Here is a 141,672-nt window from a genome sequence, read left to right on the forward strand (position 1 = left end):
AATCAAAGTTATCGATTTTCTGTCTAAGTGAGAGTCGCAACCTAGGCTGGTGCCTAGGCGGATGCCTAAGCAGGTCTAAGCGTGCTTTCTTAATTTTCAAACGCTTAGGGACTAATCGGGGGGGGGGGGTGACCCAGCGCCTAGGGCCTAGACGGCGCTAGGCGGGAATTTTTAGAACAGTGATGACTACAAATTTGGTCCTGGTGGTTGGAACTATACATAATTGAAATTTGTAAAGGACATACTAAACAAATTTGGGCACGAGGCCGGGTCTGTAGACGCAAACTGGTTTTAGATGCAATTTTTTTTTTTTTTTACATAAACATAGAATAACAATGCCATGATGAACTGCTAAGGGTTTATATATTTATTTTAAAAATAAGATCATCCAGGAGCAACAAGCATGTGCTTCTACTTCGAAGACGAGTAAAAAGAAGAATGTAAGGCTTTGGGATGATGAAGATGAAAATGCAAAGGATCCAGGGACTCCATTTGGCGAGAAGAAAAGGATGGCTAGTCAAATGACGACAGGGTACTATCCGAAGGCTGTAGAGAAGTCGTGAGTGTACTCATATTTTCACTATTAATTCTCCCATAAATTGTACTTGTAGTTTCTTCGTATTTCTTATACTAGTTAATACAGGTGGTATGAGTGGTGGGAGAAAATGGGGTTCTTCTCAGCGGAATCTAACAGCTCCAAACCTCCATTTGTGATTGTGAGTGTCATACTGCTCCAAACTAACTTGTTCATGAGTATGCATTGATATGGATAAAGTGAAAAAAGAGTGAGAACATTAATCAGGTTTCACATAAATTGCAGGTTTTGCCGCCACCCAATGTAACTGGTACCCTTCACATAGGCCATGCGCTCACCGCTGCTATTGAGGTCATTCTTTGCATAAATTCCTGACTTGTGCTCTTCATCGGTAAGGGTGTTCATTGAAAATTGATGTGATTTTGTCATATGCAGGACACTATCATTCGTTGGCGGAGAATGTCCGGTTACAATGCCATGTGGCTGCCTGGAATGGACCATGCCGGGATAGCAACACAGGTTTTGTTCCTTTTCTCTTAACTAGCAAATGGTTTTATTGTGCCACAAATATGAATCTGCTGTATATTTGGCCTTTTTTGGGTGTAGGGGATGTGTCCTTTCTTATTAGAGCAGTTCCTTATAGCCATGAGCGACGAATTATCAACCTAATCATATCTTGGCCATATATATATGCATGTAATCTTTGTTTTCATTGATCTGGATTTATCTTCATTACGTATGTATTCGTTTGCTGGCCATGACTTCCAAGTGCGTATTATAGGTTGTTGTTGAAAAGAAGCTTATGAGTGAGAAAAAAATTACCAGACATGATATAGGTCGCGATGCATTTGTGGCTGAGGTAAGCTTGAATTGAAACTAGCTGGACATAGATCCCTTAAATAATTTTGTTCTAAAATTTTCTGAATACATTCATACCTATTCATGTTGTGGTTCGGTAACTTGGTTGTGAAAGGTTTGGGATTGGAAACAAAAACATGGGAGCACCATCTTACAGCAGCTACGTCGCTTGGGAGCTTCTTTGGATTGGTCCCGCGAGGTAAAGGATTTGAGTTTGAAGCTTGGTTTGACTTTTGGATTGAAACACAGTATTGGCAGTCTCAATAAACGAAGATCTCTCTCTGTTCTTGACTTAGTTTTTCTTTTTCCTACACTTTAGTGCTTCACGATGGATGAGAAAAGATCAAATGCTGTGGCAGAGGCTTTTGTAAGGCTTCATAAGCAAGGACTTCTCTACAGGTATGCTGGGCATAGAAGAATATTGGGGGAGCACTTCTTTGTTTATTATGTGTTTTCCAGCTCAGAGCTCTATGCTAATCTGAATCTAAACTTTCTTGATAAATACAATGTAAGGGATAAGCCGTTACAAAAGTTTTGCTAATTTCAGAGGAGAACGTACCACTGGTGTGCTGTTTAGGTCTAACATTAATGTGACGGTGGATGCTAGTACTTATTTAGTCAGTTGGGATAAGGATTGAAACTTGACAACAGTGTACACAGATTGACTTATATAATCATCGACATCTATAAGTTTATAAATTACCTTCTTGTCTTTGAATTTTTCTTCACTTTGGCTGCTAAGCTTTCTGGATTTTGTTGGTATGTTTTGTTTGCAGGGATAATCGCATAGTCACTTGGGATTGTGGGTTGCTTACAGCAATATCTGACATTGAGGTCAGCCTTCTTCTTTTACCTGCATATTTTTCCTTATTTTTGCAGCATATATTTATGGAAATTTTTTGGGTCTGTATAGGTGGATTATATAGATATTCAAGAAAGGACATTACTGAGGGTTCCTGGATATGAGAACCCTGTTGAATTTGGCGTGTTAACTTCATTTGCTTACCCTCTGGAGGAAGAACTTGGTGAGATTGTGGTGGCCACCACTAGAGTGGAAACTATCCTTGGTGATACTGCTATCGCTGTACATCCTAATGACGAGAGGTATAGACACCTTCATGGAAAACATGCCATCCATCCTTTCAATGGAAGAAGGATTCCTATAATATGTGATGAAATTCTCGTTGATCCAGAGTTCGGTACTGGTGCTGTGAAGGTAAGGTTTAACATATAAGTTCCAAGTGATTGCATTAAATTTTTTTTCTGGTTTATGTTTCAGGGATGTAAAGATCCTTATGCTCTCTCTCTTTGCCTCCTGCAGATTACCCCAGCCCATGATCCTAATGACTTTAATGTCGGGAAGCGCCATAATATTGAGTTCATTAACATCTTTACTGATGAAGGAAAAATAAATCAGGAGGGTGGAGAATTTGCAGGAATGCCACGTTTCCAAGCCCGAGAGGCAGTGACTGAAGCACTAAAGAAGAAGGTATATATTTTACATGACTACATTCCTTTGAAACTTGTATTGATTACGAACATACTGCATCATAGTATCTACATGACTGATACATGTTAACGAAGAGATAAGTGTATTGGTTATTGGTGGCGACCACCTAAGCTAGATTGTTGCTGCCAGAAGTAGCATCTGTGATACTGAATGAAACTCTCCTTTTATTGTTTTGCACTATTTTCCAATTGATACTCTTTCAAGCAATCAGTTCGAAATTGAAATTTTTTGCATTTCTGTCATCCTAGACACTTCACAGAAATTAACTTAATTTACTTGTAATTGCATCACTTATGAACATCACCAGTTTGTTGTTGCACACTCGTCCCACATGATGGAGGGTACTGTCTATTTGCGATTCTGCGTCATTTTCTCTATGGTGTTATGGATGTTTTGGTGACTGTTTTTTCATGGCATTTAGGGCCTCTTTAAAGAAGCAACGAACAATGAGATGCGCCTTGGTATTTGCTCTAGAAGCAAGGATGTTGTGGAACCCAAGATAAAACCTCAATGGTATGTCAAATGCAGTGGTATGGGAAAGCAAGCCCTCGATGCTGCCGTAGATAGTGAAAATAGGAAGCTTGAGATCATCCCAAGACAATATACTGCTGAATGGGAGAGGTAATCTTTTGAAAATACTTCAAAATGTTTCTGGTATCAGTATTGCATAATGAATTTTAAAATACTTGCGATTGGTTTTTGCTCCTTGCTGGTCCTTTGTTGTCAGTGTTCTAAATATCACACTTATTTCACCTAAATATTGGAAAAATCAGCCTGGAGAGCGAAGATTTTCACCCTGATTCAGATAAAAATCAGAGTTTAGGCATAATAACACCGATATTGCCAAATCCTTTCCAAAAATATAGAGTACCCGGATCAAAATATCTTCTGGAATTCCTTGTAATTGAGTAAGCAGAGTAAACTTCCCAACACCCAAACCTAATTAGAGCTACAAGTTAATGAACAAAAGGTCCAAAATGTCAGCGGGAGATAGGTGCATACCTCGCAAGGAAGAAGAAGGCTAGACCCTTTAGGCAAACCGTACCGTGACATTGTTCACGTTTAGTGAAAAAACGATGGATGTCAGAACAAATAAAGCTCAGCATACATTACTGATAACACTTAAAGGATTAGTTTATATTCTACTTGTCATCAGGTGTATTATATTAGATATAAAATTTATATATCTACCACCTATATTGTCGTCGTGTTTAACATTTCCTAAAGTTTCATTTCAATTTTCCAGTGTTTATAAACTTTCCATTATTTCTGTTGACGTGTTATTAATATCGAAACACCCATCAAATTGGCTACCAATATTTCTGTCAGCACTGACGACCATGGTGGTTGTTTTAGCTGTTATTTTGATATTTTCCCAGCCTTTTTATAGACCCCTTTGTTTGAGAGTTCTTTGTTAATGTGGATAGCTGGTTCTCTTAATCTCTATGTGTTCCTTCTTTTTCTGTATATTATCAGTTTACTTTCCTATGAAGGAAAAGAAATAAAAGTTTTTACTTAGTTTTGCTATAACTATCACAGATGGCTTGAAAACATTCGTGACTGGTGCATCTCAAGGCAACTGTGGTGGGGTCACCGTGTTCCGGCATGGTATGTTGTTTATGAGGGTGATAAAGTGGAGGATTTTGGAGTACTTGATGATCGATGGGTGGTTGCAAGGAATGAGGAAGAGGCTCGAGCACAGGCTAGTGGTAGATATGAGGGGAACTTTCAATTGATTCAGGATCCTGATGTCCTTGACACTTGGTTTTCTTCTGCTCTCTTCCCATTGTCTGTGTTGGGCTGGCCAGAGGACACAGAAGACCTAAAGGCTTTTTATCCGACTTCACTTCTTGAAACTGGTCACGATATCCTCTTTTTCTGGGTTGCTCGTATGGTAATGCTTGGAATGACATTGGGCGGCGATGTACCTTTTACAAAGGTGGGCAGAATTTTTTCATACTATTTTGTGTTGCATATTGCCAAAGTTATAAGTTACTAGTTGCCTGACTTTAGAATGTTATTGCATATACTACTCAAGGAGACAATATTTTTGTACTTGGTAAAGCTTGAACGAAAAGAAGTTTTGAGGATTCTTAGCACGCTGTTGTGACGAGATTCCAAATTTTACACGTCTATATTTCTCATAGCTTGTCAGCATGCCCCAGTAGGTGTTTTAGCTGTGTGACTTTTAGGCTTTTCTTGTATGCCACAAGCTACAAACCCCAAACCGGTCTTTTTTTTTTGGTGTTTAGTGCCTTGTTTATTGCGTTTATGGAGAGATTGTGATACAGAGGAAAACAAGCAAATAATTCTGCTATTAAAATCTTTCTGTGATAGCTTTTACATTATGTTTTAGTTACTGAAGTGACAAGTGTACTGTTTCTCGGTCTGCAGGTATATTTGCACCCTATGATTCGTGATGCACATGGGCGTAAAATGTCAAAATCCTTGGGGAATGTCATCGATCCACTTGATGTGATCAATGGTGTTGAACTTGAAGGTCTACAGAAGAAGCTTTTAGAGGGAAATTTGGATGCCAAGGAAGTAGCTGTCTCGGAAGAAGGGCTAAAGAAGGACTTTCCTAAGGGGATTATGGAATGTGGCGCAGATGCTCTCCGCTTTGCTCTAGTGTCTTACACTGCTCAGGTTTAGACTTCTGTCTTGCTTACTACTTTCGTCAGGTACTTCTTGTCTCGCATGGACGGTAGATCTAATCATCTATTTCGTTTTCTTGTCTTGTCAGCATGATAAGATAAATCTGGATATCAAAAGGGTGGAGGGCTACAAAAACTGGTGTAATAAATTGTGGAATGTAGTAAGGTTTTCTCTGAGCATACTTGGGAATGACTATGTTCCGCCTTCAACTGTAAATCCAGATGCGTTCCCATTTAGTTGCCAATGGATACTCTCGGTACTGAACAAAGCCATATCCAAAACTGTTTTGTCACTGGAATCGTACGAATTATCAGATGCAGCCACTGCAGTGCATGCTTGGTGGCAGTACCAGTTGTGTGATGTTTTTGTTGAAGCTATCAAGCCCTACTTTTCTGGTAACGATCCAAAGTTTGCATCTGAAAGGGGCTGTGCACGAGACACTCTATGGTTATGTCTTGACAATGGGCTACGGTTGCTTCATCCGTTTATGCCATTTGTCACAGAAGAACTGTGGCAGCGTCTTCCATCTTCAGGGGATCACAAGAGAGAAACGTCAATTATGATATGCGAATATCCATCCATCATAGAGGTTAGTTTAGTCATAATTGACATTATTTTGTCGAGTTTTTCTCGCGTCCTTTTTGTTTTAAATTTAACTATGTTGGTGATCCTAACTAGCCCAAAATAGAGGCAAATGGTTGCAAAAACGTTCACTTGTTTCATCGCTCTTCTTAGATGTCGCCTGCTTCATCAACTATAATACTACACATAGGAATGGTGTTTTTCTTTGACTGTTGATCGGAAATTAGTATGCGTAGTAACTACCTTTGTATCATGTTATTCGTCCAGTGCTGGACAAACGAAAAGGTGGAATCTGAGATGAACCTTACAGAGTCTATTGTGCAATCTCTCCGTTCACTTGCAAAAGAAAGTCATGAAAGGTACGTCTTGTTGGTGCAGTGCGTGACGTCTTTCCTGTTTCTTAATAACTCTGAACTTCTGATATGTCACGTCGTAAGCTGGATATAACTAGTTACTCATTCTCTTCCCTTGTTTCTTTCAGGCGATCAGCTATTGTGATTTGTAGAACAATTTCGGATTGGAAGATAATCTGCAGCCATCAACGGGAGATTGAAACTCTGGCCCATTTGTCATCTTTGACGGTAAGTATTCCCTTGGAGGCAATCGAGTGTGCATATTGATCATATTTATTGCGGAGGCTTGTCTGCAAAACAAGTGTTTGATGATACTTTAGTAGTAAACACGGTTTTCCATTCGTTGATTTAGGTATTAGATATGATAAACATTTTGATCCCTACAGGTAATGAATGAGGAAGATGGCTTTCCCACCCCTACCGAATCAGATGGATACGTGAAGTCTACTGTAAATAAAAACATTTTGGTTTTTCTGAACGTTCCAAGGGTAAAGGCAGACCCTGAAACGATCCGCGAGAAGATAGAAAGACTCACACTGTAAGCACATTATTCATATTTCTTACTTATGTTTCAAGTTTGCTTCGTTTTTGATCGTATAAAGCCCGTAAAGTATACGTACAAGTGATCAATTTAATCTTGTTATACTTATGACAGGGAACGGGAAAAGCTGTGGTTGATGATAAGTTCTCCAGGTTACAATGAAAAGACTAATGAGAAGATTCAACAAGCTAATGCTGACAAGCTTCAATCCTTGGACGGGGAGATCATGTCTTTGGAAAGGGATGGAAATAATCTCCTTGGAGACTAGACCAATGTGTGTTCCCGACCGCGTTCTGAGGCGGAGTCCCGATTAATATTATCCGCCCGCTCTCATATCTTCTACCTTCAACTCAGATAAAAATGTTTCATTTCTTTCTTTAACATGCCGTTCATTCTCGTGAGTTATTCAATTCTAGATCCGAAACAAACCCTTAGTACTCCGTGCTCGTATCAAATTATGAGACGTGTATATCTTTTGAAGCTCATTTCGAGGTTATATTCCAAATTAAACTAGCCCTTGGTAATCGCTGGAAAGAAAGGTCGTCGGAGTCGGCCTTGTAAGGTCGTCGGGCTGGCTTACGAGCCGATCGAGCTAAGTTCCGGTGTTGCTTCCTTGAATGGGGCTTCAGTTGGGATAATGCTTTACTGATAATCGTAACAGAAGTAGTCGAGCAATAAAAACTAGCAAAGGCTTGAGAGAAGTTTTTTATATGAGTTGTGTGCGTTTGGAGTGAAAGACAACTCTTCCAGTTTAACTGAAACACGTCATTTCCCGATACACCCTTTTTAACTTCTCACTCTTATTATTTATGGCCATCGGATGGAATAAATCGGAAATTTGATGGCCATGAATCAATAAGAAAATCGGAAATTTGACGGCCGCTCCTGCAAAGATCTCAATGAACACAGAAATAACACAAGGAGCTCTCAGTACTTACATCTAATTCAAGCTTTGCTCCACCTATTGCATCACAGGTTATAAACTGTACATGTTTATACTATTTGTAAAGAATTGAAGAGTAATATCTATCCATACATGGTGCGAGTTTTGGAAGAAAATGCAGCAGCAACATCATCTCGTGTACCTCTTTGTTTCGACACAAAAATGTCAAAGTAGTTGAACTGCTGCAATGGATGGGATCTTCTCCCTCAATTTCTGCGTTACTGCCACCCTAACCGTCATTACCCCGGCAGCTGGACCTGTGATGCGGACCTTCACTATAGGTTCCTCGATTGTCACAAGTTCAAGAGATCCACCTGCTGCCCCTACTAAGTAGGGTCTAATTTCTTCAAGTACCTGGAGCAAATTGTATATACAAATACATAAGAGGACATCCCTGAAATCAAGCATCCAATTTCCTCATTTTTTCAGCTATATTTGGAACTCATCTAAACATGAAATTATTAGAATCCCCAGAAATTCAACTAAGCAAAAATTGGTTATACTCTAGGTAGAGGGCATTGGTTATACTCTAGGTAAGCTAAACAGCAGTATAATAATTCAACTAAGCAAAAATTGCAAGGTTTATTGGATAGTGACAAACGGAAACGGTTTTTAGAATCCCCAGAAATTATGAGCCAAGTGAAACAAACACCACTAAACAATTTTCTTATTTATCGTATTGGTTCAATTTTCTATATCAAATTCAAATAAACTCAGAATACTTTTTCTTAAACCTAAATCCAAGCAGCAGCAGTGTAAAATCCCATTCAGATTTATGCGTGAAGCAGGAACTCATGAAAAAGTATATCCAATTTTATTATTAAAGGGGTCTTATGACTTCAAAAGAAATATTACCTTCTCTATATTTTCTTCATTCAGTTCAAGTCCTGTTTCTTTGTCAGCTATTGCTTCCACTGCAACTATTTCAGGGATCTTTTCCATTAAACGACGCTCAATACCCATTTTCATTGTCATAACAGAGCTTGGACAGGAGCCACATGCTCCCTCAAGCTTCAAACGCACCACATTTCCATCAATCTCATGTAACGACACATTTCCTCCGTCAGAAATGAGATATGGTCGGATTTCATCCAATACATTTTCAACATTCTCTGCAGTCAGTGGCAATTCAACCGCTGAATCTGGAGTAGCAACCGCCTTAACAACTGTACAACAATAAAATATAGATAACCATAAGCATCCAACTAGGTAAAACTAAAACGAGACGGAATGGCGACCTGCTACATAGATGATCTTAGCATCTTTACAGAATATCAATCACACACAAACACAAATACTTTGATTTGTGTTTCTATACACCCTTAAAGTGAAAAGAATATTATAAACTCTACTGGCTTTTCTTAATGCAGACATACTTCTGGGATGTAACGAAGTCTTAAACTGGCTGCTAATAAGGCCAAAACTCTGTGTCAAATTATGAAAAAGTGACTACGGCAAAGGTGGAGTGCATGTCCTTATTGAACCTACATATGGGCTTCGATTATTTATTTTATCCAGAAGAATAAGTTGTCAACGTTGCAAATTAAAGAGCAACCGTGGACATCCCATAATGTCTTCTTATTCGTAAGGCTCCATAAGGGTTCCATTTCCTAAAATGTCCAACAAACACCTCCATCTTCGGATTCTCGTACTGACTAATAATCAGATTTCTCACTTGCATTACCTTCAACCTAACGCTCAATTTGGGAATATTCATGCGACATTACTGGATTGACTCACACTAGCATCCACAGAAGCAGAGCAAGAAAAGCATGGCAACCATTAACAACAAAAGTTCGTGTTGCAACAAGGTACACAGAATTACATCATTATATATTTTCGACATCAACAAGTGCGTAGCATATCAATGTTCTAAAGTTGAGTCAGTCGAGTTGCGCAGTTAATTGGGTTCAATCAAACATTACATAATTGAGTTCAATCAAACATTAAAGAAATCTTGAATTCGATAACAGCCGAGAAAAGTTGAAAATGAAATAACTAATACTACTATCTGAAATTGTATCCTATACGAAAATAAACTAATTATATCAGATTGAAAAATACAGCCGATGCTTACAAATCAAACAAACATTCAATTGATTGATTATATATATATATATATATAAAGCATAAAAATCATTGATTTCGAAATAAAAAGAAACTGACCTAGGCTGCGTGAAGGTGAAGGTAACCTAACCCGTGAGCTAGACCGCACCAGATTGCGCCCTCTACTGAAAGATACATAGGAGCCTGAGCCTCCAAATAATAAACTACAACTCTGCAGAAAAAAGGGTCAAAATTCAAAATTAAAAGGGAAAAATATAAGAAGAAGCAATTGATTTGCTTATGAAAGTTAAAGGGAAATCGAAGAAAACCGTGGAAAGTGGTTGTTGGAGTCTGCAGTACGGCGGAGAATTGAGAAGCATCGCTCTCATCTCGAATGAAAAGTATGGCGCAGATTTCTTCTCTGTTCTTTTCGTTTCCTTTCTTCTTGGATTTTCTCAGGAACCAAACAGGTACGTCGCAGAAGAAGAAGCTCGAAGTACCGCCGTTGATTTTCCTTTCTTGTACTTTCCTTTTGTTTCAGGGGTAAAATGGGAAACTACTTTTAGGAGGAAGCACCTCCTGTGCTTCTTAGAAAATGCTTATTTAGTGCTTCTACTTCTAACTAAAAGTACTTTTAAAATATTTGTCAAACGACTATTTTTTAAAACTAAAGCGCTTTTACTCATTAGGAAACGCATTTTTTATTCTCATTATATTTGGTATTCGTCCACTAGTTCTTCAACAAGTAATCTTGTAATCACGTCAAGAAACCGAGCATGATCTCCGCTTGCCATCAATGAGGAAGGAGGGGATACCTACAAGAAAACACTCATGCTCAAATCAGTGTTTGTTTAAGATGATTGCAGTATATTATAAAGTGATCTCATATTTACTTTACTTTTTTTGTCCTCTTATGCTGATGTGATTATTGACCTTTTATAGGCATAAAATGATTGGGCCAAGTCCGACTTAATTTCTTCTATTTCTCCATGTTCCACATTCTATAAAAGTGTAGGGAAATTTTATTTAAAATCATGTAACTTATTTTTACACCCAACTTATTCTTTGCAACCATTTGATTTTTAACTAAACTATTAATATTTCTTTAAACCCAAATTTATTACCTATTATACCCCCATAAACTCAATTCAATATGTAGATTTTTCTTTACACCCATTTGATTTTTAACTCTATCTTTACGCCGTCTGGAAATGAAAACTGAAAATTGGGGTGTGAATTCAGCCATGACTGACAACAAGACTAACACTTCTATACATGTTGACAAAAGCCATGTATCACCATCTCTTCCTTTGCATTATCGATCAACGGGTGCATTGTTCTGGTTTTGTTTTTCTCTTCAAAGTCTGAAAAGGGGAACTAGCTAGAAAAAGGGACTGTGGGACAAGAAGTTAGATTTGAACTGAAAGTTCCAACCCCTTTTTAACGTTTCGTGTTTGTTTTCCATCTTGTTTCTGGCTACAACTTCCAAACAATTATATTTCTTGTCTGTTCAACCGTACCCCTCCAAACTCCAAAGCATAATTCAGATCACTGATCCCCGATCACCGCCATTAACATATATCAAATGGAACTATATATATACAGGCCTTTTAAGGGAAGGATCCCCATTTTTAAAAAAAAATGGGGACACCCTCTTAACCATTATTTGGCTTTAATGAAATTCTGTGATTGAGATTAAATCACAAGTCACAGAATCTCAACCACATGATTTCATTAAAGTCAAATCTAACGGTTATGAGGATACCCCTTTTTTTTGAAAAATGGGGATCTCTTCCCTTAAAGGCTTCCTATACACACACTCATGTGTGATCAGTTGGTTGCATGTAATCGAAGAAACATTAATCATGTTTATTGATATATTTCCCCAATCTTGTAAATTATTAGTTGTTTTTGTTAAGAGAAAGTGCTGCCATCTACATTTTTTTTGTTAATATGTCATCTACACAATAAATGTTTGGGTTTATTGATAAATATGAGTTTTATTATTAATTTCATTTTGTGCTTAATAGTAATTATGCAATAGGGTAAAATAGACAATTAACATTTAAAACTTAAGTTGAGTGTAGAAAAATGTTAAATGAGTTTAAATAAAATTTCCCAAAAATGTTTGATCATGTTCCTTTATTCTAGTCCCGCTCCCCCAAAATTAGAATTCATCGAGAGTGACTCATTACTTGAGCCTTAACTTTTTCACTCACAGTTTCCCTTGAGATTCCTGCCACTGAAATTTCTTGAACAGCTTGGGTACAATTGTGAAAACGCAGATGGATAACTAGGGTAAAGAGACTAACAAACACAGAGAGAGAGAGAGAGAGAGAGAGAGAGAGAGAGAGAGAGAGAGAGAGAGAGAGAGAGAGAGAGAGAGAGAGATTTAAATGCGACTTCATTTTCTTTTCTAAATTTTACAAATACTGCTTATTAGATCATATATAAATTTGAAAGCAATATTAAACAAACTTTTGCAATAATAATATAACAAAGTACATGATATCATTTATATTCATGTTTCTTCCCCTTTTGGATTGAAAATATATCGAAGTAATTAAACATGATTTAAATCAAGATTCAATAGTACAATTGCGTAGACGAATAAAGAGGGTTGCAAAGAGAACTGGAATATTTAGACCCTTTTTTCCACGACAATAAATCTTGCACAAGAGGGACAATAGGCTTTTTCTTCATTGTTTTCTTCTCTGTGTTCCTTCCGACATAGTCGTAGTAGCCGGCTCCGACATGGTGGTAGCCGGCTCCTCCTTGTTTCTCAGTAGTACCAATGCTCAATATTTGAGCCAAAGACGTAGAGTTCTCCATCCTTATCATCCACTCCCCCTTATTCCGCTCTTCAACATTATCTCCCATAGTAGTAATATTTGGTGATGATGATGTAGTAGTTGTTGACACATGCAGCACGTTACTCGCCTTTTCTGCCGCATCCGCCTCCGCTCGAGCCAACTTGGACATGTTCTTGTGGAGCTCCGCGTTCAACGACGCCAGTGCCACCTCCGTTTCTGACTCCCTCTCCTTCAGCAACTTCAGCTCCACCTTTGTTTCCTCGAGCTCCGCCTCGAGCTTCTTAAGAGTGTCCATAACTGCTACTTTCTCCTCGCGATCACCATAACTACTAACTCTTACTTCTTCGCTTTCTTTATAGTTCGGCGGCGAAAACTTCCATGATGGAGTGGTAGTAGGGCTACTTTGGACAATATTATTGGTGTATAGGGGTTTAGGGGATGAAAACATGTCTCCGAGAAGAAGGCGCTCGTCAAAGATCGCTACGGCTTCTTTGACGGAGCGGAAGGGTCGGGCAGTGTCGACATTGGCGTTGTAATCGTTAACATGTGGTAGGGTTAGGGCAGCTGCTCCACCTGCTGGGTTTTCTTCAGGAATCTGTAGGGAGTGCTGGGTTTCCGATTCCATGGATATGTGTGTGCTAGGTGGAAGGAAATGGTGTGCATGAATTAAGGTCATGGAGATATATATTTCATGATGATCGGTAGGGTTTGGTTTGGCATGGGATTTCTTTGCTTGCACTTCAAAATTTAGAGAGAGAGAGAGAGAGAGAGAGAGAGAGAGAGAGAGAGAGAGAGAGAGAGAGAGAGAGAGAGAGAGAGAGAGAGAGAGATTGTTTCAAGGTTAAGACAAAACGTCGGGCAGGATAGGGATCATGGATTAAGGTGGACGAGGACATCATAACAACTCCACGGGCCGCCTGTGGATACTGCCCTCACCCACCCGACCCGCTCATTCCTTTTTTATTAGGAAACTTTAACGAAAAGCCCGGTACTGTTCACTTTAACGAAAAACCACATTTTTACACTAAAAAGTTAATCCTGGTACTATTCACTTTACCCTTTATTTTGTGCTTATCATTAAAACTCAAAGTTTTCAAGCCCTTTTCATTAGTTTTCCTTTTTTATTATGTGTGTGTGAAGGAAAATACAAACTTTAGAATGGCAAATGCTAGGGAGAAATGTTTTTTAGTTTTGGCCATAATTTGTAGACAATATGATGTGGTTTAAAAATATAGTTTTTCTAGCATCATCCTATAAAATTGACAATTTTTTTAAGGATCTGTTATTGGCTTCGTCACGACAACTCATTCTTCCGGAGGTTGGGAAGACTCGCAAAGGTAGCCTCCTCCTGACCAACATCATGTGATTCATCAACGCCATGAATCAAACCCAATACGTGTTGTGTGAAATCCGAACCTAAAATTTGTCCCCAATCATTGATTGTTAAACAGGCGCCACTTAAAATATATGAATCCTGAAATTGTCTTCATTTTCGGTTGTTGCACGGTGGTGCGCATAAACGCTTTTATAACTAAGTTGTGTGCACACTAGGATTAATACGATTAATTGAAAAACAACGTAGGTAAATGGGTAAAGTAAGACCTGAAATTACGATGCAATGAAATAAATTAACAAGATAGCGTGGGTTTGAACCTTATCGATGCCTAATCTAACATCTAATCTAACAAAATCTATCGTTTGACAAAAAAAAAATTAATTAACAAGGTGAAAGTAATTTAATTTTTCCTATGCACACTACTCCTGAAGCAAAAGGGCAGGATTGCAATGAAAATTGAAAATAGCAACAAAATATTTTCAAATAGGGTACTTCCAGTGGCCGATCCAGGATTTCAAGATCGGGGGTTCCCAAGATAAAAGTTCAAAAAAAAAATATTAAACTAATTTGGTTCCATATCACTATTTTTTATTGAATTTGGTTCATTGAATAATCAAAATTAATCAGCTACATCAAGTGGCCCAGTGGTAAGGGCGCGGATTTCGGCTCTCAAAATACAAAAAAAAAAAGGGAGGTCATGACTCTACAAAGATGAAATCTGTTAATGTAACATATATATTACAATTGGGAGTTGAGACTAGAGTCTAGGATTAAAAAAACTTAAATGAATTTGGGAGAAATAAAATTAGGCAACTAGAGGTGGTGGAACGGCAAATGGTGCTGGGGGATGGGGTAACTCGAGTTTAAAGTTGGGAGGTTGGGACAATTTGGGGTTGAGAGTTCTTAAATATAATTTGGGGATATTGGAAAGGATCAGGGTTCTCGGACTCTGTATATAAAATAGAGATATTTTAGTTTTTAAATCTTTTATAATTACCTGACTAAAAAATGTTGTCGTTTCGGCTAGGCCTTTTGAAACAAAAATTAGAAACCTCTTCTTCTTCGTTATAAGCACTGCTGCATGCACATCCATGCAGGCAACAAGACTCTCCACTCTGCACCTGCCCAAATTGTTGGAGGGTCCCGAAGGTCGATCACAAGTGCTTCTTAAGACTTCCGGAGGGTCCTTGGACCTCTTGGGTCCCTATATGGATCCGACCATGGGTACTTCAAATAGACACTAAATTGATCGTGAATTTGTATTAACATATGTAACTTCATGAAACACTGAATGATCCGTCATTAATCCAACCTTCGTATTATTTTCTAGTCTTAAATATCGAAATAGTCCCTATGTTTAGTGTATTGGCTAATTTAGCTCTCGTGTTGTCAATTTGGCCAATTTAGTCAACATTTATATCTCTGTTAGCTAATCAAGTACATTTAATTCAATTCCTGCTAAATAAGTCAAACTATTACAAAGTTATTTATAAAATTACCTATTCAATTTAAAATATTCAATACTGAAATAAAAATAAAAATCTGTACATAATATTAGGATGAGACCCTTCTATCTTCCCCAACCGAAACATGAATAAATGAGAAATGATGGAGGACAAAGCCGTCAAAGGAAAAGCACGTAGTGTTGACTACTCTCAAGGGAATAAGTTCTTGGCGGCTGATCAGACTAAATTACATAAGAATATTACGCGGTCAAGAACTAGCAGTTGACGATAAGCATAAATAGCTTGTTAAAAAAGACTGGACTCAAATTGCATGATGAATCCAAATAAGTCAAATCATCAGCAACAAGATTATTTTCAAGGTAAATATGTCAAATTTCACAATGATCAACTTTGATTCATAAGAGCACAACAATTCCAATACCAAACTTTCTAGCTGTGACTATCTACTTTAGCATCTAAAATCAATTGTATTACAAGTGCATAGTCCGATTTCACCATAATCTTCTTAATTCCAATCAATTTTGTTCAATGTTCATTTCTTTCTTTTACTATTATTTTTCATTTCTAATTATATTTATTTCGTATCTATTTTATTAATAGTTTAAAAAAAAAGTTCAAAAACAAACACGAAAACTAAATACATAGACTATATTGATCAAATTAAAATACATGAACTAAATTGGCCAAAAACTAGAACACTGAGACCATTTTAGCAGTTAAAGTTATTTTTTAGGAAGTTTTAACGAAACACTTCTGGTACTGTTCACTTTTAATGAAAATGATATTTTTACTCTAAAAAATCATTCCTAGTATTATTCACTTACAACACATTTTTATCATTTTGATTAAAAATCAAAGTTTTCAAACCCTTTTCATTGGCTTTTCTTATTTTTTATTTGGATGATTTTTGTTTTTGGAAATGGATTTGAATCCTCTCCGAGGCAATTTGTTGGGATTCTTCTGATCGGTGTCTGTGAGCCGTTGGATAATAACAAATAGGAGACTCTCTAAAAGTTATAATAATTGTATCTGTTGGATAAAAATCTAACGATCCACAGACACCGATCAGGAGGATCCCGACCAATTGCCCCAGAGAGGTCCAAATCCTTTGGAAATGACATTAGATGCAAAGTAGGGCCCTACGTACTAAGCAACGTGTACACAAACATGTATTACGTGTAAAATGGCAATTTAGGCATTTCGCGTGTACTGTGTTACAGCTCGTGATTGGCTCGTGCTACAGCCGCACTGTGGCGGCACGTATGCAATTTTCTCCTCGCACATCGACCTTGTTCGGTTTCTGCGACAGTCTGAAAACAAAAGAAACGAAAAATGGCTCCGAAGAAAAAGCAGACTACGACGAAGCAAAGCAGCAGCAGCAAGGCTAAAACAACGTCGTCGGCACCGAGGCTCCAGATTTCGGCCGATAACGAGAACCGGGTCCGCCGGCTCCTTCTCAACTCGGGGAGGTCCACCGCCCCGGCGGCTCCGGTCGACGAGTCTCTTTCCAAGGCTCAGAAGACGAAGAAGCTCAAAGCCGTGTACGAGAAGCTTTCCTGCGAAGGCTTCACGAACGATCAAATCGAACTTGCTCTTTCTGCTCTCAAGGTAACATTGATGATCAATCCTAACCCCTGTTTGAATGCTGAGAAAATGAATGAGAAAATGTTTGGCAATAAACAGTTGCAGCAATTCTAGTCGAATGCTATTGATTTTAGGGTTTTACGGAATATTAGCATATTTATTAAAACTGATTGGGAATTCGAATTCGGAACTCAGTAGCGTGTGTGCATTGTATTGGATGTAGGAGGGTGCTACATTTGAGAATGCTGTGGACTGGTTGTGCTTAAATTTGACTAGTAATGAGCTGCCGCTGAAGTTTTCTACCGGAACTTCTTTGCACACCAGTGAAGGTACGTTTTAACTCATTCCAAATGCAATGGATTTACTGCTGTAAATGTGATTTTCTGGGAATGCAATTTGAGCATTTATGTGCTATTTTGTGTTTAAACGTATGTTGTTATAATAATTCCATGGTCCAGGTGGTTCTGTTGGTGTCATATTGACTTCTCGGGATGACTGGACTCCCTCGGTGGATACACATGCCATGATTGATGAGGATGCACCGAGAATTGCTGTTAGAACCAAGGGACATCGGGATGATAAGACTCTTGATTCGTTTCAGCCATCTCAGGCAGATTGGATCAAACGATATGTCGAGCAACAAGAAGAGGTACATAGATAGAGCCACTAACAGATTCACCTCATTTTCCTTTTACTTTTGAGAAGTAACAAACTTTACTAGTGTCAACAAAAATTACCACTAGAGAAGTCCACGTAGAAAAAATAAAAAGCAAAAAACAAACAACTGGCATCTCTTTTGTACAGTACATACCAAGGAGGAGAAATATACCAATAAAGGTTTCTTCTTGTTATCATTTTGTGGTTGGCAAAGGGGAAAGTGTGAGGTTTGGGAGGAGAGTTGGGCTGGGGATTCAGCTGTAGTTTACTTGTCGCTATAGATTGCCTCAATTCCATAATCTCTGTATTGAAATAATGTGTTTGTGTCCTTCTTTTTATGCTTTGACTTGGACTTTGGGCCCTGAAGAAACCTAAAGATCAGGTGGGGCGAGTAACCTTACCTACTGTCTTCCTACAAGATTTTTTGTGTGGTACCTGCTTATGATAGGAGAATATGGAGGTTGGATTCCTTATTGCATTGTCTTGTAGATCGATTTCAAGGGAGATAATGTACAAATCTCCTTCTCCATTTATTCTTATTCCCTTAACTGTAATTTGAAGGCTAAAGTACCGCACTTAAGGTTCGGTTGTTGCCTCTGATACTTGCTCACCAGAGGTTGGGTACTTATGATATGGTTAAGAGGAGAAGACCTTCTTGTCTAGTTAGGCTGAAAGTTTGGAGCACTTGCTTTTCACTGTGTTGTATTTGCAGCAAAGGTTGGTTAAGTTGCGTGATTTCGGTGCCATACGCTGCTTTGTTGTGTGAGAGGCATCTGTTTTTTCTTTTGGAGGGAAGAAAAGGGGAGTGATTCTGGGGAGGCACGTTGTGATGCCTTTTTTTTGGGGTAGTTTTGGTGTGATGATATTAGAACTTATTAAGTGAATAATTGTGGGAGATAGTATGATTTTGGGGATCATTATGTGCTTCAGTGTCTCCAGAGTTCAGGAATTATTCTTTTTCTGTGATCTTGACATCTTGTCTGATAAGAAAGCAGTAGTATCTTAGAGTCTAATACCCATCATCTATGATGTTTTGGTTTACTTTATTTGGATCTTAATGTTTCTTAGAGATGGCTAGTTAGATCTTACTCATCTTATAGACCAGCTTATGCCTTATCTTTTGTGGAATCCTTGATTTTGTGACCTTATATAAATTTTGTGGAAAAATTTAGATGTTGACCGATGCTTAATATATTTATCAGTTTTTATTCCTGTAGTAATTATCTTGATATTTATGTAAAAGAGAATCTAATAAGTAATGATTTTTAGGATGAGTCCACAACTTGGGAGGATGATGCCGATGAGGCTTTGGCTGAGAAGGTATTTTCATTTTACTTCTGCTGTACTGGTGGAGTAATTGCTAGCATGTCTTTTCATCATCTTACTAACAGTTCTCGACAACATTCAACTATCTTAATAGGCTCTTAAACCAAGGTCTTACGATCTTATTGCCAAAGATTATCATGCTGCACGATTGGAAGCTGCAAAAGCCAAGCAAAACCGGGACAAGAAAAGCCAGGAACGGGCAGGCAGCATCATCCGCAATCTCAAGCAAGAGTTATCTGCTCTAGGTTAAACTTTTACTTTTCTTCTGATTAAAGTTAAGCTTACTGGTGGATTATACCTTCTCTTATGTATTTCTATAATATATGCATCAGGGTTATCAGACGACATATTGGCATCAGAATTTGCAAAGGAACAAGGTTCTGCTCCTTCTGAGGACACATATGATAGTCCTTGCAAGCAGTGTGAAGGAGTCTATGCTGATGATTTAATAGTTGACGAAAGTAATACAGAGCACAGCGGCTCTATTCATTCTCCAGTCAATTCTACTCCCAGTGTACCTGTCCAAGGAAAGATTGTTGCAGAAGAAGAGTCAACAGATGTGGAGATTGGTAATTTCTTCTTAGAAGATGGGCCATCTGCAGATGTTCCACCTCCTGAAATTTTGGAACTACAGAAGAAAGAAAGGATGAGAGAAATGTCTAGTGAGAAAAATCTGGAGAAATTAGATGGTATTTGGAAGAAGGTAGTGTATGTAATGATCTTGTTGGACCTAGGACCAAATGTGCAGGATTTTTTAAATATGCAATATCTGATGCCTTCCTTTTCTCATATTTCTTGTTTTTTACTCCACATTTTAAATGGAAAATAAATCTCAGTAGAGTACAATAAAATGGTGAAAGTGTGGTTATCTTTTTGTTATGTAATTCCTAACCGTGCGATATTGAATTATTAGTTCTTATGTATTTAATTTTGTGATCACATATTTAGTGTTTTCTGCAGTACTTTATATGTGGCTTTTATCATTTATGCTTATTGTTTTTTGATAGGAGTCATGTGTGCCCATTAATATATGCTTTAATTGATACCCCATGTTATGCCATTCATGATATGGTCTGATAATGACAGGGGGACTCTCGAAAGATTCCCAAGGCTATTCTTCATCAGTTATGTCAAAGATCCGGATGGGAAGCTCCAAAGTTTAATAAAGTGAATGGAAAGCAAAATAATCTCTCTTATACTGTCAGCGTTTTGCGTAAAGCCAGTGGGAGAGGTAAAAGCAGAAAGGCTGGGGGCTTGGTCACCCTTCAGCTTCCTGATCAGCATGTAACTTTTGATTCAACTGAGGTGATCACTTACACCTATAAATGTCTGGAACTTTGGGGTGTTGGAGAAAAGATGCCTAGCACATGTTTTTAATTATTGTTTTCTTGAATAGGTTTTGGTGGTAGATGTTGAGGCAAATACCTATGCATATGTGTATATAAATGTATGTGTGCATGAATCACAGAAACAGAAAGAAGAAGTCCACTGCACTAAAGAACTCCTTACAAAACTGGAAAACAAAAACACAGCACAATGCACCCAGAAAAATAGAAACTAGCACTAGGAAGCAGCAGCTCTCCTATCAGAAAATATGACAACGAAAAAACTGCTCCTAAAATCTGAAGATACGAAAGCCCATAATGAAGCCCAAAATTGAACCTGTCTTTCACAAGTATTATTTCTTTTTCATTCCTAGGACCATCAAACACCATTCTATTCGGTTCCCATGCAAATTACCTGAAAACAGCAACTATAGCACATATCCTCAGGGCCACACCCTTCTTTTGTACCTCCAAAAGACTTGTGCTTCTGAGTTTTGACATAATAAATCATGAATTTTGACCTTTGTTATGAATATAATTGTATGAACGATGTTGTAAGACATGTGTTGGATGTTTCGTTATATTGTTGTCTATTACTCATGTTTATTACTCTGTATTATGCTTTGACCTTTGAGGGTATTTTGGTGATGGTCCTGCAACTAATTTTATATAAGTATAATACTGTAAAAATATATACTGTTCTCGCATTGGGAAAATTTTGCTGAAAATTTACTTACTTAATCACATGATTTTTTTATCACAGGATGCACAAAATGGAGTGGCAGCATTTGCTCTTTGTCAACTGTTTCCTGATCTCCCAGTTCACCTATTAATTATTGAGCCTTATGCTTCTCTAGTCATTCAATGGATGGAAGGTGTGGATCTTTATTCTTGTTCTATAAATCATAACTCTCTTTTCTAAAGAGAGGATGAAGATCTCTAATAAAAATTTATTGAATGAGTTGATGTAGTGAACCTTTGGTTGATTGGTTCCAATACTAATATTGTTTCTACATAGTTTCAATTGATGTATACTGTCCAAGTGTAAAATCTGATGATTCTGTTGTAAACTTTTTTTGTTACGTCTAAAAATCAGGGGAATCATCAACGAATGTGGAAGATAGTGAGGAAGATCGAAGAGCTACTTTTGTGGACTCACTTTTGAGAGTTGATGGTTCTGCTTCAACTTCTGCTGCTAATGTTACGAATGATATTGTTCCAGAAAAGGCTCAAGAACTCCATGTTGAACAACCTATAAGTGCAGGTGTTGCTCATGTTGATTTAGCAGCTCAAAGTACGTACTTGCACTCCTCTCTTGGTTGCATTGTTGAACAAACGTTGCTTTTATTCCGTTGCTTGTAGTGGAGTCACTTCTTATCAGTTCCATACTTCCATACTTCCATTCCATATAACGTATATAAGAAAGAAGAAGTGCATGTTCATCAATGAAAATAAGTTTACTTGTCCTTTAAACTTTCTGCTGTATCTTACTTTTTCTGTTATCCATCAATGAAAAAAATGTATCCACATGTTAGGCCCAGTTTGACCATACACTTTCATGGCACTCAAAATTATTGATCTACATATTGGGTTCCGTCTCGCACATGTGAACCGGTGCGTTGAGAATATTGGAATCCCACATTGGGTATTTGAAGCCCGGAATCATATATATAAAATTCCGAACCTTTCTACTCCTGACCACAAGAACCCTAAACCCTGATGTCCAGGATTGAACTCTGTCTCGAAGAATGGAACATAATTGTTTTTGGGCCAAAATATAATTCTGTAGCTGAGATCTTAAGCTAACTTGACTACTCATGTGGGTTAATGAATCAGAAATTTGATGGCGTGTGGTGTTATAGTTTGTCAATGAATATAAGTGTAATCCTATCTAATGGTTGATTTCTTTCAGGAGTACATCGTCTCAAGGAAGTGGAGAGCACTTATTTGAGACAAGAACTAGAGAATAAAGTGAAAAATCCAAAATTCAAGGTTTTTGTTGCAATTTGTTTGTTTCAAAAGAGACTGACCTGCCTTTATTTATTGATTCTTGTTGCTCACCGCTGGGTGTACTGACGTCAGTACATTAGTCATTAGAATAAATAGAATGCTGCTATATCATTTGATGAACAAACTTGGTGACCCTATTTCTTTCTTTTTTTTTGTCCGCCCTTGTATTCATGGACTACTTGTCCATGCTTTTTGTACTGAGGGCGTTCTGGGATGGTTGGATTTGTATGTTTCTTCTGTTTGTTTTAGTTGCTTCATGGACTACTTGTCCATGCTTTTTGTACTCTTCGTGTTTTCTCCAAATAAATCTTGTGTTTCGTACAAAAAGAAGTACTTAACTACATGTGTACTTGTTCTAGGACATGTTGAAAACTAGAGCTGCACTTCCCATTGCTGGTTTGAAGGGTGATATACTGCAACTGCTGAGTGAGAATAATGTTCTAGTTGTTTGTGGTGAAACAGGTTCTGGAAAAACAACCCAGGTGGAAATCTACCTTTCATTGGTTTTGCATTATTATGATTTTGGTATTGTAATACATTTTGAAGTTCTAAGGCTGATTAGAAATTGGTTTCTCTCCTATTTTCCATACTTTTAGGTTCCGCAATTCATATTGGATGACATGATCAAATCGGGACATGGTGGATATTGTAACATTATATGCACACAACCAAGGAGAATAGCGGTGGGTGCAATCTTCTCTGCTTGAATGTATGACACTGCATTAGGTCCCTTCTGTTTAAAGTTTAAACCAAAATTCATGTGAGATAACTGGATGACCATCACATGCATTGCACCAGAAAAAAAAATTATACTTTCATTGTTGATCTACACATTCTCATTAGGACCAGGTTCCTGGTTTCTCGTGTGGTTTTTTTTGTCTTTCTCCTTCACATCAGGTAGCACTGTTTTAGGGTATTTCCTGAAAGGGTGAAGTATTCTAGTAGTTTGTTCAAGATATTGATTTGCATTTGTAAATCAGCGTATATACCTTTACAATCAAATGATCATAACCATTGAAATTTCAGTTAATAGTCCTTATCTGCATTCCTAAGTTTCTATTGAAGCTTCCATTTTATGAACCCACAGATATCAATTAGTTGAAAGGGTTTTGCTGAGATGTTGATGGCCTTTTGTATCAGTGTGAACTGTTGATATACTTTCGAAAGCTTTTTGTGTTCGATATTATTCCTTAGTTTAACAGGCTAAGTGAATTGGCTCTCAAAAGAGAAACACCCTTCATAGGTGAATTAGGTTGTATGAATTCTAGCTAGGGAAATAGTGTCATTTTCAAAAAATGGTCGTGGTTGTGTGTTATGAACATATGTGAGAAGATTTTAATTTATTCACTAGAATCCTTATATGGCCAAAATTATTAATTGACTTTTCCTTGCTTAAACTGAAAATTGACAATGTTTCATTAAATTAACAAAAACAAGTTACCTTTGTTTGGAGGAAATAAATTTGATAGAGCTTGAAAATTAATGTTAGTAAAAATATGAATTTCCTTTATATATTAGTCTGTATTTGCGGTGGACTCTGCTCTGGCAAATTTTAGAAGGTATAATGGTTCTAACTACTTGCTCATGTGAGTTTTTTTTTTTTTTTTTTTTGTATTGTAGGCTATCTCTGTGGCTGAAAGAGTTTCTGATGAGCGCTGTGAACCTTCACCTGGTTCAAAAGGTTCTTTGGTTGGTTATCAAGTTCGTCTCGATAGTGCAAGGTGTTACTTTTTTTTATTTGTTTGTTCTACTCATTTACATGAAACTACACCATATCAACGTAAAAGTTTGTGTCTTTTATGTTTTATCTGCACTAGTATGGACATCTATTAATCTGTCTGATCTTTTGGTGAGTTGTTATGCTTGTATGCCAAAGTTTTCATTACTTTAATTTTCTTATTATTATTTGCATCTTGGTGGTCTTTTGTTTTGTCACCAAAATTTGCATTCTGGTTTTCTCTTATGTCAGCAATGACAAGACTAAGCTTCTCTTTTGTACGACGGGCATTCTTCTGAGAAAATTTGTGGTAAGACTTTAATTTAGTCTTCTTATTTAGAAACTAGAGGACTGTAGATTTCATTGCCAAATATATTCATGTTGTTTGAACATTATTGGAGATAAATCACTTTTTTTTTTGTTGAGTTCAAAGTACGATAAATCACTTGTTAGGTTTCATAACTGAAACCCTTTCAACTGATATTCAAGGGGCTTAGGCTTGGTTCACATAAAAAGGTCGTACCCAGTGCACAAGGCTCCCGCTTTACGCAGGGTCTGGGAGAGGTGAATGTCGGCTAGCCTTACCCCCATTTATGGAGAGGCTGCTCCCAAGTCTCGAACCCGAGACCTACCGCTCATGGGCGAAGGCACTTGCCATCGCACCAAGTGCGACCTCTTCTTAGGCTTGGTTCACATATTCGTAAAAAAAGGATTTTTGTTGTGGCCCTAAAATTTGTAAAAAGTGGAGTGGACAGCCGTCTAAGAGATCTTTTATTTATGTATGTTTGAAGTTTGCTTTGAACTCCTTAGTCACTCGTGAGTACTAAATCATTGTTCACCAAATGTGGGTTCAAAATCCAATGACTGATATTTAAAATCCTGGTAATGTAATTTTATTTCTTGAATAAACTGTTGAATTTTAACGATGGTCATTGAGCATGAATATTCGTGCCCATTGGTGAGTGCAAGATCATGACATGTATGTATCTTCAGCAATACACTTATTGTGTGGCATGAGTGATGAAAATTCTTTCGCTCAATGCTTTATCTGTTGAAAATCTCATTGAAGATACTAAACAAATCTTATACCTACAGCTTTTCATTTGCAGGGGGATAAAAACTTGACAGGAGTTACTCATGTCATAGTTGATGAAGTACATGAGCGGTCTCTTTTGGTGAGTAGTAGCTTTAGTAGTTTATAGGTTCCCATGGTGGTTTTGAGAAATATTTGTTGGTATTATTCATGCTCATGGCCAGCACAAACCTTCCATGTCCTCCAAAAAAAAAAAAAGACACGACATCCTATAACTATTTTGTGATCCCATTATTCTTATATATAAGAAACAAAAATTTCATTAAAAAAAAAACAGTGACTTGTATCTTGTATCCTCTGCTATACTATATTTTTTCTTTTGAATGAAAATCATTTGTGATCCCATTATTCTTATATATAAGAAACAAAAATTTCATTAAAAAAAAAAAAAAACAGTGACTTGTATCTTGTATCCTCTGCTATACTATATTTTTTCTTTTGAATGAAAATCATAATTCTCCGCCGTGTAAGTTTATCTTACATTGCCGGTCCCAAGCCCGGAGAAAGGAGGAGGGGGAGGGCGTCAGGTAGTCGACAGCTGGCACTCCATGATCACGTCGAATCCTTATGAATATGAATCCAGAACGAAATCGCGCTAAAGCTAGGGCGTCACCCGTAAGTGGCGTGCTGTGTGGCCTGAGCACAGTGATAAGTGAGCAAGGGTCGCTGTATCTCCATCGGCACCCGGATACAGTGTTAAATGAGCAAGGGGGCTATAGAAACTTCTTTTCGAACGACTCCACTCAAAGTTGTTTGGGAGCATATGCTCCTATCAACTTTACACGGGACACACAAAAGAAGTACTTTGATCCTATTAGACGGGGAAGGGTGAAGAAGCTAGGACAGAAGGGTAGAGTTCAAGAGAGCAAAATGCGTTTAGGAACGTGGAATATAGGAACCTTGACGGGAAAATCTATGGAAGTAGTAGAAGTTATGGTGAGGAGAAGGATAAATATTATGTGCCTACAAGAAACTAAGTGGGTTGGTCGTAAGGCAAAGGATCTAGAAAACTCAGGGTTTAAACTATGGTATTCGGGCACAAATAGAACGAGAAACGGTGTTGGCATCATCGTGGACAAGACCTTGACACAAGATGTTGTAGATGTCAAGAGGGTAGGAGACAGAATCATGGCAATCAAGATTGTAATAGGACAAGAACTTATCAATGTGATTAGTGCGTACGCACCTCAAGTAGGGTTGGATACGAGTTCGAAGGAGAAATTTTGGGAAGACCTTGGAGACTTGGTGCAAGGAATTGCTCAGACGGAGAAGTTATTTATAGGAGGAGATTTAAATGGACACGTGGGCAGGGAGACAGGCAACTATGGAGGTTTTCATGGTGGCCATGGTTTTGGGGAGAGAAACGAGGATGGGGAAGCTATCTTGGATTTTGCAATGGCATATGATCTCTTCTTAGCCAACACCTTCTTTAAGAAGAGAGAAGAACATGTGATCACCTACAAGAGTGGGTCGTCAAAAACACAAATAGATTTTCTTCTAATGAGGAAAGAGGATCGTATAACTTGTAAGGATTGCAAAGTTATACCAGGAGAGAGCGTGACTAATCAACATCGCTTGTTGGTGATGGATGTACATATCAAAAGAGTGAGAAAAAAGAACAAGACTTGGAAGTGCCCAAGGACTAGATGGTGGAATCTAAAAGAAGAAAAACAAGTCATTTTCAAAGAGAAAGTAATCACCCAGTGTGTGTGGGATAAAGAGGGGGAAGCTAACCAAATGTGGGATTCCATGGCTAGTTGTATCCGAAAAGTAGCAAAAGAGGTATTAGGAGAGTCCAAGGGCTTTGCCCCACACCAAAAGGAATCTTGGTGGTGGAATGAGGAGGTACAAGCAAAGGTGAAGGCTAAGAAGGAATGTTGTAAAGCCTTATACAAGGATAGGACCGATGAAAATGGTGAAAGGTATAGAAAGGCGAAGCAAGAGGCGAAGAAAGCTGTGAGAGAAGCTAAGTTAGCGGCTTATGACGATATGTATAAGCGACTAGATACCAAAGAAGGAGAGTTGGATATCTATAAACTAGCTAGAGCAAGGGAAAAGAAGACAAAGGACCTAAACCAAGTGAGGTGCATCAAGGATGAGGATGGAAAGGTTCTTGCTACAGAGAACGCGGTTAAAGACAGATGGAAAGGTTACTTTCATAATCTTTTCAATGAAGGACATGAAAGGAGTGCTTCTTTAGGGGAGTTGAGTAACTCAGAAGAGTGTAGAAACTACTCTTTTTATCGTAGAATCCGGAAGGAAGAAGTGGGTGTAGCTTTGAAGAAGATGAAGCTTAGAAAAGCAGTAGGCCCAGACGATATACCAATCGAAGTGTGGAAAGTTTTGGGAGAGACAGGTATAACATGGCTCACTGACCTTTTCAATAGGATTTTGAAAACGAAGAAGATGCCGAATGAGTGGCGAATGAGCACTTTGGTGCCTATCTACAAGAATAAGGGCGATGTACAAAATTGCATGAACTATAGGGGAATTAAGCTAATGAATCATACAATGAAGCTCTGGGAGAGAGTCATTGAGCATAGATTGAGGCAAGAGACACGGGTTTCGGACAACCAATTCGGGTTCATGCCAGGGCGCTCAACCATGGAGGCAATCTATCTCTTACGAAGATTGATGGAAAGATATAGAGATGGGAAAAAGGATTTACACATGGTCTTTATAGATTTGGAAAAAGCGTATGATAGGGTCCCAAGAGACATTCTTTGGAGGATTTTAGAGAAGAAAGGAGTACGAGTAGCATATATCCAAGCTATACAGGATATGTATGAAGGAGCAAAGACTGCCGTAAGAACTCATGAAGGACAAACCGAAAGCTTTCCCATAACTGTAGGATTACATCAAGGCTCATCCTTAAGTCCTTACCTTTTTGCGTTGGTAATGGATGAGTTAACAGGACATATTCAAGGTGATATTCCTTGGTGTATGCTTTTCGCAGACGATATAGTGTTGATAGATGAAACTCAGGAAGGGGTAAATGCAAAGCTTAACCTTTGGAGAGAAGTGTTGGAATCTAAAGGTCTTCGCCTAAGCCGATCAAAGACAGAATATATGGAGTGCAAGTTCAGTGCAAATGGAGGCCAAAACGAGTTAGGGGTGAGGATCGGAGATCAAGAAATACCAAAGAGCGACCGTTTTCGTTACCTAGGATCTATCTTGCAAAAGAACGGAGAATTAGATGGAGATCTCAACCATAGAATACAAGCTGGATGGATGAAGTGGAAGAGTGCATCCGGCGTGTTGTGTGACCGCCGTATGCCACTGAAGCTCAAGGGAAAATTTTATAGGACGGCAATAAGGCCGGCGATGCTGTATGGCACAGAATGTTGGGCGGTGAAGCATCAACACGTACACAAAATGGGTGTAGCGGAGATGAGGATGCTTCGTTGGATGTGTGGGCACACGAGAAAGGATAAGATTAGGAATGAGGATATCCGGGGTAAAGTAGGAGTAGCCGAAATTGAAGGAAAGATGAGAGAAAATCGGTTACGGTGGTTTGGACATGTGCAAAGAAGGCCTACTGACGCTCCGATTAGAAGATGCGACTATGGGACAGAGGTTCAAGGCCGAAGGGGCAGAGGAAGACCTAGGAAAACTTTGGAAGAGACCCTAAGAAAAGACTTAGAGTACTTGGATCTAACGGAGGACATGACACAGGACAGAACACAATGGCGTTCTAAGATTCATATAGCCGATCCCACTCAGTGACTTGGATTTTCCAAGTCTCCAACCGAGAAGTTTTCCTCACTCGGGAAATTAAGGGAACACTACCTCAACCTATATGCTCCACTCACAAAGCTTCAACATACAAGCTTCAACAAAAGAAAATTCAAAGAACTTAGCGAAGAAGGCTTTGGTGTATTTAACACAATACGTTGAAATGAAGGAAAGCTTATTTATTGATATTCCCGATAAGTTACAAATATGTACATATACTTGAGTCAAAATAAACAAACAAGAGGGAGCCTTCACAAAGGTTGCTTAGGAGAAGTCTCAGCAGTCGGTAGAGCCCCAGAAAGAGAAGGCACCGGAGGGGGATTATTCGGAGCCTCAGTACTGGACAAAACCCTAGAAGGAGGAGGCATCAGAGATTGATCATTTGGAGCCTCATTACGCGGTACAGCCCCAGAAGACGAAGGCAATAAATGCCTTTGGAACAAACCCACAAATCTCTGATGATCAAGTAAAACCTGACCATCAGATTCCTTCATCTGGTCAAGCTTCCTCTTCATGTTTGTAGCATAGTCATGCGCGAGCCGGTGCAACTGTTTATTCTCATGCTTGAGCCCTCTAATCTCCTGTTTGAGACTCATCACTTCAGCCGCCAATGATTCAACTTGGCGGGTTCGAGCAAATAGGCGTTGGGCCATATTAGACACAGAACCTGCACACTGAACACTGAGAGCCAGAGAATCCTTAACAGACAACTCATCAGACCGTTTGGAAAGTAGTCTGTTATCTTTGGGAGTGAGAAGGTTCCTGGCCACTACCGCAGCGGTCATATCATTCTTCATCACGGAATCCCCAACGGTAAGATGACCAGTAGGGGAGACGAAGGATGGGCGCCATATGTTGTCTGGAGAAGGCGGGGCTGCCTCTTCAACAAGGTTCAAGTCAAAACGACGGTCGGAGGGGCCAGACATTTTCAAAGGTGTTGAAGAGAGAAGAGGTCGGACAAATCAAGATCTTAGAAGTGCAAGAATGGAGCTTCTACTAGTGGATATTCAAGTGTGCTTTGGAACTTAATGTCAGCCCCTATAAAAATCTGCACTCGACGAAGCTTCAGAAATCGAAGAGGCGCCTGCTCAGAAATCGAAGAGGCGTTTGCTTTCTCAAAAGCTGGGCTGCTCAGAGACCACGAGGGTCGATCTCAGAAATCGAAGAGGTGTTTGCTTTCTCAAAAGCTGGGCTGCTCAAAGACCACAAAGGCCGATCTCAGAAATCGAAGAGGCTTGCTTTCTCAAAAGCTGGGCTGCTCAGAGACCACGAGGGCCGATTTCAGAAATCGAAGAGGCACCTACTTTTCCAGCCTTGTCAGCACCTGTCACACGCACACTCAGCTTTGCGGAAATTATGGGCATTCTGTTGAAGATTTCTGGCGAAGTAGAAAGCACATGAATCGTACTGTTCAATCACCCACTTCCCACACGCAACAGTAGCTCATGGGTACCACAGATAACTTTGCCAAAGTTCTCTGACAAAGTTGAGACACGTGAAGCTTGCAGCTCCCACTACATCGCTCTGACCAAGAAGGGTAAAAGAATTGCAAAGAAACAACACTAACAAAGTTTAGACACATAAATTTTGAAGGTCTAGCTACCATATTATTACCCACAAGGGTAAAGGAACAGTACCACTGCTGGATAATTGGAAAGTCCCGGTGTGTCAACCTCTGTGCTTCGTGGCAAGGTAGACTAGCAAACATGCCCAACCTTTACTCACATTCGAGAAAACACTCCTAACAAGATTGCTTGCTCCAAAATCGAAGAGGCACCGCCCTCCGAATCTCGAGAGCCAGACTCCCAATATGATTACTTTCTCAAAAATCGAAGAGAGGGTAAAGGAACAGTACCACTGCTGGATAATTGGAAAGTCCCTGTGTGTCAACCTTTGTGCTTCGTGGCAAGGTAGACTAGCAAACATGCCCAACCTTTACTCACATTCGAGAAAACACTCCCAACAAGATTGCTTGCTCCAAAATCGAAGAGGCACCGCCCTCCGAATCTCGAGAGCCAGACTCCCAACATGATTACTTTCTCAAAATCGAAGAGAGGGTAAAGGAACAGTACCACTGCTGGATAATTGGAAAGTCCCTGTGTGTCAACCTCTGTGCTTCGTGGCAAGGTAGACTAGCAAACATGCCCAACCTTTACTCACATTCGAGAAAACACTCCCAACAAGATTGCTTGCTCCAAAATCGAAGAGGCACGGCCCTCCGAATCTCGAGAGCCAGACTCCCAACATGATTACTTTCTCAAAAATTGAAGAGACACCACTCTCCGAATCTCGAGAGCCAGACCCCCAGCAGGATTGCTTTCTCAAAAATCGAAGAGGCATCGTTCTCCGAATCTCGAGAGCTAGACCCCCGACAGGTCTGTAATCTTCACACGCAACATCAGCTTTCCAGATACCACAAACCACTTTTTCAAAGTGCTCTGACAGAGTTAAAACATGTGAAGCTGGCAGCTCCCACTACCGTGCTATAACCAAGCAGGGTAAAGGAATAGCATTATTACTTGATGTTAGGGAGACTCCTATATATGTCGACTTCCATCCCTAACGGACAGGCAGACCTGCAAAAATGCTCAACCCTTTCTCTTATCTGAGAGGGCACTCCCAACAAAGCCTTTCGAAATATTCAGCTTTCTTTCCCCCCGATAATACCTCTGTAAACAAGCTATAGTAGAGCAAGAATATCTCATATCATCAGGGTTAAAAGCAAGAGTATCCCATATCATGCTTTTTCCCTGTCTTTTCCTTTGGCCTTGTTCTTACCTGCAAGACAAGGAGAAAGAGAGCAATCAGTCAGCACTTGGAATCAAGCTTCCAGCCAGGAACTGACTGCCTGGAACCCCTTACCTGATTACTTACCTAGCATTGCTCTCGAGTACTCATCTTCAACATCTTATGCTTCCAGATAAGATACCACATCTGCCGAGGAATCGATAGGGAAAGTGAGAAGGATACAAGGAAGCATGTGGAGACAAGCGTAACAGCACACGTGCCGATACATCCACTACTCTATCAAAAGCAAAAGTATCCCATATCAGCAGGGTCGAACGTACTCTAGATTTGATGGACTTGTTTTGACCCTCAAATTCTTCAGTCGGCCTTATACTCTGGAGGAAACCAGAAAACCCTCCAGCCTAGTTCAAGAATAAGCCTGTGGAAAGTTACTTCTTCAAAAGCAAAAGTATCCCATATCATCTCTCCTCATTTTTCTTCTCTTTATCCTTCATGCTGCCTGCAAGATAGGGAGAATGTGAACAATCAGCCGGAGCTCTGATTGCTTACCTGGTCTGTCACCTCTTTCAGCAGATCCCCCAGCTCGGCGACTTGGGGGACTCCTACTACATGGTTTGTATCTCGCTTGACCAAGCATGAAACTACAAGTAAGCTTCAAGTGAAATTGATACATTACCTTGTGCATCTCCACCAGTTACAGATACCACCCCTGGATGGAGGAAGAGTACTTCCAGAGAAGATGCCACATCTACCTATGAGACAGATAAGGCAAGTCAAGACGATACCACACTCCGGTACTTAGAAGTTTCGTGGCTACGAGATCATTCTCCCACAATATTTCCTAATGTCATTTGTACTAAATCATTCACTTGTACTCACTCAAGGAGAGCTTGAACCTATGTACTTGTGTAAACCCTTCACAATTAATGAGAACTCCTCTATTCCGTGGACGTAGCCAATCTGGGTGAACCACGTACATCTTGTGTTTGCTTTCCTATCTCTATCCATTTATATACTTATCCACACTAATGACCGGAGCAATCTAGCGAAGATCACAAAAAGTGACCGTTTTCGCTACCTAGGATCTATCTTGCAAGAGAACGGAGAATTAGATGGAGATCTCAACCATAGAATACAAGCTGGATGGATGAAGTGTAAGAGTGCATCCGGCGTGTTGTGTGACCGTCGTAGGCCACTGAAGCTCAAGGAAAATTTTATAGGACGGCAATAAGGCCAACGATGTTGTATGGCACAGAATGTTGGGCGGTGAAGCATCAACGTACACAAAATGGGTGTAGCGGAGATGAGGATGCTTCGTGGGATGTATGGGCACACGAGAAAGGATAAGATTGAGAATTAGGATATCCGAGGTAAAGTAGGAGTAGACAAAATTGAAGGAAATATGAGAGAAAATCGGTTCCGGTGGTTTGGACATGTGCAAAGAAGGTCTACTGACGCTCCGGTTCGAAAATGTGACTACGGGACAGAGGTTCGGGGCCGAAGGAGTAGAGGAAGACCTAGGAAAACTTTGGAAGAGACTCTAAGAAAAGACTTGAGTACTTGGATCTAACGGAGGACATGACACAAATGAGCGCAATGGCATTCTAGGATTCATATAGCCGACCCCACTTAGTGGGAAAAGGCTTTGTTGTTGTTGTTGTTGTTGTTGAATGAAAATCATAATTTTTTGTTTTTTGAACAATAGGTGAAAGAGGTTGACTCCTTTGGTTTACATCTTTACTTTTTCTTTTTTGAAATGTTATGGATGAACAATACCAAGTGAAGCTTAACACAGCTGGTTTTTGCCTTTCATTTTTCATGGGAGGAAAGGGGAGGTGGGGGCAAGTACAGATGGTCGTGTGTTATAGAAACAGCACATAACTTTTAGTGGTTCACAGATTGTTTTCCCTTTCTGAGTGTTGTTAGAAATTCATCTCCCTGTCAAGCGGTGAAAATTGAGAAATAAAGAATGTTATAGAAGAGAAATACCACATAACTTGTTAATTTCATTTTTACTTTTACTGGGTTCACAAATCATTTTACTTTTACGTTTTCCTGAGTGTTGTCAGAATGCGTCTCTTTGTCAAGGGATGAAATTAAGAAATAAAGTGTAACCTGGTAAAAAAAGGAATTCTAAGAGATTGATATTTTTTTCGCTTCCTATAAACAGGGTGATTTCCTGCTCATAGTGTTGAAGAATCTGATTGAGAAGCAATCAGCTCTTAACACACCAAAACTGAAGGTTATTCTGATGTATGTCTGTACTACATTTCCTCAAATTTATATTACATAAATGTGTGTGTTTAGAAAATTGTGTTGATAGTTGACCTCCCATTTATACAGGTCTGCAACTGTTGATTCAAATTTGTTTTCGAGATACTTTGGTAATTGCCCAGTGATTACTGCAGAAGGCAGAACACATCCTGTCACAACATACTATCTTGAGGATATATATGAAAGCATAGATTATCAGATTGCTTCAGACTCTCCAGCTTCCATGAGATATGGAGCTTTGACCAAAGAAAAGGTGACCCAAATTGTACACCTCTCTTTCATTCTTTTCATCTTTTAGTCCTGAGAAGTTTCTCTGTTTTCCAAAAGTATCTTTTCTCTTTAACTTTCCTTTTCTATGGATTCATGTGCAGTAAATTCTTTGAATATCTGAATTATCACATATTACATGTCTACTTTGGGAAATAGGATCACCTATGTTTTTGGTTCTAATATTGGGCTAATGTTCGAAACAACATCGTTTGGGGGTTTAAGGGTCAAGCATTTTGGAGTGAGCGTTTAATACTTGATTGAGTCAAACAAGTTCTAAACCCTCATTCCAAAAAATATATAGAGTTGTAAAACTACGTAGTTCTATAAATGAGCACAAGGTCAACACCAAAATGATCATTACAAGATTTGAATGCCTGTATAGAAACCATGTTATATGTTTGCAACGTTTTATTGGACCTGGTTATTCAGTGTTCACTCATAATTTTTTGATGAGGAGTACTTATTAGTCTTCCCAATATTTATAGTATTACTATACACACTAGATTGGAATTTGGGTTGAATAATTGCAGCCATATTATTCCACAATTTTTCTTTTAATTTCTTTGAGATTCTTCTACTATGGTTAAGTCACGGTCATGCAGTAACATTTTGATGTTCATTACCTAATTTTCAAATTCCTGCATTCTGAAAACACCAGGCTGGTCCTGTAAACAACCGCAGGGGAAAGAAGAATCTTGTTTTATCTGGTTGGGGTGATGATTCTCTGCTCTCTGAAGAAACTATAAATCCGTATTATGTACCAGATAGTTATCAATCGTACAAAGAGAAAACTCGACAAAACTTGGTAATTGCCTTTGAGATTTTGTTTCTGGAGATATGGTTCATTTTCTTTCCCTCTTCGTAAGGGGACCATATAACATGGTAATCAAAATTTGTACAGCAAAGAGTGAATGAAGATGTCATTGATTATGATCTTCTTGAAGACTTGGTGTGCCATGTTGATGAAACTTGCAGTGAGGGAGCCATACTTGTCTTCTTGCCTGTAAGCCATCCACCTCTTCACACTTATGTGCGCTTATAGGTCATACATGTAATTGTGTTTGCCTCGCCACTAATAACATATTACTATTCTTGTACTTAAATGTTCCTTAACAGGGAGTATCTGAAATTTACACTTTAGTTGATAAGCTATCTGCTTCGTATCGATTTGGTGGACCAGCTTCTGATTGGATTCTTCCACTACATTCTTCCGTTGCATCAACTGATCAAAAGAAGGTGTTTTTACGGGCTCCTGAGAACATACGGAAGGCATGTTTTCCACTTAATTTCTTCTCTCTTTTTGCTCTTTATTTATTGTTTTACCCTTTTATTATGGTACTTGTTATAGATTTTGAGTGGTTCTTCATTAGATTGTTTGTTATACCTTTGGAGTGGTTGTTCATTAGATTGTTCTAATCAGCACTTCTTATCTTTACATAAATGGAAATTTTTAACGTATGTAGTTGTTACAGCAATTTGCTTACAGTTGTTTCATAAAACATCATTTAAGTTCAGGGTAAAAGCTGAAAGTTCATTTAAACTTAGGAAATGATAGCTGGATATTTCATTAGAAAATAAATGAATTGAGGTGATTACCAAAGTCCAACCGAAGTAGAAAATAAAATTTAAGGTGAACCTCCAGTCTTGGAACTAAGAGTTTAAACTTTGGAAGAAGGAAACTTGAAAAGGTTTAGCATTATCTTTTCGTGTGTATATCATGTATGGCTTTTTTTCATGTTTCATGCATCAGTTTTTAATGTTTCGTAAGTATAACCCAAATAATTCCATCAGCGGAGAGAACGGAGTTGGAAAAATGATTTTTGCCGAATTTTGTCTTCATCCAGTCTGGCTGGTTATTCATATTGACGAAGGCAGATCTAGATGGACAGCTTCGCTCAGATTAACTACCAATTTTTTCATATCGGAAAATGGAACTGTTTTGTCGAGAAAAAAACGAGTTACAGAAATATAAAAGTGTATTCAAAAGCAGTCAACCAAGGCAAAGTGTACTAACATATATACAAGCTAAACAACAACCAGTACTTTACTCTTGCTCAATGAAAATGAATAACAAAAACAATTCATGAAATGCTTACATTGATTAAAACATCGATGCGTAAATAAATTTTAGTGCATAATGCTTTTGTTTTTGTTTGGCTTGCTATAAATTTCGTTGATGTTTTGTTTCAATATCGTAATAGGTCATTGTAGCTACAAACATTGCAGAGACCAGCATAACAATAGATGATGTGGTATATGTTATAGACTGTGGAAAGCATAAGGAGAATCGTTATAATCCACAAAAGGTTTGTTGTTTTAACGTTTTTAATGAATGACCACGTGATTCTTTTGATTTTGATTGTGACTTTCTTAGTATTTTAGATGTGACTTCTGTAGTATCTATATTCAGATACATCATACACATTAGGCCTTTCTTTTTGCAATAATTTCGGCACTCTTTCAGATTTGTACTTTATTCTATATTTGTTGCTAGAAGCTTAGTACTGTATGGAAGGAGCCCAATTTTGTATTGTTTTTCATTTGGTGCTGGTGCTAAACATTTCCATTTCCATGGAAGCCCACTGTATAATCTATTTAGCACTCCAGATTTCATTCTTAACACATGGTAGGTTTCATACCATTCTGGTGTTACCTTCAGAACATTGTGTTATCTAATAATGGTTTCAGTAGAACTGACAAAGACGATAGAACTACACTAGTTTGTGTGTGCACGATGTCTCTCACTTTAGTTCTCCTGATAACCGTCCTTGCCCCTTTGCCAGTTTGCAACTTTGCATCCACTTTTCTTGTCTTCACTCCATAAAATCAAAATAAAAGGTTGACCCTGAAGAAGTTGAATCTAATTTTGGGTTATACAATGTCCTTTTATTTGGCATATTGGAAAGCTGCTGTTTGTTATGTATCTAAATATTTTTATTTACTTTTTTCTGTTTGAGGGACAATATATTGTTCTAATTCGGTTATGTATTGTTGAATTCGCCATCTTGCTCACTGTGAATGTTCTCAATTTTGTTTAGATATAAAATCTGTCTCCTAAAAGCGAAAAAAAACTTGAGTAACTTAGAATCTCATTTTACCTATCGTTGCATATATGTCTCCACTGGATTTATCAGCAGATACCATCTGCAGAATTGTGTCTCCATGGATGTTAGAATACCTTTGGTGTTGCTGGGTCTAATATTTGGTTTACTAACAACTGCAGAAATTGTCAAGCATGGTCGAAGATTGGATATCTAGAGCAAATGCAAGGCAACGGCGAGGAAGAGCTGGACGTGTGAAACCTGGAATTTGTTTTTGCTTGTATACACATTATCGATTTGAAAAGCTCATGCGGCCTTTTCAGGTACTTGCCCCTAAAATGGTTTTCTAAGACGGGGCAATTTTCATATGCTTTCTACTGCTATCCACTTAATCAGTTATTTTATTTAAGTTTTTATATAAGAAACAGTCAAATATCAGCTTATATAATTTCTAACTGTACTGTACAATTATGCCAAGGTTCCGGAGATGCTTCGAATGCCATTAGTAGAGTTGTGTTTACAAATTAAGTTGCTTTCTCTGGGTTACATAAAGTCATTTTTATCCGAGGTAAGTCATGTTATATTTTTATAAGAGGTTTGTTTAATGATGATGTCATCTGACCGGTTTGGGTTGTTTACTTCTATTATCAGGCTTTAGAACCTCCAAGGGAAGAGGCTATGACCTCATCAATTAAGTTATTGTATGAGGTATAGTTTTATCTATTCAAATCAGAACCACAATGCATACAAACAATTGAATCTATGACTAAATCCTAAAGCTCTTCATTTTGTATTCACTTCTTGCTTTATAACCTACAGTCACTAATAAATTTAGGGGTGTGATATCCACACACCCTATTTTACTTCTCACACACCTTTTTAATTTTCGGCCGTCCGATCAGATGAATTAAAGAATATCAACGGACATAAATTATCAAGGGGTGTGTGAGAAGTAAAATGAGGTGTGTGGATAGCACATCCCATAAATTTATTCTGGTTCCATGATGATATAATTTGTCATACTGTTGATTCGTTGTATTAGAGTAGAGTGAAACAAAATATTGTCTGAAATAGAAGAAAATGCCTAAGCATTAGAGTGAAACAAAATTTATTCTTGTTTTGTTTATTTATCCAACACATCAGATGTCAACTTATAATTATTCTCTTTTAACCTTCTTTGGTCCTCCAATGTAGTAGTTGTCTTTCAACCTTCTAAACTAAAGCCAATTGCACATGCATTATGCACAAGGTACTTCCCCCCAATTACAATTCAAATTGAAGCGAACGTTTCATAAGATCAGAAGACCCTAGGCACAACTCTTCAACACGATTTTTGAATTTTAAAACTAGAATCTAAAAAATGATTTTGCCAAAGAGTAAGACATTATTTGACTAGAAGGATGACCCATATGACTATGCCATAAACATTATTTCAGGCAGAAAGAGCCTGAATTCAAGATGGAAAGGAAACTTATAGAGACCATTCCTACTTAGACCCTTGAAAAAGGAATGGAACATAGACTGATCAAAGACTTAAAAAATGGTTAGAATCAAAGACATTATTGTCGCAATAGAGTTGAGCAATAGACAACAGATTCCTATGCATAGAAGGAACAACATAGACATAAGTTGGAGCCAAAGGAAAGTGACATTTTACCTATACAGGAGATAGGCCTCTAGTCACCATTGCCAAGGTGAATTGAATCATTTTACCAGTATAGGGAGGTGCTGTTGTAGGAGATTCAGATTACCAGTCATTTGGGTGGAGGCACTTGTTTCAGGATACTAGGAAGGGTCTTGTAAAGAAGGATGAGTATAGGAGGACCAGGAAAAACACCACGAAGAGTTTTGTCCATGTATTTTTAAAGTTTTTATTTCCCACAAAACTAAAATAAAACATTATTCTCAACAGCTATGGCATTGGTTTGAATGTGTTATCCGTTCCAGATATAGATAAAAAGTGGAACTGATGAACTCTGGAAAAATAAAAATACCACGAAGAGTTTTGTACATGTATTTTTAATGAAAGTTTTTATTTCCCACAAAACTAAAATTAAACATTATTCTCAACAGCTATGGCATTGGTTTGAATGTGTTATCCGTTCCAGATATAGACAAAAAGTGGAACTGATGAACTCTGGAAAAATAATCTGTCCCAGTTACTGGCTTCATGAGTTTGTTGCCAATTGTTCTGGGATCAATGTTAATTCCTACTCTTTTTTTTTTCCCTTTCTTCCTGGGGAAGAGGTCAATCATTTTCTTTCTTTTTTCTCTTTGTTGTTTCTGCAATGAGTTTCTCCTGTCTTTTATCTTCATACTTTTATTTTCAAAACAGGGAAGTACTAAGTTTTCATAATTCATCATACTTTTGTATTATGCATATCCACAATAAATTTCATTATTCTTTATCCAGAAAAAGCTGATTCTCTTTATTTGCATTAGTCATGGTAGCGGTAGAATCAACTTTTGTGCATATAGTGAAAATTCTTGCAATTTATATTTGTGTAAACTCGTCAGCACATGCTCATTTATTTGGGCACCAAGAAGGAATGCCGACACATTGTAAGCTGAATCTTTACTACTGGGCTTATTTTATAGGTTGGTGCTCTTGAAGCAGATGAAGAGTTGACTCCTCTTGGGCATCATCTGGCAAAACTTCCCGTTGATGTATTGATTGGGAAGGTATGCAGTTTTCCTTCCCGCACTCAATAGGATGCGTGTGAATAACAACTAAAGGTCGTAAAAAAGTAAAAGGCAATTTATTAGTCTAGGGCTTTACATTTTGGTACTCATGTGTTCAGGCAGCCTCTGTATGATGTTGATGTAAAGACTTGAAACTGCAGATGATGTTGATGTAAAATCTTTTGATACTGATTTCTCATGCTGTTTCATTTGGAACTGCAGATGATGTTATATGGGGGAATATTTGGTTGCTTGTCGCCGATTCTCTCAATTTCAGCATTCTTGAGTTACAAATCTCCATTTATATATCCCAAAGACGAGGTCCCTCTCTCAATGCTGATATAAGTTACTGTTAATTATTTCTATAGAGAGGAACTTCAATTATATACTTATCCTATATCACTACATTTAAATTACAGAGACAAAATGTTGAAAGAGCTAAATTGGCACTCCTGACCGGCAAGCTAGACGGTCCAAGTGAATCAAATGATAGTGACAGGCAATCAGACCATCTTATAATGATGAGTGCTTACAGTAAATGGGAAAAGATTCTACGTGAGGTTTGTCATATGTTTGTTTGCACTTTGCATGCAAGGGCTTGAGTGTGCATGTGCCATGTGCACACAAATCCTGAGGCCAATACCAATTTGGATCATATGTCATGAATCATGATACTATTTGGTTGTTTCATGCCATGAGATCATAGCCACATACTTCTTATAGCCTGCCTAAAGCATACATGCATGTGAAGTTCTTATACCATTGCCAGTGAAACAGTTCAGTTGTTGAATGTATTCTGACATGTTATTGGTAGAACACAACGTTTGCTGACATGGATAAGTTTGGTTGTTGTAGAAAGGGGTTAAGGCTGCGCAAAATTTTTGCAATTCATACTTCTTGAGCAGTTCCGTCATGTACATGATAAGGTGCAGCTTCTTTTCTCCAGAACTTAATGTATCTGTATGTCAATGTTTGTTAAGAGTCCTTTTTCTTGTTTGGTTAGTTGTTATAATCCATCAACTCCTCTTCATATGTTTAATTATTCAGAGACATGAGGATACAGTTTGGGACTCTGCTAGCAGATATTGGGCTCATTGACCTTCCGAGAAAAAATAAGGTAGTGCTTCACTATTTCACTTTAGTAGTAAAATTAGTTTGCGCGATGTTGGAAATTTTAATATTAAACTCCTTTTATTAATTTTTAGTTTTTTGCTAGCCAGTGACTTTTCAACTGACACTGTTAAGTTTGAGGATGTATGATCACTCAGAGACCTTATAAATTCTTAACCGAAGTAAATTGTAATCACTCTAGAAAGTAGTAATACAACATGTAGGGTTCTGGTCACATGCATTATTTTTCATTGTTAATGATTTTATGGGTTTTTGAAGGGAAATGATTTCAGCACACCTTTTCTCCTCCTGCACACCCCATTAATTTTTCTCCCTTGATTTTCCTAGGTTTAATTCAATCCAAAGGTCATAAACAAAATAGGGTATGCATGAAGGAAAAGGAGTGTGCAGAAATCAGTTCTCTTTCCAAAAAGGATCTAGTATTTTACAACAGTCACTTTTGTCTAGTGATGTAAACAATTTACTCCAATCACCGTTGGAGCCTAGATTTCTAACTGGGAAATCAAGGAAGCCTTTAGGGGAGAGGGAGAGAGGGAGAGGGGGAGAGGGAGGGAGGGAGGGAGGGAGGGAGGGTAAATTGTAATCACTCTAGAAAGTAGTAATACAACATGTAGGGTTCTGGTCACATGCATTATTTTTCATTGTTAATGATTTTATGGGTTTTTAAAGGGAGATGATTTCAGCACACCTTTTCTCCTCCTGCACACCCCATTAATTTTTCTCCCTTGATTTTCCTAGGTTTAATTCAATCCAAAGGTCATAAACAAAATAGGGTATGCATGAAGGAAAAGGAGTGTGCAGAAATCAGTTTTCTTTCCAAAAAGGATCTAGTATTTTACAACAGTCACTTTTGTCTAGTGATGTAAACGATTTACTCCAATCACCGTTGGAGCCTAGATTTCTAACTGGGAAATCAAGGAAGCCTTTAGGGGAGAGGGAGGGAGGGAGGGAGGGAGGGAGTGTGCAGAAATCAGTTCTCTTTCCAAAAAGGATCTAGTATTTTACAACAGTCACTTTTGTTTAGTGATGTAAACGATTTACTCCAATCACCGTTGGAGCCTAGATTTCTAACTGGGAAATCAAGGAAGCCTTTAGGGGAGGGAGAGGGAGGGAGGGAGGGAGGGAGGGAGGGAGGGAGGGAGGGAGGGTTCTCTTCCATTGGATTGGATGAAAACATGCAAGTAAACTTACAACTGAAGGAACACAGAATCAGCGTGAATAAACAAAAACAGCTGCCTGTTTCTTGTGTAGGATGAATTAGGATTTAGGAAAGTGGAAAGGGGTATTCTAGTATACTTCCTATTTTTATTTATCAGTTTCCTGTTTCTAGAAATATATGGTTTACTTTCCTGTCTCTAGCACAGTTAGGTTTGCTTTCCTGTTTGTAGCAATATTTTGTCATTATAGTGCATCCACTGTACCTAAGAGTGTTTAGTCTAATGGTCAGGCCCTTGGTTTGTTACCAAGAGGTCTGGGGTTCGACACCTCTCAAGGTACCCACCTAGCAATTGCTAGAGTTTCTTGCCTACCAAATGTTGTGGGGTCAGGCGGGTGGCCTAGTGAGTAGTCGGGTCAAAGACCCGGAGACACTAGATTCAAAAAAAAAAAAAAAAAAATAGTGCATCCACTGTAATTCAGTAGTGGCAGAATTGAATGGTTGGATACACTAATTTTTTTCCATGCATATCTTTCTCTCTGTCTTTCATCTACCTCTTCCTCTCTAAACTCTGTTTTGAATACTCTCTTTCTATTCTTTATCCTTATGATGTCAGTATTTTTCTTCTTCTTCCCCTTCTATTCTTCTTCTCTGGATCCCTTATCCTCTTCTATTCTAAAATCGTTGCTACGTTTTATATATTCGTTACTTGTTCTACATCTGTTCCACCAACAATGCAGTGTTTCTTGAAAAATGAAGAAACATGTGAAGCTGGAAGTCACCCCCTTCAACCTTCACTTCTAAATATTTTTTCCCATTATGTCAAATCTGTGGAACAGTCTGTTCCTTAAAACTCCAAAGTTCCGCTGATGCCAAGATGTTGATCTGTTAGTCAATCTTATGCTCCCATACGCTATTTTCTGCTATGCAAAGTTGCAAAATTTCTATGTCAGATAGTTTGCTATCCAGACTAAACTAGAGTTTTATCAGAAGCTTTGAGTTAAACCTAGGAACTGTGTCTTGTTTCAGGTTGATGGGAGAAAGAAAGAGAATCTTGATACTTGGTTTTCAGATGCATCACAACCATTCAATATGTATTCAAACCATTCATCAATTGTAAAGGTAAAACTCAATGGCTTATAAAGGTTTGTGATTTTGATGAAGTTCTTTCTGGCTTGATTCTGAGGAAGTGGTAGACTGATTTGTCTCTGTTTTTACGCATTGATCTGCGCTGTGTATGGTAAAGTTTGGTCATTGCATATTATCTTGAATCAGCAGAGGATTGTTCAGTGCTCCTCACTTTATGTCGTATGTCATGTTGCATTAGTATTGTAATTATTATTATTATGGTGTTTCTCTCTTGTATGTGATTTCACATATTTCTTAGGGACCATTCTTTGGTTTACTTGAATACTTATTCATAATTCAGGTTTAGAGAACAGTACATCATTGTAAATGTAGCCTGATAATGTTTTTAAACAACCAAGACAGTTATATTATAAAATCTTCCTTTGATATCGTACCAGTCATCTTCAAACTATTTTCTTTGAAGTTAGTATTCTTACTCACCCTACCTAACTCCATTATCGCTTAAGCTAAGGCTTAGGGTGAGATTAAATTAAACTTGTTAAACATCACTGTACCCATAAAGCTTAACCTGTCATGGGATAGGACATATCAAGTTAACATCCTCCCTCACAAGCAGTCGCACGTGGAGAGGTAGACGAACATACAAGCATAGAAGTAACAAATAATTTGGGAAATGGGGCAGAGATGATTCAAACCCAGGACCTATTCGAACTGAAGATCTGATAACAAATTAGACTACCATTACAGACCGAAAACTTAAGCTGATGGGAAATATCTGTATGGGAAAGTTCCAACAAAATTTATCTTAACATTTTGCAGCTTCATTTCACCTCGGATTTTTTCTTCAATACATATATAGAGTTGAATGCTTAGTAGTGAGATATTAACCTTTGTTCTACTTGCGTGTTGTGAACTATTGTCGTTATTCAAGTGAGAATTTTCCCTAAGTATGTGCCTGTCACTTAGGTAACTGAGGAGTTCATATCAAACATCTGATTTTGAATTGAAGTCTGCCCTTTCCTTGCAGGCAATATTATGTGCAGGTTTATATCCTAATGTTGCAGCCACAGAGAAAAGCATTGCTGAAGCATCTCTCAGTAACCTTAAACAATCTGCCGGTCTAGCAACTAAGGAATGCCCAATCTGGTTTGATGGAAGAAGAGAAGTTAGTATACACCCTTCTTCTATCAACAGTAATTTAAAAGAATTTCGGTACCCCTTCCTCGTCTTCCTCGAAAAGGTTTGTGCACTATTATCTTTTGAATCTAATTTGTTTACATTTTCTCACAGTAATACGGTGATGGTGACTATAACAACAAAGGGAATAAACAAGTAATCAATACGGCATACCCTTGCCTCACTAATAATTACATATTGCAGAAAGGAAAATAATAACCTTCGCAGCATGACCTTTCTAATCTCTCTATTAAGTGTGGAGAGAGAGAAAGAGAGAGAGAGAGTTGGACGAAATTTTGTACATAAATACATTTCCTACAATAATTGTTCAGCCTACTGATTCTTTGGACTTAAAGATGAGAGTTTAATATATCATTTCCACAGGTCGAAACCAACAAAGTGTTTCTCCGAGATACTACAGTCATTTCTCCCAACTCTATTTTGCTGTTTGGTGGCTCCATCAACATCCAGCATCAGGTATCTTCTTTTCTTTTTAGTTTTTAATGTTCTCCCAGACATAAAATATGTGCATTTGAAAACCATGCATTTAAAGTATGTGAATCTGAAAATGTAAATGCTTCTAGCTCTTTTCAGTTGACAGGTCAGTGCTCCTTTTGACCTTGTCCAATAACATGATCTTGATGTCTGTTTTATACCTTTGTGTAATTGAACCAGAGGACAAACGACCAAGTGTTCCTTGGTCAAAGAAGTCCTGGATTCTATAATCTTATAAATACTTCGCTGAGAGAAGTCTGAGCAATCACTCCCCTTATTTTATAACAAACCATAAAAAAAAAAAGCAGAAAATCAGAAAAGGAAGGGGAAAGAAACAAAGCAGTACAATTGGGCCTTTTCTATGGCTAGCTAAGAATTTGTCATCTTGACATCTTTCTATCCGCTTGAGGTTTGCATGAGCTATGCCTGCTTCACCCAAGTGTTGTGAATAATTTTTGAATTAATGTATCCGGTTCTTGGACATGTCATTTCAGTTCATGCTTGATGACTTTGATGAGTTTATGTGCTATTGTCTTTATATTCCAATTCTTCCTCCCATTTCTATGGTTTGCAGAAGCAAAAATGGATTCAGTTATTTTATTATGCATTGATGTTTCATCTTTCAGACGGGACTTGTTATTGTTGATGGATGGTTAAAACTGACGGCGCCAGCACAAACTGCTGTTCTGTTCAAGGAACTCCGTTTAACTCTTCATTCCGTTCTGAAGGAATTGATAAGAAAGCCAGAGGTAATTTCAGGTTGCTTCTAAGTTGTAATTTACTTGTCAATTGCTACAAATGTATCCTTAGCGTATTAATATCTAGTTGTGCCGTTACTTTTCACTTGCCTCTATCATTCTCAATGCATAAAGCATGAGTTGTCTGTCGTGAGCTAGATTTCACTGTCCCATGCTAATCCGAAAACCCATTTCTCTAAACTCAATCCTTAGTATCAATTTAGTTTGGCTTATGCTATCATATAGTTATTTATTTAGAACCTTATAACAATTTGTTTTTGCATTTTCTTGCCCTTTTTTTTATTTTCAGAATTCCACCGTTGCTCATAATGAGGTTTTAAGGTCGATTATCCATTTGTTGTTAGAAGAAGACAGGCCCCCACAATAATATATTAGCATCAAAGGTATGTCTTCATGTTCTTGATTCGGACAGTTGCTCGATCACAGACTGGGGACACATGCTTTTCTCTTCGTGATTGCGGTTAACTCTTTTGTCATTTGCACAAGGAGCTTGCTGCTGACTGTTATCAAACTGACAAGTTAACCACCATTTGGGAGGATTCATTCTGTATTAGAGCATAAATCCCAACATATTCAGCAGGTATTCACTGCCCCTCTCGCTTTTATGCTGCTTCCGGTAAATGTTCTGTATAACGATATCATTGCCACTCTGGTTAATTAAAGACAAAGAATTCGTTGATTGATGTCAAGGTTCGGGCTGAGTATCGTGCTCAAGAGTCATAAAGACAAGGAACGTCGCCATCCAATTTGGCAAATGATTACGCATTGCTCTTCTTAGCAGAGGCGATCTGAATTTTGTTCCCCGTTATCTATGACGTATTCAATGTGATGCTGTGGATGCAGTCGATAGACTATGCTGTATGTAGGATGACCTGTGACTAATTACAGTTGAATTTAAGATAATTTGCTTCATAAACTTTTACCATTTCTTCCCCAAGATGCTTGTCCACTGTACTTGTACACCGATTGCTTCCATAGTAGTTGTTTTCGGGTGCATGTAAATGTGGATTTTTGAACTTGGAGAGCAAGATGTCCGAGACCTGAAAGCGCAGTTGAAGCTGTGGAAATGGTAAACTGTGAAAAGGTCACGGAGTGGGTCTAGCAGTTCTCTTAAAAAATATGTGGTAGTAACATCTATTAAACGTGAAAAGTACATACGTACTTGAGTATGTGTACTATAAATTAAAATTTTAATAGACGTGCAACTTTATGAATTACTAAGATGCGTACGGAAGACAAATATTTTTGAAAAATACGTAATTATGTGTATAATATACATGAATTTACAAACTACTTTCTCTCGTTGACGAAAAAAAAAACAAAATCTTAAATTTGAAGAGGAAACGGAGAAACACGCCGCCCAAAGGGGAAGGGGAGGAAAAGGTACTGGGAGTCTGGGATGATAACCAACGAAGAAAAGAATAAGTCAATTAAATTAGTATAACACAGAACATTAATTTATACAATAATCAAATATTTCATGAACGAAGTGAAATCAGATGAAAAATATAGAGGAAAACTAATGAAAAAATGTTTGAAAACTTTGAGTTTTAACGATAAGGACAAAATAAAGGGTAAAGTGAATAGTATCATGATTGATTTTTTAGAGTAAAAATATGATTTTTAATTAAAGTAAACAGTATCATGAGATTTCGTTAAAGTTCCTAAAATATAAATCAAAGTTAATAATATGCAAGTTGGGCTGCTGAGTTCATGGATCGGTTTTTCTTTTTGTATGCTTTTGTCTTGGGTACTGTACTAGTTTTAAAGACTAAATTGGATGGACTTGGTGCTTCAAACCTAAAATAAATTATCAAAAGCGCTTTCAGTCATTTTAAACACACTTCTAAATGAAGAAATATACTTTCAGAACATAATAATTATACACTTAAACAACTTTCATAACAAATATATATGAGGAGTTTTGGGCTACCATTTAGAAAGGAAAATGGTGAAGTTTTGTTACTTTGGAAACTTGGCTACTAGCAAGACACATCTTTCGTCAACTCCCTCGACCGGAGACTTGGGGGACTCCTACCATATGTTACTGCACCTTGATATTCGGAAGTCTCACGACCACTCAGTAACTTGGATTTTTCAAGTCTCAAACCGAGAAGTTTTCCTCACTCGGGAAATTAAGGGAGTATTACCTCAACCTACATGCTTCATCACAAAGCTTCAACATACAAGCTTCAACAAAAAAAAATTTCAAAGAACTTAGTGAAGGAGGCCTTGGTGTATTTAACACAATACGTTGAAATGAAGCAAAGCTTATTTATTGATATCACCGATAAGTTACAAATATGTACATGTACATGAATCAAAATAAACAAACAAGATGGAGCCTTCACAAAGGTTGCTCAGGAGAAGTCTCAGCAGTCGGCAAAGCCCCAGAAAGAGGAAGCACCGGAAGGTGATCATTTGGAACCTCAATATTGGGCAGAACCCCAGAAGGAGGAGGTTCCGAAGGTTGATCATTTAGAGCTTCATTACGTGGTACAGCCCCAGAAGACGAAGGCAATAAATGCCTTTGGAACAAACCCACAAACCTCTGATGATCAAGTAAAATCTGACCATCAGATTCCTGCAGCTGGTCAAGCTTCCTCTTCATGTTTGTAGCATCGTAATGTGCGAGCCTGTGCAACAGTTTATTCTCATGCTTGAGCCCTTTGATCTCCTATTTGAGACTTATCATTTCAGCCACCAATGATTCAACTTGGCGGGTTCGAGCAAATAGACATTGAGCCATATTAGACACAGGACCTACACACTGAACACTGAGAGCCAAAGAATCCTTAACAGCCAACTCATCAGATCGTTTGGAAAGTAGTCTGTTATCTTTGGGAGTGAGAATGTTCCTGGCCACCACCGCAGCGGTCATATCATTCTTCATCACAAAGTCCCCAACGGTAAGAGGACCAGTAAGGGATAAGAAGGATGGGTGTCATATGTTGTCTTGAGAAGGCATGCCTGCCTCTTCACCAAAGTTCAAGTCAAAATGACGGTTGGATGGGCTAGACATTTTCAGAAATGATGAAGGAGAAATGAGGTTCAATAAATCTCTAAAGTACGAAAATAAGGGAAAAATTCATACAGGCAATAACTCTCTAAATGTACTTCTTGCACACAATTGGTGCATCTATAAAAGAAATGGTAGAATGGCCGTTTGTTCAAAAATCGAAAAGACACCACTCTCTGGATTTCGAGAAGCAAATTTTCCTGAGTAAAATATATCAACAATCCCCACACGCAACATCAGCTCCTCGGGTACCACAAATAACTTTGCCAAAGATCTCTGACAAAGTTTAGACACATAAATTTTGAAGGTCCAGCTACCCTACCATTACCCACAAGGGTAAATGAACAACACCACTGTTTGATAACTGGAAAGTTCCTATGTATGTCAACCTCCGTGCTCTGTGGCAAGGCAAACTGGCAAAATGCCCAACCTTTACTCACATCGAGAAAACACTCCCAACAGGATTACTTGCTCAAAAATAGAAGAGGCACCGCTCCCCGAATCTTGAGAGTCAGACTCCCACCAGGATTGCTTTCTCAAAAATCAAAGAGGCAACGCTCTTCAAATCTCGAGAGCCAGACTCCCACCAGGATTGCTTTCTCAAGAATCGAAGAGGCACCGCTATCCGAATCTCGAAAGCCAAACTCACAACAGGATTGCTTTCTTAAAAATCGAAGAGGCACTGCTCTCTAAATCTCGAGAGCCAGGTCCCCAATACGATTTCTTGTTCAAAAATCGAAGAGGCAATACTCTCCGAATCTCAAGAGCCAGATCCCTAACAAGATTGTTTGTTCGAAAACCGAAGAGGCACCACTCTCCGAACTTCGAAAGCCAGATTTCCTTGGATAAAATTTGTCTGCAATCTTCACACACAACATAAGCTGTCCAGATACAACAGACCACTTTTTCAAAGTGCTCTGACAAAGTTAAAACACGTGAATCTTGCAGCTCGCACTACATTGACATGACCGAGAAGGGTAAATGAACAGCGTTACTACTCACCGTTGGGACAATTCCTAAATATGTCGACCTCCATCATCCATAGCCAGGCAGACCTGCAAATAAATAAAAAAGCTCAACTTTTCTTCACATCCAAGAGGGCACTCTCAGCAGAGTCTCTCGAAATACTCAGCTTCTTTTCCCCCTGATAATACCTCTGTAAACAAGCCACACCAGAGCAAGAGTATCTCATATCATCAGGGTTAAAAGTAAGAGTATCCTATATCATGCTTTTTCCCTGTCTTTTCTTTTGCCCTTGCTCATACCTGCAGGACAAGGAAAAAGAACGCAATCAGTCAGAACCTGAAATCAAGCTTTCGATCTGGAACTGATTGCCCGGAATCTTTGCATGGTTGCTTGCCTAACATTGCTCTCGAGTACTCATCCTCAACTATTGTCAAGGTCATGAAGTCCTTCGGCAAATACCTTAGAACAGTTGATACGATATTGACGTTTTACACTGAAGCTGCCACGCATGGAAGAGTCGATGAAGAGTAGTGCTCTGAATGACCATTTAAATACAAAGGTTGTGCACCACTTCTGCGACGCAAAAGATTGAAGCATAAGGTTCAACGATGAGCTGGAACAGATCACTACAACACGACACCCTCCCTGCAGAACCACATAATCCAGATGGAGGAGATTAAATCAAATCCAAGCTCGACATCGCTGCCCTATCCGAAGAGCTCAAGAAACTTCAACAACATTTCGTTGACATCGTTGCCAAAGAGCAAAGCCTCGCCATACCACATTCACTACTTTGTCAACAGCAACAATATCCCATATTATCAAGGTCAAACGAACTTTTGATTTGATAGACTTGTTTTGCCCCTCAAATTCTTGAGTCGGCCTTATACTCTAGAGGAAACCAGAAAACCCTTTAGCCCAGTTCAAGAATAAGCCTGTAGAAAGTTACTTTTTCAAAAGCAAAAGTATCTTATATCATCTTTTCTCATTTTCTTCTCTTTATCCTTCTTGCTGCATGCGGGATAGGGAGAATGAGAACAATCAGCCGGAACTCAAAATCAAACTTCTGATTTGGGACTGATTGCTTGGGACTTTGATTACTTACCTTGTCTGTCACCTCCTTTGGCAGATCTCATCGCTCAGAGATTTGGGGGACTCCTACTATAGGGTTTGTATCACACTTGACCAAGCTCGAAACTACAAGTAAGCTTCAAGTGAAATTGATACATTACCTTGTGCATCTCCACCGGTTAAAGATACCACCCCTGGATGAAGGAAAAGTACTTCCAGAGAAGATGTCACATCTACCTATGACACAGATAAGGCAAATGAAGACAATACCACACTTCGGTACCTAGAAGTTTCTTGATTACTCAGCGGCTTGGATCTTGCAAGTCCCTAACCGAGGAGCTTCCCTCACTCGGGAACTTAGGGGAGCAGTGTTTGTACCATACTTGATCAATCCCGAAACTACCTAGTACTGGTCAACGTTATACCGTCAAGGACCCAAAAGAGTTTCCCTCCAACAAGAGGCCAATCACAGCACGACACGTGTTGACATCAAAAGCCAATCATAGCGCGACACATGTCAACATCAGAAGCCAATCACAACACGACACGTGTCAATGTCAAAACAAAACTAGAAACTCTCTTCTATAAAAGGAGATCATTCTCCCACAATATTTCTTAATGCCATTTGTACTAAATCATTCACTAGTACTCACTAAATGAGAGTTTGAACTTATGTACTTGTGTAAACCCTTCACAATTAATGAGAACTTTTCTACTCCGTAGACGTAGCCAATCTGGGTGAACCACGTACATCTTGTGTTTGCTTCCCTGTCTCTATCCATTTACATACTTATCCACATTAGTGACCGGAACAATCTAGCGAATGTCACAAACTTAACACTTTCTGTTGTACCAAAGTCCCCATTGATTTTGTGCATAAACAATATCCACCCAAGAGCTAATACCATGACAAATGATGAGACTAAATTTTTAAACAAAATGATGTTGATAATTAAATTTTTATTTAAACGTTGATTAACATGCTTATTTCCTATAATTTAGTTTGTAATTTTGATCTTTCTTGCATTATGCCATGACAAATAGACTCACTTATTTAGGTCATTACTGCAATCATCATGAATTTGATTTACTAGTTTTCCAAATTTAATATTTACTTTGCTTAAAAGTTGCAAATTTTTTTCAATGTAACGTGTACGACTAATATTCAGATGACACCTTACTTCAATGGAAAAATAAATAAATATTGCCTATGTATTTTAGTGGGAGTTTAATCTTACCTATCGCCTTGCCAACTAACTAACTGACTATTTCATTTACTGACGTCACTTGTACTGTGTTATTCAGGTTAAAATAAAAATATATATGAAAAAAATATAATTACCCAGTTGGTCACACCCTCGTATCCATCTCCCACGTTCACTGAATACACTTCCTTGTTTCCTGTACGCTCTCTCTGTAGCAGGAGCAGCAAGCATGGCGATGGCTTCACTCTCTTACACGCGCCTCCTTTCTCTGCTCTCCCTCTTCATCCTCCTCTTTCTCTTCTCTCACATTTCCTTCTCTCCCTCCTCCGTCCTCGCCGACTCCCAATTCGAAGGCTTCGACGACGCCGACGAAATCGACGATACCGACGACGATGACTCCTCACTCCCTCTCCCCACTCGCACCCATCCTTCCCTCACCACCACCTCCCAACCCGACCCACCTCCCTCCACCGATCCCTCCCTAGCCGACCCGGATCCCAACCCGATTCCCGATTCGGATTCTCTATCCACCGATCTTCCGAAGCCTTCCTCCACCAGCTTTGAGGATTGGGATGAAGATGAGTTCGAAGGCCTACCCGTCCAACCGCAGCAGAAACCTCCCCTCCACGACCCTGCAATTACTGAAAATGCCACTCCCTCCTCCGATTCCGATCCCAAATCCTCCGCTGACCCCAAGTCCCCCGCCGCGCCGAGATCCTTTGTTGTGGAGATCGCGTGCGGAGGGTTCCTGATCGTCTTCATCATCAACTACTTCACCGGGAAGCGGGTGAACGAGAACATTGCCCTGGCTTGGGCGGCGAAATTCGCCACCAAAGACTCGATTTTCGAGAAGAACTTCAGTATTTTGGGCGTCGGAGATGGCGGCGCTGGTGACGATTCGCCCTTGCTGTTGAAGGAAGGGCAGAACGTGTTCAAGTTTTACGCGAGTGGGCGGAGGTGCTGCCAGGGGCTTCTGGCGACGATGGAGCTCAAGAGCCGCCACGATTTGATCTCCTCGATTTTCAACTTGGTGGTTCCCAGTAGGGACGAGATCAATATCGAGGTTTATATGAACGATGAAGCGATGGACCACGTGGTTTTTGCCTTGGCGAGGAAGAAGTCGGCCAAGGCAATGCAGAAGGAGGTTAGGGACTTGCAGAAGTTTGCCGGGATATTGTCTCCGCCTACTGGAAGGAAGTGGGTTTCTGAGGACCTAGCGGTTATTTCCGAATTGAAGGAAGCGGCTGGAGATTTGATCACTGAGGCTGTACTCGAACAGGTTGGTTCACTTTCGTATCGGTACAAAATTCGGTTTTCCTGTTTTTGATTAATCTGTTTTATGATTGCATTTAAATGGTATTTGGTTTATGTGTTTACGTATTAGTTTGCACTTGAAATGAGTTTTCTTTCAATCGTTCCGTAATTTTCGTGATCATCAATGTATTCGATTGTGTAATTTGTGTTTGAATGTAGTGGCAGATAGGCTGTATATGCGCATATTCATCTCGAGAATAAGATTTTTTTTCTGCAGTTATAACACCGAACACCAAATAAACTACAAAAGTGAAAAGTCAAACAACTTATGCTTTTCATGACAGTTGTTTCTGAATTCCATGAGGATGGCCAAGCAGAGGTTCCAAGTCTCAATTTGTTAGGCGAAATGATTAGTAATTTAGTACACTTTAAATGTGGAATTACATTACATTACCAATTTGGTATGCTTTTTTTCAGTTGTCTAAGGGCTTTTGATCTTTTTTCTTCGTTTGTTTGGGCTTCATCTGTTTGACCACTACTGATTAAACCCTGTTTAAGACACTATTCTGTTCATGCATATTTTTTTTAGCACAAAGGTGCTAGTACTAATTTTTTGTATATGTGGGAATGAATAACTACTACAGAAGATGTAGATGGTATTGTTTTATCTTTTATGGTTAAACAGCTTAATTGATGTTAATAAAGGTAGAATGTGTTTTTCCAGGTCGATTAAGGTGGTTGAAATTTTATGTATTGTGGATGAGAAATTTGTATTGCTTTCAATATAATGGGGCACAAACTGGGGTGCTTGTTTAGGTGTGACCCGATGGTTTTATAAGACCCCATTCTTCTCTTTAATCTAAAAGCGACGGGTGATATGCACTAATATATGCGTCAGAGCAATTCTGTACATTTCTTAATCACGGTATGCTCTGTTACTATATCCAACTTTTATTTCTAATGTTGGGTACTTCCCTTGTGGGTGCCTTCATCTGTGAGAATGATAACCAGTGTTTTCTCTGTCGTAATAGACATGGCAAAGTCTCTCACTTCTTCAAATTTGTTCTAGTTAATAGAGGGTCTTGCATGTTTCTTTGGTCCTTTGTTATTATAAGTTTTCTCTTCTGTATGAATTGACTTCCATTTAATGTATCACATGGTTGAATTGCTTGGGATACTTAAAGCCTTATGCAACCATTCTGGAACATCCAACTTCAAGTGCTTCAGCCCTTTTACATTATTCCTCATAGGTCCTATTCTGCCTGAGTTATCCGTACTGTTACTTGATTCCGCACAACTTTTGTTATTTGTTAATGCTTAGTTTCTCATATTAATATATCTGGCATTTGCAGGTTTTCGGTGAAAAGGCTTTTCAGAAATTTGGAAAGGGTTTCATCTACATGCATTTTTCAGATCAACATCCAGGCTCGCAAAAGAAGATGCTGTTGTTCAAGTTTGCCCTACCGGATGCTGGTAACATGGCTGATATGACTCGTCTGGTGGCTTTGGTACCTTATTATATTGATCTGATTGGGCGCTACAAGCTAAGCAGTCAGGTAGGTCAGCTTCCAGTTATATTGTGGAATCAAAAGCTTCTACAAAATTTCAACTTGGTGGTATTTTCTAATTCTGATTGTTGCAGGCTCGATCCAAAACTGAAGCAATCAGATCAAAGGCGGCTCAAGAGGCTTACAAAGAACTCCAAAATGCAAGGCAAGAAGCATTGCAAAGAAAGAAGGCGGAGAGGAGAAAGATGATGGAGGAGGTCGAGGCTAAGCTCAGTGCAGAGAGTATTCGCAAGAAAGAAGCAAAAGAGCGTGCCCGTCAGATGAAGAAGGCAATGCCGAAGATAAAAATGACCCGTGGTAGCTGATTCTTGAATTTACATGTCATTTGTTTCCTCTTCGTCTCCATTTTAGTATACGCATGGATGGTATTTTAGTTGAGTCATGCCGGCCATAAATTTTGGTTCCGCGCCCTTGCAGCCTTGTACTGTAATTGCCTGAATTTGTTCGACTCTTAACGTTACAAACATGAGTAGGTTCTGAATGTACCAAAATTCAATGCTGCCGAAACCCCCAGCATTTCTTTGTTGACATTTTCCACTGCCACCTAGGAGTTTGTTATTTTTTCTGTCGGAATTTGAATTTTTTTAGGTTAAAATGTTCATATAATTAAATTATTGAGCCTAAACGATTTTTTTTAGGTGAAAAACTGTCTGAAAACTTAAAAATTTGTCTTGTAGTATGTCAAATTTTAGCATTTGGCACAGTAGTAATAGGTGGAAGTCCGATTGTAGCTTGAGCTTGGTGTCTGGGGGAAAATATAATTTCTGTAGCACAAGGGATTGCTTCAAGGGATGCACTTTGGATGGCAAAAGGAAGAGGTTTTAAGATGTGTGTGGAGGGCGACTCAAAGCTCGTGATCGATGCGGTCAAAGTTTCTTGTACTATTCCGTGGCAATTAAGAAATATTATTAAAGATATCAAGTGGTTGGTCTCTTCTTTTGACTCTAACTTTTGATCTCATGTTTACAGAGTGTAGACATCGAAATTTCGGTAAATAAATCTTCACAAACGCATTAAAATTACAACCTCCACTCATTTCACCAACATCATACACTCACTTCACCTACAACCTCCACTCATTCCACCAATATCATACACTCACTTCACCTACAACCTCCACTCATTTCACCAACATCATACACTCACTTCACCCACAACATCCACTCACTTCACCAAAAAAATGGATGGTGGTAATTCATTCTCAAAGCTTATAAATAAACTTCTCCATCAAGGTATCAATCATCCTAAAATTCATAAATACGTTTCTCTACTCCCAAAATGGAAGAGAATACTTCCCACATATCCAAAATCCTTGAAGCTTTGAAACTCTAAAGCTCTCAAGCAAATCCCGAAGAATCAAGAAAGCCCTCTTCGTTTTTCGTCAAATCCTCCTTCAAGATCAAGTCCCAACGGCCCTTGAAGAACTTCCACCAATTCAAGATCAAGCCTCAACGGCCCTTGAAGAAAGTGTTTATCGTTCATCATCCGTTCATCCTAAGATCAAGCCCCAATGGCCCTTTGGATCAACAACATCAACAAATCCACACATTCAACTGTTCTTCAAGATCAAGCCCAAAAGCCCTTGAAAATCTGTTCATCCGTCAACCTTCAAGATCAAGCCCAAAAGCCCTTGAAGAAACTTCCAACTATTCATCCAAGATCAAGCCTTGACGGCCCTTGGATCAACAAAATATCCATAAATCAACACCTTACGGAGATCGAATCAGAGGATCAAGATAAAGAGATTGTAACCCTACAAATCTATTAACACCAAAATCTTTCTTTGTACACGTTGTTCTTGTTTCAGGAATTTCCGTGTTCACACAGAGAAGCAAATTTCTTGACAGGTGCTATTACTAATACATGATTTCATTTTAATGGTTTTTCATGTTTGGGATAGGCCGTTGCCTCCTATGGCAAATAAGGTGTATTTCTTTGGTTGTATCGGAACCGGTTATAATCGTGGTTACTTTATTTAATACTTTCTCATTTCCATAGAAAAAATAAAAAATTTGGAAACAGATAGGCTGTTGGATGAAATTTCAAAGGCTCATATCACTTGATCCAATGGCTTTGGTGGAAGAGATTTGGAGAGGATCTCTTTCCATTGATGACATCCCTTTCCGCCTGAAAATTATCGGTATATAGCGAAGATTGATGTTTGTACCCAGACGAATGTTGTATCAATGGGTTGATGTAACTTAACTCGCACTTAGTTGAGCCAATGATGGGATTGGAAGCGGCATTTATGTTGTACCATTCGAAGGAAGCCTTTTTTTGTTTAGAAATTGGTAGATTTTTGTTGTAATGAACAAAATGTAGTATGAAAAGCTCATTTTATTCTTTATTTTGTAAATTCAATAGGTTTGCTTTTGAAATGGGATTTCGATTAATTATGATTTTTTTTGTTAATTTTGGTCTCACAAACATGAATTAATGCCCAAAATAAGATGAGATTAGACGGAGGATGATATTTAATTCATATTTTTTGTCAATGAAAACTAAATAATATGTAGTGTGTAGGCAGAAAAAATTAATTTTCCGCACATTCTTATTTATTCAATTCAAAAATAAAAAATAAATGAACATGCTGAGAGAAAACCAGACGTGCATAAATCACTTCTCAAGTGTTTTCATGCTTTTCATTTTTCCTTTGTTTTTTTTTATTATCGGATTTTCCCTTTTGTAAAAAATGTAACGAGTGACCGAGTTTGATCCAAAAATAAACAAATAGATTCGAGTAATTACTGTTACCTGAATAGCATAAGATTAAGAGATAAATAATCATCTAACAGTCTCTTAATTAAATTACAAAAGATAAATCACTGGAAAATATAAACCAAAACTACTGTAACCCAGATTTGAAGCTTATCCTGCGAGCCAACACAGTTACCTTCCAAAATTTAATCTACCCTTGTATTCCTAGGATGAAAAATGTCGACGGCCGTCGGCGGCTAGATTAATATCCTCACTGCAGACTTGATGGCGAGTAGCTCTTCTTCCCCGACTTTCTTCCACACCCCGCCTATCATGAGATGTCCATCGACATCTTCCCAGGATGAAACATCCTCACCTTCCGACGCGGAACCATCCACTGTCGCCCTCATCTTCTTAACACATGGGTTATCTAGGAGCTGCATATCGGAACTAGGTCTCTTGACACTGCATTGGTTCAACTCCCACTTCTCTTTTCTTCCTAGTAACTCAGGAACCTTTTCCGGGACATTAACGTCCAGAACAGGAAGGCGGCCAGAGGACCCCACAGCTCGAGGCAACATTCCAATTGGACACTGGTTCCATGATTTTGCCAGAACCCATCTGTTAGTGTCCCCGACATCAGCATCGATCCTCTTCACTACTTTGCTCTTCACTATGCAACGTTTAATCAGCTCTAGCTTCTCTGCTGCTTGACTTATAGATTCTTCTTTCTTCTTAAATTGATTATTTGAATTTATATGAACAGTATCTTCTTCAGTACCATCTGAATTTGATGAAACAAAGGAAGAGAGCTTGTGCAGTTTTCCCACTAGGAAGCTGTCCCCAGTCAGCTGTGCAAGATGGGCGGCAGAATCCATGAGCTTTTTATTAGCAGAAGCTGATACAATAAGACATTTGCGTAGGAGTTCCATCAGAATTGCTTGTGGGATAGTTCGTTCTGCTGAAGAAACTTTGATTTCGGCTGCAGAGTCTATTTCATGGCGAGGCTTTAATCCTTCAACATTTTGAACGAGCCACGCAAACAGAGAAGAAAGGTGTTCAACTTGGAGTACCTCAGCCCTGCGGTCTGATGATGTGCGAATCCCTCCTCCTAGACAAATTCATAAACGCAGCAACCAAGATAAGAACGCTTGGATAATCTAAATTTTGAGCAAATACAAATCACACACTCAATTTTGGTGAGTACGTCAGCTGTAGTAAATGATGTTGAATTCATGCTATGATCGAACAAATTCAAAAGCAGGTGTCTGAACTTGCACTGTGAATTTAGGCTAGGAAATCAAATGCACATCATGCACCTAAAGAGGCATCTGGCTTTAGCTGATTATACGCAGCTACCATGAACATTCTTTCAAGAAAGCGGCTTAAACTCTTAACTGATTGAGGATTCGATGGGAGGGCTCCTCTCCTTAAGCTGTTGTGCTGTATTTTATGCTAAAAAAGGACAACTTACACAGATATTTCTTATACTCAATGTCGATTACTCATCTAACCTAATTCAGCAGCTTATGCTTTAGAGCTTCTGAAAACCAGATGCTTTTCCAACCAAAAGGAGATACGTTGCTGTTTAGTTGTCACCAAATGTAATATAGAAATGAAATAATCAACTTTATCAGGGGTATCGCAGCATGCAAATTCAAAAACACACTAGAAATCACTATTCTGATGTGACCGTTATTGCAGGCTAGATCACTTACCCATCTCCAGCATAAAAAAGCAACTCAGTTACCATGTATATATAATTAAAATCTACACACAATCTCGGCATATGTTCTACCAGTCTATATCTGAATAAGGAACAAATAATACAAATAATAAAAAAATTAGGTCACGTGATTACCCGTCTCATATATCACTGTTTCCCGAGTCTCAAACATATCAAGAACTGCATTCAGAAGAGCCAGAAGCAACTCTGGTTCCTTGTTTGAAAATTTTGTTATCACAAGCTTCCACTCATTCAACGAAACAAGTAGTCTTGGGCCACTTTGGGTGTTTACTGGAAGCTCCGAGGAGTCTGAGGAATTTATAGACTCCAACAAGAACTCCAACAGTACAGAAACAACTTCTGAGGATAAGGAAGAATACATCCCAATAAGACTTTTCAATATCCTTGTACGGTCTTTTTTTAAACCTGGAAATGAAGTACCTCAATTAATAACCATACTTACAAAACATCCATGTTTTAAAATACATTGTGTTCTTGAATCACGGACATCCGATCAGAATTAAGATGGCTGTGTGCACAGTATAAGAGTAAGCCAGGTGTAGCTTTACATCAAATAAAACGTTCTAATCACCTACTACAATTTCTAAACATTCTTATCAACAATAGCAATTTTTTTTTTTATGGTCAATACAACAATAGCAATTAGGCATACAAGTATAAAAAGAGAAATATGCAGGTGGCATTACATCAAATAAAACGTGTTAAATCAAACCCAAAACATGACATACACATGGGCTACATGGACATGTCTCAGTAGAGAGTATACGTCGTAGACATGATACATGTCGATAATGACTTCTTTACAACAGCTTAGCTATGTAAATTCCATTTCCTTGGAACACAACATGACAATCAACGGATTCCTAATTTTACAGAGATTTTAAAATTCTATCAGAAAATAACTCCAAACTTATTGTCTAAGATTACTCCTTTACAAAGAATGGGTGAAGACTGAAAAGAAAGTCCTAACCATACAACCAAGAAACATCCCCAGGAGATGAAAACATCACAATCCCTACAAAATGTAGCTGCAAGTAATATGAAAAGATATGTACGGTGCTCCGCATATTTTCTCTCTATGCAAAAGCATCAGAAAATATTGTATCCTATATATATCAGAGATTTAGTCACTATAATCAATATAACTTGAATAAATGCAAATTTCATACCGCGCTTTTTCTTGACATTTGAAGAATGGGATTGAGGAGTTGTCTTAACTCTTAAGCAGAAGGCCAATTCATGCAATTTAGACCTTATTTCATTTCTGATATTATCAGTTTCATTACCATGAAATGGAATTTCCTTCTTCTGAGGCTCCCAGTAATAGCACTTCAACCAATGAAGGGCCTAAAACACCAACCAGAGATAATGTTTAACTTCTCAAATTTAAAGCACGTCATCCTCTTCCAAACAACTTGTATATAACAATTGAAGTATTCCAGTAGGTAAAAAAGGGTAAAAAGGAACAAATTGTCATGAATTAAAATGAACTTGTAACAGAGCCATAAGGGGTTACGATAACTGTAGAAGGCCCTTTTTATCTTCAAACATAATAATATCTGGTGACATTCATGAAGTCAAATTATTAAGAGACTAACTGTAAAGGGTTTGTTTTCGGAAACAAGTTTAATCTTCCCTATTCATTTTTTCTCTTTTTGGGTCAATTAATCTTCCCTATTCAAGATCCGAAAGTTCTAGCCCATGAAAGTGATAGCTAGAAACATATTGAGATAATAATATCATTTTGTTACAATTGAAAAGCAGAATATGATGTCTTCCAGCCAAAATAGGCTGGAATAAAGCCAAGTGTGGGAAACCTGAAATAAGAATCTGCTCTCATCAGAAAACATGTCCCCTATGTTTATATGGAAAAACAAAACCGGTTTGCACAACTTTATAGAATTCAGACATATTATCAAATAAAACCACCATTTTGTGCAGCACCCACAAGTAGTTTAATCAAACATCAAACGATGTCTAACTCAGATTCTATTATAATTATTCATTGTCAAATAGACTGGATTTCTCAAACATAAAATCTAAAAGTTGATTAAGCATTCGAAGAATATGAAGGTGGGAAGTTTTTGATATACCAAGCATAATATGTACCTTAACTGAAGCAGTACGAACAACGTCAAGTGTGGGAAGTTCACGGTGAGATCCCTCTAAACAATTAAAGCAATAATAAAGTGAAAAATAAAAATAAATTCAAAAAATTATTTAAAATACCCAAAGCCCTGTGCTCAAAGTAGGCATAAGTCGAATGGGCATGGTTGGTTATCTAACAGAAAAGCCTAAAGGCTTAACCAACAAACAAAAGATTACAAGATAAAAGTTGGAGCTGCTCACCATGACGAACATCAATCAGTGTACGTGGAATGCCAATTGCATCAGCAGCCACAGCAATTGAAACCTCTGTTTTTTTCCGTGTCTTCTCAACCACACCATTCACAAGCCTTCAGAAACAAGCCAACTAGTGTGACGGTGATTATTTATGTAACATCACATGAGACAATGACAAACAGAAAAAAGAGGCAAAATAAATATGAGCTTAAACATTAATCCCCTATGAATTGAATACAGAATTTCTCTGTTCTATGTCTACTATGAAAACCTCAAAAATTATCATGATATGTTACTAATATCAGTTATGTGATGGGACAGCTTTAAAAAATTATGCATGCTATACTTACAAGAACCCATTGCACAAGATATCTTAAATTGAAGATAATACGCAGTGAATGCACCTATCAAGAAAAAATTCAACAACAACAACAACAACAAAGCCTTTTCCCACTAAGTGGGGTCGGCTATATGAATCCTAGAACGCCATTGCGCTCATTTGTGTCATGTCCTCCGTTAGATCCAAGTACTCAAGTCTTTTCTTAGGGTCTCTTCCAAAGTTTTCCTAGGTCTTCCTCTACTCCTTCGGCCCCGAACCTCTGTCCCGTAGTCACATTTCCGAACCGGAGCGTCAGTAGGCCTTCTTTGCACATGTCCAAACCACCGGAACCGATTTTCTCTTATATTTCCTTCAATTTTGGCTACTCCTACTTTACCTCGGATATCCTAATTCCCAATCTTATCCTTTCTCATGTGCCCATACATCCCACGAAGCATCCTCATCTCCGCTACACCCATTTTGTGTACGTTGATGCTTCACCGCCCAACATTCTGTGCCATACAACATCGCTGGCCTTATTACCGTCCTATAAAATTTTCCCTTGAGCTTCAGTGGCCTATGACGGTCACACAACACGCCGGATGCACTCTTACACTTCATCCATCCAGCTTGTATTCTATGGTTGAGATCTCCATCTAATTCTCCGTTCTCTTGCAAGATAGATCCTAGGTAGCGAAAACGGTCACTTTTTGTGATCTTCGCTAGATTGCTCCGGTCATTAGTGTGGATAAGTATATAAATGGATAGAGATAGGAAAGCAAACACAAGATGTACGTGGTTCACCCAGATTGGCTACGTCCACGGAATAGAGGAGTTCTCATTAATTGTGAAGGGTTTACACAAGTACATAGGTTCAAGCTCTCCTTTAGTGGGTACAAGTGAATGATTTAGTACAAATGACATTAGGAAATATTGTGGGAGAATGATCTCGTAGCCACGAAACTTCTAAGTACCGGAGTGTGGTATCGTCTTGACTTGCCTTATCTGTCTCATAGGTAGATGTGGCATCTTCTCTGGAAGTACTCTTCCTCCATCCAGGGGTGGTATCTGTAACTGGTGGAGATGCACAAGGTAATGTATCAATTTCACTTGAAGCTTACTTGTAGTTTCATGCTTGGTCAAGCGAGATACAAACCATGTAGTAGGAGTCCCCTAAGTCGCCGAGCTGGGGGATCTGCTGAAAGAGGTGACAGACAAGGTAAGCAATCAGAGCTCCGGCTGATTGTTCACATTCTCCCTATCTTGCAGGCAGCATGAAGGATAAAGAGAAGAAAAATGAGGAGAGATGATATGGGATACTTTTGCTTTTGAAGAAGTAACTTTCCACAGGCTTATTCTTGAACTGGGCTGGAGGGTTTTCTGGTTTCCTCCAGAGTATAAGGCCGACTGAAGAATTTGAGGGTCAAAACAAGTCCATCAAATCTAGAGTACGTCCGACCCTGCTGATATGGGATACTTTTGCTTTTGATAGAGTAGTTGATGTATCGGCACGTGTGCTGTTACGCTTGTCTCCACATGCTTCCTTGTATCCTTCTCACTTGCCCTATCTGTTCCTCAGGCAGATGCGGTATCTTCCCTGGAAGCATAAGATGTTGAAGATGAGTACTCGAGAGCAATGCCAGGTAAGTAATCAGGTAAGGGGTTCCAGGCAGTCAGTTCCTGGCTGGAAGCTTGATTCCAAGTGCTGACTGATTGCTCTCTCTCTCCTTGTCTTGCAGGTAAGAACAAGGCCAAAGGAAAAGACAGGGAAAAAGCATGATATGGGATACTCTTGCTTTTAACCCTGATGATATGAGATAATCTTGCTCTAGTATAGCTTGTTTACAGAGGTATTATCGGGGGGAAAGAAAGCTGAATATTTCGAAAGGCTTTGTTGGGAGTGCCCTCTCAGATAAGAGAAAGGGTTGAGCATTTTTGCAGGTCTGCCTGTCCGTTAGGGATGGAAGTCGACATATATAGGAGTCTCCCTAACATCAAGTAATAATGCTATTCCTTTACCCTGCTTGGTTATAGCACGATAGTGGGAGCTGCCAGCTTCACATGTTTTAACTCTGTCAGAGCACTTTGAAAAAGTGGTTTGTGGTATCTGGAAAGCTGATGTTGCGTGTGAAGATTACAGACCTGTCGGGGGTCTGGCTCTCGAGATTCGGAGAACGATGCCTCTTCGATTTTTGAGAAAGCAATCCTGCTGGGGGTCTGGCTCTCGAGATTCGGAGAGCGGTGTCTCTTCGATTTTTGAGAAAGTAATCATGTTGGGAGTCTGGCTCTCGAGATTCGGAGGGCCGTGCCTCTTCGATTTTGGAGAAAGCAATCTTGTTGGGAGTGTTTTCTCGAATGTGAGTAAAGGTTGGGCATGTTTGCTAGTCTACCTTGCCACGAAGCACAAAGGTTGACACACAGGGACTTTCCAATTATCCAGCAGTGGTACTGTTCCTTTACCCTCTCTTCGATTTTGAGAAAGTAATCATGTTGGGAGTCTGGCTCTCGAGATTCGGAGGGCGGTGCCTCTTTGATTTTGGAGCAAGCAATCTTGTTGGGAGTGTTTTCTCGAATGTGAGTAAAGGTTGGGCATGTTTGCTAGTCTACCTTGCCACGAAGCACAAAGGTTGACACACAGGGACTTTCCAATTATCCAGCAGTGGTACTGTTCCTTTACCCTCACTTCGATTTTTGAGAAAGTAATCATGTTGGGAGTCTGGCTCTCGAGATTCGGAGGGCGGTGCCTCTTCGATTTTGGAGCAAGCAATCTTGTTAGGAGTGTTTTCTCGAATGTGAGTAAAGGTTGGGCATGTTTGCTAGTCTACCTTGCCACGAAGCACAGAGGTTGACACACCGGGACTTTCCAATTATCCAGCAGTGGTACTGTTCCTTTACCCTTGTGGGTAATAATATGGTAGCTAGACCTTCAAAATTTATGTGTCTAAACTTTGTTAGTGTTGTTTCTTTGCAATTCTTTTACCCTTCTTGGTCAGAGCGATGTAGTGGGAGCTGCAAGCTTCACGTGTCTCAACTTTGTCAGAGAACTTTGGCAAAGTTATCTGTGGTACCCATGAGCTACTGTTGCGTGTGGGAAGTGGGTGATTGAACAGTACGATTCATGTGCTTTCTACTTCGCCAGAAATCTTCGACAGAATGCACATAATTTCCGCAAAGCTAAGTGTGCGTGTGACAGGTGCTGACAAGGCTAGAAAAGTAGGTGCCTCTTCGATTTCTGAAATCGGCCCTCGTGGTCTCTGAGCAGCCCAGCTTTTGAGAAAGCAAGCCTCTTCGATTTCTGAGATCGGCCTTTGTGGTCTTTGAGCAGCCCAGCTTTTGAGAAAGCAAACACCTCTTCGATTTCTGAGATCGACCCTCGTGGTCTCTGAGCAGCCCAGCTTTTGAGAAAGCAAACGCCTCTTCGATTTCTGAGCAGGCGCCTCTTCGATTTCTGAAGCTTCGTCGAGTGCAGATTTTTATAGGAGCTGACATTAAGTTCCAAAGCACACTTGAATATCCACCAGTAGAAGCTCCATTCTTGCACTTCTAAGATCTTGATTTGTCCGACCTCTTCTCTCTTCAACACCTTTGAAAATGTCTGGCCCCTCCGACCGTCGTTTTGACTTGAACCTTGTTGAAGAGGCAGCCCCGCCTTCTCCAGACAACATATGGCGCCCATCCTTCGTCTCCCCTACTGGTCCTCTTACCGTTGGGGATTCCGTGATGAAGAATGATATGACCGCTGCGGTAGTGGCCAGGAACCTTCTCACTCCCAAAGATAACAGACTACTTTCCAAACGGTCTGATGAGTTGTCTGTTAAGGATTCTCTGGCTCTCAGTGTTCAGTGTGCAGGTTCTGTGTCTAATATGGCCCAACGCCTATTTGCTCGAACCCGCCAAGTTGAATCATTGGCGGCTGAAGTGATGAGTCTCAAACAGGAGATTAGAGGGCTCAAGCATGAGAATAGACAGTTGCACCGGCTCGCACATGACTATGCTACAAACATGAAGAGGAAGCTTGACCAGATGAAGGAATCTGATGGTCAGGTTTTACTTGATCATCAGAGATTTGTGGGTTTGTTCCAAAGGCATTTATTGCCTTCGTCTTCTGGGGCTGTACCGCGTAATGAAGCTCCAAATGATCAATCTCTGATGCCTCCTCCTTCTAGGGTTTTGTCCAGTACTGAGGCTCCGAATGATCCCCCTCCGGTGCCTTCTCTTTCTGGGGCTCTACCGACTGCTGAGACTTCTCCTAAGCAACCTTTGTGAAGGCTCCCTCTTGTTTGTTTATTTTGACTCAAGTATATGTACATATTTGTAACTTATCGGGGATATCAATAAATAAGCTTTCCTTCATTTCAACGTATTGTGTTAAATACACCAAAGCCTTCTTCGCTAAGTTCTTTGAATTTTCTTTTGTTGAAGCTTGTATGTTGAAGCTTTGTGAGTGGAGCATATAGGTTGAGGTAGTGTTCCCTTAATTTCCCGAGTGAGGAAAACTTCTCGGTTGGAGACTTGGAAAATCCAAGTCACTGAGTGGGATCGGCTATATGAATCTTAGAAAGCCATTGTGTTCTGTCCTGTGTCATGTCCTCCGTTAGATCCAAGTACTCTAAGTCTTTTCTTAGGGTCTCTTCCAAAGTTTTCCTAGGTCTTCCTCTGCCCCTTCGGCCCTGAACCTCTGTCCCATAGTCGCATCTTCTAATCGGAGCGTCAGTAGGCCTTCTTTGCACATGTCCAAACCACCGTAACCGATTTTCTCTCATCTTTCTTTCAATTTCGGCTACTCCTACTTTACCCCGGATATCCTCATTCCTAATCTTATCCTTTCTCGTGTGCCCACACATCCAACGAAGCATCCTCATCTCCGCTACACCCATTTTGTGTACGTGTTGATGCTTCACCGCCCAACATTCTGTGCCATACAGCATCGCCGGCCTTATTGCCGTCCTATAAAATTTTCCCTTGAGCTTCAGTGGCATACGGCGGTCACACAACACGCCGGATGCACTCTTCCACTTCATCCATCCAGCTTGTATTCTATGGTTGAGATCTCCATCTAATTCTCCGTTCTTTTGCAAGATAGATCCTAGGTAACGAAAACGGTCGCTCTTTGGTATTTCTTGATCTCCGATCCTCACCCCTAACTCGTTTTGGCCTCCATTTGCACTGAACTTGCACTCCATATATTCTGTCTTTGATCGGCTTAGGCGAAGACCTTTAGATTCCAACACTTCTCTCCAAAGGTTAAGCTTTGCATTTACCCCTTCCTGAGTTTCATCTATCAACACTATATCGTCTGCGAAAAGCATACACCAAGGAATATCACCTTGAATATGTCCTGTTAACTCATCCATTACCAACGCAAAAAGGTAAGGACTTAAGGATGAGCCTTGATGTAATCCTACAGTTATGGGAAAGCTTTCGGTTTGTCCTTCATGAGTTCTTACGGCAGTCTTTGCTCCTTCATACATATCCTGTATAGCTTGGATATATGCTACTCGTACTCCTTTCTTCTCTAAAATCCTCCAAAGAATGTCTCTTGGGACCCTATCATACGCTTTTTCCAAATCTATAAAGACCATGTGTAAATCCTTTTTCCCATCTCTATATATTTCCATCAATCTTCGTAAGAGATAGATTGCCTCCATGGTTGAGCGCCCTGGCATGAACCCGAATTGGTTGTCCGAAACCCGTGTCTCTTGCCTCAATCTATGCTCAATGACTCTCTCCTAGGAACATATATATCTACTATACATCCATAATAGCTGGGATAAGTCAAAGGCTATGCAATAATTTGTAGAAACATGAAAAAAGATCCAACACTTGATGCAACTAGCTATTTAACATGCTTGCTGCCCATATATGAGTCGAAGTAGTCTACCTCTCCGTCAAACCCACTACAAACTACCTCCCAAAGAGAGCGAGCGAGAGAGAGAAAGTGTGTGTGTGTGTGTGTGTTTTGATTCAGGACTATAGTTTTGATTCAGCATTATAGTTTATCAAGGACCATGTTTCTACTAATTATTGCACTGTGCTTATTATGATAGTATTACTAAGAATATGCATCCATACATCACAAAATGATAAGGAGTACAGAAAAGAATGGAGAGATTTAAGAGCAAAAAATTAAAGGAACCTCACCTCATGATTGCCATACAATATAACATGGCCAGCATTTCCTCCGAGAGTGAAGCATCAATTGATTGATCTGTTCTGGAATTATCTAAAGCATCATTTGACTGGTCCTTTCTATAATTCAAAAACACGTACACAAAGTTGTTGGCAAAGTAGGACAAATACATTATCTTTTGAAGAAATTCAAAACAATACAAGAGATATAAATATATACAAACATAACCACAAAGCAAACAGCATTTGGCATAAAGTATTCCCTCCCCCACCCCCACCGGGTAAAAACAGATATAAGTTGATCCAAACAGGTGCATAGCAGTTGGAGTAAAAGCTACCTAAAGTGAGGATCTTTTCGTTGAATTTCAATAATTGATGCTGTAACTTCAATCGTAATAGGAAGACAGCCTCTGCTTCTCCATGTTGATATCTGTAAACAACAATTAAAACGTAAAAATAATTTATGTCATTGCCAGAAACCTCACAAAAAATTCAATTTAAAGGAAAAAACTCTTTAAAAAGTAATTGTGTCCATTAATTTTCAAAATTATAGCATTGGATACACAAGATTCAAACAAGCAATATCCACGTGAAATTTCTAACATAACATTTTCTTGTTTTCCATGGTAAGCAAAATGAAAACACGAAGTTGGGTTTCTCTTACTCTTCTCAAAGCGGAAGCCACAAAATCAGGTGAATTAGAGAAGAGAGATTTGTCAACAAAGAGCCACTCATCCCAGCTCAACCAAGGCACCAATTTGTAGCTGTAAGGTGATGATGATGACGACTTTGATATACCCAACTCCTCATTATCTCTTGATTCTTCCGTGAACCCCAAAAGTTCTTCCATTACAACTCTTCCACTCGCTTTACCTCTACACAACTAATAACAAAAAAAACAAGTACAGATGAGAGAATAGCATTAGGAAATTTTATACAAAATACAAAATAAACTTTTCCAAATTAAAGCTCCAGAGGTAGCCAGAATTCTCAGCTCTGATGCACAATCTTAACATTCTAAACTCCTATTTAAAGCACATATCATCATAAATTCAGCCATAACTGAACACATAAACATGATTGTCTAATTCTTTTGGTTTTATATGCACTAATTAAAACTGCTGTGCTACTGTAGCTCTTGATCAATCCAAAAGCCCTAATGCTTGAATAAAACTGACAAGCTACCCTAAAAGAAAAAGACAGCTTTATGTCATTCAGTTACCTTGTTCTATCAAAACTCAGGCACCATCTAGCTTCAATATCAACCCAACATAAAATCAACAACACACCAAAACCATCTCTAGTTTCACTTGTGATTGATTATAAAATAATAGGGGACCATATAAACAAAAGAAGGGGATGGTAAAAATAAAGATGACAATGAACACCAAGAGCATGGCTCCTAAACTGTCAAGTCACAATAATGTGAGGACCCAACCTAGATGATGACACAATAGAATGCACAAAATGAATACATTAAAAAGCTTGCTTGCAACAGCACTTGTATCAATTCTATCCACAAAATAAAAGCTTTCCTAATAAGAATTGAATCAAATCGTTTCCTTCTCCAACATGTTAGCTATTCAAAAACTTCAAGTCTAGAAACCTATTATCATTTATAAAACTGTTACATGAATTTCAGATTTCATTCTCAAAAGGCAACACAGTAGGATAATCACATAAAGAACGTCAAACATCTAACTTCTAATACTCATACCAGTACCCACAGAAGATATGAAAGGAGGTATCTGAAATATTATTTGCACAATAAAATCCAAGCCTTGGCAAGTTGGCATACAAAAGGGCAATCTTTCCAAGATAATTTAACCCAACTCATTTGTTCAAACACAACTCAAATTTATCAAGGTAATGAAGCATTTAAACAAATCATCTCAAGGAGCAGAAAAACTAAGTAACACACTCACCAGATAACAACTAAAATCCAATTAGGCAGAGACTTAACTCCAACTAGGATGAAATTTAAAACCCTCAACGGAAAAATGTGACAACACCACAGGAAAAGAATGCAATTTGTATGCAGGAGAAAAAGAAAATAATTTAACTTGATGCAATACCATTGTTATTTATAAACTACACTGCCACTAAATTTTTTGCCGAAGATACTTAGTTTCCTGTATGTCTCCAAAATAACAGCTGTCCTTTCAACAACCCACTTCCTCTCACTAAAGGTAAAACCAGCTTCGCCCGCATCAGACCCTGGGCAGCATTTATGCCTTCCGTAGCAACAGTATGGTATATCATCCAATAGATTAACTCATCTTCTCAATCAAAATACACATCATGTCACCAAAGCATTATACTTATCACATCAATCTCTATATGACCTCCCTCAAATTTCCATTTCATCATTGCAGCATTATTAGAATCATCAAATGCAGCATCTCAAGAGCAATTCTCATTGATCTCCTCTCCCAGTTATACCACAATTATCAGCTGACAGAAATCAGTCTTCTACCATCAGAGGCCAAAACAAGATTCGAATTATGCCTTCTTGGTATCTTATTCATGAGATGAATGTACCGATACCGAATACCCATTAATGGGTGTTTCTCAATCAAGAAGTTCTTCCTATATGCCTCCCTTAGTACCACAGTCTGTGTCCTAATTTTATTTGAAACATAAAAGATTCCTGGGTGATGCACCACAGCCTTTTTCAACCTAGACCTTTCGAACCCCAAATACTCTCCCAAAACATACAAATTTTCCCTCTCGGTCTTCTTGGAAACCATAAGCCAAAGAAACTCATGAAGCACTGCCACCGTCCACTTCTCTGCCTGATCGCTATTTGCTGAAAGATGGGCTGCATTTTCATATGGTGAAATATATGGCAATCTCTGCCATTCCTCAACCCAATCTTTCACCCTCTTATCCAAATCAAACCCTTTTGGAAAATTCATTGGAAATGCAATGTGCTTCAACATCTTCTCACTCAGGTCAACCATTATTGCCCTTTTCTCCAATTGAGAGAAAGCAAGCTCCTTTCTCCAACAAACAAGCCCCAACGCAAGCTCTAGTTTCCCAGTTACTGCATCCTCAACCTCACAAACCTGAAAATAATCTGGGAAATCAGCAAGAAGGGTACCCACAATATCATGAGGCAGACCCAGATCCCATTTCAATCTGTTAATCAGGTGCATGGGCAACTTGGTCCCTCTGGTGAGCATCAAAACCTTAGAAAGTCGTTCAATGGCGTTGTATTTGTTAGGCATGAAGGTATGAATGGCTGACTCTTCTTTGTGGAGTGAGAGGATTTGTGGGGTGAGCTTGACATGGGGAGGGAGGCCAGGGGAGGGCTGGAATATGGAGAAGAAGGAAGGATATTTATGGAAAAATTTGGAGGATGTAGTGGGGAGGTCAAGGTGGGGTTTGAGCAAAGAAGCTGCAGAGAGAGGAAGGGACTGGGAAGGATTGGAGAGGATTTGGTTCTTCAAAGAAATGGATTGTTTAAGGTCTTTTTCTCGTTCAACTACGTAGTCCAAGTATGGATCTCGGACCCATTTTACCTTGGCGTTCACAAAGGTCCTGATGGTGTTGAACCGATGGGGGAGTTTCCTAATCAGAGGCATAGCCATGACTCAAATGATCAAACCTATCATCAGAGCCCATATCAGAAACAATTCATCCAGCAATAGAAAATTTTCAAAGAAAAATAAGAAAATCCACCAAGCAGACACTGACATAGGATTAAAATTGTAATCTAAATCATCCATATTGCTAGGAAGAGAATCATAAGAGTTAAACTGTGTACTTCCACCCATACTTCAAGGTGGTGGCACAAGAATAACTAGGAACCTGAAATACACACTGATGTCTTAGAGATACGTGTATCTTCATATTCTCAATTCCCTTGAAAACAAACCGAAATATTGAGAAGTAGCCAATCCTCATTGTCTAATTTCTAGACTAAACCAATGTAAAGAACTTCAACCTTCATGTGGAAGGCATTTATTCAAACTAGAAGGCATACCCTAAGTTATAACAAAGAAAGTAAAGCAAACCAGGAAAAAAAATAAACAAAATAATAGAAGACAAATTTAACATCTGAACCTATTAATCTATTATATATCGACTAACGAATAATTGTCAACCAAATGCATGTCAAATTAAAAACGTAAGAAATATAGATAGCATTCTCAGTCTTCCAACTCCATCCCCACCATGAGTATGTTATCATTAAGGTTTGCACAGGCAGTTGGAGTTAGGCTATGAAAGCTTGTACAACTTCAGTTCACCCACTACAAACCCATTCAAAATTCACACCCAATGCAAAAAGAATCACTCCTATCAAATCCAAGCACCATTTATTTTTCTCTCTAAGATTCAATTTCATATTATTTTTTTCTGCAAAAACTGCAGAAACTATCCAAAAAAACAATTTTAATCTTACTTCTTAGCAATCAAGACAAAAGAAATATGCCAAATTTAACACTCAAATTGAAAAGAGCAAAGTATGAGTATGAAATAAAGGGCAGACCAGAACAAGCAACGCAAAAAATTGTTTTAACAACTCCACGTTTCCAAACTTACCAGCCAACTCAGCCGCGAGAAACCGAGATAAAAACTGTGACCGTCTGAGCCGGCGACGGGAAGGAAACCGCTTTCAATCAACCGTGACGGGCGGGCTTAGTGAGTGGGCACGGAGCGATGATGGTGTCGGCGAAGATTTGCTCGGGGTTTTAGGGACTACACTCACTGCGCTTTTTCATTGGGCCGAATTAGCCACACGCCCATTTCAGACATTTTGGGCTAAATATTAACATTTCCGTCGTCAATACTCTTAAGACCATCTCCAACCTCCAACCCAGAGGATAAAGGGCTGAAAATAGTCCGAAAACAGTCTCCAACCGAGGGCCATATAAAAGGGCTCGTGGTTCCCACTGAACAAAAAAGGGCCAAAGAGTCAACCGGTTGGCCCAAATGAGCCAGTCAGCCGGCCAGGCCACATGATGACATCATATTTGTTTTTTTTTCTTTACATTAAGTAACATAAAACAACATTAAATAATATAAAGAATTTTAAATAATATTAAGTAACATTAAACAACATAAAAAAAATATATTAACAACATTTTTAAAAACATTTAACAACATGAAAATTATTGACAATCCATAACATAAAATTAGTGAGGTAATTTAATTTAAGTAACCATAGTAATTCAATTAAAATAATAAATTATGTTTGGCCCTATGACCCTTTGGCCTTCGGTTGGAGATGATTTTTAGTGATAGGGCTATGTTTGGCTTGGCCCTCATTTGGACACGGTAAGAAATATGACCATACACTGTTCATTAAAATATTAATTTCTTAGAAGATCAGAGGGCTAAAACGAGCTCTCTGGCCCTCCTTCGGTTTGGAGATGGTCTTAGGCCAACCCTAAGCAACCAGCCCTTTAGCCCTTTCAGATTTCGTGGGACCCACAAGCCCTATGGCCTAGCCCTCGGTTGGAAACGATTTTCGGGCTATTTTCGACCATCTGGCCGTCTGGACCCTTCGGTTGGAGATGGTCTTACAAGGCCGACTTATGACCTTACAGGGCCGACTTATGGCCTGTTCGATAACTTTCGTTTATTTTATTTTTTAAGAACAAACAATATTATTGACACTAAGGCCTCATTTGGCAGCTCGGACTGTACTGACTATTTATGTCGGATAGGATAAATAGCCACCGGATAGTATTAACTAAATTAGTCAGGTGTTTGGTGCAGTATCAGACTAATGACCGTATTATTTATACTATGTTTGGTTATACCGGATAGGAGGAATCAAACTTTTAAAAAAAAATTAAACTTAAAAAAAAAAAAAAAAAAACTGAAATCAGCTTTTTGTTCCCATAGGGTGCGTTTGGTACGTGGGACGGGACGGGACGGAACGGGACGAGGCGTTCCGTCCCGCGTTTGGTGCGCCAAAAATGGGTGGAACGGGTTGTTCTACGGGACAGATTTTGGGTGTTTTTGCGTCCCACCTCCCCCCCTGGAACGGGTTTGTTCCACGTCTGTGGAACACACTGTTTTACCATTTTAAGACAAATATACCCCATGTCTTTTTCAAAAATTACACCTTCGTTCCGTCCCGTCCCGTCCCGTCCCGTCCCGTTCCGTCCCGTCCCGTCCCGTTCCGTTCCGTCTGCGTACCAAACGCACCCATATGTCTTCGCACCCCCAAACTCCCTCCCTCTCTCTCCCTTCTTCTTCTTCCTCGACTACATAATCCCAAATAATTTTTCCGATCTCTGTGAGCAAATATCGCCCTCTTTGTGAGTAATGCTTTAGAATGTCACCAAAAAGTTGACCTTTTTTCCCGACTGCATAATCAAAACTTAAAAAATAAAATAAAAAAAGAACTGAAACCATCACTTTTTTCCCAGATCTCTCCGCCGCACACCCCAAATTCCCTCCATCTCTCTCCCTTATTCTTCCCCGACTGCAGAAGAATCCTAATTGAAATCATCTCTCCGCCGCACCATGTTTCTTTGCAAGACCCAGTTGCAGGGGAGGACGGCGAGTGGATGAGAGGACGATGATGATGCCGAGAGGACGACGACGAGGGAGGCGCCGGGGAAGGCGAGAGGAAGACGACGACGCCGAGAGAACGACGATGAGGAAGGCGACGAGGAAGGCGGCGGGGAAGGCGACGGGGAAGGTGACGAGGAAGGCCACAAGGAGAGGACGACGAAGAAGGTGACGAGGAAGGCGACGGGGAGGACAATGACGACTCCGAGAGAAGGCGAGAGAGAGAGGGCCGAGTTCGCGAGAGGACCGACTAATAATCCGAGCCTTTTGGTTGGGTTTATTAATCCGACATATACCCTCTTAGATAAGCAGACCGGTTAAATTAATCTGGCGCTTATTTAGTACGATTGAGTGCCAAACACCCGCGTCCGTATAACTAGTCATATCCGATCTGCCAAACAAGGCCTAAGAGAGATGGGGTCGGCCTAGCCTCATAATGGGCTAGTAATAATATGATTAAATCAAATTTAAGACATGTCACTTACAACTGAAGAGAAATATCATGATACCGTAGTACTAAGTGGTTTTTTTTAAGCAAAACTAACGAAAAACCATTTTTAAAGGTATAGTGAATAGTACCAGTTAAAGGTAAACATGTGGTTTTTCGTTAAAAGTAGCAGTACCGGGAGTGTTTTGTTAAAACTCCTTTTTTTTTAACTAATGGTATTATTTACACTAAACTGATGAGAAAGTGGACAAAACCTTACAATGAGTTAGCCATAATAATATGGCTCAGAATCGCCTTTGAGCGATAAGAAAGTGGGTGAAACCTTACAATGAGATAGCCATAATAATATAGCTCAGAATCGCCTTTGCGCAAAAATCAAACTTAAGACCTTTTACATACAAATGCGGAATAATACCATTAGACTATAGTATTAAATGACTTTGTTTCTTTTAGTTTAGTTTGTAATTTTTGGTTAGAAATAAGGAATAATTACAAAGAAGAAATTACGGATGAATAAGGATTTAAGAATGATGTAGACGAAAGATGAAAATGCACATGATGTGGTACTAGGGGTGCAAGTTGGATAGGAATTTCCAATTCCGATCACTTTGAATCGAAAAGTTCTAAAATATTCCATCTGATTAAAATATAAAACCAAAATTCCGAAAAAAATGGTATAGGAATTGGAATGTATTTAAATATTTCAAATCTGATCCGAAATATTCTGAAACTTCCCAACTTTATTACATTTCATACACTTAATTATGTACTTACTGAGTTATCACCCCTTTAGTATAATACAAGAATACAGCCATATCTAACCCTAAATTGAGCACCCGATCGATCCCCAGATGATCAAACAAACCCTAGATTCAATTTTCTCAAACCATACAGCAAAAGGAACAAACTTGAATACCCTCGTACCCTCCAAACGGAAAGAGAAAAAGAAGAGAATGCTTTGAATGATATGTTTATTCTTCTCATGAAGAGGTATAATATACAATCCTAAGCCTAATTAAATAGGAAAGAATAATTACAGGAGATTATAAAGAGATTTCTCCTAGATTACACGGGATCTATCCTAAACTAGGAAATCCTAAATTATAGGAAACTATACAAGTCAACACTCCCCCTCAAGTTGGTGCATATATGTTACACATGTCCAACTTGTCTAGAAACTTATAAAACTTTTCACTAGAAACTGCTTTGGTGAGAATGTCAGCTATTTAATCTTCCGTTCTGATTGGAGGCACTTCAATTATTTTACCTTCTAGCTTTTCTTTAATAAAGAACCTGTCAACCTCCACATGTTTAGTTATATCATGTTGCACCGAATTCTGAGCAATATCGCGAGCAGCCTTATTATCACAAAACAACTTCATTGGTTGATTATGTTTAACACCCAAAACTTGTAGTAGTAGTTTAAGCCATAAAATCTCACAAATACCAAGGGCCATACTTCTGTATTCTGCTTCTGCACTCGACCTTGCTACTACTCCCTGCTTCTTGCTTCTCCAAGTAACCAGATTTCCACCAACAAAGATGAAGTAACCTGATGTTGAGTGGCTATCATCATTCAAACCGGCCCAGTCAACATCTGTATAACCTTTAATACTAAAATGACCATTCTTTTGAAACAAAATCCCTTTCCCTGGACTTCCTTTCAAATAACTCAATATCCTCATAACTTTATTCATGTGTTGTTCTCTTGGATCATGCATGTGTTGACTAACAACACTCAAGGCATGAGTAAGGTCTGGTCTAGTATGTGCCAAATACATTAATCTTCCCACTAACCGTTGATACCTCCCTTTATCTACCGGTACTTGGTTTAAATCAATGCTCAACTTCATTCCTTCTGCCAACGGAGTAGTCATGGGTTTGAACGCTGACATGCCAGTTTCTTTTAACAGATCAAGAATATATTTTCTCTGTGACAAAAAGATTCCTGACTTGCTCCTTGATACCTCAATCCCGAGAAAATATTTCAGAGACCCAAGATCCTTCATCTTGAATTCTGTACTTAAATATTTTTGCAAGGCTGCATGCTTATCCAGATCATTACTGGTAACTACCATGTCATCCACATATACAATGAGTGATGTGAGCTTTCCATTTCGACGTTTCAAGAACATCGTGTGATCACAGTTGCTTTGATTATATCCAAATGCTCTCATAAACTTAGTAAATCTACCGAACCATGCTTTTGGAGACTGCTTCAATCCATACAATGATTTTCGAAGCATGCACACCTTTTGTCTATGCATATCTGGAACATTACTCCCTAGTGGGAGTTCCATGTAAATCTCTTTTGTCAAATCCCCATGCAAGAAGTCATTCTTCACATCGAATTGTTGTAATGGCCAATTAAGATTTGTAGCCAAAGATAACAAAACACGAACTTTATTGATCTTGGCCACAGAAGCAAATGTATCTGTATAGTCAATTCCATATTTTTGAGTGTATCATGTTGCTACTAGTCTTGCCTTGAAGCGATTCACCGTCTCATCAGCTTTGTACTTCACCGTATAAACCCATTTGTATCCCACAGGTTTCTTACCAGCTGGCAAGTCTGTGATCTCTCAGGTAGCATTCTTCTTCAAAGACTTCAACTCTTCATTCATTGCTGCTTTCCAACGTGGATCAACTAAAGCCTCCTGCACACTGTTAGGAATAGATATAGTAGATAATTGATGCACAAATGACTTATTTGATTATGACAGGTGACTGGTGGACACATAATTACTTAACGGGTATAACACATTAGACTCAAGGTTGGGCTTACTCATCAGATACCTAGTTTTGCATTTAGGGTCAGCTTCATAAGTAAGTTTAGGAATACCTCGGTTGACGCGATCAGGGAGACGACGTGGTGGTGGTCCATCCGGGATCAAAGACGATTGATTATGGTTATTAGGACTCAAGATCTGCTGTGAGATAGCTGGCGACATAGGATTGTCCGATGGTGAGGAAATTGGCAGTGAGCTATTAGGCAGTGAGTTATCTGGCGATGTCAAGTCGACCCTTTCAAAGTTTTCAACATTGTTTCCATGTGAATGATCACCACTTGTCTCCAAGACATTACCACTTAGCTCAAATTCATTCACATCATTATTTTCGTGTGAATGATCACCACTTAGCTCCAAGACATCACCACTTAAATCCAAATCATCCACACTATCTATATCTGGAATAATATAATCAAAAGTTTAAACTTCTGTCTAATTCTCCCCCTGAAATGAAAACTCTGGATTGACAAAGTATATATCATTCTCATGAAACACAACATCCACTGTGATAAACAATTTTTTCGTCAGAGGGTGATAACAACGATACCCTTTTTTATTTGAGGCATACCCTACAAACACACACCATAAGGCCCGAGGTTCAAGCTTACTTCTCTACTGTTTATGAAGATGAATGAATGCCACATAGCCAAACACGTGAGGTGGAAGATTAGGAACTGTGGGAGCATCAACATATGAAGAGAGAGTTTGGAGCGGTGTCTGAAAGTCGACTGATCGGGATGGAACACGATTCATGAGATATGCAGTTGAGGTGAGAGCTTATCCCAAAAAGGATAATGGGAGACGCGCCTTGAGTAAATAAGCACGAACAACCTCTAAAAGCTGACGATTCTTGCGTTCTGCAACACCATTTTGTTGTGAAGTATATGGACATGTGGTCTGATGAACAATACCATGATGATTAAGAAAGGCATGAAGTCCAGAGTTTACATATTCGCCGCCATTGTCACTTCTGAGAACCTGTATTTGTGACTTATATTGCACTTGTACCATTTTGTAAAACCACTGAAACAAAGAAGTAACTTCACTTTTGGACTTCATCAAACAAACTTAAGTCATATGTGTGAAGTCATCAATCAAAGTAACAAACCAATGAGCACCACCAAGTGTAGCAGTTTTAGATGGTCCCCAAACATCAGAATGAATAATCATAAACGGGATTGAAAGTAGAAATATCACATTGAAAGTAGAAATATCACAAACACCACATTTAAAAGTAGAAATATCATGCTTAACGAAGAGGCTAGGAAACAACCTGCGCAGATAGCCAAACGAAGCATGTCCAAGTCAACGATGCCACAACCAAATCTCCGAAGCTTTATTCCTATCCCCCTGATTTCCTTCCACTGCAAGAGTTTGAGTCAACATCCGGGGACTGTTCGATGTCAGCTCCAAGTGGTAGAGCTTTCCTTTCCTAATACCATAACCAATCATCTTGCGAGTCCGAATGTCCTTAAAAAAAACAAAAAGAAGGCCAAAAAATCATAAGACAATGTAGGGCGACAATTATTTGAGCAACAAATAATAAATTATAATCCAAAGAATGAACAACGAGTACATAATCAAGATTCAGGGTATCGGAAAGTGAGACATTGCCTTCTCCAATAATGGGGTCAACATTACCATTGGTAACATTCACGACATTTTTGGGTGATGGTTTTAGGGTTTGTACCTGTCTAGAATCACAAGTCATATGTTCAGTAGCACCATAATCAATTATCCATGTATTATTCGTAGCAGATGCATAAACCTTTAAAGTCTTACCATTACCGTCATAACTAGCCACGGTACTCAAGGCTGATGCTTTGGCATTTATATGATCGAATTCACCTTTAGATTTGGCAACAGACGCATATGCTCCAACTTCTATAATGGTGGGCTCGGTTATGTCTGGGTAACACTTCATGGGTAAATAAAATAAAAAACAAATATGTTGACAATTCTGGGCAGCAAGTCTGAGCAGTAACAACACAGGAAGTTGCTCGCTGCTTGAGAATCAGGACACTGCAACAATAACACAAAGATTGCTCGCTGACCAAGGATGTGGCTGAGAGGCTGTGGTGCTGATCAAGGAACCACATGCACAAAGAACGCTGCACAGAATTCTGGGCTGCAAGAATGTCTACACCGATTTCGGGACAGCAACGATGGAATAATCGCTCACTGTGATTCGAGGACAACAACGACAATTCGTCGCTCGCTGTGGTTTTCTTCCGAGTGACATCAACAGTACGAAACATCGTTTGTTGATCAAAAGCCGTGTTACTGTCATGCATGGCGTTGTGTTTGGACGGCGCACTGATTACATAGCACGGCGAGGTTTTTTTTTTTTTTTTTCGTCCTGGCTCTAATGCCAAGAAGAGAATGCTTGAATGATATTTTATTCTTCTCATGAAGAGGTATAATATACAATCCTAAGCCTAATCAAGTAGGAAAGAATAATTACAAGAGATTACAAAGACATTTCTCCCATATTACATGGGATTTATCCATAAACTAGGAAATCCTAAATTATAGGAAACTATACAAGTCAACAGAAAAAGTACCCACGGATCCAACCCCTATAAATCCATTACCTGCAAACCAAACAAATCCCAAGTAAAAATCCAAGAACCCACAAACCAATCGACAAAACAAAAACCCTAGAAATCGGGCCCAATAAATCACCAATTAAAAAGGGGGAAATCGGCAACAAAGATGGATCACGATTCTTACCAAGAAGGAAGAACAGGAAAGCAGGGAGTGAGTGAGAAGAATTCAGCTCGATTGCGATTTGTCGTGTAGCAGCTAGGGTTTGTCCTACCTTTGGGAGAAAATGGGAGAGAGGAAGGGAAAGGAAGGCGCGTGTAGCAGCCTGTGAGATGTAAGGAGTGGAGGAGTGAGTTGTTGTATTACACTTGATTAATCGGTGAATAAGTTTGTTTGGGAATTACCATAAGCGACCAGGTTAAAAAAGAAAGATTCCATTCACATGTATTTTTGTCTTTCACATATTTTTATTAATTTTAATTATTTATCTTCTTCAATTTATTTAATTCGACAGTAGAAAATTGAAAGATTATATAAAGTAAAAATTGGTACGTAGAAGACAAAGACCGTCAGATTCAATTTTCATTTTTGTTGAACTTGAATTTAAGAAAGTCAGAGTCCAAATTCAAACATTTAGTGATTGGTAGGGGAAAGAGATCATCTCTGGATCTCTCCCACTAAATACTACCAATCAATTAATCTGGACCCTTAAAATTTGATCAAACGGTTACAAACATGAGATTCTTTTAAAAGTTATAATAATTTTAGTCGTTCAATCAAATTTCAAAAGTTCAAATTAATTGATTGGTGGAATTTGGTGAGAGAAATTCAAAAAGAATCTCTTTCCATTGGTAGGGTCTATTGCCACATTATTTGAAATTTGAAATACAAAGCTGTCCCATTGCACCAGAAACAATAGAAAAATAAATTTTGGATGACCTAAGCGCAACACTGAGGAGAGGCCACCAATCCATGACTTCCAATTATTTGAGAAAAGAATTGAGTTCCCTATTTTTCCCCGAAAGTTTTTAGAGAATTAGAATAATAATTAGCTTTAGAGATCATGTTAGTGACTGATAAGGTGATGTCAGTAGAAGAGATCATCCATGGCATTCGGGTGCTTGCTTCCTATTTACAAATCGTGGCATTTGGTTTTGCTCCTTGCAGTTGCAACAGAGCTGAACATGCGGCGCATGTGATTGCGTTTGTCTTTCGAGAACATAACTTGTATTAGTGGGATAATTTTGAACTATTTTGGCTTTCCAGTACTTTTACTGTTGTTGTTAATGTATCTATTCGTATTTGATTATATATAAAACAACTTTGTGTTTGACTAATAAGTTATGATAATAATCAAATTTGTTAAAGATGTTTTTGAGAAGGGTAATACTAAGGATCAAGTATAATTACCATTTTGGACTTCACAATCAGGAGTAATTGGGCCGTATTAGTCCAATTTTGAAAAGAATTTGGGTTTGCGTAAAATGAGTAACACGCTTGCTTGCTTATGTTTCGTCAAAAGTCACCATCAATAATTCTCCACCCTAAATTTTCCAATGCATCCAAACAAACAGTAAAATCTGTGAATCCATGAGGGCAAGTCCAGCTGCTTGCAGAAAGGCAGGCCAGGGGCTGTGTCCAAAATATGGCAGGCAAACGCTGACATATTTACAACCACATTTACATACAATGACTAGAGGTCGCACTTGGTGCGATGGCAAGTGCCTTCGCTCATGAGCGGTAGGTCTCGGGTTCGAGACTTGGGAGCAGCCTCTCCGTAAATGGAGGTAAGGCTAGCCGACATTCACCTCTCACAGACCTTGCGTAAAGCGGGAGCCTTGTGCACTGGGTACGACCATTTACATACAATGACTAACATATTTACAATAACTTACATATAGGTGTCATAGTGGGAGGTGGATTGTCTGCCTTCTCATTTTCATACTCTTCTCATCCCTTCCTGTTTGTGTGGTCACGGTTAAGCCACGTTAACATTTTATATTGATTTTTTTTGTAAAAATAATAAAACAAAAAGTAATAGGAATATAAAATGTTAACGTGACTTATCACACAAAACAGGAGGAGATGAGAAGAGTATGGAAATGGAAGGGTAGACAATCCACCTCCGTCCTAGTGTCCATATCATGATCATTGGATTCTGGTGCGGAGTTCATAGATTTCTATGGGTTTGAGCTGAAGAGTTCGATGAACTCGCTCTAAACTCTAATGGATTAGAGGGCTGCTATCGGTCGGCAACTCATCATCAAGCCTAGTACGCTTTTGAGTATTGACCTCAAGTCTCCATTTATAACTTGACCTTTCACAGAAACTCAATACTCATCTACTCCTGCATGATCAGAGCACTAAACTACCTTAATTATAGTTCTAAAAGTGAATTCAACCCGTAAACCCAAATTCTAAATTACCAAACAATAAAAAAAAATTAGCATCAGATAACACTTCAAATAGACAAAAAACACAACATACAATCTTGTACCGATAGATCGAAACCCAAAAACAGATGATCGTAAAAAAGCACCCAGACGATCAAAGCAAAAAACTAGAAGCAAAATGTATTTTACTTATGCAAAGGTCTGCATTTTTATTATACCTAACTCTCAAACTTGCAGAAATCAGACAAAAACAAAAATTAAGATGTAAAAATGTTCTCAAATATATTGTGTGGAAGCAAAGCTTAGAGATTTGTGAAGCAAACTGCGACATGAGATGTAGTCATTTGAACAAATTAGAGGTACTTTAGCCTCTATTCCGCCTCCTCTGTCTAAAAAATTACTTTGGAAGGCTGAACCAATGTAATCTGAAAGGATGTAAAAAAAAAAAAAATCAAGAATCATGAAAGCTCGGTATCATCTTTACTAAAAAGGCATAAATAAACTTATGCCCTTAATAACTATATAAATAGGGATGTGCTATCCACACATCATTTTTTACTTCTCACACACCCCTTGTTAATTTATGTTCGTTAATATTCTTTAATTCATCTGATTCGATGACCGAAAACAAAAATGTGTGGGAGAAGTAAAAAAGGATGTGTGCATATCACACCCCTATAAATATGCCTCATCAAACATGCAACTCCACTTACTGATATGAGATAATTTGAGCTACCAAAGGAAAATGCTATTGGGGATATCCAAATGTCATTTTAAGATCAAAATTCACTATATACTAAAGCTGAAAATAGACTGAAACACTGTTCATAAGAACAGTGTTATGCCGATTTTACCCTCCCAATTTTTCACTAATTTCGATTATATCCTGATACACCCATCAGATATATATACTGTATTTATTTTATATTTTCTTTTTCTTGGTTCTCCCTTCTCTCTCTTCCTCTCACTTCTCTCCCTGCAACCCAGCTGGAGACGACGACCAAACCAACAAAAAAGAACCCTCTCCTCGCCAGAACCATAACGAGGCATGCAACGAGTGATTTTGGTTTCTGAGATGAAGGGGAGAGGATTGGTGTGTTTGGTTCCTCTCTAAAAGTCCCCATCTCTCTCCTTTGAAAATTCATCGTCGCTGGCCAGTTGATCTGAAAATATGGCGGGATTTTGGGAAACTGAGGGTTTTTCCTAATCTAAGTTTGCGTTATGCTGAGATTGAATTTGAATTTCACAGATGTAAATAAACGGTTGAATAATCAGGAAGATTTTGTGAGGAAATAGAGATGAAATGTCTCAGACCAACAAAAGGTGGATTAGGATAAAAAAAAAATTAAAAAAAAAAGACTGAAAAACAATATGCCATAAATGGTGGATTAGGATAAAAAGACTGAAAAACAAAGCTTGCTGCTGATGCAGAGTCGTTTTATTTTTCGCACTAAGACCAAATCCAATGGTGGGCTAAAAGCTAAATTACCCCCCAAACTCAATCCAACCTAAGGGGAAATTTTGGGCTAAATGCTAAATGCTAAACCAATGCCAGATTCCCCCTAAAATTTAGCCCAGAAATCAGAATTTAAATTTTTTTAGATTAAAATGTTCATAAAATTAATTTACGATAGTCTACATATTTATTTAAAAAAAATTAATTTAACAAAAAAAATAGCCTAAGTTCATTCTTTAATAATCTCGGGCTAAAATTTTAGACAAGAATGGTTGGAGCAAAAAAGTTGTTTCTGGGCTAAAAGCTAAATTTTCCGGGCTAAAATATTTGGCTTTTAGCCCAACCTTTGGAGATGGTCTAAGGGAGGTATTTAATATGCCATAAAAGGCCAAAGCATTTGCTTTAACTTTCAAATCAATTAGGGTAATGTTATAAAGATAAAATTTGTAAATCAAATTTTGCAAATTAAATGATATGGAAGTTAATGATTGGTTTTGGATAATGACTTAAGCGTCGATAAATGTGCTCATTTCTATTGGTGACACATAATTTAATTTGCAAATTTTGTATATAAATTTAGTCTTTCTAGCAGTACAAAATCAACAAATATACTTATGTAAAGAACCATGAACATGACTAGAAAATGTTAATATTGATTTTGGTTTATTTTTTGTTTTTATTTATAAGTATTTATGTCTTCACCTAATTCTCTTATTTGACTCTTTCAATCTTTCTTTTTTTTTGGATATTTGATAATTATCCAAATGAAATTTGTGATTTAAGTTTTATTGGAATTTTTATTTAATTTGATCTCTGATTTTTGTAAGTTAAGACTTCATTGTTGTTGTATGCAGGGGAGTTCAAAGTAAAGAGGGGTATGCACATATTAAGCTTATGTATCACAATCTGATTGTTTATAGATTTTGTACGATTTTTAATAGGATTATCTACTAAATCTTTTGTATGTAAATAGTACTATACAAAATTTTATACGGTTTTCAATTCTGCAGCATCGCGCGGGGGTATTGTTTGCTAGTGATTCTCTATTCAGAAAAAAGTTACTGATGACAAAGTTTATCAAAGTTATATGAAGAATGATCTACTAAACCTGTGACTAAATCATGACACTATAGGCTCTCAATGCCATACAAATTCAAGTTGTCAACACCGCATTTTCGACAATGGAAGTACAGAAACTTGTCAATATTTCACTTAATTGAAGACCTCAATTAAATATGTTTTATGATTAACTACACTCTAGAATGTTAAATTTTTAGTTTAAATTAGAAGACTGAAAAAAACAAAAAATAATTGGTAAAAATACTGCTCAAAGGTTTGGCAGTTCAATATCATTCGGCTTGTTGGCAAAGCAAGAGGATGTTTTATCGAATGTGCAAATCTACAACTTTATTATTTATATATCACAAAGAGAAACACATGTGTCTAGAGAATTGAAATATAGTTTCACTACTATGTATTTAGTTTCATAAAAACAAAGCTCATTGAATTGAATTACACAAAGAAATGGACAAATTGAAGCAGAGTATACCATCTGAACCTTCGTCGTCGTTGGAAATCGAGCCAAGTCTCCAGATGCATAGAGATATTCCCGACGAACACAAGAACCAAATTCGAATAGGATTTTAGTGAACTCCAAAACCCTATTAACATATGGGAAAAATATGATATTATAGGGTGCGTTTGGTACGCGGACGGGACGGGACGGGACGGGACGGGACGGAACGAAGGTGTAATTTTTGAAAAAGACATGGGGTATATTTGTCTTAAAATGGTAAAACATTGTGTTCCACAGACGTGGAACAAACCCGTTCCAGGGGGGAGGTGGGACGCAAAAACACCCAAAATCTGTCCCGTGGAACAGCCCGTTCCACCCATTTTTGGCGCACCAAACGCGGGTTGGAACGCCTCGTCCCGTTCCGTCCCGTCCCGTCCCACGTACCAAACGCACCCATACCGAACACATCTATCAAGTAAAAGGACACTTATTATACAGAACTTACACAGGCAAAAGCTAGGTTGCGGTGGAGATGGACCTCGAATAGGGCTTCTTGGTCGAGCGACGCTTCTGCTTCACAGATTCAGCAGCAATGTCCTAGACAGAAAATCACATCACATAAAAGGTGAGCTTACAATAAAATCCCCTCATTCACCAGTCAAACAAATCAACGATTCAAAATAAGATGATGCCTGATACATACTTCTATATTATTGTCCGAGTAGGAAAGCGTTTTTTTTTTCTTTTTCTTTTTTTGTTAAGGTAAATGAACCATACTAATGTAATAAGAATGAAAATTGAATGCCTTTAGCTAAAATGGATGCGTTAGGATTTTTAATGGAAAAGACATTTAACTAAATTTCACTTGCACATCTCAAGAACAATGCCCTCTGCATTGGAAGCACGATGGATTCGTTTGGTGTGGAGGAGCACGATCCTGGTGAAGCTTGAATCTCGGGAGATTTTGGGTCAGTAAAATTTCTCTTGTGTTGTACTTTGTTTGTTGATGAAGTATTTAGCAAAAAGCAAATAAGCATTGGTGACAAAGAGTAAAAGAAATGCATACTATCACACTCAGACTGTTAGACACATACCTTAAAACGATTATTTCCACTACCAAGCCTTGTTGGTTTGATATATGTTTCACTGAGATGAAAAAAAAAATCATGAAAAATTAGTCCCAATAAAGAGGTCAAGCAACATTTAACAGTAAGGTGAAAAAAAAAAACATCATGAAATAAAACCAACTGAAAATAAAGGAAAGAAATGAGGAATAAAACTCAATTAACCTCATAAAAGAAATTTTATCATCAAAATAGACACTCAAACACATAGCAAATCTCACCTTACTATTCACAGCAGAATCTAGAAAATATTTTCCTTGAAGTTGAATGCTCTCCAAATGAAGAAGAGCTTGTTCATAATTCATGTGGTCTCATCTAGAAAATCTCAATTTAAGCCCTTAAACCATCCTTATAGAATTAGTCAGTATGTTCCTAATTTCTTCCTTCATCCCACACATATGCGCTCTAACAACTACAAAATCACCGTCCCCATAAATACGATTTCCCAACAATATACTCCCTAAGCAAATAATACTAAAAATTTAAAAATGCCGGATTGGTACTTTGGCATGCAAGGAGTACCAGTTTTAGTCTTACCAATTGAGAGAATAATGTAATTTCTTGAGGAAAAATCATAGAGACAAAAGATCGAAACAAATGGCTTACCAATTGAGTTGACTCCCATCTGAAACAAAGGAAGCATGCCAACAGGAAACAGACCTGAAAAAATCAAACACTACTAAGAAGAAATATTGGAGAATCTAATATACATGAAATATTTAGGATTTTGAAAATTAAGAATACGATTATATGAATACAACGCTAAATGTACCAAATTGAAAATTTTGAAAAGAGCATACCAGTTTTTTGTGGTTGATTGGATCAAAAAGTACCTGATGTTGCTGAACCTCAAGAAACCCAAGAAAAATGAAACAATTCCTACACAATTGATAAAGAAGGTTGAAAAAGGACAAAAACTATATTTAATCAAACAAATAGATGAAAGCATGGGTTTTTATTGTCTTACCCACATACCCTGTAAAACCCCACCCCCGATTTTAAAAATTGTTTTGGGTTTTAATGTGTGTCTGTGGGGCCCACGTGTTTTTGTTTTTTCCCTCGGGGCCCAAGTCTCGCTCCATCTCTTTCTTCCCTTTCCCGTGCACCTTACACCTTTCTCAAAGCTCTCTCTCTCTCTATCTCACAGTTCTATCCCTCTCCCTCGTTGCACCCTCCCCTTGCACGAGCTCTACCCGACACACATGCTTACACACGACAGCATCACCACCATCATCACCATGTTAGCTCTCTCTCTCCCTCCATATCTTCATCTCTATGGAGCACATAGGAACTCCGTTGAGTCCTTTGTCTTTCCGACGATTGGTAAGTTTCGGAAACACTTGACTTAGATTTTGTATTTGAGGCGATAAGTTGCACAGAGATACCACGAGGTGCTAAACTCAGCTCCTGACGAGCAGTGGGTGTGTGAGCCAAAGTCCGGCGACCTCCGGCCCTTTCACGACGAATTGAAGGTATCAATCTCTTCCTCTCTTCTTACTCTTCGTTTTGGTGGTGGATTCGAGTCTTAGGGTTGAAGATCGGGGTCAATCGGAGCTTCCCGAGCTTTGAACTTCTTCCTTCCGTCAAACCCAGGCCTTCGAGCCTAGAACTTTGGGCTGGGCTTCCAAGCCCAAGGCCCATGAAGTCCTAACCCATTAAACCCTGTTAATTAGGCATTTGGGCCATTTTAGGATTTGGGTCGTAGGCCCGTTAAACCCTCAGCCCAAGCCCTTTTCTTTTTATTATTTTATTTTATTTAGTTAAAAACCCAAAAACAACTGGGCCTGGCCTTTAAGCCCAAGTACCATTTGTGCAGCCCATTGACCTTAAACCCTAAACCCTTTAGGCCTTAGAACCTAAGCCCAAGAACCTAGGGCCTCTAGCCCATTGACCCGGTCCACCCCGATTTGATCCAACTCGAACTTGATGACTTTGATCGATCCACACTCGTTGACTTTGACCGACCGAAACCCGTTGACTTTTCGGGTGTCGTCTGGAACCCCTCATAGGCTAATTTCAACGTTCTGGACCTGTTTCTGATGTTTGTTTTTCCAAATTAAATCGTTTGAGTATAGTTTTATTAATTGTACCCTTTATGTGCTTAGGTACAATTATTAGCAGTGAATATGTCATTTCTAATTCATACAGCTCTTCTACAACGGAGTATCTATGTTTTTACACACTTCTTTATAGTATAAATGATGGATGACTTTATACTATGAAGATATTTTTGAGATATATGTACCTATGTTTGGAAAGACTATATTCAATGTTTCTGTGTGTATCTAGTGGTCACTGTTTTGCCTATTTGGCAATGATATTTATGTTGGCTTCGGCCGGGCGTAGGGTGGGCCTGTTTGGCAATGATATTTTTATTGGCTTCGGCCGGGCATAGGTTGGGCTTGTTTGGCAAATGAAGGAAGTGTTCTAAATGGCTTGTTTGGCAAGTGAAGGGTCCTGATTTAATAGATATTGATACTGATACCACTAGTTAGCATTATATATAGGATATGTTTTATGAAGGTTTTATGGCATGCTAGGGTTTTCAAAAAACCTACTATATATTATGCTACCTATGTTTTCATAAAACTTTGGGGGTTAGTATGTTGAATAACTGTTTTATTATTATGTATATCAACTTGGTCCACTCATGTTTTAGCGCCCCGTCCCCTCTGGACTTAGAATCGAGGCATACAATCCCGGCATCAATGCACTTCCGCATCGACATCTTTGAGTCCTCTCAGTGTAGGATCCACTCCTTTGTTCATTCAATCTTATATTATTTCCTTTAGTATTCTAGTTAGTTGTATGCTCTGAACACGTTCTTAATTTGTATTTTAATTATATTTAAATTTCTTTTATCTTATTCATATTTTGGTTCTCATGTTTTCAATAAATGGCTTTCGTCACCCTCGAGTGTCGATCATCACATACCCACCCTAGTGTTCGGGGAACATCAGGATCGGGCGTGTCATACCGATCTCGTCATTTGCCTGAAACCCCAATTTTCTACTAATTCACAACATAATGGCATCAATTTATACAAATTCTAACAACAAATTGTCAAAAACAATGAGAAAAATTACCAGAAATTTCAAATCTTTTGGGGTTCAGAGTAATTACCAGAGAGACGAAAGCAAAAATTAAAATTTGGCCCATTTTTCAAAATCTGAGAAATGCAGTGCAATTTCTGGAAAAAAAAAAAAAGAGTGAGGAAGCCCTAATTTATAAACCCCAAACAAACGCAAAATTGAGAGAGGAAACCCAAATAAAGGGAAATTTAAGAAATCCAACATACTGTAATTGAAGCGAGGATGCTTTCCGATGGCCAAATTCATCAACAATGAAAACGATTGTCGATTGTCATTGTACCTCCATTTCGCATCCTCTATGTTTGAGGTTTTCGACCATCACTACTTGGTTTGTGGCTTCACGGCGAGAGATATGGGGCGTGGAGAGAAATGAGGACAAAGATTGTGGATTTTCTAGTAGAGAAGGTGAGAAAGCGGAAGAGAGAGGTGAGAAGAGCGCACATGAGTAAAAGAGAAAGAGGAATAGTGAGAGACGAGAGGAGAATGCACACGTCTAATTTGTGAAGAGTGGTAAAAATGTAAATATCTTGAATTCAATGACAAAATTACCCTCCAACCCAACCACAAATGTGATGGCAATGGTGTAAAAAAGGCAAAATTAAGGGACAAAAATTTGACTATAGCTAACACTACTACAATATTAGCTTTAGGTGTCGGACGATCCTGACGGTTAATAAGTCATTCTAACGGATAAAAAATTTCTGACACATAATTTATTTACTGTCGGATTAAAGTTACTTTTTGTCGGATATATCCGACATAAATTCCTGCCGGATTTTTCCTGGCAGATTTAACTGCCATAAAATTATTATAACCCTCAGTATTTTTTTTTAAATATTTTTAACATATTCTGGCGGTTTCTAAGTTAATTGTGGCGATTATAACCAACATAAATTGACTATTTTATTATTTTAGATTCTAGCGGTTATTATTTTAGTATTCTGCCGGTTATAACTGACAGAAATTGACTAATTTATTATTCTAAAATGTTACATTGATTAAAAATAAATAAACAAATGGTGTAAATATTTTTTTTTCACTCACGGTTCCATTACCTAATCTCTGAATGTTTTTTTTTTTGCAATTTTTATACATGCTATCTCGGAGTATATACAAACATATTTGACGGTTGAATCGTTGAAATTGATAGATTTAACAAATACTTAAGAGTTAATGTTATACTTCCATTAAGTATAAAAAATTATCCACTAGTGTAAATATTTTAAATTGAAGATCGAATTCGCTCAATGCATTCTTATAGGGTCGAAGAGTGTAGCTGTAAAAAATCATCAAAATCAAAGCTAAAACAACCGTTAAATTGTGATTTTTTGTTTATAACCATCGAAATTTTTTGTTTCATTACCTAATCTATGAATGTTTGTTTTTTACAATTTTTTACGTATGCAATCTCGGAGTGTGTAAAAATAAGTTTGACGGTTAGATCGCTGAAAAAAGTTTCATAGGATGCATATTGCATCAAAATTGTAGATTAAACAAACACTAGTTAATATTATACTTCTATTAAGTATAAAATAAGATTTTGTGGTATCCACTAGTGTAAATATTTTAAATTGAAGATCAAATTTATTCATTACATTCTTATAGGGTCGAAGAGTGTAGCTGTAAAAAAATATCAAAATCGGAGCTAAAATAACTGTTAAATTGTGATTTTTCTTTTATAACAATCAAAATTTTTTGTTCCGTTACGTAATCTATGAATGTTTGTTTTTTACGATTTTTTACGTATGCAATCTCGGAGTGTGTACAAATAAGTTTGAAAGTTGGATCGTTGAAAAAAGTTTTGTAGAATGCATATTGCGTCAAAACGGTAGATTAAACAAACACTTAGAGTTAATATTAGACTTTTATTAAGTATAAAATAAGATTTTGTGGTATCCACTAGTGTAAATATTTTAAATTGAAGATCGAATTCGTTCAATGCATTCTTATAGGGTCGAGGAGTGTAGCTGTAAACAATCATCAAAATCGAAGCTAAAATAACCGTTAAATTATGATTTTTTGTTTATAACCGTCGAAAACTTTTGTTCCGTTACGTAATCTCTGAATGTTTGTTTTTTACGATTTTTTACTTATGCAATCTCGAAGTGTGTACAAATAAGTTTGACGGTTGGATCGTTGAAAAATGTTTCCTAGAATGCATATTGCGTCAAAACGGTAGATTAAACAAACACTTAGAGTTAATATTAGACTTTTATCAAGTATAAAATAAGATTTTGTGGTATCCACTAGTGTAAATATTTTAAATTGAAGATCGAATTCGTTCGATGCATTCTTATAGGGTCGAGGAGTGTAGTTGTAAACAATCATCAAAATCCAAGCTAAAATAACCGTTAAATTATGATTTTTTGTTTATAACCGTCGAAAACTTTTGTTCCGTTACGTAATCTCTGAATGTTTGTTTTTTTACGTATACAATCTCGAAGTGTGTACAAATAAGTTTGACGGTTGGATCGTTGAAAAATGTTTCCTAGAATGCATATTGCGTCAAAACGGTAGATTAAACAAACATTTGGAGTTAATGTTATACTTCCATTAAGAATAAAATAAGATTTTGTGGTATCCACTAGTGTCAATATTTTAAATTAAAGATCAAATTTATTCATTACATTCTTATAGGGTCGAGGAGTGTAGCTGTAAAAAATCATCAAAATCAGAGCTAAAATAACCGTTAAATTGTGATTTTTTGTTTATAACCGTCGAAAACTTTTGTTCCGTTACGTAATCTCTGAATGTTTGTTTTTTACAATTTTTTACGTATGCAATCTCGAAGTGTGTACAAATAAGTTTGACGGTTGGATCGTTGAAAAAAGTTTTGTAGAATGCATATTGCGTCAAAACGGTAGATTAAACAAACACTTAGAGTTAATGTTATACTTCCATTAAGAATAAAATAAGATTTTGTGGTATCCACTAGTGTAAATATTTTAAATTAAAGATCAAATTTATTCATTACATTCTTATAGGGTCGAGGAGTGTAGTTGTAAAAAATCATCAAAATCAGAGTTAAAATAACCGTTAAATTGTGATTTTTCGTTTATAACCGTCGAAAACTTTTGTTCCGTTACGTAATCTCTGAATGTTTGTTTTTTACAGTTTTGTATGTATGTAATCTCGGAGTGTGTACAAATAAGTTTGACGGTTGGATCGTTGAAAAAAGTTTGGTAGAATTCATATTGCGGCAAAACGGTAGATTAAACAAACACTTAGAGTTAATATTATCTATTAAGTATAAAATAAGATTTTGTGGTATCCACTAGTGTAAATATTTTAAATTAAAGATCAAATTTATTTATTACATTCTTATAGGGTCGAGGTGTGAAAATTTAAGTGTGAAAATTTATTTATTTAGCCTAAATTTTGAAGTATGAAAAGTAATTTGTGCTAAATTTTTATTTGTACTTTTCAAGTATTGATTAGACAATACTTAGTTTGTGTGATGACATTTTTATTGTACAATTATCTTTTTGTTTCTTTATTGCATATTTTACATGGATTATAATCTATTAAAACAAACAATTATTTATTTTCAACAAAAATAATTATTTATTTAATTTTTAAAAAATGTATTATATTTAAATACATATGATTTATTTATTTATTAAACCAAACAATTATTACTTTATTTTTTAAAATCGTAACAAAATTTTGGGGGGAATTTAAAATTTTGGGTGGAAATTGTTTGCCGCCATTTTTTTCTGTTGGTTACAACCGACAGGAATGAAAAGTTTATGTCGGTTTATATTTAAAAAAATGTTTCTGTCGGTTTTAACCGACAGTAATGTTAATTTTCCAACATAGAACCCTACATCTCTTCCTTTCGCCCGTGCCTTCTCTCTTCCCCCTTCCTTCCCCCTTTTCTCCTCTCTTCATTTCCTTCTCATTCTCTTCTCTCCTCATTTACTTCCAGTTCAACATCCACACCCACATCCAAAAGAGCTTTCTCCAAGACCCACTTGGAAATGCTTCTCCTATGAAGAGATTTCTAATGCCACAAATGCTTTTAGCTCAGGTAGGGTTTTGTTTGTTTTCCTTCAAAAACTGTTTGATGTTTTCGGGGATTTTTGGGTGATTGAAATTTATATAGTATTCATATCTTGTGATGTGGGTTTTGGCAGAAAATCTGTTTGGGAAAGGAGGGTATGCAGAAGTTTATAAAGGAGTTCTGAAAAATGGTGAGGTATGGTACTTTGTATTATAGGTATGATACTTTGAAATTTCAAGTCGAATCTAAGTGATTCATTTTTTGGAAAACAAACATGTGGAATAAAACACTGAAATCAAATTCTAATTAATTTATTTCCTCGGCTGCTTTCTTACTGGATAGGCCCAGACGATATACCAATCGAAGTGTGGAAACTTTTGGGAGAGACAGGTATAACATGGCTCACTGACCTTTTCAATAGGATTTTGAAAACGAAGAAGATGCCAAATGAGTGGCGAATGAGCACTTTGGTGCCTATCTACAAGAATAAGGGCGACGTACAAAATTGCATGAACTATAGGGGTATTAAGCTAATGAGTCATACAATGAAGCTCTGGGAGAGAGTCATTGAGCATAGATTGAGGCAAGAGACACGGGTTTCGGACAACCAATTCGGGTTCATGCCAGGGCGCTCAACCATGGAGGCAATCTATCTCTTACGAAGATTGATGGAAAGATATAGAGATGGGAAAAAGGATTTACACATGGTCTTTATAGATTTGGAAAAAGCGTATGATAGGGTCCCAAGAGACATTCTTTGGAGGATTTTAGAGAAGAAAGGAGTACGAGTAGCATATATCCAAGCTATAAAGGATATGTATGAAGGAGCAAAGACTGCCGTAAGAACTCATGAAGGACAAACCGAAAGCTTTCCCATAACTGTAGGATTACATCAAGGCTCATCCTTAAGTCCTTACCTTTTTGCGTTGGTAATGGATGAGTTAACACGACATATTCAAGATGATATTCCTTGGTGTATGCTTTTCGCAGACGATATAGTGTTGATAGATGAAACTCAGGAAGGGGTAAATGCAAAGCTTAACCTTTGGAGAGAAGTGTTGGAATCTAAAGGTCTTCGCCTAAGCCGATCAAAGACAGAATATATGGAGTGCAAGTTCAGTGCAAATGGAGGCCAAAACGAGTTAGGGGTGAGGATCGGAGATCAAGAAATACCAAAGAGCGACCGTTTTCGTTACCTAGGATCTATCTTGCAAAAGAACAGAGAATTAGATGGAGATCTCAACCATAGAATACAAGCTGGATGGATGAAGTGGAAGAGTGCATCCGGCGTGTTGTGTGACCGCCGTATGCCACTGAAGCTCAAGGGAAAATTTTATAGGACGGCAATAAGGCCGGCGATGCTGTATGGCACAGAATGTTGGGCGGTGAAACATCAACACGTACACAAAATGGGTGTAGCGGAGATGAGGATGCTTCGTTGGATGTGTGGGCACACGAGAAAGGATAAGATTAGGAATGAGGATATCCGGGGTAAAGTAGGAGTAGCCGAAATTGAAGGAAAGATGAGAGAAAATCGGTTACGGTGGTTTGGACATGTGCAAAGAAGGCCTACTGACGTTCCGATTAGAAGATGCGACTATGGGACAGAGGTTCAGGGCCGAAGGGGTAGAGGAAGACCTAGGAAAACTTTGGAAGAGACTCTAAGAAAAGACTTAGAGTACTTGGATCTAACGAACGACATGACACAGGATCGAGCACAATGGCGTTCTAAGATTCATATAGCCGATCCCACTCAGTGACTTGGATTTTCCAAGTCTCCAACCGAGAAGTTTTCCTCACTCGGGAAATTAAGGGAACACTACCCCAACCTACATGCTCCACTCAGAAAGCTTCAACATACAAGCTTTAACAAAAGAAAATTCAAAGAACTTAGCGAAGAAGGCTTTGGTGTATTTAACACAATACGTTGAAATGAAGGAAAGCTTATTTATTGATATCCCCGATAAGCTACAAATATGTACATATACATGAGTCAAAATAAGCACACAAGAGGGAGCCTTCACAAAGGTTGCTTAGGAGAAGTCTCAGCAGTCGGTAGAGCCCCAGAAAGAGAAGGCACCGGAGGGGGATCATTTGGAGCCTCAGTACTGGACAGAACCCTAGAAGGAGGAGGCATCAGAGGTTGATCATTTGGAGCTTCATTACGCGGTACAGCCCCAGAAGACGAAGGCAATAAATGCCTTTGGAACAAACCCACAAATCTCTGATGATCAAGTAAAACCTGACCATCAGTTTCCTTCATCTGGTCAAGCTTCCTCTTCATGTTTGTAGCATAGTCATGTGCGAGCCGGTGCAACTGTTTATTCTCATGCTTGAGCCCTCTAATCTCCTGTTTGAGACTCATCACTTCAGCCGCCAATGATTCAACTTGGCGGGTTCGAGCAAATAGGCGTTGGGCCATATTAGACACAGAACCTGCACACTGAACACTGAGATCCAGCGAATCCTTAACAGCTAACTCATCAGACCGTTTGAAAAGTAGTCTGTTATCTTTGGGAGTGAGAAGGTTCCTGGCCACCACCGCAGCGGTCATATCATTCTTCATCACGGAATCCCCAACGGTAAGAGGACCAGTAGGGGAGACGAAGGATGGGCGCCATATGTTGTCTGGAGAAGGCGGGGCTGCCTCTTCAACAAGGTTCAAGTCAAAACGACGGTCGGAGGGGCCAGACATTTTCAAAGGTGTTGAAGAGAGAAGAGGTCGGACAAATCAAGATCTTAGAAGTGCAAGAATGAAGCTTCTACTGGTGGAGATTCAAGTGTGCTTTGGAACTTAATGCCAGCCCCTATAAAAATCTGCACTCGACGAAGCTTCAGAAATCGAAGAGGCGCCTGCTCAGAAATCGAAGAGGCGTTTGCTTTCTCAAAAGCTGGGCTGCTTAGAGATCACGAGGGTTGATCTCAGAAATCGAAGAGGCGTTTGCTTTCTCAAAAGTTGGGCTGCTCAAAGACCACGAAGGCCGATCTCAAAAATCGAAGAGGCGCTCGCTTTCTCAAAAGCTGGGCTCCCCAGAGACCACGAGGGCCGATCTCAGAAATCGAAGAGGCACCTACTTTTCCAGCCTTTTCCAGCCTTGTCAGCACCTGTCACACGCACACTCAGTTTTGCGGAAATTATGGGCATTCTGTCAAAGACTTCTGGGGAAGTAGAAAACACATGAATCTTACTGTTCAATCACCCACTTCCCACACGCAACAATAGCTCATGGGTACCACAGATAACTTTGCCAAAGTTCTCTGCCAAAGTTGAGCACGTGAAGCTTGCAGCTCCCACTACATCGCTCTGACCAAGAAGGGTAAAAGAATAGCAAAGAAACAGCACTAACAAAGTTTAGACCCATAAATTTTGAAGGTCTAGCTACCATATTATTACCCACAAGGGTAAAGGAACAGTACAACTGCTGGATAATTGGAAAGTCCCTGTGTGTCAACCTCTGTGCTTCGTGGCAAGGTAGACTAGCAAACATGCCCAACCTTTACTCACATTCGAGAAAACACTCCCAATAAGATTGCTTGCTCCAAAATCGAAGAGGCACCGTCCTCCGAATCTCGAGAGCCAGACTCCCAACATGACTACTTTCTTAAAAATCGAAGAGAGGGTAAAGGAACAGTACCATTGCTGGATAATTGGAAAGTCCCTGTGTGTCAACCTCTGTGCTTCGTGGCAAGGTAGACTAGCAAACATGCCCAACCTTTACTCACATTCGAGAAAACACTCCCAACAAGATTGCTTGCTCCAAAATCGAAGAGGCACCGCCCTCCGAATCTCGAGAGCCAGACTCCCAACATGATTACTTTCTCAAAAATCGAAGAGACACTGCTCCCCGAATCTCGAGAGCCAGACCCCCAGCATGATTGCTTTCTCAAAAATCGATGAGGCATCGTTCTCCGAATCAATCGAAGAGGCGCTCGCTTTCTCAAGAGCTGGGCTGCTCAGAGACCACGAGGGCCGATCTCAGAAATCGAAGAGGCACCTACTTTTCTAGCCTTGTCAGCACCTGTCACACGCACACTCAGCTTTGCAGAAATTATGGGCATTCTGTCGAAGACTTCTGGTGAAGTAGAAAGCACATGAATCTTACTGTTCAATCACCCACTTCCCACACGCAACAATAGCTCATGGGTACCACAAATAACTTTGCCAAAGTTCTCTGCCAAAGTTGAGCACGTGAAGCTTGCAACTCCCACTACATCGCTCTGACCAAGAAAGGTAAAAGAATAGCAAAGAAACAGCACTAACAAAAGTTTAGACACATAAATTTTGAAGGTCTAGCTACCATATTATTACCCACAACTGTAAAGGAACAGTACCACTGCTGGATAATTGGAAAGTCCCTGTGTGTCAACCTCTGTGCTTCGTGGCAAGGTAGACTAGCAAACATGCCCAACCTTTACTCACATTCGAGAAAACACTCCCAATAAGATTGCTTGCTCCAAAATCGAAGAGGCACCGTCCTCCGAATCTCGAGAGCCAGACTCCCAACATGACTACTTTCTCAAAATCGAAGAGAGGGTAAAGGAACAATACCATTGCTGGATAATTGGAAAGTCCCTGTGTGTCAACCTTTGTGCTTCGTGGCAAGGTAGACTAGCAAACATGCCCAACCTTTACTCACATTCGAGACAACACTCCCAACAAGATTGCTTGCTCCAAAATCGAAGAGGCACCGCCCTCCGAATCTCGAGAGCCAGACTCCCAACATGATTACTTCCTCAAAAATCGAAGAGACACTGCTCTCCGAATCTCGAGAGTCATACCCCCAGCATGATTGCTTTCTCAAAAATCGAAGAGGCATCATTCTCCGAATCTCGAGAGCCAGATACCACAGACCACTTTTTCAAAGTGCTCTGACAGAGTTAAAACATGTGAAACTGGCAGCTCTCACTACCGTGCTATGACCAAGCAGGGTAAAGGAATAGCATTACTACTTGTTGTTAGGGAGACTCCTATATATGTCGACCTCCATCCCCAACGGACAGGCAGACCTGCAAAAATGCTCAACCCTTCATCATATCTGAGAGGGCACTCCCAACGAAGCCTTTCGAAATATTCAGCTTTCTTTCCCCCCGATAATACCTCTGCAAACAAGCTATACTAGAGCAAGAATATCTCATATCATCAGGGTTAAAAGCAAGAGTATCCCATATCATGCTTTTTCCCTGTCTTTTCTTTTGGCCTTGTTTTTACCTGCAAGACAAGGAGAAAGAGAGCAATCAGTCAGCACTTGGAATCAAGCTTCCAGCCAGGAACTGACTGCCTGGAACCCCTTACCTGATTACTTACCTGGCATTGCTCTCGAGTACTCATCTTCAACATCTTATGTTTCCAGGGAAGATTCCGCATCTGCTTGAGGAACAGATAGGGCAAGTGCGAAGGATACAAGGAAGCATGTGGAGACAAGCGTAACAGCACACGTGCCGATACATTCATTAGTTTGTCAAAAGCAAAAGTATCCCATATCAGCAGGGTGGAACGTACTCTAGATTTGATGGACTTGTTTTGACCCTCAAATTCTTCAGTCGGCCTTATACTCTGGAGGAAACCAGAAAACCCTCCAGCTCAGTTCAAGAATAAGCCTGTGGAAAGTTACTTCTTCAAAAGCAAAAGTATCTCATATCATCTCTTCTCATTTTTCTTCTCTTTATCCTTCATGCTGCTGCAAGATGGGGAGAAGGTGAACAATCAGTCGGAGCTCTGATTGCTTACCTTGTCTGTCACCTCTTTCAGCAGACCCCCTAGCTCGGCGACTTGGGGGACACCTACTACATGGTTTGTATCGCGCTTGACCAAGCCTGAAACTACAAGTAAGCTTCAAGTGAAATTGATACATTACCTTGTGCATCTCCACCAGTTAAAGATACCACCCCTGGATGGAGGAAGAGTACTTCCAGAGAAGATGCCACATCTACCTATGAGACAGATAAGGCAAGTCAAGACGACACCACACTCCGATACTTAGAAGTTTCGTGATTACGAGATCATTCTCCCACAATATTTCCTAATGTCATTTGTACTAAATCATTCACTTGTACTCACTAAATGAGAGCTTGAACCTATGTACTTGTGTAAACCCTTCACAATTAATGAGAACTCTTCTATTCCGTGGACGTAGCCAATCTGGGTGAACCACGTACATCTTGTGTTTGCTTTCCTATCTCTATCCATTTATATACTTATCCACACTAATGACCGGAGCAATCTAGCGAAGATCACAAAAAGCGATCGTTTTCGCTACCTAGGATCTATCTTGCAAGAGAACGGAGAATTAGATGGAGATCTCAACCATAGAATACGAGCTGGATGGAAAGAGTGCATCCGGCGTGTTGTGTGACCGTCGTAGTCCACTGAAGCTCAAGGGAAAATTTTATAGGACGGCAATAAGGCTAGCGATGTTGTATGGCACAGAATGTTGGGTGGTGAAGCATCAACACGTACACAAAATGGGTGTAGCGGAGATGAGGATGCTTCGTGGGATGTGTGGGCACACGAGAAAGGATAAGATTGGGAATGAGGATATCCGAGGTAAAGTAGGAGTAGCCGAAATTGTAGGAAATATGAGAGAAAATCGGCTCCGGTGATTTTGAACATGTGCAAAGAAGGCCGACTGACGCTCCGGTTCGAAGATGTGACTACGGGACAGAGGTTCAGGGCCGAAGGGGTAGAGGAAGACCTAGGACAACTTTGGAAGAGACTCTAAGAAAAGACTTAGAGTACTTGGATCTAACGGAGGACATGACACAAAACCGAGCGCAATGGCGTTCTAGGATTCATATAGCCGACCCCACTTAGTGGGAAAAGGCTTTGTTGTTGTTGTTGTTGTTGTTGTTGTTGTTGGCTGCTTTCTTACTGGTCTAATTCTTGCTGTTTTGAAACAGTTCTGGCAATCTGATCTTCTTCATCCCCTCATTGTTTTCAGCGTTAATTGAAAAAATGACACAAGAGGACGAGTCACCAGTAACTTCATCAGCGTTGCAGTTCTTTCCCTGGCTATCTCCTAGGATAGGATCTCCATACTCACCATGGCTCAGGGAGCTAAAATCTGAGGAGAGAGGTTTATGCCTGATCCAGCTTCTTTACACATGTGCTAGCCATGTCGCATCGGGTAGCATCGAGAATGCAAATATGGAAAATGCAGTGAATGCTGCAAAAAGTGGTTGTTTTTATTTTTTTTATTATTAATATATGTTCTGTTGGTTTTAACCGACATAAATTTTCTTATTTATTTATTATAAATATATATCCTGTCGGTTATAGCCGACATAAATTCTGTCGGATTTTTTTTATTTTCTGTCGGTTTTAACCGACAGAAATTCTCATATTTATTTATTATAAATATATATCATGTCGGTTATGTCCGACACAATTACTGTCGGTTTTAGAGAATTTTCTGTCGGAAAATTCATTTCCTGACACTGACAATTCTGTCGCTTATTATATCCGCCACTGCAACCATTTTCTGTCAGATTTTGCTTAAAATCCCGCAGTAATAACATTTTCTTGTCGTTTTTATTTGTGCAAGTAATGGATAGTTTTGTAGTAGTGTAAGCTACAGTCAAATCCCTCATCAATTTTAGAATAGATAATATGGTTTTTTTTTTTTTTTTTAGTATAATATATTGTTGTATCACTTTTGGTGGGGGAGGTTGGTCCTCAATTTCAAATTTAGGGTTTTCGACTTAGGCATTGTTATAGGCTCACTTTTGGGGCTTGTTTTCTTACTTTACTTTTGTAATGGGATGCACTTTTACTTCAAAGTTGTGAATTACCCTTGGACTTGCCTCACTCTGTATTAGTGTGTATTTTTAATGAAATTAGTATGCCCACACTAAAAGTGTGAACATTTCTTCTTTGTTTTTTTTAATACATCGATATTTTTATACTAAGAAGAGGGAGAGTTCAGCTAAGCTACACAATGGGCAATTGTTTGGACCCGATTTTACATTATCAGCCCGAGTAATCAAGTGCCATTAAATGACAGGGTGGTTAAAATGATTTTCAATTATTATTGAGAAATAATGTTGTGATTTTAGTCATGATATTATCTCTTAGTAATATATTAAATTATTTAAACCTAACATTTGTCTAAATCCCCATTGATTTGACCATTTGGGATATTGGGATATGCACGGCAATGATGCATGCAAGGATGGATGAACGCATGCGTGGGTTAATGCAACAATAAAGATGATGGTTTAGGGGGATAGGCCTGGTGATGCGATAAGCCTAGGTGTTGTTTTTGAAAAGTCATGGATAATCATAAAGGATCTTGATATTTTGTCAAATGGGTTTTGATAGAGAATGGTCTCTTAAAGTGATCCCGTTGTATTGCAGACAAAATGCAATTTAGTATGCATGCACGATCGCACCTGGACTAACATGGTGGAAAAAAGAGAAGTTTCAGTTGGAATATGATGCTTTCATTTGGTGAGGTCACGTATGCGGAAATATATATATATATATATATTTTTTTTTTAAGGGAAATTAGGAGATAGCCTTTATTATATCTTAGAGATATTTGACAGCCAAGATGATTAGACACCAATTCTGAAGTGATGTTCGACAGAGTTTGAATTGTAAAGGGACTCTATACGATTATCTAACCGTGCCAAGCAAGTACGTCAGTCCTATAAATATAGATGCAATGGCAATGGAAAAGCAACTCCAACTCAACACACAAACTGCCCTGCGCAAACCCTCGCTCTACGCGAAACCTCTCAACAACCTTGAGATTTTTATTTTCCTTTTTCGCCAACACATCTTCAGTTTGGATAAACAACACTGTGAAAGCAACCTGCGAATATCTTTAGTTTGGATAAACAACACTGTTGCCGTAAACACATCTTCAGTTTGGATAAACAACACTGTGAAGGCAACCGGCGAATATCTTTAGTTTCGATAAACAACACTGTTGCCGTAGACGTGTTCCTTCCTCGGCCGCAGTCGCAAGATCAAGAAGTCAACGGCGCACCCAACGCAACATCAACACATTTTACTCCTCGGCCGACGAGTTGGCACGCCCGCATACAACTGAAGGACGTAGTTAGCTTATTAATTACTCGACCTACGCACCACGTAGGCTTTGTAGTTTTTAAGGTCAACAACAAGAGAGGATAAAGGAAGAGAGTGTGAGAAATGTGGGAGTGAAGATAGAGACAAGAGAGGTTTTTGTTTTATATTTTACATTTTTCAATATTAGAGATATGTTAGAATCATATGTGAGTTGGTAGAAAACAGTGAAATTTGGTTTATGTGAAATTACATTATGTCCATGTTTATTATTTATGTTGAGTTTTGATTAGAATATTAAAATGGTAATTTTATGGAAATTGGGTTGACAATCAATATGTAGTTAGTTGTTTGACCACAAAAAAATTGTCCTTGTTGCAAACTTGCCTAGTTGTAGACATGTCTCAATTATTTGCGACATTAAGGCTGGTCCAATCAATTCGTTAGAACTAATTGTGCCTGTATAGTGTATTTTGGGCTGAGTTAGCATGTATACTTATTTCATTTAATTGATAAAATACATATAATTTTAATATTTAATTGACTGTCACTAAAAAATGGCTCATAAGTTTCTTAATAAGTAAAATGAAAACGGATTTCCAAACATCAAGATTCAAAACGTCTAAATTTAAAAAAGAAAATTTCAATGTCAATAAATTGATTTATCCCAGATTCCCGTGGATTAAAAATCAGAACCTACTAACATGAGATGCTACAACCAAGTAAATGCAAATAAATTCACTAAAATAACTACAATAAATACATTTTTATTTGGGCAATACAAATGAATGACATGCATTGCAATGCCCGGCATGAGTTTCTTGTGCTTTGTCTTGGTCATAGAGATTTTTGTTTTTTCTTTTTAACTGTATGCTTAGCTTATGTATAATATCATGAATACCTGTAGTTGTCAGCTATAGCAGGGGTCGTCGTTCTCATTGGTCCTTTTTTTTTTTATGATTCATGAAAAGCACATGAGTATGCAACACATTACACGTGCATGTATTCATCTGAAGAAAATGTATTTTTCTCTGTTGTTTTTCACTGATGGTGACAACTGACAAGGACTTCTAACCTCATTCGATTCCATTCAGCTAGCGTTTGAGGCTAAAAATGACAAGAAGATTGATGCAATCACCAGCTAGTGCATGCAAATTTGGTGTTTTGGAGTTTCGGCAAGGAGCTATGCACATTGCTGGATTCTTACATGTATGAAGTTATTTGTGGAGCCAAAAATAATCACAAGGCGACACGTGGATTCTTGGGTAAAAGATGACAAAAATACCCTTGAGGCATACTGGGATTCCTACGCGCGAGCAATAGGCAATCATCCCTAAACCAAGTCAAAAGTGCCCAAAGGAAGGTAACAAATTCATAGTTATCTCATCCATCCACATTTTAGGTAGTTACTTCATAACCTACCAATTATTCCACATAAATTGAGATAATTAACAAATTAATGAGATTATTACCTAATAAACTCATTAATTTGTCAATTAAATTAGCAATTAAACCAAAAAACCTACCCTAATGGCGGGTTATCCTCCTCCATAAAGGGGGCCGGCCATTTCCTTTATTTTGTCCACCTTTTCCTTACTCCTTTTTTCCCTTTTTAAGCCAATTATTTAATTATTCATTATAACATTTTCATAACCACAAAAAACATTCCCCTTTGGTTTAATTAGTCAAATAAATGGGCTAATTAAACCAAATTCAAGACAAAAACCCTAGCTATGGCCGGCCACCTTTGATCCCTATAAATGGGATCCCATTCTCACCAAAAAACGAATTCCAATACTCTTGCAAAAATCCCAAAATTCTCTAAACACTATTTCTCTCTAAATTCTAACTTTGACATCGGAGGTTCTTCGGCTAAAGCCCCCCCATTCATCGTGGGCGCGTGAGGCTTGTGGCCATAACCAAATGTGTTATTTATTTTGTAGGTGCAATTTTGTCCAAGATTAAGGGGGAAGAAATTTGCATCCACATTATTTATGTTTCAACAATAGCGTTTACAATTTCACTGTACAAATGAATAGAAGATTTTCTGTAAACTCTCTTAAAAGTATAACTCTTCATGATTCTTTGTCACCTCATGTTTTTTGCGTAATGTTTTATAATGTTTGCATGATAACTGACGTTAAACTATGAGATGGCATAAAGTTTATACATAGAGAATTCCAATTTTAAAAGAGTTCCCTTAGCATTTATCTTTCCGTACATACATATTCATTAGTAATATCATTATATATTAGGAAAGCATAACAAATTCTAGGACCGGTTGGAGATTAAGTTGTATGTAAGATTGAAAAAATAAAAGGAAAACTAATTAAAAGGGTTTCAAAATTTTAAACTTTAACAAAAAATTATATACAAACTTCATTTAATGATAAGGATAAGAAAAAAAACAAAAAACAATCCTACCCAACCACGTGTAACACGCGCCAACAAATTCAATTATCAAATCAAGCCTTTATTGTGAGCAGATAAAACCGAGAAGAAAGCTAACGTACAGTGCAAAAGTAGTGAAAGTAGAGAAATTTTTAGTTATGATGAGAATACAAGTGGTACACCACGTGTTTTAATAGGAGTGGTGAGAAATTTTATTTTTTAAGTTATTAACTTTTTAGCACACATATCTCACCATTTGTATAGTGATATGTGGTGTACCACCCTGTGTATCATTCACACTGAAAAATCTCTCTTGGAAGTAGTACAATAAATGATGAAATGGAATGGGTGGATGCAATAAATTATATTTTAAACATTTCATTGGGAAGGAAAATGTGAGAGAGAGTGAAGCTTCAATGACATTTTTTCTTGGAGAAATTAGGTTCTCATCATTCCTTTTGGTACTCCATTAATAAAATAATTAATTATTTCAATAATAAAATATTTTTTTTATTTCTAAATATATTCATTTAATGTTAAAAATGTTACAATTAGTATATTTATATTTATGACTAAATTTTTTATCATATATTTTTAGTTTTAGTTTGTACCCATTTTTAATTTGTAATTCTTTTTTAACTTGTACTATCACAGCCCGTCCCGAATAATTTTCTCTATGGCGTGAAATGACTAAAGTACCCTTGAACGTTTTGTAGGGTTGTGGGGTTTAAGCTTAGGATTTGGACCCATTTCTTCTTTTTTTTCCTAAGTGTTTGGAACTTAAGTTATTTTCTTGTTTTTGGTTGGGGACCAATCCGAACCACACATACACCCACACACACACACGTTGACTCTCTCTCTGTCATCCCTCTCTCGGTTTTCTTCCATTTTCCGTACAAGCGTACAGACAAACTTCAAACCTTCCCTTCCAGTCGCGGATCAAGGTTGTGAAGGTGGTCTTTGTGTTCCTTGTGAGCTCAGAAGCTCATATATACCCTTGGTTGGATGTGAAGACCTCATTTTCCCGAGAACCAAAGAACCTAATTTTGGGTTACTGTTCATGCAGTCATAAATGTGGACCTTTCAGCGAGTTTTAAGGTCATAGGAATCCTTAAATCATCTTCACGAAGCTTGGGGAGTAACTTTGGAGTGATTTGGACGTCGAGAAGCTCGAGTTCGACGAGTTGCAGAGGTGACCAGATTATCGTGCCTTTTTCCGGCAAGATCCCGTGGATTTTAAATTAGTAAGGTTTTGTTCTACTCGTTGTAAGCTTCATTTTGGTTTAAGTTTCATGAATTTTGGTTGAAAATTGAAGAAGATATGAAGTTTAGAAAATTTTCCCAGTTTTCGGCGACGGCGATGGGATCCAGTGACTCGCCGGAGAAGAAGATGAATATTCCGTCAACTTTGATAGAATATTCCTAACGGCAATTAACGGCGTCAGGTATAATTAACGGTATATGCTTATATTTAACGGAATATTCCCTAACGCCGTTAGGGAATCCGTTTGGTGTGCCAGGCACGTGCTTGCGCATGAGCAGCACGTGGGTGGTCGGAAAATTTTTCTAAAAATATGGGGATATTCCTGAGGTTGGGTAGGTCACGGTGGTATATTTAAATACCCCATTTAAGCAATGTATGAGAAGTTATTTCCTAGTTTTGTATATGTGCTTTAAATAACGTTTATTTAGTTATTTCACATATAGGTGATACCTATCCGGATGACGAGCGCCATCAATCGAGGCTCAGGGGTTACGATCCTTCGACTTATCAGTGAGTGGGCTTTTGGTTTTCCGTATATACCTATATACTTGAGATTTTTCTCAGAAAATAAAGTTTGAATAATTATACATTTTGAAATGCCATGCAAGTATCTGCCTATTTTATTTATGCATTAGTAGTTGCATATATTTATGATTGGTGCGATGGATGCACAGGTAATTGCCAGGTAAGTTTATGAATTAAAGATATGAGATTGCTTCAATTATACAAGATATGATATGATGTATTGAGAGCTCATAAACCTGCACCCCGGTGTTAGTGCTCCCACCCAGAGTTAAGGCACAGTCCTTCACGTAATGTTCACCTCCTGCACCATATGCTCACCTTGGATCCAAGTTAGGTGCACAGGCTTGTCATACAAACCACTTTGTAGGTGACCCGCAATTATTAGCACAGTCTTTACGTAATCGTAACACTAGAGCATATTTATTTTACATCTAGTCTTGTCGTACATACCACTTTAGGTGGTTCCGACTTGTGTGCAGGATTTAATATGAATGAGATTGGTTATGAGCTATATACTCAGCTGCACAGGTGACGTTAGGTGGATCCGGCTGATATGATATCTAGCATTGATACATTTTTAACTGAATTATTTATGGCATTTTATTAAGATACTTTGGCATGGTATATTTCTATGGATTTTGTCCTGAGCATGATTTCTGATATAGCATATATTATTTTCTACGAAATTATACAGGTTTTACGGCGAGGGGTTATAACTTTTGAGAAATGAAATGATTTTGAAAAGCTTTATTTTTGCCCACTCACACTTTCTGTTTTGCGCCCCTCCAGGTTTTAGGTAGAAGTGCTTTGGTGGCTCACGGGGATTTCAACGGTGGTTCTGACAGAACATCACAAATGTAGGATCACCTTTGGGTGTTTTATATATAGTACTTGTCCAATCGAACTGCACTTATGCTATTTATACTTTGATTGTATACTTCACTTAATCCCGCACTTACACTTTATCTTATTTAGTACTCTAGTTGATTTGGTTTTTGTTGATTCACATTTCCTTATATTTTCATTGCTTCCGCATTGTGCACATGGTTATGTCACTCTCGCGTGACGGCCAACATTCCTCGATTTAGGTCGGGGTGTGTCATGTACCAATTTTCTTTTCAATTTTAATTTGTACCCATATATTAATTTCTTTTTGTACCCATATATTTTTTTGTATTTGTACTTTTTATTTTGCTAAATGTACCCATGCTAATTATATGTACCCATTCATGTAAAACTTTTTAATCTTAAAATGTACTCATTCTTAAATATACCAATTTGTTATATGTAAAATGTACCCTTTTTTATATAAAATCTATTCAATTTTTTTCTCCATTTTTAAACTTACATGGGTACATTATTATTTTTTATTTTAAAATGTATCCATGTCAAGTTTAATCGAAGAAATTTACTAATGTTATTAAGCCTATTTTTTTTTTTTTTTGTGATTTTGAAGAATGTACCCATGTTTTGATACAATAAATTTTTTGGTTAATTTTGATGAATGTACCCATGTTTATACACACACACACACACACACACACACACACAATAGTATATTTATATTTTAATATTTTTAATCCCAAAAATTATGGTTTTTTTAATTTAAAATCTCATTTATATAAACAACTAAAATTTCTAATTTTTAATTTAAAAAATATGTATATAGAAATAAATTATCATATTAATTTTAGGGACCTCGATCAAAAATTAAAAACCAACAAGGTTTCAATCAAAGAATATTCATAACTAAGGACCGTATCCAAAGTCTCCATTTTTTCTTTTAGAAAGGGAGAGAGAGAGAGAGAGAGTTCTATTTATGTACATAAAAAAGGAAAAGAAAGGTAGTAATTTTCGAGGGCTATCCAATTAATCTATCAAGTATCAACCTTTAATTTTATAATTTTATAAATAGACATATAGGTACTCTGTCATGTAAATTTTGATTGACTGGCAGTGTACACAAAGACTGTCGACGCTGTCTATGGAGTTTTAGCTTAAAAACCAAGCATCTACAATAACGGATTCATGAGTTTAAAAATCTAATGGTCACGATTCATCCATCAATCAGTATAACAACTAATCAGGAACCACAACTAATCATTTGTATCTAGTTAATATTGATGACATGCCTTTTCCAAATTTATTTTTCATTCCATTGGCCACTAATTTCTTGGCCCTCAAAACCTTAAACGCTAGTTTGCATTTTCCAGTCGAGCTTTGTCTGTTGTCCATTGTTTTTTCTGCCATGGTTAATGAAATAGTGATAGTACTAGTGTTTATTTTATAAAATAATTAGTATTTAGTGTACGAAATAATAGTAATAGTAGTGTTCGATTTAAGAAATGGTCAGTTTTTCAATTTACGAAATAGTGATAGTAGTAATGTTCAGTTTAAAAAATGCTTAGTGTTCAGTTTAAAAAATAGTAGTAATATTAGTGTTCGGTTTAAGAAATAGTAAGTGTTTAATTTATGAAATAGTGATAGTATAGTTTATGAATTAGTGATAGTGCTAGTATTCAATTTAAGAAATAGTCAGTGTTTAGTTTACGAAATAGTGATAGTACTAGCGTTCAGTTTAAGAAATAGTTAGTGTTCACTTTAAGAAGTAGTGATAGTATTAGTGTTCCGTTTAAGATATAGTTAATGTTTAGGTTTAAGAAATATTGTTCAGTTTAAGAAGTAGTCAATGTTCAATTTAAGAAATAATGTTTGGTTTAAAAAGTAGTCAATGTCCTATTTAAGAAAAATGCCAGTATTAGTCTTCATACAACCAAATAATGAAAATTTTCTTTATTTTTGATATTGTAATATTATTACTTAGTTTGTTCTAAAAAAAATTGAAAGAATATATAGTCAAATAAACAAATAAAGAAATAAAATAAATAAATAAATTGTTTATGGAGTGAGGTGAAAGGAGAGAGGAGTGGGGAGAGGAGAGGTGAAAAAAAAAAGAGAAAAAGTTGATGTGAATAGGTGAGGTGAAAGAAGAGAGAAAAATTGATGGGAATAATTGGAGAGGGGAGAGAGAGAAAGAGGTTGAAGGAAGAAGGGAGAGTGTTGTGTATGTGTGTGATGTGATGTGTGGTCCTGCCTGTTAGTATTTGTTGATTTTTTTTATGTAAAACTTTTGTCATTTTCATTAAAAGTTAAGCCCCTTTTATTAAAGTTTAAGCTATTTTATTTGTTGACTTTTTTCTTTATGTAAAACATTTGTCATTTTCATTAAAATTTGAACCCTTTTTATTAAAGTTTAATTGATTTTTATTAAATAAAGTTAGTATATGATTTTTAATTAATTAAAAATTTTGAGAAACCCTTTTCATTAAAACTCCAAAAAATAAAAGAACTTACATGTATTTATAAAGAATTAGTTACACCTCCTATGCTCTCAGTTATTTTTAAGGTTAACGAAACTTCAACTTTATTTAAGGACTTCGCTAAAAACCAATGAAAATATAATCACTTTGGTGTCGGTGGCAGCTGTCTGGTAGCATGGAAAGGCCATGCACTTAATTTTGGCAGCAACTCCAATTTGATTTCGTGTGCATCGAAAACCCTAACCTGCTTCATTTGTAAATTACCAACAAAACTCCCCAGGCGTTACTCCCAATCAACACCCAATCAGCCTCTCTCTCTCTCTCTCTCTCTCTCTCTCTCTCTCTCTCTCTCTCTATACACACACACCCACATATTCACAGATCTCCACCATCGTCTGAGCTAGGTTATATATATGCACATTGAGAAACCAGCATAAACTTGCTCGATCAGGTACACACACTACCTCGTAATTTTCAACCTTTATACAAGTTAAAGTTCAATGCCATATATAGGTATTACAGTTTCACTGCATGCTTCCGCAGCACTCCAATGATAACAAAGGACTACTTCATGAAGACAGAAAACAATAACTCATCAGATATCCAAGAATTCTTCGAAGATCAGAAGAAGAAAAATCGTGCAATAATTTCCAATGCTGCTGGTTTTGATGGTGAAAAAGGTGCAAGTACCCCAAATGACGGCCAGCAAGAAAACAGCAGCTTAAAACCATCGAATGATATGTCTTGGTTGTTCAGAAAATATCTTTTTACAAGAAGTCATAGTAATAGCACTGGTAAATCCAACACGGAAGCTGAATCTGAATCAGAAATTGTCAAAAGGCATTCATCACCCCGCCCTTCAGTACCACCTATGCTTCTTGGTAGTAATGATTTTCGAGGAGACCGGCTGTCTTTGCTAGAGCGAAAGCTTCTTCCGGGGTTGCGGTATGTTCTCCTCTACATAGTCACCGTTATCTACGAGTATTATCTTGGAGTTGCGATTTTGACACTCTCGGTTTAGCTTTTGAAGCACTCGTGCATTTAATTTGTACATTAAATTATGTTATATTAAGTATATATGGACTCGTTTGAAAGTGTTTTTGAAATGAAAAGTATTTTTGCTGAAAATGTTTCCGGAACCAAATCTTTAATTAAAATGTAAGTGAATTTTGGAAAAAGCTTCCTAGAATAAGCACATACAAGAAACACTCTAAGTGCTGTTAAAAATAAAAAACTTTTTCTCTAAAAGTATTTTTCAATCATTTTAAAAGTGCTTCCTAACAAGCCATATAGCGAGTACCAAAATGTTTACTCTTTATTTTTTGTTGTCTGCTAAATTATACAACTGAACGGTGATTGTAAATGTGAAATTAATCCTCGTGCTTTGTTGTGTATGTATATGTATAAAGATGTGGTGATCAATCCAACAAGACTTCTACAACAGAACAACTTACAATATTTTACAATGGGATTGTCCATGTCTATGATGATATTCCTGCTGATAAGGTGAGTATACAAGTTCTGACTGCCATATTAGTTTCGTGTCCTCAATTAATCTTTCTTTTTTTCTTTCCAAATTCTCAAATATTTCATAGTAAGCATAGGCCTGCATACTTTGAATGAGAATAGTAATTGATTATTAAACTAGGGCATTACGCATATGATGCATATGATGAAAGTTAATGAGGAACATACTGGAGAGGGAGAAAGCGACAGATGTGGAAGAGGAAAAATAAGAAATTGATTAATAAACTACCATCATGTCACCACCTACACTCTTGCAACCACCGCCACTGCCGGCTTAGCAACAACCACTATCACCAAGAGCCGCTCTTTAAACATGATGTCCATTTTATACATTTTGCGCATGTCAAATTTACTAAAAGCATGATAATATGCACAAGAGTTGTTAAGAATTGGAATAATATCCATATACTCAGTGATTAGTTAATGCGGTAAATCAAGAATTAAAATCACTCTAATACTCAATCCATGTAGACAAAATGTGTTTTATACAAAATGTGTTTTATATATATGCGCAAGCACTTCATACATTTCAATTTCATAATATTCACAATGTACGTACCTATTGTAGGCAAAAGAGATTCTGTGTCTTGCTAGTGAAAACTCATCGTCCAAACCTCTTATTAGAGAAAGGTTAAAGAAGGCACCACCACCTCTTAGACCGCAATTATCAGTTTCTAAACTAAGAGCAGGTTTGTTTTCTTTCATTACAAAGTTGCAAATGGTTGTAGTATGGCTTTAAGTCGTGTTTCAATTTTCCCTCTAAACATATATGTAATTTGGCTTTCAAACTTTGTAAATTTCAAATATCCCCCTATAGATAATTAAATTTTTATTAAATTTTCTCATGTGACGGAAGTTTTTTTTGGCAAAAATTTTCAATTAAGTTCCCTTATTTTTCTGCCTTTCATTCTCTAATTCGTTTCTTGCTCAAGCTTTTCAAGGGTTTTTGGGTTTGAAAGTTTTAGGATTTATTTTGACATGTGATTCAGAAACAAAATCAAAGCTCAAAAACATGATTTGTGCCATTATGAGAACAAAAGCCATAGGTTTAATCAAGTACTCCTAAGCTTTATGAAGTAAAACAATAAAATGATGATAAATTTGGTATTTGAAAAGTTAAAAATAACGTGTGAAAATTGCTTTCCTTACTAAGCGCACTAGTTATTATCGGGAAAAAGAAAAGGGCTAATTTATAGATGGGGCTGCCTGTAATTTTTTGGTATATATTGCAAATATGAAAACCTGTGGGTGCATCTTCTCCATAGATTTTACAAACTAGTTTATTACACTTGAATTATTTCAGGGGTTCCAATGGCAAGGAGACATTCCCTGCAATGTTTTCTTGAAAAGCGTCGTGGCAGGTAAAGAGTATTCTCTCATCTCTTATACTTCATGAGTTTACGTATTTTGTGTGTAGTATCTATGTGACTTCTATCCTTAATTGACACATGTTAATAAATTTAATTCTCCTTAACTTTCTACAATTAACAAATTGTGTCCACGTTCAAACTTGTAACACATCTTCCCCTTTTCCCCTCCTTTTCTTCCCCACTCACTTGTGACCCCAACTCTTCATCAAGATCGAGAAATTTTTCAAAGTTATCGGTACACAACTTAATATATTATGTGTTATAATATAAGTATAAATAAATTTTTTTTTAGTGTTCATTTATTTATATTATGACATATGATATACCGAACCGTGTTCTAGATTAGAAAGAAGAGAAAAGAGAGAGTAGGCTATATCCGAACCGAAAGGAGTCCAAAGCTCATGCTGGCGTCAACTTGGAGGAGCAAGAAAGCCTTGGTTTTTTTTTTTTTTCGGTTAAATAAAAAAATTAAATTGGCTTTCTAGGGGTATCAAAAGAAAAATTATAGAGTTAATTAATTTGTAGAATTTTCCTCATATTGGTACAAATTGAGGACAAAAGTAAACATAATATACACCCATCATTTAAGGATCATTGGCTTGATACATTTCAATTTTCTCAGATTGCACTGGTTTAATACTTTTGTATATTTGATCATTTGATAAACTATGAGGGCTTTGTGTGATTTGGAAGTAGACAAAACCTAACATGTCAACATTTAACAGTTAACCAAATGATCAATCAAACCTAAAGGTTATATTGGGGTTATTTATGTGAAAACGACATGGTCTCCAATATGAAAAAAAATTCAAACCTCATAGCCCATTTTAAGAATGACAACCAAATCTTGGGTGAAAAATGTTGTTTGTCTTTTAGAGGTTAATAGTCTTTTTTTACCCATAAAAATAATTAATACCTAATCAATTTACTTTTGTATTTACATGTATTGTGCTTTTGCAGGATCATCAACAAATATCCTTATGCCCTTCATCCTGGAAAACAAGAGGACAATGAGGCATTCATAAACAACCAGTCAAATGAAAATCATGAAATTTCTCTTTCACCTTTCCCTTCACGTTTAGGGTATTTTTATCCTAAATTATTTAACCAAGGTTGTTAAGGAGAACTTATGGTCTATAAACCTTAGGGTGCTATATATGTAATGATATGTTTACATTAAGGGATGGGTAAGAATAATTGGTTACGAACTTATCGTTTACAAGATTTGAACTTAAAATCTCTCACTTATAAGTGAAGAAGAATACATATATATCACTATATTGTAGTACTAAATGACATTATTTCATTAAGTGACTATATATAAAGTCAACTGTCATTTTTTATTATGTCTAATAAAGGTGAAGGGCTTCATTTTATTATGAAATACATTAGTACTTGAGGATTTCATACTACATGGCATTAAATGTTACACGCAATGATTTCTGCATGCTTTAGTTATAACTTATATGGCAGTTTGGTGTTTTTTCCTTTCATTTTTTAACTTCTTGTACGTAATGACTTCTGCAAATACCTAAATAAGAGGAATCCAAATTGATCTACACATCTCCAAGAGAAACGCAAACTGCTGCCCATTATATTCATAATCACAGCCGACAATTAGGTTAATTAAAGAGTCACACGTTAGTTAAAGGAGAAATTTTGCAAGAGCTTATAAAAGGTTGGGCTATTTCATATATTGTCAATTGGTTCTATGGTGGAACCTCATCTTTCTTCATGGTAATCAAGTTCTAAAATATCGATGATATCGGAAATATCGGTATTCCAAAAACACGAAAATTTAGATGGAAATATCGAGATATTATCGATATCGATAAAAATTGAATAAAAACCACGGAAATTGTAAGAAAAACTTGAAAAATTTTATTGAAACTTTGCAGGATGTTTATTTAGTCAATTATCTATTAGTTTATCACAAAAAAATTGGAAGGAAATGCATTGCATGATGTGTAATACCCTGAAAATTTAAATATATGAATTATATATTCATAATTATGCATATGTGGAGGAAATCGATTTATGATTATGAAGAATTTAATCGAGAACTTTTATAGTTTTGTTTCCGGAAATTATATTAATCAACGTATTTGTATTATTGAGCTTTTATATGATTTTTTCAAGAATTTATAATAATTTGTGTAAGTTTAGTTTTAAATTAAACTAGTTACGAGGTTTAAAGTTTGGACCTTAATTATTTAAAATACGTAGACCTTTCAAGGTCAAAATTTATATTTTTGAATAGAGCTCGACCTCACGAATGCGTAGGCGCAAACCGTTCATAAAATGGAGTTAGAACGAAGAAGTTATTAATGTTTAAAGTCGGGGATAAAATGGTAAATTTATCATTTCTAGAATGCTCAAGAGATTTGGAGCTAAATCTGGAAGGCCACGTATGTGGCCCAGATTAAAAGTAAGAAAGGTTAGGTGGTGGAGATGGAAGATAAAGGAGGGAAAGGAGGGAGAGCAGGGCCAATCAGAAAAAGGGGAGAGAAAGAGTAACCAATGAGAGAAGAGAGAAAGGAGGGGAAAGGAGGGGAAGGAAGTACACCGGATCCTTCGACCTGGTTCTATGTCAACAACCCGACCCGGTTTCCTCCACCTCATCTGGTGGCTTTTCGTCGGTTTTTCCGACAAATTATACTACCAAACCATCTTAAAAAGGTTCCATGACCTCCCCTTGACTGATTCTATCACAAATTAAATAGAAATTGGCTCTGAAAATGTGCAAAACCCCACCCGGGGGGGGGTGTGCGAGTTCATTGGTGCGATCCATCAAATCTGAAGCAAACTCTCTCAATTTCCACCACCCATATGTTCCTTAAGAACCCAAGAATAAAGCCCAAACAAGTTTTGGGGCGTCGGAGCTGCTATGGAGTCGAATCAAGAACACCCATTTCTAGGGTTCCCGGCGGATTCGAGGCAAATTGGAGAGTTTCCAAGCTAAATTGCCCTTGGTCACAGGTATGAAAGTTACTCTACGTATTGAGATCTTCATTCCTGTAATTTTTGGTAATTTTTAGAAATAGTTGAGTTTCCGGCGAGTCGGGGCGGCCGACCGCCAACCGTGGCGGCGGGTGTGGCGGTGCACGGCCAGGAAGTCGACTATTGCCCTTTATGAAAATTTCGTCATTCAACTTATGTCTTCAAGATCAAGATTGCTGTGGTTTTGAATATTATTACGATTTATATGCTGAATTAAAGGAATATTTTCGGATTTGGTTTAAATTTTGAAGTTTTGAACTACGGAAGGCTTGATCCCTGTTGAGGGTACGTAGGCAGTCTAACGAGGACATTAGATGCAGCCATAAAATAAATGTGTTTAAATATTTGAGAATTAGTATATAAGATGGAAATTGATCCAAGAGAAGAAAATAAATTAGCTATGTTTTTAGGTTGGGCCTACCATAATTATTTTTTCCGAAATATACAAATATTTCGAGAGCGGGGCGTTACATGATGGATTTAACTGATTTAAGTTGATTATATAGCGAGCTGGCAAACATTGTGAGTGTAGAAAATATGTAGTAATTAATGAAAGAATATTAAACACACCATAATCATTTATATATAATGAATTAATACAATATTTTACACTTTATACATTGCATGGTAAGATACATGAGTGACTTAATACTACATAGAGTTCCTATCAAGGTCTAAAATATCGATGATATCGGAAATATCGGTATTCCAAAAACACGGAAATTTCGATGGAAATATTGGGATAATATCGATATTTTAGACCTTGATGGTAACAGAGCAAGTTGGCTCACATGTGAAGCTTAACAACCGCACGTGTTCCATGTCACCCAATATATGTTGTCCACTTGTTTGACTTGATAATTGTCACACGTGAGAGGGCGTGTGAAAATGTGAAGGTTAAAGAGTATCATGTTGGTGAAAAAAGAAACCTTGCAAGGACTTATAAGAGATTAAGCTACTTGACATATTGCCAATTAGTTTTATGATCAACCTCAACTTTCTTTGTTCAGACATTGCTGTCGATAATGCAACCATCCGCGAGGTGAAATGAGCAAGAAGTGGCCAAAACCAACCTAAGGAAGAATTTTGTTTCCCGACCTGCGTGCGTCCAGCATGTAAATGATGGATTAGTGTTGCATAAATTTTTTTTTATGAAAGTTTCGACGTTTCATTCCTAGTCCAAAACTATGATCTACAATTGAAGACCGGCAGAACTTTGAAAAACAAAGCAAACTTATATTGCTCGTCTTTGTGGTTCTCTAAATCCACAAATAGATGATGGTAGCCTGGTATGTACCTGTATGCAAGTAAAGACTTCTCCTTAGGTTGCACATTTGCTCCACAAAAACTCCGAAACAAACCGAACAAATAGGCCAAGCAACACAACACAAAAGAATATTTATATAAGTGCAAACTCTAGCAACGATGCTTTGCATAAACAACTAGCCTTGATCCATGATTCAATTTATTAGTTTGTCTACACATTATGAATAGTTTTCTTTTCAAAGTATACTTGACTTTATATATCAAACTGGATATGAAGCTGATCAAAGTGCTATCGTACATCAATACTAGGCTAGAAATTAACTTCGTAGAATACTTAGAGCTAAAATTAGAGTGAAGGAAGTATAATTAAGAAAATTAGTAAACATTAGTATAATTAAGAAAAATTAATAAACATTCATCATCAAATTTTCAAGCTCGTCACTTTGTATAGATCGTTATTTCATCACTAACAGCATGTCGACCATATAATTTGATTTTCTTTCTATAAGTAGGCACATTTTTGAAATTCAAAGAAAGAGAGGAAGAGAATGATACATACCACATTGATGAATTATGTTAGTACCATATTATATTAGGCCTCGTTACTTGGGCTTCCAGACATTGAGCCCATGATCTATGTAAAAGGGGAGGAGCCCTTAGTCTATAAAAGGGACTCCTCACCCTCACAATCAGGAGGCTCTCACATCCCCAAACAGAGGCTCTCATATTCAGAGCTCTCATTCTCACAGAGAAGCTCTCTCAAACTCTCTCTCTGGGGGACTCCCCCTCACGCTTGTAATCCATACATTCATACAGAGAAATACAATAAACATCAGTGTGGACGTAGCCCAAACATTGGGGTGAACCACAATACATCTTGTGTTATTTACTTTCTTGCAGATTCACGGTCGGATTTACATTGTTCCAAGACCCATCCAGTTTTGTGCATCAACATTTGGCACCGTCTGTGGGAATCGACACGAAAAGCTATGTCGGTTCTCTGTCATTTTTTTCGTCTCCTCACCACAACCTCCATCGTGGATCTGCAAAAAACCCAAGAATCCAAAGCTTTCCCAGAAAACCCACAACCTCTCCATTTCTCTCATCTCACTCTCTCTCTCCTTCCTACGTCTCTCCGTCGCGATTATCGACGTTGTTCGTCGGCCATAGAGGTCTGAGAGAATGTTTGTGGATTCTTTCCTCACCATAATCTTTGTCTCATCCTACCTCTAACAAGCTATCCGAGAGAAACAAAGAAAAGAGGGACTTCCCTAAAATATATACATATATTTATGTAAAGAGAGAGAGACACAATCACACGAGCGTATGGTAATAATGTCTACATTGGATCCTCTCGATTCGAGACTCTTCTCTCTCAACAAAGCGTTCTCCAGCCCGCTAGTGGCCTTCGTTCAGATCCAGAGACCTCTCTTCTTTGGGCCAATCCAAAAAAGGTATCATCACCCGCCAAACAACTCAGCGACTCGGACTTTGTTCGTCAACTGCGCCACTAGCTGATCGTTGAAGCCATGGATCTTTCAATCATCTCTGCAGCACTGCGCCACCAGCTGACCGTTGAAGCCACAGAGATAGAGATTCGGGGAAAGGAAAGATGTCGGGTGCTTCACTTTGTTCGTCAACTCTCAAGTCCCAACAGATCAGTGGACTCGGCGGAGGTCTTAAGCTTAAAAAAACCATATGTTTCTCAACCCACTTATCTTACCTTCACGTCTTTCTTTCTGTCGGCTTGGTACCTTACAATGGCGCCAAGTCCCAGAGACCTCTAGCTTTCCCAAATCTCTGCCCGAGCTTCGACGTCGATGGTTGCCGTTGGCGACTTCGGTAATTTGGAATACGTGAGGCTCTTGGTGCTCGTATGAATCTATTTGACCGGTTTGCTAGAGTTGTCAAGTCATATGCAAATGCATTAATAAGTACCTTTGAAGATCCTATGAAAATCTTAGAGCAAAAAGTTCTTGAAATGAATGATGACTTGACAAAGATGCGTCAGGGCACACCACAAGTGTTGGCATCTCAAAAGCGGATGGAGAATAAGTACAAAGCTGCTGAACAAGCTTCTGAGGACTGGTACAGCAAAACACAATTAGCTCTTCAAAAAGGAGAGGAGGATCTTGCACGTGAGGCTCTGAAGAGGCGTAAATCTTTTGCTGATAATGCTAATACTTTGAAATCTCAACTTGATCAACAAAAAGCTGTTGTTGATAATCTTATGTCTAATACACAACTTTTAGAAAGTAAGATACAAGAAGCAAGGTCAAAAACAGATACCCTCAAAGCACGTGCTCAGTCTGCGAAGACTGCAACTAAAATGAGTGAAATGGAGTGGGAAACAAAAGAAAAAGCAGGAAGCAAAAGCAACAAAGGAAATCATTTCCAACTGCTCCACCCTATAATTGATGAACTGGCAAAGAAGATGCCTACACTTTCATCATGCATGTTCCCATTTTGAAAAACCCACCCGGAGAACATGCAAAAGTATCAAAGTATGAGAGACCATGCCTGCTGACCAAACCTGCCTCCACGTGAAGGTTTCCTCCAACAGCTGGACCGCTGAGGTTGATGTGAAGGGAGAAATCTTGTTATTGCCAAGTCCCAGCAGTCTTTTTTTAATGATGTAATTTACTTTTCTTATCTTTTGGAGACATCTGTATAAACCCACTAGAAGGTAATCATAAAGAAAGAAAGAAGGCAGCATGCCAAAAAAAAAAAAAGGCAAAATGTCGGCAAGCCCAAAATAGTGGGCTGGAATGTTATGTGGAGGGCGAATGCCCATATGCCCAAAAGAGCCAGGCCCTCTATTATCACCAACCAGGTGATCAAAAGTACGTCCAGTACTTCAAAATTATTCGGCAGCCTGCCGCTATTATCACAAACCAGATGATCAAAAGTACGTCCAGTACTCCAAAATTATTCGGCAGCCTGCCGCTATTATCACTAACTAGGTGATCAAAAATACGTCCAGTACTCCAAAAAAATCATACGTAAGCATCACTCATGTCAATCATACATAAACATTCATGAGCATCCCTCTTCACAACATTCATGAGCATCACTCATGTTAACATCCATGAGCATCACTCATGTCAATTAGCTTCGAAAGCTTCATTTACAGAGCTCTAGCTTCAAAGCTTCATTTACAAAAGCTCTAGCTTCAAAACTTCACTTTCAAAGCTTCACCTACAAAGCTTCAGTGCATGGTCTACAAAGACTGCCTCCAAACAACCGCCACTTCGGGCCATACATGGATTAAATCTGAATTCTCCAGCCAACAGACTCTATTGACTGGGGGACTACACTATGGACCATATATTGGGCTTCTACAACTAGGCTTCATGAAAAATATTTGGGGGACTTAGCCCATTATTTATGTACTGAGGAGCAAACCCTTATTCTATAAAAAGGGACTCCCTCACTTTCATTAGAGAGCACCCATTATTCATGTATTGAGGAGCGAACCCTTATTTTATAAAAGGGATTCCCTCACCTTCATTAGAGAGCATCAACTCCAGCCCATTACTTATGTATTGAGGAGCGAACCCTTATTCTATAAAAGGGACTTCCTCACCATTATTAAAGAGCATCGCCGCCTACTGAGCAACCGCCTCGCCGTGAGCATCAACTCTAGCCCATCATTTATATATTAAGGAGCGAGCCCTTATTCTATAAAAGGGACTCCCTCACCTTCAACGCCACAAGCCGAGCCAACCAAGGCAACATAAGCCACAAGCCGAGCAGCCTCGCAACATGTGCTATTTCTAGTTGAGCATCATTTCACATTGAGCACCGTCTCATATTGAGTATCAGTTCTGGACAACATCTAGTTATTTTGGCCCACACATGGACTGAATTTCAAGTCTCCAGCCAAAAGACTTTCTTGACTAAAGACTTAGGGGACTACTGTTAGTACCATATTATATTGGGCCTCGTTACTTGGGCTTTCAGACATTGAGCCCATGATATATGTAAAAGGGAATGAGCCCTTAGTCTATAAAAATGACTCATCACCCTCACAATCAGGAGGCCCTCACATCCCCAAACAGAGGCTTTCATATTCAGAGCTCTTATCCTCACAGAGAAGCTCTCTCAAACTCTCTCTTTCTCTGGGGGACTCCCCCTCACGCTTGTAATCCATACATTCATACAGAGAAATACAATCAACATCAGTGTAGACGTAGCCCAAACATTGGGGTGAACCACGATACATCTTATGTTCTTTACTTTCTTGCAGATTCACGGTCGGATTTACGTTGTTCCAAGACCCCTCTGGTTTTGTGCATCAACAAATTAAAAAAGGACGATTCCAAGCCAAAAGCTCTCTGTTTTGCAAGGGTCGGGAGATGGAACATCTATCTTATGCAACTCTACATTTGCTTTGCAAAGAGGTTGTTTCCACGATTTGGACCCGTGACCTTTCGATCACAAAAGAGCAACATTTTCATTGCGCCAAAACTTGTCCTCACGACATTGATGAATTAATATTGTTTATTTTAAGTGACTTGGTCATGCAGTTTCACCCTTATTGTCAATACATAACCATTGGAGATTACACACAATTTTAGGGAGATCAACTATTTAGATTAAACTTTGTAAATTATATGACGTGATTGTTGATTATTGAATTATTACTTATGTGTTGATTAATATGTTTATTTTCTATTAGTGACACATTTTAGAATTTGTAAATTTTATGTAAAAAATTAGTCTACTTAACATTACTCTGAGATAATTTACTTACTTTCAAAAGTTGACCACTTATATTCTGACCAACTCAAAGATGACGACTGTTTATAAACTCGAGTTAAGTTTGCTGAATATTATACATAGAAGTAGTTAGAAAATGCACACATATATTGAATAGAAAATAGCACTCGCACTATTCTTGAAGGAATCAAATTACACATGTCATTAATTTATTCTTGATCTGCTAAAATGGACAATTGTACATGTTCCTTAATCCTTACACTTCCAGGTAATTAACTACAATAAATTAAGACTTATTAACAAAGAATATTAAACTACACGGAAAACCAAAGGGCATTTGGAAGTCAAAGGAGAACAAATGATTAAACAACAAATTCAATAATTTTGTTTAGACACGCAAAAGTATGACAAAAATGACAATTTTGCGTGTCTAAATAACATTTCTCAGAATTCGATAACCAGTTATTTGCCAGGTGTAAGAGGGAATCCAATACCGTGTCTCCTGGTGGGGAAGACCACAAAGAGCAAGCTGCAAATGAGCCCTATACCAACTGGACCAATGTCCAAGACCTCCTGAGTCTGATGGTCTGGTGTGGGATAAAAGCACCCCAAAACATTCTTGTCCCTCAAAGCCACAGCACCAAACACAAACACAGACAAAACTGCATGAACCAAATCAATGAATCTTATCTTGTACTTGCTCAAATCCGGCAGCCCACCCGAAGCATCCGGGTAGTCAAACACAAACAGGCCCTTGGTGGTTGCCAACCCGTAGTAGACTTGTCCGTCCAAAGCCTTGACGCTGTCGGTGAAGGACGCGAGAAAGCACGAGAGGGCGAGGAGGAGAAGGAGGATCAAGGTCATGGGGCGTGTGGCGGCATCGCAAGAGCCGTTGCCGGTGAAGATTGGGATGAGGAGTTGGAAAGCAAGGAGGGTGCCTGTGGGGAGGAGGTTGGCTAGGTTTGCTGTGCTCGTTAGGGTTTGGGAGATGGCACGTTGGGAGAAGGTGGGTTTAGGTGGTTGGGGGCTTTTCGGGGTTTCATCAGGTTCTGTATCGGAGGAGGAGGTGGAGGTTGGTTGTGGCGCGGCAGGGGTGATGGTGGAAGTTGCTCTTGGTCTAAGAGACATGTTTGCTAGCTACAGCCTAGCTGCACTAGGGTTTAGAAGTATATATATGTATGTATATATATATTAATTGTACGACCGCGCAGAGGGAGCGATATGGTTGTAGTTGTGGTGATCTTGAGATCAATTGTTGGTGTATTTGGATGAGAGAGACTTGGCGTATAGGGATAGCTAGAATATTGATTGTTGGGATGGTTAATTAGGGGGAGTGTCATAGGACTTATATAGAGAGAGAGAGATGGTAAGAGTTAGGTTGATGGAAAATGATATGATATGATAAGAACGTAGTTGTTGCTTGTCTTGGAAGGTAGTATATCCATGGAGTTTCCTGTTAGGTCAAGCTTTTGACATCTTCAATGTTCAGGGGCTATCTCACACGTTTAAATGCGTAAAGTTATGTATCTGAATGCATAATATAATAATTTTTTTTCGATCAATATATGCACAACACAGTAATATATACGTCAAGTTTTCGATAGATTTTTCAGTGCAAGGAACGCGGTTCAGTACATAAAATATCACAATATAATTTATTGGATAATTGAAAAGAAATTTCAATCACTTATATTATGATAGTTGGTGTATTAGACGGGTTCTTGGCATACTCAAAATTTTCTTCTAATTGTCGAGTTCAAGACTTTGAGTACAATAATATGTGATGCAAAATTTAAGTGTTAATTTTCTAAGCTTAGTAGTATTTAAAATTTTGAAAATATTTGAATCACGTTGATAAATTTCGACGACTTATTTGTGCAATACAGGTCATGATTTCCAGCTTCTAAGTAAGCAAGGAACCTTCTGACGTCTATTCGCTTCTAGGTCATTAATATTTTTTTTTTCCTAGAGAGAACAATAGACTTCCATCTTAGAAAAATTAATATCACGCAAATAATAGGGAAGAATAATCGTAAAATGATAAATTTTTTTACCATAGTGTGATTTGTACTAGCACCTGCCTTTGCACGGTAATATTTCTCCCTCTTAATTATTAAATTTGGTATGGTAGTTTGTTTCTTCACAAAAATTTATAAGAACGTGTAGTTTATGGGGCATTCACATACTTAAATTGTTTTTTATTTTCGTTTTCTGGGTTTAAACACTCATTTTAATATCCACTCATAAATCCTCACTCAATTCGGTTATTTGAAGATGTCTTTGATGGTTTTTAACTGAATGTTACATTATTGTATTCCGACATACATGGAGAAAAATAGTAGCCATGTTGAATTTCGGGCTTCTACATCACTTTTGGCAGTGGATAGGGAATACCGCGTTACTTGAAAAACCCCTATATGACGGTACTGGATTAATGTTCAATCAAAAGGTGCATTGTATATGATCAACCAAAACAAAGTTATCCATGCACGCCACCAATAAAATCGAAATAAAATTTCAATTTTAGACCTTGACTCTTGAAACGGAGCAAAATTATGATGTAGAGGACCATGTCTGATTCAAAAGTGATTAGTTGAAAACGAGCTTTATGGTGCCTTGTTAAAATTTAGTTAGGTAGCAAAAGTCCAGTAGGAAAAATACTCATAATCATAAGGAAAAAGAGTACATTAAAATCAAGTGAGTATACTTCTGGATACTCCCCCTAAGTTTAATAGAACTTCCAAATGAGAACTACAAGCATTGCATATGATAGTTAGGCATACCAATTCCTCAGACAAATTTCTGGAAGATTGACTTTGGCAGTGACGTCGTGTAGAGGTCGGCAAGGTTGTCTAGGATCGGCTTGCATGACTTCAATCTCCTGATGTTTTGCTGATGTAGACACAATATGTCTTGGTGCTGACTTCGTTGATGTATCATGGCTTGGTCGGGTTAATACATGCGACATGGTCTTCATGGATCGTTGTTGGGACTCAATGATGGGTGAAAAACAACAAGTACTTCGAATATGCTCAACAAGAACTCCTAATCATGTCTCACTTGTGGCGTAGTGAAGTAAGAAGAGTCTTGGAACGATTCGAAGATTTCGCAACTAAGGTCATATTGTGGACCTCTAAGATATTGCGATATTCCTAACAGTAAAGATAGAACCATTCAGGGATTTTGCCTTGTGCAGGTTTGATAAGTAAATTGTGTCAGCATAACAACAAGGCAAGCATCATTTCGAGGATCAGGGGGGTTGAATCCGCTCAAGATGCGTTGGGATTTGCCCTCGTAGTACCTTCAGGGTTCGTCTTTAGTACCAATTCAGTGGATGCGTGTAGGCGCGGTGCTGCATCTTTACCAATAAATCAACAGTGAATGAGATGTCCTGTCTAAATACAATGAAGCACAATGTTGAACTCAGATATGGAATTTCAGATTCCATAACCTCTTCAAAGGTCTCATTTGCATATAACGTATGGACGATCAAAGGTATACTCAAAGGTGACACCTTCAGGGTGTAGTTCGACTGGTAGACGAAAATACCGTTAGAACAATGCTTCAACTTTAGGTCAAGGCATAAACTAGTTTTCCTAAGATCTTTCATCTCAAATTTCATCTTCAAGTGCAAGGTAGTTTTTTCAAGCTCTTCCGGAGTCTTAGTGAGATTTATGTCAACAACATAAACTGTAACTCTAGCAATTCGAAATAAGACTTCATAGTTTAACACGCAATGGCATAATTTATATCCCTGATTGGTCAAATAATCACTTAGACAGGTATACCACTTCCGTCGGATTTTTCAATCCATAAGTGAATGCTTCAAAACGAGTTAAGAGAGTGTTCCGTGGTTTGGAACTATTTGAATCAGTACATGTAATTCTTCAGGAACTTACATATAAATCTTTGTATCTATATCCCCATGGAGAAACACTAACCACATTTCATAATGCTGCTATCAATCACATGACGTTTGAGAGAAACTTTATGCCGTAAGGCATGCATCATTTCACACTATTTCATTCATCTCATAACGCTTCATTTCCCACTTGCAACACAACAGGGTTACCTTAGGCAGTGTAGGAATGATAGGTCCAAAACACACTTTAGTAAGGAATTTGACCTGGATTGTAATTTCAGTTGTCCAATCAGTTATACGTTGTCACTTAATCAATAAAACATGGTTCGATATCATCGCTTTTCATTTATGTCAGTAGCTACCATATAAGTGAAAATATCATCGATGGTAATCTCATTTCAATTCCATTGTCTCATCCAAACTAGTATACTGGACCAAGAACTTCAAGTCTCGGGAGTAATCCAGATTAATCTCATGAGATGGAAATGATTTGAGACAATGATAAAGTATAGATTCATTGTTGTGCCATGTTTTCCTCTTCTAGGGAAGTAAATCCTACAAACCGAGTGATATGTCATGTTCCAGGCCAAGACAGATTGATTGGCTATCCGCTGGTGTACTGGACCATCCAACAGGGGTATCTAAACCGTCTAACAGAGGCAGCACACCCTCTAGGGATGTTGACTCGACATCTGTTAAGTACGTCTATCATTACAGGCATGTTTGCAGCAACATTCTGAAAGCTAGAATTCATCGCACTTGCTTATCACACTTGTGCGGTACGGGGATCGAGATGAGACAAAGTGGGCAATGTCCATGCAAATTCGAGTCGTTCTCCAATAACGTTGACGTTCTTATCTCCCCTTAACTGTGGGAAAACTGTCTCATTAAAGTGACAACCTATAAATGAACGGTAAAGAGATCACATGCAAGGGCTCTAAGATAGCTAGTGTGAAGGAGAATCATAATCGACAAAGATTCACATCCTTCTTTGAAGACCCATATTTGTACATTACGGCAGCGCAACTTGGTACATGGAATGCACACCCAAATGCGTAAATACGAAAATCATTAGGTTCATATCCAATAACCAACTGTAACGTCAAATAGGTTGTGTAACATCCCACATCGCCCAGGGGAGTGGATCATGTAAGCCTTATATGTATGCCTTATATGTATGTTCTCATCTCTACCTAGCACGATGCCTTTTAGGAGCTCACTGGCTTTGGGTTCCGTAGGAACTCTGAAGTTAAGCGAGTTCGCTTGAGAGCAATCTCATGATAGGTGATCTATTGGGAAGTTCTCGTGTGAGTTCCCATAAACAAAATCGTGAGGGTGTGGTCAGGACCCAAAGCGGACAATATCGTGCTATGGTGGAGTCGAGCCCATGATGTGGTGTGGACCTGGGCCGGGATGTGACAATTTGGTCTCATAGCCAATCCTTGGCTGGAAGTATGCCGACGAGGACGTCGGGCCCCTGAAGGGGTGGATTGTAACATCCCACATCGTCAGGGGAGTGGATCATGTAAGCTTTATATGCATATTCTCATCTCTACCTAACACGAAGCCTTTTGAGAGCTCATTGGTTTTGGGTTCTGTAGGAACTCCGAAGTTAAGCAAGTTCGCTCGAGAGCAATCCTAGGATGGGTGACCCACTAGGAAGTTCTCGTGTGAGTTCCTAGAAACAAAATCATGAGAGCGTGGTCGGGGCCCAAAGCAGACAATATTGTGCTACGGTAGAGTCGAGCCTGATTTATGGTGGGGGCCTGGGTAGGGATGTGACAGGTTGGGTGGTAATGGGCCTCAAGGCGGACCAACATAACTGCGTACAAGATTGCATAGCCCTAGGCAGAAACCGAAAACTTGGTACGTTTACCAAAATTTGAGCGATCATTTACATTGCCCTTTATGATCGCTAGGTAAGGCTATTTGGGGTGAACATGAGAATTTGATGTTCAATTATAAATCCAAAATACATGCAATACTTTATCGAAAATCGTCGACATAAACTCTCTGGCATTATCCAGTCTCCCGAACTTTATGGGATAAGTAGGGTGGTGAACCCCTAATCGGCCAGGAGGTTTAGTAGCAATGTGTGTGGACAAACATGTGACCAGTTTATCGATTCATCAATCAAAACCATAAGTATTTTTATGGTACACATTTTGGTTAGATTAGTCCACATATATTCCCTTAAATCCACTGTGAAAAGAGAGTCGTTTAGTATCTTTACTAGGGATGATATAAAAATCAAATTTCCCAAACGACCAGGCTTTGGCAAGTGTTCTTGTAGGCATAAGAATCTTACTTCGGGTAAGGAGATGCGTCGTAGCATCGTTGGTTGACCTAAGTGTTCCAAATGGTCGTGCCAAGACAAGTAAACTACTCGAATCACCCGGCTCTAAGCCAGCCACTTGTGGCATGTACCCTAGTTATGAGACAACCCATTAGCCCCAAATCAAAGCTTCAAGCTCATTTTTAGAAGTGGTACAAAGATATTTCACTCTTTTGCTTCGGTGGTTTCATTCATGATCATTGTCCTCTCGAATATCCTTAAAAACTCAACGACAAGAAGAATTTAAGGTCCCTTAAATGGTGATGTAGTACATTCATACAACGATGAGCGTGCCAATGCTCTTAATTAGGTTGGATAGACCTACAGTCGTTGTTAGAGATGTGATTTAGGTGTAAAGTTAACGTGTGTAGTATCACATTTATCCAGAAACCTAACTTCCCCACATTCCTACCTAATCACGCTTCGAGCATGATGCCACACCTTGGCAAGTCATGATTCTACCACACGCTTCGAGCATGCCCTTTAATGCATCCATGTCGAAGTAGGGCATCACCGTTAGGTAGGCTTTGACCGAACTGGGTTAAGCTATTCGGTAGACTCCAGCAGAACCGGGTCCATGCCTTTCTCTCACATTTGTGGTAATAATCAGATCCGAGAATTTGGTAAACTTCTGCTTTCTACATTGTTGTTTCAAGAGCGAGTTAGAAACATGGAAGGATGAGAAAAGTATTCTTCAGTCAAAATTCGATCGGATTTATAAACTTCATAACTGTACTCATTCATAGACATAATCATGTTGTGCTTCAGGCAATGTCTTGTATCCCACATAAAGTGGTTTATATTAAAAACATCCAAATAAGGGAAATCGAACTTGTGATGGTTCGACAATCCATCAAATTGGAGGGAACAAGATTGTGATTGGTGCTATGGGAATGAATCATCCATAAGCATCAAAGTTAGAATATTAGAGTTCTAAGACATGGCTTTCATGAAAAACATCGGGTTTTCATGAGTGTATTGTTTTATGAAAACTTTAGGTTTCAAAGGCACTAAATTTGAAACTACAGATTCAATTTAGTTTATGAACGTTTAGTTCATAAAAGAGAGGTTCATGCAAGAACACATAATGCAATATGCTGATTTAAGTGTAGTAAATTTGAGTTTCTTCGGGAACTCAAGTGTGAGAGCTTCATTACTATGAAAGTATGTCAACGGTTCAAAGTATAAAAATAAATTATTGAATCGTTAATGTCCAAAAGTGATCTTCATGTCAATAATTTTGGATTAATTATCAGATTTGTTTGTACCATACTTAGGGCCTCCGTATTTAGACCTCGTATAAATACTCGGGGGACTCAAAGGTAATCATGTAATAAATGAAGGGATAAATATATAATAAGTGAGGAGCCCTTATTCTATAAAAGGACTTCTCACTCTCCTCATTAAGGGGAGGTCAAGTTTTAGGCCATGGGAAGAAGACACACAGAAAATAGGCCAGAGAGCACATTGCATCTAGCCTTCTTGTATATTCACCATTCAGAGTGAAACAATATCAACATCAGTGTGGACGTAGCCCAAACATTGGGGTGAACCACGATACATCTTGTGTTCTTTACTTTTTTGCAGATTCACTATCAGATTTACGTTGTTCCAAACCCTTCCGGTTTTGTGCATCAACAAGATTAATGGACTACAAGTCACTTTTAATTAATTCAATAGATTGAGACCAAATGTCACAGCCCGTCCCGGGATTCTTTATATCGGGGACGTAAAATGACGGAATTACCCTTGATGGGTATGAAGGTATGTGTGTGTGTGTGATATATTATTTGGACTAAATACACATATTTCATAAGCTTTTGGAAAATAATTTAAGTTGGATTAAAATTGGTTTGTAATTTATGTGGTTAGGGAGTTAGAAAAAGAAATGGATGGTGATGGATTGAGATGGACCACACACATAGACACGGTCAACCCTTTCTCTCTCTCTCCCCCGTGTTCTCTCCCTCTCCTCTCTGTTTCAGTCACTCTCTCCTTCTCGAAACCGTACGGACGAGACCAAATACCCTCGAACTTTCACGGATCGACGCCAAAAAGGTAAGGTTCTTCCTCATTTCGACCTCCTCAGTCGTTTGGTACTAGTTTTAGAACGAGAAACCTTCGAAATCACGTGAAACCCGAACCCCATTTTTATGTCACTGTTCATGCATTCATGATATGTTGATTTTCAGGGAATTCTAAGCTTATAGTGAGCTTAGTGAGGTCCTAAGGAAGCTCGGAGTGTTTCGTTTGAAGGATTTGGACGTCGGGATCATTGAGTTCGAAATTGGCCGGTTTCTTGGAATTTCTCCGATGAGATTTCATAGTTTTTAGAGCCTTAAAGTAGTGTAACGTGAAACTACATGCTTAGGGCTTCATTTTGATATAAAATACGAAGAAAATGGTTGAGAAATGACGGAGAATAAGGAGATTGAAAAATCTCCAGTTTTCTGGCCACCGGAAAAACCAGTCCGGCGAGCCCGAGGTAAGAGACGCACGTGGGGGGTGCGTGGACCCGTGTCTGTCCAGGCACATGGGGGCTCGTGCAGCCTCAGAAAAAATTTCTAAAAATTTATCGACGTCCGTGACGTCAAGTAGGTCAATGTGGTATATTCATATACCCAATTTGAGCATCGTATGAGAAGTTATTACGAATTGTCGGTTATGTGCTTTAATTAACGTTTTAATAGTTGTTTCGCATATAGGTGACACCTATCTCAAGGACGAGCGCATCCAGGGACGTCATGGGGGTTATGACCCATCGACTTACCAGTGAGTGGGCAGTATTTCTGTTTATACCTATATACTATTGATATTTTTCCCAGAAATTGAGTTTAAATGAAAGTATGTTTTAAAATGCCATGCATGCATATTGTGAATTATATGAATTGATATTTGATGCATATATATGTGTGAATTAGTGTTGTGGATGCACATGTGAGTTTTATGTTATTCATGTGAATTATTGATGATGTGAATTGTGTTGAGAGCTCATAACCTGCACCCCTGGTGTTAGTGCTTATAGTATTCACTGCACTGCATGCTCACCTTGGATCCAAGTAGGTGCATGTCGTACATACCATGAGAGGGTTCTGACATGCTAGTTGTACAGATCACTAGAGGTGGTTCCGACTGGTAGGTGACCTTAGATTATGCGCGCAGATGATTGATGAGAGAAGCACTAGAGCGTATTATTTCACCATTCTTGTCGTACAGACTACTTCAGGTAGTTCCGACTTATGTGCAGAGTAGCACCGTACAGGTCATCGTGGTGACTCCGGCTGGATTGGATATTGAGCTATAGAATTAACCGTACAGGACCAACTGCAGGGTCTCCGGTTGTTTCCTTATATCGCCTATTATATTGATGCATCCATATTCTGTCATTGACATTATTGCATGGCATACTTGCTGGATTTTGGTAAAGATTAATGTTTTGAGAGATTTGATCAAATATTATGCTATTATGTTATTTTCTGGGAAAGTATACAGGTTTTACGGCGAGGGGTTAGAAATGTTTTAAATGAAATGTTTTGGAAAAACTTTGGTTTTACTGACCCACTCAATTTTGTTTTGCGCCCCTCCAGGTTCTAGTTAGCAGCGTTGGTGGCCCACGAGGATCCCCACAGTGTACTGACAGACTACATAAATGTAGGACTCACCTGCGGGTGTTGTAATCTAGTTATGTTCCTACTTGACTGCACCTAGTTCTTAGGCTCTGAATATGTGTGTTTCACACTTAAACTCACTCTAGCATGCTAGTTGGATATTACTGCTAGTAGTTGGTTTTTATTCCTTCGTATTTCTCATATCTTTTGCTTTCGCATCGCACTTTTGGTTACGTCATGCTCACGTGACGGCCAGCACGCCTTGATTCTTGGATCGAGGCGTGTCACCAAACGGGGTCGATCGTAGAAGCAAAAATAATGCTAAAATAATAGCATTGGGTTGAAAATACCATAGCTCAAAATTTGGGTTGAGTGCCATAAGCATTGGGCACGGGTGTGGCTGCAATAGCAGCCAATGGGGTGGCTTCAGGCCACGAGCCGAGTGACAGGAGCCAGCAGCCAAGGCCATAGCGCCGGGGTAGGCCCAGATGTGAAATCCCATCCTCAAAATTTCACTATTCATTATGTATCTCGTTATTACAAACGACTGAGTACATGCGTAATGAAAATTGGAACTTGGAACTAGAAAGATTTTACAAAACAAGTATCAATCATTTTATTCATAGTAGAGGGAAAAGATAATATCACTAAATATAAAATATTATTGATAGAATAAAATAATAATAAATTTAAAAAGAGAGGAAGTGGGGAGAACCATCGAGAAAAGGGAAAAAATGAGAAAAGGAGGAAAAAGTAGGAAAGCTGAACAGAGAGGGGAATCCTCCTCCTTGTGAAGGAACAAGTTATAGCAGAGCACCTCCGTTCCTTTTTCTGAGTAATAGAGATAGGAAATCTGCTTCATGCCTCCTTGTCTGCAATCAGATTAGAAGAAAGGGATTGAGGTTGATCCAAACCATCGGGCAAAAGCGCGATTTCATTTGCCAAACCTATGGCATGCTAATTATCAGTAAAGATTCTCATATTTTCTTTAGTTTTTCCATAGCTACTTTATATTACGTTTGTAGAACTCATCAGGTCATCTTCTGGTGGTTTATATACATATGTATATCCGCAAAGATGCACGACTTTTAGACTTTAATTGGAGATCAGTTCGATTGCACATGTGATAAGAGTGAAGGTATATGACTGTTTATACTAAATATTGCTTCTGATCTTTGATATAGCTTTATATAGTAGTGGACTCGAGTAGGTTGTTAACATATATTTTGTCTCTTACTACTTTTATGCAGTATTAGATTATATGCCCTGGACAAACCAATGCTCTCTCAACTTTACAGATGCCTATTTTAACATATGAAACAATTGGACATCTTGGGTATAAATGTTTAAAAGGCATATATGGTAATTGTCCTATGTATGAAATATCTATTAAGGTCTCCATTTGTTTAACATTATCAAACCTGTTGCACATGTTTGTAGTTGGAACAATTATATATGTATAAAACCTGAAAGGGATGGAATTGTTTCTTATTAAGGATACTCTGTGTGTGTGTGTGTGTATATGTATGTATTTATTTTCTATTGAACTTACTTGTATCACTGGAATTCATATTATGCCTTGCCATAACTGAAGGCATGATTCAGTGAACTATGAATGGCTTGATCCCTTTAGGGTACGTAGGCAGTCTAACGAGGAGGTTAGATGCAGTCATAAAGTATATGAAAATTACTATGCGAACTGATGCTTGAGTTATGCTTTGTACATATCCCAGAGGTGAGGTATGTTAGATATATGGATACTTAGTGACGTCACGTGTCGATCCTGGACATATGTTGGGATCGGGGCCTGACACCAGAGGCTTACGGGTGCGAGGAAACCCCAGCCACAACTGGGTTTTTGGTTTGGGTCGAATGCGAGCACAGGTCAAGCCCAGCGAAATGCTGGCCTTCGGGTTTATGCGTGCAATGACTAAGCCCAGCCGCATGGGCTGCCTGACTGAGGCGCGGGCTGTGGTAATGGCAGAGCCCAGTAGTAAACTGTTGGCATGGGCCGTGGTGAAAAGGGACCAGCCCAGCATGCGTTGGTATGGGTTGGGGCTGTAAGACCGTGGTAAAGAAACCAAACCAAGCACAGGACCTGGTTGTCCACATTATGCAGTGAAGCCCAAAGGCTTCGGCAAAGGTCCGAGACGTCAAACGATGTCGTGTCAATGAGGGTTTCCACACGGCTAGGCTTCATGCCAGCATGGTGGTCCTTGTGGTGGTGCCACGACGGTGGTGCCACAAAGTCCCAATATCCCTTTTTTTTTTAAATTGTTAGGGTTCTACAAACCTTAGATTTGCTTCTAATTTATGAATATACTTTGACTCACAATTCCACATAGCAATTTAATTGCGTAATGCATGAAACAAATATATAAAACATATACAATATATATATATATATATATATATATATATATATATATCGGAAGGTAAATATAAATGTATGGGTTCATGCATCATGAGAAATGTTTTCATGCTTCATGGTCGTTTCAAATATCTTCCCTTATTTTAAGCTACCTGATTGGCAGAAAACTACAAAAACCTTTGAATTTGTAGAAGATCCTTCTCAGAAAGCCGGAATTGCATCTCTAATGCGTTGTATCACGTTCAACACAGAAAAATTAAATCGAATCAATAGCATGTAGATCAATTCAATAAAATAATAGATTAATCATAAAAAGAATGATTAAAAACGTAATCTCCCCTGATTGAAGAATAAATTCTCTTGTTAGCGCAGCGTCAAGATCGTGCTAATAATGTGTTTTAGGCATAATTTATTGAACGATTACGAAGCCCATAGAGAGAGAGAGAAGGAGAGAGAAAGGTGCGGCACAGAGAGAAAAAAGAGAGATGTGTAATTGTGAGGTGTGTTATATTACACCCCATTGTGCCTTAATTTATAGTAGTAGGGAAGGTTAATTCCTTACCCTTTTAGGATTACAACTCTTAATAGGTAATCAACTCCAAATAGAAATATAAGAGATATTCCTATATACACTAGGATTTACACAATCACATTCCTAATCTAATAGGACTCAACAGAGATAAGTTTCTAACAAACACATGCAAGATCAATTGCTAATTCTTTAATTTGCTAATTGAGTTGCTACCTTAGTTGGAGTTACGTTTTTTCTATGTGGCACAACATATCTAACTTTGCTAACTTCCCTTAGAAATGCTCTAACTAGGAGGATATATAAAACACTTGTATAAAGTCCTTGTGTATTGTGTCGCGATCTCGGAGCGAAGACTGCGGAAGAATGTCGAGTAATGCATTTTGGCGAGAAGTTAGTGGAAGGGTGCTTTTAGTACATGCATCAAAGGTTTGCATAATAGACCTCCATCTCCATGTGGTACTTGGAGAACCTTCTCCAACCACTTTGTCGGCATTCCGCCATTGCCCACCACCTTTCTTCACTCCTTATTCCTCCCTTATATTTTCGTTATCTCCTTTTTTGTCAAAACTAAGTAGTAAAAAAATTGTGTTAACGTTCAAAATTTGCAAGTCAAACCCAGATGAATCTAGGTGGAAACGAACAAACTTTAAACCTAACAATCAAAGATATATAACTCTTGGTGGCCTTTAGGATTTGGGCTGAAATTTAAATAGACAAAGATGTAAGTGGTTCACCCCACAAAACCTAAACTACGTCCATAGTTGCTAGAATTCAATTGATTGTACAATGAGCATTTAATGTGCCACTCTATGTGGACTAGCTCACTAACACTTTTTTACCTGTCAACAACATTCGGCAGTGAAGTGACTGATATCCAGTTAAATGCATGTCGGCCTAGAATAAAGTAGCATATTCCTCTCGGTCGACCTCAATTACTTAACCTAATCTGCCTAAGGGTCGTTCCGACACACTGTGTCCCATCTTGGGTCTTCAACGTTAACCCCAAGTCGCCATGTGGCTTGAATGACATTTGAGTAGGCCTCTCTCTAAAAATCCGTGTCATGAAGTTGTCAGTCTACTCACGTGTTCTCCGATCGGCATTTAAGGCCTATCCTGGTCGGCTGGCATCCAAGTCGATATGCGGGGATCTCGGCCATGTCCTTCCCTAGGCTTCTGAACCTTTGGGGCTTATGTCCCTTGGGCTTTTTCAAGGCCTTATTCTAACTTGGTGTTCCTTAATGGGCACAAAAGTGTCAATAATTTGTGTTATTTTTCTTCATGATATTATGCATAGATCAAATATATCATCTTAAATATTTCTACGCACAAATTGTCAAAATTAAAAACAAAAACAAAATAGCTTTTAGCTTTTGAAAGAAGTAAAACGAAAATTGTTTATTTCAATACCCAATGATCAATATTATAGTATGAAAAATATTAAAGAGACTATATTTTTAAAAATCCAATCATCAATCGACACAATATAATTTATGAATTATAGTTCATATAGATGATTTCTCCAACATCACTCATATAATAAACTTAGATTTGATCGAATTTGGAGTGCACAGTGACATTTTAAGCGTCAAACTGTGAAGACAGCTTCTCTAAAAATTGCCACTTGAATGTGGTTCGTGGTTTTAAAGAGTAACCATGGTTATTGCCGTGATGTATATAAAGTAACCATGGTTGTTGCCGTGATGATACCATTTCATTTGTTTTATAATGTACTACCGTGATGTATTGCAGCTATAGCCACGATTCCTTGTGCTAGTACCTGCAAACCCTGACTCCAGAGAAAAAGCAAGATTTTCAAAACCCTAATCCCCAAATGGCCAGCTATTCCAAACCCTAATTTCTGCGATTCAGTTCATCCAGGAAAAAGGTCACTTTCTCTATCTCTCTCTCTCTCTCTCTCTCTCTCTCTCTCCCCCCTTCCTTTTGCTTCAGATAAACTTAAATCTAAAGAGTATGCGTGTTTTTTTGGTGGTATGCGTATTGGTGGGTTTGAAGTGAAATGGAAGTTCTTAAGCTTTCAATGCTGCTCAGATTGTGACTTAGATGTTAACATTTTTGGTAACAACATGCTTAATTTTTCCTGAACGTTTTTTGTTTTCTCATTTGAACGAATCGAACAATTTTCGATCTTCCAAGCTTACAATTACTGCTCTTAATTAGATATTGTAGTCTGATTTGCTTACTGATGTTGTTTTTTTCTTTCTTTCTTTCCTTGTTAAATTTTTTGAAGTTTGTTAGTAGATCATGAGGACCAAACAACCGTGCAGGGGAAGAGGAAGGCCACGGAAAACGCCAAATGTGGTGAGTGAAAGAGTGGTGAGTGAGAGGGTGGTCAGCGAGCGAGTGGTCAATGAGAACGAAAACGCATTCTTGAATTTTGTAAATCACAATACTCACAATGTTGAAGAAGGAAATATTCTTGAGTGTTATGAATCTAGTCGCGAAGACCGTGACGATGAGGAATTTAACCCTGAAATGGAGATTGATTCAGCTAGTAATTCTACTTCAATCGGGAGCGACTGGTCAGGTGGGGATCAAGACGGGGATCAAGATGTGAGCTCTGTGGATAAGGCAGTGCAAAAATTGCTTAAGTATGTTGAAGAAAGCCGCCAGAGGGAAAAATCGTCCAAGAAGATTGGTCGTGCGCAAACTAAGCAATTGACAGGCTTGGGTTCTTGGAGTAGATTCCCGAATGAGGAAGAGGCGCCTTCTCATAATCGTCCACAAACTAAGGCATTGACAGGCACGGGTTCTTGGAGTAGATCTAGGAATGAGCAAGAGGCGCCTTCTCATAATCCTGCACAAACTAAGGCATTGACAGGCTTGGGATCTTGGAGTATATCTCGGGATGATCAAGAAGCACCGTCTCATAATCGTGCACAAAATAAGGCATTGACAAGCTTGGGTTCTTGGAATAGATTCTCGAGTGAGCAAGGGGCGCCTTCTCATAATCCTGTGCAAACCACGCCATTGCCAGGCTTGGGTTCTTCAAGTAGATTTCGGAATGGGCAAGAGACACCTTCTCATGATCGCGCGGAAACTACACCATTGGCAGGCTTGAGTTCCTGGATTAGTTTTGAGAATCAGCAAGAGGCTCCTTCTCATGTCCCTCACTTTAACAAGAAAGAATTGAGTGCTTCCCTGGCGGTATGTTTGAAACTTTATAGTTGGTTTCTGTCGTGAACTTTTGGTTCTACAGTTTTAGGTGTAGTCCTTTTTACTTTCATTTTACAACAATGAACGTGATTTTCCTACCAGATATTTTTCCATGGGAACTTATCTAACCAGATTATGCTTAATGTGATTGAACTTACTTTTGTTCTCAAATTATTCACCTTTTAGGTTATTAAGAGGGTTATGGAAATGGACGCATCTGTACCTTTCAACACTCCTGTGGATCCAGTTGCTATGAGAATGCCTGTGAGTCTTTCTATATGCATATTTTCGTAATGCTTATCGTAATGCATATTTTTACAATGCCCGTGTCAAGGATACCAAAAACTCCTGCATTAAAAGCCTCAAAAGCATTTAACAATTGGTCAGAAACACAGTGTATTCTTGTATTAATAGATGTGCAAGTTATTGTACATCTGGGTTCTTATCCTGTTTTGGACATTTTGTAGAATATCATGTATTCAAAACAGATTGACAAAGCTTTTATCCTGAGTGTAAGGTCTTGAGATTAATTCATAAGTTGGAACTATTGGGATGTTCTTAATTGTTTATTTGATATTATTACATACAGACCCGCAACGTGACATGGCTATTTAACATGTCATATGTGTTCTCAAATGCGTTTCTATCTTTATTTCACAATTCCTCTCTTTCTCTGTCTCTTATTGTGTTATCATGTACTTTGTTTTGTTTTTCCTTTCTTGGGTGTGGGGGTGGTTGTGGCTGGAACAGGATTACTTTGATGTCATAGATACACCAATGGATTTTGGAACAATATGCAACCATCTTCAAAATGGTACTAAATATATGAACTCAGAGGATGTGTTCAGGGACGTCCAATACATTTGGAAGAACTGCTGCACCTATTACAATGAGGGTAACTTTGTTTTGGACCTTATGAAGCGGGTGAAGGAGAAATTCATGACATATTGGACAGAAGCTGGTTTGTGCAGTAAAGAACCCGGACCAAGAAGTGGTAAGGGTTTCACGTTACTTTTATTCTGTTAATTTTTCTAGTCGTCCTGCAGTATTTTAAAACATGAAAGCACAAGACATGGCATTTTGATGCCCTGTATGGAAGGGTGTAGGGGCATAAGCCTTATAATTATAATAACAAAACTATAACAATTATGTTATGGTTAAAAACGTCAACTATCATTCAACATATGAATCAGCCAATCTGGTACAATTCAACAAGACCCTCTTTGTTATTCTTGGTGATAAAATTTTTACTCGGTAGCCAGTTAAGCATAAAATAAACTTAATGGATGTCATTTATGCAATTATACAATGTTGGTCATTTTATTTGTCATTTATGCAATCTCTTTGCTGTAAATGTATATGTTTTCTATGAGTGGGCACAAGTATGCATAAGATTGAATGCTTTACATCAATTGGTAAGCAAAGTTAACAAGATTTTAGTGTCGTTTGGTTTGTTGTACAGGTACTGGGTGATGGAATGCTCCTGTATGCTAATGCAGTAGTTTTAAAGACTTAATTGGTTGGTTAATTGGGTTAATGCATAGGATTACTAGGTTTTCGTTTTATGGGTTGAAATGTGAAAAGATCCATGCCTGCATGCATAATTAATTACGAACAAAAAGATTAAATTATAGACTGTAGAACATTTGAATTGGCAGTTCAGCATATGTTTCAACCGAGTTCTCAAGGTATAAAATCATTAGCTATGAGGTATCCTTTAGTTTTTCACCTTTTATTTTTATTTCTTTTTTCATATATTATAGATTTTTATCCATTCTGTTTTGACATTTAAGAACACTTTCCTATAAATAAATAGTTAATAATATTTGACCGCTGATTGGTAGAGAATGGATTGGATTGACAGGTGATCCCGAGGTAGAGGTAGGAGAAAGATTCCAGATTATGCATTTCACACATACATTGCCTGTGGTGATTGTGCTTTGATAAATCTTTTAATTGCCCATTACGTTGTATTGTGAGGATGAGGCATGCATAGTGTGTGGTTCACCATCGGTGTAGGTTACTTCTGCTTTCATTTTTGTTAGATTTTGATTAATTTCTTTTTTAGTGTTAAAAAGCTCTAATGTGGAGAAAAGGAGGACACGAGGGCCCACCGTTAACCGTATACTAGATCAAGTTCCTTTTGGGGGAAGACTTGAAGTCACCTGGAGGAACCGGAGAGCTGTAGGTGAAAGCTCCAAATTGTTCAAATCAGCATGTACAGCCCTGGTTAGGCAAACCCGGGAGATACCCCTGCAGGTCAAGTCGTGGAAGAGTATCCCTATTGATATTAAAAAGAAGGCATTTGAGCGTATCTTGGTTAGTAATACAACAAAAGATTTGGAAGTAGTTCACACTATCTACCAATTAATTTTCCCTCAAATCCTTTTGTATGCGTACTGTATAATATTTCTTCATATATGTTTCTCAGAAGCGCTTCAAAGTTGAAGATCACATGAGATGGGTGTTGGAACAGATTCATAGATCCTACCACAGTTATCGACGTTACCTCAAGAGGTTGTGGTATGATACATGTGGGACAATTGAGGAAGCACGGCAAAACATACCACCAAGTGTCGCTGAGGATGATTGGCAGTATCTTACAGACTTGTGGAGCTCACCTGAATGGAAGGTATAACCAAATGTTGCATATTTTAGAAGACAACGAGGGAAAAAGTCAAGTTATTTTTCTCTATGTTTCTCTCAGTTCCTCTACTCTTTCCTAATTCTATTTTTATACATACATTGTCTTCCTTAAATGTAGGCATGGAGTAAGAAAAACAAGGAGAATGGTTTCAAAGAAAATAACTTAATTCACACTTGTGGCTCCAAGAGTTTCTCGCAAATCTACGAGGAAGAGGTATGACCTGTATTGTCCAGTGAATATTGTGTTTAAATATTAAGGGATATTTTGCTGAGTTGCTCGCAATTTTTTTTTTTCTTTTGTATTCGGTTCAATGATAGAGAAAGAAGACTGGAAATGACCCTGGTCGCATACGTCTATGGGAACTCACCCATTTGCGGTCTGATGGAAAAGCTGCCCATCCAGCTGCAGAGGAGGCATTGGTATGTATACTGATTCCAAAAATTAAATTAAAAATGCAAGCATACCTAACTTTTAGTTATGTATGTTGAGTTCGGTATACTTTTGTTTTTCTTTTGTTCTTATATTTCACTTAGTTGTTCCATTTTCTGAATCCAGTCAAAGCTCAAGGCACTTTATGCTGAAGTGTCTGCGGGGAACTTGCATATGAC

At 38.3% G+C, this 141,672-nt stretch overlaps 11 protein-coding genes and 1 long non-coding RNA gene across 20 annotated transcripts in view; 7 read left to right on the forward strand and 5 right to left on the reverse strand.

The window, feature by feature from the left end:
* LOC126604763 (valine--tRNA ligase, mitochondrial 1-like) overlaps positions 1 to 7,745 on the forward strand; it is a 24,548-nt gene extending 16,803 nt beyond the window's left edge. For 2 of the 4 annotated variants that reach the window (XM_050272071.1, XM_050272070.1), the window contains 18 exons: positions 384 to 559; positions 644 to 716; positions 821 to 886; positions 971 to 1,054; positions 1,317 to 1,394; positions 1,509 to 1,592; positions 1,713 to 1,792; positions 2,170 to 2,227; positions 2,307 to 2,609; positions 2,715 to 2,882; positions 3,325 to 3,524; positions 4,443 to 4,842; positions 5,298 to 5,549; positions 5,647 to 6,147; positions 6,408 to 6,499; positions 6,622 to 6,721; positions 6,880 to 7,031; positions 7,149 to 7,745. In XM_050272071.1, coding sequence (XP_050128028.1) covers positions 384 to 559; positions 644 to 716; positions 821 to 886; positions 971 to 1,054; positions 1,317 to 1,394; positions 1,509 to 1,592; positions 1,713 to 1,792; positions 2,170 to 2,227; positions 2,307 to 2,609; positions 2,715 to 2,882; positions 3,325 to 3,524; positions 4,443 to 4,842; positions 5,298 to 5,549; positions 5,647 to 6,147; positions 6,408 to 6,499; positions 6,622 to 6,721; positions 6,880 to 7,031; positions 7,149 to 7,302 — 3,021 coding nt within the window. In that variant the 3' untranslated portion in view covers positions 7,303 to 7,745. Of the gene's footprint in view, positions 1 to 383; positions 560 to 643; positions 717 to 820; positions 887 to 970; positions 1,055 to 1,109; positions 1,232 to 1,316; positions 1,395 to 1,508; positions 1,593 to 1,712; positions 1,793 to 2,169; positions 2,228 to 2,306; positions 2,610 to 2,714; positions 2,883 to 3,324; positions 3,525 to 4,442; positions 4,843 to 5,297; positions 5,550 to 5,646; positions 6,148 to 6,407; positions 6,500 to 6,621; positions 6,722 to 6,879; positions 7,032 to 7,148 lie in introns of those variants that run through there. The other 2 variants (XM_050272073.1, XM_050272074.1) reach the window with 2 other exon arrangements.
* Positions 7,746 to 7,946: 201 nt separating this feature from the next.
* Positions 7,947 to 10,529, reverse strand: LOC126604768 (nifU-like protein 2, chloroplastic). Its single transcript, XM_050272082.1, has 4 exons — positions 10,353 to 10,529; positions 10,144 to 10,255; positions 8,833 to 9,143; positions 7,947 to 8,331 (listed from the first exon to the last, which is right to left on the reverse strand). Exons 1-4 carry the CDS (start codon positions 10,410 to 10,412, stop codon positions 8,143 to 8,145), a joined length of 672 nt encoding a protein of 223 aa, XP_050128039.1. The 5' UTR covers positions 10,413 to 10,529; the 3' UTR covers positions 7,947 to 8,142.
* A 1,881-nt stretch (positions 10,530 to 12,410) lies between these two features.
* LOC126604767 (uncharacterized) lies at positions 12,411 to 13,763 on the reverse strand. The gene has a single exon (XM_050272081.1). The coding sequence runs from the start codon at positions 13,510 to 13,512 to the stop codon at positions 12,610 to 12,612; it is 903 nt and encodes a 300-aa protein (XP_050128038.1). The 5' UTR covers positions 13,513 to 13,763; the 3' UTR covers positions 12,411 to 12,609.
* Positions 13,764 to 16,921: 3,158 nt separating this feature from the next.
* Positions 16,922 to 47,122, forward strand: LOC126604762 (DExH-box ATP-dependent RNA helicase DExH7, chloroplastic). 2 transcript variants are annotated; one of them, XM_050272069.1, is made up of 36 exons: positions 16,922 to 17,246; positions 17,446 to 17,551; positions 17,681 to 17,871; positions 19,149 to 19,199; positions 19,300 to 19,450; positions 19,538 to 19,908; positions 20,292 to 20,510; positions 21,294 to 21,405; positions 21,627 to 21,824; positions 22,443 to 22,522; positions 22,900 to 23,022; positions 23,137 to 23,223; positions 24,161 to 24,261; positions 24,510 to 24,567; positions 25,367 to 25,432; positions 34,004 to 34,086; positions 34,177 to 34,360; positions 35,036 to 35,182; positions 35,279 to 35,380; positions 35,494 to 35,646; positions 36,579 to 36,683; positions 37,601 to 37,741; positions 37,897 to 37,986; positions 38,070 to 38,126; positions 40,017 to 40,100; positions 40,323 to 40,421; positions 40,520 to 40,660; positions 40,956 to 41,026; positions 41,148 to 41,217; positions 43,417 to 43,509; positions 44,504 to 44,716; positions 45,037 to 45,129; positions 45,774 to 45,896; positions 46,195 to 46,288; positions 46,392 to 46,485; positions 46,596 to 47,122. In XM_050272069.1, the coding sequence occupies exons 1-34, from the start codon at positions 16,971 to 16,973 to the stop codon at positions 46,270 to 46,272; spliced, it is 4,317 nt and encodes a 1,438-aa protein (XP_050128026.1). In that variant the 5' UTR covers positions 16,922 to 16,970; the 3' UTR covers positions 46,273 to 46,288; positions 46,392 to 46,485; positions 46,596 to 47,122. The 2 variants fall into 2 exon arrangements, with proteins under 2 accessions (XP_050128026.1, XP_050128025.1); XM_050272068.1 differs by having other exon boundaries at positions 46,195 to 46,485.
* A 5,183-nt stretch (positions 47,123 to 52,305) lies between these two features.
* LOC126604766 (uncharacterized protein At5g49945-like) lies at positions 52,306 to 56,866 on the forward strand. Its single transcript, XM_050272079.1, has 3 exons — positions 52,306 to 53,445; positions 54,773 to 54,976; positions 55,063 to 56,866. The coding sequence occupies exons 1-3, from the start codon at positions 52,396 to 52,398 to the stop codon at positions 55,291 to 55,293; spliced, it is 1,485 nt and encodes a 494-aa protein (XP_050128036.1). The 5' UTR covers positions 52,306 to 52,395; the 3' UTR covers positions 55,294 to 56,866.
* An 857-nt stretch (positions 56,867 to 57,723) lies between these two features.
* Positions 57,724 to 72,979, reverse strand: LOC126604764 (uncharacterized). Of its 4 annotated transcripts, XM_050272075.1 has the most exons (10): positions 72,772 to 72,979; positions 71,748 to 71,833; positions 68,888 to 69,106; positions 68,562 to 68,653; positions 68,236 to 68,343; positions 61,782 to 61,888; positions 61,542 to 61,597; positions 60,602 to 60,779; positions 59,547 to 59,837; positions 57,724 to 58,796 (listed from the first exon to the last, which is right to left on the reverse strand). In XM_050272075.1, the coding sequence occupies exons 2-10, from the start codon at positions 71,814 to 71,816 to the stop codon at positions 57,943 to 57,945; spliced, it is 1,974 nt and encodes a 657-aa protein (XP_050128032.1). In that variant the 5' UTR covers positions 71,817 to 71,833; positions 72,772 to 72,979; the 3' UTR covers positions 57,724 to 57,942. The 4 variants fall into 4 exon arrangements, with proteins under 4 accessions (XP_050128032.1, XP_050128034.1, XP_050128033.1 ...); XM_050272077.1 differs by lacking the exon at positions 71,748 to 71,833 and having other exon boundaries at positions 72,772 to 72,978; XM_050272076.1 differs by lacking the exons at positions 71,748 to 71,833; positions 72,772 to 72,979 and adding an exon at positions 70,299 to 70,666.
* Positions 72,980 to 85,767: 12,788 nt separating this feature from the next.
* LOC126604769 (uncharacterized) lies at positions 85,768 to 87,991 on the reverse strand. 2 transcript variants are annotated; one of them, XR_007616734.1, is made up of 5 exons: positions 87,828 to 87,917; positions 87,634 to 87,687; positions 86,998 to 87,049; positions 86,409 to 86,500; positions 85,768 to 86,048 (listed from the first exon to the last, which is right to left on the reverse strand). XR_007616734.1 is itself a non-coding variant. In XM_050272083.1 (5 exons), the coding sequence occupies exons 1-4, from the start codon at positions 87,974 to 87,976 to the stop codon at positions 86,420 to 86,422; spliced, it is 303 nt and encodes a 100-aa protein (XP_050128040.1). In that variant the 5' UTR covers positions 87,977 to 87,991; the 3' UTR covers positions 85,768 to 86,048; positions 86,409 to 86,419. The 2 variants fall into 2 exon arrangements, 1 of the variants encoding a protein (XP_050128040.1); XM_050272083.1 differs by having other exon boundaries at positions 87,861 to 87,991.
* A 22,964-nt stretch (positions 87,992 to 110,955) lies between these two features.
* Positions 110,956 to 114,755, forward strand: LOC126605822 (uncharacterized). Its single transcript, XM_050273271.1, has 6 exons — positions 110,956 to 111,101; positions 111,194 to 111,595; positions 112,060 to 112,156; positions 112,746 to 112,866; positions 113,481 to 113,538; positions 114,508 to 114,755. The coding sequence occupies exons 2-6, from the start codon at positions 111,201 to 111,203 to the stop codon at positions 114,665 to 114,667; spliced, it is 831 nt and encodes a 276-aa protein (XP_050129228.1). The 5' UTR covers positions 110,956 to 111,101; positions 111,194 to 111,200; the 3' UTR covers positions 114,668 to 114,755.
* Positions 114,756 to 119,661: 4,906 nt separating this feature from the next.
* On the forward strand, positions 119,662 to 120,298 carry LOC126605825 (membrane-associated 30 kDa protein, chloroplastic-like). Its single transcript, XM_050273273.1, has one exon. The coding sequence runs from the start codon at positions 119,690 to 119,692 to the stop codon at positions 120,281 to 120,283; it is 594 nt and encodes a 197-aa protein (XP_050129230.1). The 5' UTR covers positions 119,662 to 119,689; the 3' UTR covers positions 120,284 to 120,298.
* A 2,386-nt stretch (positions 120,299 to 122,684) lies between these two features.
* LOC126605824 (protein DMP3-like) lies at positions 122,685 to 123,874 on the reverse strand. The gene has a single exon (XM_050273272.1). It carries the CDS (start codon positions 123,661 to 123,663, stop codon positions 122,998 to 123,000), a length of 666 nt encoding a protein of 221 aa, XP_050129229.1. The 5' UTR covers positions 123,664 to 123,874; the 3' UTR covers positions 122,685 to 122,997.
* A 9,057-nt stretch (positions 123,875 to 132,931) lies between these two features.
* On the forward strand, positions 132,932 to 133,839 carry LOC126605151 (uncharacterized). Its single transcript, XR_007616851.1, has 2 exons — positions 132,932 to 133,307; positions 133,591 to 133,839. It is a non-coding gene; the product is annotated as an uncharacterized LOC126605151 (long non-coding RNA).
* A 3,122-nt stretch (positions 133,840 to 136,961) lies between these two features.
* The window catches only part of LOC126602525 (uncharacterized), a 6,405-nt gene continuing 1,694 nt past the window's right edge, over positions 136,962 to 141,672 (forward strand). Inside the window, exons 1-9 of the mRNA XM_050269424.1 lie at positions 136,962 to 137,128; positions 137,492 to 138,408; positions 138,604 to 138,681; positions 139,168 to 139,411; positions 140,486 to 140,736; positions 140,849 to 141,049; positions 141,182 to 141,277; positions 141,382 to 141,483; positions 141,620 to 141,672. The exon at positions 141,620 to 141,672 is cut by the window's right edge and continues 302 nt beyond it. Coding sequence (XP_050125381.1) covers positions 137,506 to 138,408; positions 138,604 to 138,681; positions 139,168 to 139,411; positions 140,486 to 140,736; positions 140,849 to 141,049; positions 141,182 to 141,277; positions 141,382 to 141,483; positions 141,620 to 141,672 — 1,928 coding nt within the window. The 5' untranslated portion in view covers positions 136,962 to 137,128; positions 137,492 to 137,505. The remainder of the gene's footprint in view (positions 137,129 to 137,491; positions 138,409 to 138,603; positions 138,682 to 139,167; positions 139,412 to 140,485; positions 140,737 to 140,848; positions 141,050 to 141,181; positions 141,278 to 141,381; positions 141,484 to 141,619) is intronic.

This window comes from Malus sylvestris, chromosome 15 (genome assembly GCF_916048215.2).
Source record: "Malus sylvestris chromosome 15, drMalSylv7.2, whole genome shotgun sequence".
Taxonomy (NCBI): Eukaryota; Viridiplantae; Streptophyta; class Magnoliopsida; order Rosales; family Rosaceae; genus Malus; species Malus sylvestris.

What these genes read in the sequence shown, in the direction of transcription:
- LOC126604768 (XM_050272082.1), bottom strand. Translation starts at nt 10,412, where the DNA reads ATGAGAGCGATGCTTCTCAATTCTCCGCCGTACTGCAGACTCCAACAA. An exon ending in TCCAACAACCACTTTCCACG is followed by an intron (nt 10,256 to 10,352) that starts GTTTTCTTCGAT and finishes TTTTTTCTGCAG; the next exon opens with AGTTGTAGTTTATTATTTGG. An exon ending in ATGAAGAAAATATAGAGAAG is followed by an intron (nt 8,332 to 8,832) that starts GTAATATTTCTT and finishes AATTTGCTCCAG; the next exon opens with GTACTTGAAGAAATTAGACC.
- LOC126604767 (XM_050272081.1), bottom strand. Translation starts at nt 13,512, where the DNA reads ATGACCTTAATTCATGCACACCATTTCCTTCCACCTAGCACACACATA.
- LOC126604762 (XM_050272068.1), top strand. Translation starts at nt 16,971, where the DNA reads ATGGCTCCGAAGAAAAAGCAGACTACGACGAAGCAAAGCAGCAGCAGC. An exon ending in TGTTGATTTAGCAGCTCAAA is followed by an intron (nt 21,825 to 22,442) that starts GTACGTACTTGC and finishes GATTTCTTTCAG; the next exon opens with GAGTACATCGTCTCAAGGAA. An exon ending in TTGATGTATTGATTGGGAAG is followed by an intron (nt 40,101 to 40,322) that starts GTATGCAGTTTT and finishes TTGGAACTGCAG; the next exon opens with ATGATGTTATATGGGGGAAT.
- LOC126604766 (XM_050272079.1), top strand. Translation starts at nt 52,396, where the DNA reads ATGGCGATGGCTTCACTCTCTTACACGCGCCTCCTTTCTCTGCTCTCC. An exon ending in CTGAGGCTGTACTCGAACAG is followed by an intron (nt 53,446 to 54,772) that starts GTTGGTTCACTT and finishes TGGCATTTGCAG; the next exon opens with GTTTTCGGTGAAAAGGCTTT. An exon ending in GCTACAAGCTAAGCAGTCAG is followed by an intron (nt 54,977 to 55,062) that starts GTAGGTCAGCTT and finishes TGATTGTTGCAG; the next exon opens with GCTCGATCCAAAACTGAAGC.
- LOC126604764 (XM_050272075.1), bottom strand. Translation starts at nt 71,816, where the DNA reads ATGGCTATGCCTCTGATTAGGAAACTCCCCCATCGGTTCAACACCATC. An exon ending in GGACCTTTGTGAACGCCAAG is followed by an intron (nt 69,107 to 71,747) that starts GTAAAATGGGTC and finishes TTTTGTTATTAG; the next exon opens with TTGTGTAGAGGTAAAGCGAG. An exon ending in ACTGATTGATGTTCGTCATG is followed by an intron (nt 61,598 to 61,781) that starts GTGAGCAGCTCC and finishes TTAATTGTTTAG; the next exon opens with AGGGATCTCACCGTGAACTT.
- LOC126604769 (XM_050272083.1), bottom strand. Translation starts at nt 87,976, where the DNA reads ATGCTTTCATCTATTTGTTTGATTAAATATAGTTTTTGTCCTTTTTCA. An exon ending in TTGAGGTTCAGCAACATCAG is followed by an intron (nt 87,688 to 87,860) that starts GTACTTTTTGAT and finishes TGATTTTTTCAG; the next exon opens with GTCTGTTTCCTGTTGGCATG. An exon ending in GATGGGAGTCAACTCAATTG is followed by an intron (nt 87,050 to 87,633) that starts GTAAGCCATTTG and finishes TTTTCATCTCAG; the next exon opens with TGAAACATATATCAAACCAA.
- LOC126605822 (XM_050273271.1), top strand. Translation starts at nt 111,201, where the DNA reads ATGATAACAAAGGACTACTTCATGAAGACAGAAAACAATAACTCATCA. An exon ending in AGTTTCTAAACTAAGAGCAG is followed by an intron (nt 112,867 to 113,480) that starts GTTTGTTTTCTT and finishes GAATTATTTCAG; the next exon opens with GGGTTCCAATGGCAAGGAGA. An exon ending in CTTGAAAAGCGTCGTGGCAG is followed by an intron (nt 113,539 to 114,507) that starts GTAAAGAGTATT and finishes GTGCTTTTGCAG; the next exon opens with GATCATCAACAAATATCCTT.
- LOC126605825 (XM_050273273.1), top strand. Translation starts at nt 119,690, where the DNA reads ATGAATCTATTTGACCGGTTTGCTAGAGTTGTCAAGTCATATGCAAAT.
- LOC126605824 (XM_050273272.1), bottom strand. Translation starts at nt 123,663, where the DNA reads ATGTCTCTTAGACCAAGAGCAACTTCCACCATCACCCCTGCCGCGCCA.